This window comes from Cordyceps militaris (genome assembly GCF_000225605.1).
Source record: "Cordyceps militaris CM01 unplaced genomic scaffold CCM_S00003, whole genome shotgun sequence".
In the NCBI taxonomy this organism is placed as follows: Eukaryota; Fungi; Ascomycota; class Sordariomycetes; order Hypocreales; family Cordycipitaceae; genus Cordyceps; species Cordyceps militaris.
In genome coordinates, this window is record NW_006271971.1 from 1,710,631 (window position 1) to 1,825,388 (window position 114,758).

Genomic DNA, 114,758 nt, shown 5'->3' on the forward strand with positions numbered 1-114,758 from the left:
TAAAGGAAGTAGTAAGTAAGTTAGGGGGGGGGGGGAAAGGTTTTATAAATACTATATTATTAGGTAGTCTAATAATAAATAATACTTATTTAATATTTAATCTTCTAATACTACTATTATATATTTACTTAGCTCTTTAATAGATAACTATTTATTATAACTTTTATCTAGATTATAATATTATACTTAGAAAAATTATATACTATCCTTATACTTCTTATTTATTATCTAGATAATTTTATAGTCCTTTATATAAAACTATAATAGTTTAGATATTATAGTATATTTATATAGTTCTTTAGCCTATAGAGTTATATAGCTAGCCTTTTTAATAGCTATCTATATATTTATTAATAGCCTATTAGATTCTACTAATAGCCTATATACTAGCTCTAAGTAGTTTACTAAAATTACTAGCTAGATATATAATATAGTAGGTAGTGCTAGTTAGTATATAATATAGCTAATATACTTTATAATATAATAAGGTCCTATAAATTACTTTCTAAATTTATACCTTAGGTTATTAGCTATAGTATATCCTTTATATAGTTTAAGATATATTATATTATTAACTATAAAGAAGTAAGTTATATACTATTAGTTATAATAGTTCTTTATTATTACTATAATAATAGTAAAGGTATTATATACTAAGACTTTAGTTATTTTATAGTTTAGTTTTACTAGTATACTACTAATTAAGTAGTCTAGTATATTTATAAGGTTAAATCCTTTAATAACTTTATATAATAAGTACCCTATTAATATAGATTATATATTATTAATTTAAAAGATTAGCTATAGTATAATTAATTCTTATTATACTAGTTTCTTTAAGTTAGTAATATAGACTTAAATAACTAAGGATATTATCTAGATTACTTATTCTATCTAGCTATCTATCTATAGGTAGTATATTATAGTATATATAAGCTTTATATATATCTACTTCTATATATACTACTATAATACTATTATAAACTTTAAGTCCCTATCTAAGAGTATAATCTTAAGAATACCTTAGCTTTTATTAAATAATATATTAAGTAGGATTTATACTACCTCTACTATATTAAATATATCCTTTAGGGGGGCTACTAATACTAACTTACTAAATTTATAAACTACTACTAATATTACTATATACCTTTATTCTAAGAGTAGTAGTACTAGTATAAAGTCAATTAAGATATAGTAATATAGTATAGGTATTAGTAATAGTAGCTATAGGTTCTTATATAGTATATATACCTACTTATAATACTCTTAATACTTTATATATTATTATAAGAATTCTTAAAAATACTTATTACCTTTATATATATAGTATTATTATAGTATTAGTTTAAGTTTATTATATACTATATAATTACTAATATAAATAGCTTTAAATATATCTTATTTTACTATATATAGAATATATAGCTTATCTAGATAGTCTATAATTACCTTCTATAGAAGCCTATCCTTAATCTTAAATAGGAGTTTAGCTTTATTATTAGTAGCTAACTTATTATTATATATAATAATATCTTATATATATACCTAGACTAAGTCCTCTTAGTATCTATAATATAGCTACTCTTTAAATTCTAGGCTTATACTAATAAGGCTTATATATAGTATAGGTATTACTATAAGCTATACCTTAGGAAAGTTCTTATTTATATAATATACTATTTAAGGGCTATTAAGCTATAACTTAGTATAATTATTAAGTATATTATTTAATAGGCTAGTCTACTTTAGGTCTATATAAAGAGGCTATATAAATAGCCTACTTAATATATCTAGAATAATATAGTCTATACCTTTATAATATATAACTCTTATATTTATATTACTAATATACTTTATAGCCTATATAATTTTCTTATTAATAACTTATTTACTTATTATATTAGTAATATTAAGTTACTTATCTAGTTAAATAATAAAGTAGTAGTTAGTAAAGTATATTACTAATAGCTTATTTATTATATTAATTATATATTAAAGCTTTCTTAATACCTAGATATAGCTATATACTTCTATCTTTATAGCTTAGTATTTTTTTTCCTTATTTAATAATATATAAGAAAGAAATATAACTAGTTTAACTACTATTTATAGTAGGTAGCTTACTACTTTTCTATCCTTAGTAATACTAGCTAGGGCTATCTCTTATATATAGTATACTATAACTTTAATACTAGTTTTTACTATATTAATATTAAAGAATAGTTACCTATATATAGTAAAGTATACTAGGGTATAGTATTATATAAGAGCTATCTTTAGTTACTTAAAGCTATATAGCTCTATTTATATTAAAAGGGATAGTATATTCTAACTAGCCTAGTCTTTATAAGCTTACTATTAGGCTTAGGCCTATTATATATAATATACCTTATTTAATAGTATAGTTATAATCTTTTATACTTTTATAGCTTACTATAGCTAGGTCTTATATTCCTATAATAGTTCTATAATTATAGTATAGTATAGTATATTATACCTTAAAGCTCTAGTAAAGCTTAGAAGTATCTTTAATTCTTTTAATATTATAGGAAATTTAAGCTTATATACTATAACTAGCTTATTATTTATTATACTAAGGCTAAGGCTATTAACTATTTATCTAAGTATAATAACTAATATATATATAATATAGAATTTCTATAGTCTAATTAATATATTACTATATAGTAAAGCCTAAAAAACTTCCTAAATATAATATAAGTATTCTTTAAAGCTAGTAAACCTTATAAAGATATTATTATAGTATAGTAAACCCTTAGTTTATTATAGAATCTTATCTATATACTACTATATATAGGTATTACTATTTTTATAGCCTATAATAGGCACCTAGAATATATATTAGCCTCTATATATAATAATTATAAATACCTATATTAAGTCTAGATATAGTTATTATTAATAGTAAAATACTATAATATTAATAATAGTAATATACTTAGTATAAGTTAACTTACTTATAATAGTATCTTATTATTATATAGGGTATATATTACTTAAGGCCTATTTATTTAAAGGCTTTATATTTATTACTATATAACCTTTCCTCTTATTACCTTACCTTTACTAGATAATAAAGATAGGGAATATAAATAGTATTTATATATATATATATACTAGCTTACCTTTAGTAATAAGATTATTAACTATTATCTAGATAATCTTCTATTCTTTAAGACCTTATAGGTATACTTTATAGTAATATAAGAGTATCTCTTCCTAGCCTAGCTTTAAGTATATATATATATATTCCTTTAGGGGTATTATAGTAAAGCCTTTATCCTTAAAAAGTACTATATAGTTTATAACTAGCCTATATAAAGTTATATTTTACTATTATAAGCTATTATAATAGATATTAATACTAGTAGGATATATAATTATATCTATCTTAAGGGCTTTTAGTACTATAGTAAACTTACTATTTTCTATTTTATTAATTACTACTAGCTTTATTACTAAGTTAGCTTACTATAGTTTAATAGTATATACCTAGGCCTTTAGGTATAAAGGGTATAGCTACCTAAGCCTTATATATTTATATAGCTTTATATACTTTAGTAAGTTATTATATACTAGTATATAGTATATATTTTATTATATTATAGTAAAGAAGGCTATAATACTAGGTATTATTTAAGGTTTATATATATATTATACTTATTTAGTACCTTTAATAGCGCTATATTAGATAGGTACTAATATAGTCTCTCCTAGTATTAAGATAATATATAAGTTAGCTTTAACTATTACTATACTATATTATACTTAAGCCTATATACTTATTAGTATACTTATATATTAATAGCTATATAAAATTACCTTATACTATATAATTAATATATCTATTTATAGTAGCCCTAATATATCTATACTAAGTAGTATATTAGCTTTTAGCTTAGGTACTATAGTTATATTAATTATTTAATATACTATAGCTAATATATTATCTTACTATATACTAGGAAGATATAGTAGAAAGTATATATACTTTATTACTATATACTAAGCCTACCCTATACTATATAGTTATATTAACTATACCTTTATAAGTAGGGTTAAGTTAAGATAGTTCTTAGCTAGCTATCTCTTATCTACTAATATAGTATTAAAGCTAATATTAATATATATATTATAGAGTATACCTAGTATGTTTAGGTCTAGGTAGACCTAGAAGTGTAGGTATAACTAGCTAGAACCTTATAGTACCTAAGTTATTAGGCTACTTATAACTATTACTTAAATAATCTATAGGGGTAGTTATAATCTAGGAGATATATTCTAGGGGATATAATATATAGCTAGCTATACTATATTATATTTAATATATATACTTATAGGAGGGTTATTATAAAGAATATTAAAGTAAGCAAAATCTTAATTATTTAAGCTAATAGCTATATTTAGATAAGCTATATATATATATTTATATAAATTATTATTAGAACTAAAGGCCTAGCTATAGATATAGCACTTAGTTATTGTTATAACTAATAGGGTATATATAGGGTAAGAGGTAAAGTTATTATATTGTGTGTCTTCTATCTAGTTATATAGTATAGGTAAGTGCTAAATATACTAGGTAATAGGAGATTGTTCTTCTAGCTTTAGAGCTGCCTATTATTACTCCTACTTAATCTATATTAACTAGGAAAAATAACTAGAAATAACTATAAGGAATAAAATAATAACTATAAGGAATAAAATAATAACTATAAGGAATAAAATAATAACTATAAGGAAAAGTAGTAACTATTATAACTACTATAATATACTATAATAGTAGCCTAATTCTCCTACTTACTAATAGGTATAATAGTACCTATTAGTATACCTAAGTTACCTTTTTCTTCTAAGTATAAGGTAGCTTATAATTATACTAGGTATAGGGTAGCTTATAATTATATTAAGTATAGGGTAGCTTACTATTATATAGGGGGTCTTATTACTATATAGGGGGCTTTATAATTATTATATTTTCTACTTTTTATTTATAAGGTAATTTAACTTAAAAACCTATATAAATAAATTTTATAAAAAATAAAAGTTATACTATAAACTATATTTAATAGGGGCGCCTTATCCTAAAGGCTATAGGATATATAAAGGACTACTAGCTAAGGTATATTAGGTATTATACTAGTACTAAGTATATTATAATAGTATTATACTAATACTAAGTATACTATACTAGTACTATACTAGTATTATACTAGTACTAAGTATACTATACTAGTATTATACTAATATTAAGTATATTAATTAACTATAATAGTCTTAAAAGTAATAGAATAGTAGTAAACTTATAAAGGCTTAGGCTTCTATAAGATTATAGCTATAGGGAAGCCTTAATAGCTATAAGACCTATAAAGCTTTATAACTTATAGCTATAGGAGGCTTACTATAATACCTTTAAAGGGTAATACCTTAAAGGTATAATACTAGTTAGCTTATAATAGTCTTAGAAGTAATAAAATAGTAATAGGCTATAAGGGAGCCTTAGTAGCTATAAGACTTATAGAGCCTTATAACTTATAACTATAAAAGGCTTACTATAATACCTTTAAAGGGTAATACCTTAAAGGCTTAATACTAGTTAGCTTATAATAGTCCTAAAAGTAATAAGATAGTAGTAAATAGAAAGCTAGCTAGCCTTTAAAGGGTAATACCCTAGAGGCTAGTACTAATAAAGGTATTAATAGAGAGCTAGCTAGTCTTTAGAGGGTAATACCCTAGAGGCTAATACTAATAGAGGTATTAATAGAGAGCTAGCTAGCCTTTAGAGGGTAATACTATTGCGCTAGCAGGCGCTGCAGCGGATGTAGTTGGCTAAGTGCAGCAGATATTCGGTAAGATATGCCGTATACAGAAGCATACAGTAGATAGATTTATACTATATATAGCTATATATAGCAGCTAGTTACGCTATATAGTATATATATATAGTAGTTATACTATATAATAATATATAAAGAAGTCTTAGTACCTATAGCCTTAATATAGGGTATTATAAGGCTATTATAGTAGGTAACTAAGCTAATAAAGCTAGATTACTATAAAGGCACTATTACCTCTTATAGGTAAGTAAAGTAACTACCTATAAGCTATTAACTACTAATATATATAACTACTAATTATTCCTTTATTCCTATAATTTCCTAATAGTACTTAAGGTATTACCTATTTATATATTTAACTATTACCTCTTCTTTCTATAGTTTATTTTATTAGTTAATTAAGAATTATTATTATATAACTATTCCTATAAAGTACCTCTATAGGCACTCTATACTTATAGTCTTATAACTATTACCTACTTAGGATAGTAATCCTAATACTAATTAGTAGTTACCTTTACCCTAATTATAGATTTCTAATAGAATACCTATCCCCCTTATACCTTTATAGCCTTATAACCTTCTAGAACTATCTATTTTATTAATTATAATATTTAATATAACTACTAAAAAGCCTAGTATACTACCTAGTATACCTAATAACTTAACTAATAAAAAACCTTTAATTAAGTCTTTAGTATAATTTTATATAACTACCTTTAAGATCTTAAGCTACTTATTAGCTATAATCCCTAATAAGGTGCCTAAAAGCCTTACCTATCTTACCTATCTTCTCCTAACTAACTAGAAATTATTCTAACTATACTCTTTTACCTAGAATATTAAAAAAGCTACTAATCTTAATTAATAGACTACTATAATAATTATTTTCTATACCTTTATATATAATACCTATTATAAATAATTTAATAATTACCTTTAGAAGTATCTTTATAAGGATTTTACTTATTAGATTAAAGTTAATTAAAAAATAATTAATAAAGAGGTTTTTTATAAGTTTAAAGACTATCTTAATAATATTAAAGTTACTTTATATACTAGTAAAGAATAGTAGATTATTAAAACTATTTAGAAGACTATCTCTAGTAAATATATTAACTATAAAAGTAATTACCCTTTTCCTTCTTTAAAAAAAGGACCCCTCTTAATATAGCTTAACTAACTCTTAGTAAAACTATTTACTATTAAATTAGGATTTATAAGGAAGCTACTATTTAGTTCCCTCCTAGCTAATAAACCTTTAAAGCTAGTTAATAATAAAGGGAAGGATACTTATAGCCTTTTTTATCTAGATAATAATAACTTACTCTAGATAGCCTAGGTATTAGTACCCTAGTATATACTACTACTAGAACTACCTTAGGAAATACTAAAGGAAGACCTATATAGTATAGAAAATACCCTACCTAAACCTATAAGGATTTACTAGGACCCCTATATAACTAGACTTTTTCTAGTACTTAGTACCCCCTAGGTGCCTAACTTACTTATAGTAATTAATACCCCTATACCTCTTAATACCTTATAGAACTCTAGCTATAATAAGTATACTTAGCCCTCTATACTATAACTATATTAAAGGAACTTTACCTACTAGTACTATAAGAAGTAGGCTACCTAATAACCCCCTAAATATAAAGCACTATTACTACCCTTACTAGGACTACCTATACCTTTACTATAGCTACTATAAGGACTATTATAGCTATTATATTAATAGGGAGTACTATTACTATCTTTAAGACTACTACTACTACCTTTATTACTATTATACTACTTTAGTAATAAAGGGTATAAATAGCTTAAAAATAAACCTCTTAGGCTATTTATAATAAACCTAAATATATTAAAGTAGATTAATAGTATTATTAAAAAATACTAAGAGGCTAATAAGTATAGTAAAAAGAGGTATAACTTTTTCTATACCTAGATATATAATTTTATTAACTATTATAATTAAGCCTAGCTTTTAGAAAAGGCCTTACTATATATATTCTTATTAATACTTACTAGAAGAGCCTTAAAGTACTATATCTAGGTAATTATAAACTATTAAATAACCTATAATAAGATAATTAAGGTAGTTTATAACTAATTTAAGCCTTTATTAACCTAGAACCTTTATATAGATAAATAAAGGTACTTTTTACTAGATAAGCTAATAAAGAAGTACCTTATAAAGTCTATTATTAATTACCTTAAGTTACTAATTAATAAAATCTAAGTTCTATATTAAAAACTATTTTTTATATTAAAAGGTATAACTATACTTACTAAGACTTAAAATATACTAAAGAGTACTATATATAATAATAGAGTCTATACTATAGCCTTTATATAGCCTTTAGAATACTATAAAGACTTAATTTTAATACTTTAATAATTAATCTATATATATAAGTAAACCTATCTAAAGTATTAAAACTTCTATATTAATAGGTAGTTTTATAGTACCTAAATCCTTCTAAAGAAATAACCTAATAGCTTAAATAGCGCCTTAAAGTACTATTTTATATACTAGAAAGAAAACTACTAGTTAATAAACTATACTAAGAAGAAATAAAAAGATACTTATAATGCCTAGAATACCTATAAAATCTATTAAAAGCCCCTAAGTAATAAAAAGTACTAGGCTTTCCTAGTAATCTTTAAGGGAGCTTTAGAAGAGATACTATTAGTTTAAGATAAGGTTAATACCTATATTATTACTTTATTCTCTAATAAAGATAACTCTTTAGTAGATAAATAAGAAGATATATAAGTATTCTTTTTAAGAGCTATTAAAGCTTTTATTATAGTAAAGGACTAATCCCTTAAAAAGATTATATATTTCCTTACTAATACCTTTATTAAATATACTATTTATACTAAAGATTTATTTTAAAGTATCTTTAGTATTTTTAGCTATAAGGAATAATATATAAAGGATATTTTTAAAGGGATTCTTTTTAATATAAGTACTACTAGTACTTTTAATACTAGTATAGTATAAGTAAAGGTACTAATAAAACTAATTCTAGGCCTTTAGGTTATAGAATTAGCCTTTATTATAATAGTATACTTTAGTATTAGCTTTATAACTTTTATTAGTAAGATTATAGTACCTATAATACTTAGAGTAATTATATTCTAGGTACTACTAACTACTATACTATTCCTACTTTCTATTAAGGATATAAATATACTAGGGATTTAGCTAGATAATATTAATAATATACTTTATTAAAGATAGCTAAAGGTCCTTATTATAAGATACTAGGGATACCCCTAGTAGATACTATATACTATTAAAGCTACTACTTTCTACCTAATAGAAGGAGAGCTCTAGTACTTATACTACTACTTTAAATACCTTTTAATAGCCTACCTTAGCTAAATACTAGAATATATAGAAGAGGGATTTAATAAGGAAGTACTAGACTACTTAATAGCTACTTATAAGTAGTACTAGCTATATACTAAGTCCCTTAGATAGTTCTAATTTACTTTAAAGGATAAGTATAAATTTAACTATAAAATACTAGCTAATATAATATATCTTAATAATTAATAACCTATTCTATATATACTAGATACTATTACCTCCTTCTAGGTAGCTTAATTCCTTTATAAAAGTATAAGAAGCCCCCTAGAAAGTGTTAAAAGCCTTTAAGATATACTTTAATATTACTAGATTAATATATACCTTAAACCCCCTAAATAGATTATTTATAATACTAGAAGTAACTTTTTATCTACTAAATTCTATAAGTATACTAAAAAGCTAGATATTTAAGTATATCTAGTACCTATAGAAGCCTATAATATAATTAGTAAGCTAGAATACTACTATACCCCCTTCTAATATACCTATAATATTATCTAGGAAGAGCTATAAGGTACTCTAGGTACTAATAAGTGCTTATAACTTACTATTAAGGCTATAAATAACTTTACTAGCCCTAATAGCCTAGTACCTACCTTACTAGTCTTTAGTACCTACCCCTACCTCTTAGAAGGCTCTTTACTATACCTTTTAGTAGCCTAATATACTAAAGCCCTTTAGAAGGCAACTAACACTACCTAGAAAACCCTCTCCTTATAGTAAGTATATAAGGCACTAGCTATATATAATAGCCTTAATATAGGCCCCCTATACTACCTACTATTATAGTTAAATATCTATATTTAGTATAAAGATATTAGTTAAACTAGCCTTTATAAGCTAATAGGTATAAATATTAGAAAATATACTATAGAAATATTATCTAGCCTTATTAGCTTTTATATATTTACTATATACTTATTCCTTACTAAGAAGGACCTAGATATAGACCTAGAAGTACTATAAGCCCTTAAAAGTAATATTAATAGTAAATATAACTTTAATAATAACCTAGACTATAATTATTAGGCCTTTAAGACTACTAAAGCTACCTTAAAGCCTACTAAAGCCCCTTTAAAGCCTATTAAAACTACTTTAAAACCTACTAAAACTATTTTAAAGCCCTTTAAGGCTACCCTAAAGCCTATTAAATAGATCTAAGTTATTATCCCTTATAAGCCTAGGTATTTATAAGAAATTCCTAGTATTAAGATAAAATACTAGCCTATAAAGTACTAAATTTTATTAAAAATAACTAAAGATAAAATATTCCTTTTTACTAAAGAGAAGAATAATATAGAATACTATTTAAAACTCTAAAAAGATAGTATACTCCTTAATAATAAACCCCTATTCCTTACTTTTACTAAAAAGGAGTTATAAAGCCTTCTAGAATATAGAGTTTTCTAATATATTAAGTTTAACCTTACTATTTACTATAAATACCTATTTAAATTCTAAATAGTTAATAAGATTAAGTTTAATACTACTAGAAAGCCTATAAAGAAAATATATATAGTTCTATATAGTTATTAAGACTATAGTAAAGATATACTACTTACTTAATTACTAACTATTTAAAAAATAAGCTAATACCTAATCCTAGGCCTTATACTAACCTAAATCTAATAAGGTTAGCTATTATAGTTTTAAGATATTACTTAAGCCTATATATAAGCTAGAACCTACCTTTAGTAGTATATTCTTACCTAGATTCCCTTAGAACTCTACTATCTTTACCTTAAAGGTACTATTATTAAGGTTATTCTATTACTATATAGTATTCTTAAGTTTAGTACTTACTAGTAAGTAATATACTTTACTTACTACCTTAAAAAGCTTAGGATATTACTATTTATTTATAATTAATACTTTTTACTAGCTTTAAGCCTTAATCTAGGTATTATTAGTATATAGACTAATAATATAATTAGCCTTAGTACTACTACTTTTAGTAAATAAGAAGCTAATACCCTTACTATTACTAGATTCTAGGCTAAGCTAAAGGAGATACTTATAGTAAAGAACCTATTAATATTTAATAAATACTATATCTCTTTAGGTGCTAATAATACTATTTTAATAGTCTTAAAAGGATAATTAAAGAAGCTCTAATTACTAATAGACCTAAAAAGGTATATTAAATAGTAAGCCTAAGGTATATACCTAGCCTCTATATACTAACTAGAAGCTATATTTAACCTATTTATTACTATATAATTTAAAAAGCCTAAAAAAGATAATTTTAAGTATCTAAATACCTATATTTAGTAGTAAATTAAGAATACTACCTAAGGCCTTTAGTACTTACTAATCTAGTTAGGAATAGCTAAGCTATTTATTTTTATTAATAGTTTCTTTATTAATAATAAAGATTTAAGTTCTTAGCTAGAATATATAATTATTCTAAGTAATAAAGAATTAGTTAACTATACTAAAATTACTATTTAAAGTAATATTATTACCTAGAGTTTAATAAAAAGTAAGTATATTATTTAAAATATATTAGTATTAAAGCTATATAGTATAATTCTAAGTACTAATATAGGCTATACCCTTTTTACTACCTTAAATAGGATTATAGAGTTAATAAGCCTAGTAATAGTTCTAATAGTAGTTTATATAGATTTATTTTTACTATATAAATACCTAATAAAGCTTAGAACTACTAAGGAGAAGTACTTAATAATTAATATTATAGTACTATACTAGTCTTATAAATACTATAAGCTTACTAAGGTCTACTAGATTAATAGTAATAATAACCCTATAGATATACTAATAAAGGCTACCTTAAATAAGGTATTATAAAAGCTAGTTAATAGTAACTAGTTAATACTATATATCTAGGGCTAGGTTAGCTATACTATAGAAGCTATAAAGAGGCCTAAAGGCTATATAACTTAGTTAAAAGAAGAGACTATTAGTATTATACTAGTAGGTACTATAATAAATATAGTTAGCTAAGTATAGTAAATATTTAGTAAGATATACTATATATAAAGGTATATAGTAGATAGATTTATACTATATATAGCTATATATAGTAGCTAGTTATACTATATAGTATATATATATAGTAGTTATACTATATAATAGTATATAAAGAAGTCTTAATACCTATAGCCTTAATATAGGGTGTTATAGGGCTATTATAGTAGGTAACTAAGCTAATAAAGCTAGATTACTATAGAGGCGCTATTGCCTCCTATAAGTAAGTAAAGTAACTACCTATAAGCTATTAATTACTAATATATATAACTACTAATTATTCCTTTATTCCTATAATTTCCTAGTAGTACTTAAGGTATTACCTATTTATATATTTAACTATTACCTCTCTTTTCTATAGTTTATTTTATTAGTTAATTAAGAATTATTATTATATAACTATTCCTATAAAGCACCTTTATAGGCACTCTATACCTATAGTCTTATAACTATTACTTACTTAGAATAGTAATCCTAATAAATACCCTAGAGGCTAGTACTAATAAAGAGCTAGCTAGCCTTTAATAGGTAATACCTTAAAGGCTAGTACTAATAGTATTAATAAAGAGCCTACTATAATGCTTATAGAGGGTAATACCCTAGAGGTATAGAGCTAATTAACTATAATACTTATAGAATAGCTCTAGTAGGTAATACCCTAAAGACTAAAGGCCTTAAAAGTATAATACTTCTAGAATAGACCTTTAGAAAATTATAGCTTAAGAGGTACTTAGTATAGTCCTAAGTAGTACCTATACTTATAAAAGGCTAGCTTTAATAGTAGCTTAGTTATAATATTAATAGTATTCTTAATACTTAAAATTTAACTAAAGCTTAATTAGTATAGTATATTTTTATTATATAACTAGTAATATTAAATATCTATATACTTTATATAGAGGTATTCTTAGATATTAGAAGCTTAGGTAATAGTATTAGAGTTATTAGCTTAGATAGTAGTCTTAGTATAGGTAGGCTTTTCCTTAAGGGTTTTTATAATAATATAGTAAAGCTATTAAATCTAGATAGCTTCCTAGGCTATATTATACTAGGAGATATACTTTATTTTAGTAGTTAAGTATATAATAATATTCTATAGCTTTAAGTATTAGGATATAATACTACTCTTTAAGGTAATAATAAAGCTATTAATAGATTTATATATTTATTAATAGCTAGTATAGTTAATATTATAATAGACTTAAGGTTCTTTATTAAGTCTTATAAAAATAAGTTTATAGTTAGTAGTACCTTTAATATATTATAAGAGCTATTTTAGGCTAGTAATATATTCTACTAATAAGGTAGCTATAAATTTATAGTAATAGCTAATAGTAAAGTAGATATTAGGCCTAGAGTAATTAGAAAGATAAATTAGGCTTTTATAGGTTTTAATATACTAGCTATTCTTAATAGTTAGCTATTACTTAATATTTTTAGTAGTAAGACTTATTAATAGGTTATAAGGTTTATAGTTAAAAAGGCTAGCTTCTTTTAGAAGGGCTTTAGTATATTTACTTTAGAAAAGTATAAGGGTTTTTATATATTAGTCTTAGTAGATATTAATACTAAGATAGTAGCTAATAAAGCCTATATCTATTATCTTATAGGTATTTAATAGGGCTTTCTTAATCTTTATAATAGTAACCTTATTCTTACTAATAATAAGAAGATTATTAATATAAACTATAATAATTAGGCTATCTTTATAAATAAATAGGGAATAATTAAGCTATATAGGCTTAAAGCTAAGACTTTAAAGTATTTTATAAAGGGTTATATACTAGATCTATAGGGCTTACTTTAGCCTATATAGGGACTTTAGTAGTTTCTATACCTTCTTAAGGTATTCTTCTTAATATCCTTTAGGTATTTTAATATAGACTTTAATATCTATAGGACTATAAAGGAAAGTAGTCTTAATATCTATTTACTTAACCTTAAGGTCTAAAGTAGCTATAATTACTAATAATAAGTATAGTATTAAAATTTTTAGTATACTTATAAATATTTTATAATAATTAAGTCCTTTATATTAATTAAAGCCTTTTACTATATACTAAGATTTCTAGTAAATAACCTTATTATTAATACCTTTTTTAAGTTTATATACCTACTTACTTAAAAAGATAGTCTTATTTTTAGGCCTATTAACTATAATTATAATATAATTCTTTACTAAAGAGTTATACTTATTTACTATTAAGCCTTTCTACTTTTATAAGTTAGGGTAGAGAATAGCCTACTTATATATTATAGGTTCTTTATTATAAATAAGGTTACTAAATATAGTAAGGTTTATTATATTATTAAGATTAAAATAAAGTATATATTAGTAGTTTTAAGATACTAAGACTAATCTAATTAGAATTTTAATTTATATTATAGGTCTTTCTTCTTATTTAATAATACTACTTAAAGCTAAAAATAAAGGTATTTTAAAAAGGTTAGATAGTATCTTATTAATACTAATAGTAAAGATAGGATATAAAGTTAATTAAATATCTAATAGTATTAGTTTAAATTTATTATTATTTAATATATATAGATAGCTAATAAAGTTATTATTATTAGCTAGGTTATAAATATTATTATCTTTATTAGTAATTCCTAATACTATTAATATAGAGGATATAAAGGGTATTATTTACTTAGGCCCTATAGTTAAGGTAGTAGGTATACTATAGTACTTTACTATAAAGCTCCTATTAGTAAGTAAGTTATAGGTAATTAGAGTAATTTCTATATACTCTTATCTCTTACTAATTACTTATTAACCTAAAAAGTAGTATATAGTTTTACTTTTATAGCCTAAAGTAAGGTTATTCTATTAAAGAAGGTTATATTTAAAATCTTTAAATAGCTAGTTAGGCTATTCTTAAAAGATAATATTATTAATAACTACTAGTTTATTAGGTCTATTAGTATTTAAAATAATATAGTTAGTTTAGCCTTTATATTTAATTAAGATATATAGAATAGTTTTAGGAACTATTTTTAAAATATAATAAAAGGTCTTTTACTACTTATAACTACCTATAATTTATAAATAACTAAGGTTAAGTTTATTTCTAAACTATAGTTTATAAGGAGTTATTAGTTTATTATTCTTTATTATAGGGGTATACTATTAAAAAGTAGTATAAGCCTATACTATAACTAGCTAGAATTTAATTAGTATTTTTAACTAATATATAGTAAGAAAAAGCTTATTTTATAGTATTTTATTCCTAACCTTAGTAATACTATTCTATTAATATTAATTAGTAGTAGAATACTATAGATATATACCTAAGGAAATATAAGAGTTCTTAAACTAGGTTATAATATTCTCCCCCCCTTAATTTAACTAAATAAAATAGTATTTATATTCTAAATATTCTTATATTTTTAGGAAATTTAGTATTATATTAGGTAGCTAAGATTTCTTTTTAATAGGGAATAGCTAGTATATTCTAGTATAATTATTAATAATAGTAACCTAATATTAATCCTTCTTTTAAAAGGTAGGTAAGGTATTAATAATATTAGTATAAAGGCTTTTAAAAGAATATATTCCCTTTTAGAATAAATAAATATAAGGACTTTCTTTTTATCTCCTTATAAAATAGCTAATATAATATTTATACTAACTAATAGGCTTTATACTAGTAAAGATAAAGATAAGTTTAATAATATTCTATTCCCCTAAATATCTAAGTTAATTATACTATAGCTTATACTTTAGGTTATTTATTATATAAGTTAATATACTAATACTTAAAGTAATATAGTTAATTATATAGACTTTAGTAGTCTACTAAATAGTAAGAATAACCCCTTAATCCTTTATTATAATTATTCTTTTTTTATTAAAGATTATTATAATATCCTTTACTACTAGGTAGCTAATAAAGAGTAGGCTTATTAAGGTACCTTTCTATAGAATACTATTATATAATTCTAAGGTAGTCTTAAGGCTTTTTATAGTAATAATAGCTATTTTATAAGTAGTAGGTTTTAAGATAGTATTAATAAGACCTTAAATACTAAAGCCTAAGTAAAGGGATAGGTTCTTTATAAGTTCCTTATAGCTTAAGATATAGCTAAATATACTAAAGTTAAATAGTATTAGTTTTTAATATAATAATATAGAAAGACTAAAATCTTATCTAGGTTTAATACTTATAAGAGTATTATCTACTTTAAATTAATTAGAGTATTATAAGCTTTAAGAGATAATAAAAGTAAGTTAGGCTAGCTTAGAATCTATAAAAAGACTTATATACTATTTAAAGTTAACCTTTTTATATTTATATTTATTATTATATTTCTTAGTTAGGTATTAGTACTTTTTATTTTATTAAAATAAAGAGGGTAGGTTTACTAAATAGAGTTTAGAGTATAGCTTCTAGTATTACTTATTAAAGTAACCTAGAAGCTTATAAAAGGAATAAAAGTACCTAGTAGTATTAGGTTTTATTATACTATAAGGGGGATACTTTTTAATAGCTATTATAATAATTAAAATAGTTTATTATTTAGACTTTTTATTATTCTATTATTTAAGCTTAATAAGGTTAGTTATAATTATAACTACCTATATAAGTATAGTTATAAAAGCTATAATAATATTATTAGTTTACTTTAGAATAAGATAAAAGGCTATCTTAGTAGTATAGAAGTTAAACTCTTTATTAAGACTATTAATAAAAAGATATACTATTAAAGCCTTAAAGACTTTAAAGTCTTTATTAAGAGATTACTACTTAGCCTAAGTATTAATAAATACTATAGTAAGTTTCTTAATAAATCTATATTAAATAAAGGTTAATATTAGAAGATAATTAGCTATAGTTTAGAAGATAGTAATACTTTTTAGTTTAAAGTACTTCTTAAAGGCTATAATTATATCTAATATTATAACTTTATTTTTAATAAAGTTATAGGTATATTCTTTAAGGCTTATATTAATAAAAGTAATAGTATAGACTTAGTCCTATATCTATTCTTAAATAAGATTCTTTATAGTCTTACTACTATAAGCCTTAGTTAGGATAGAGTTATTTTCTTAGCTTTCTAATAGTAATCTATTAAGATTATTAAGTCTTAGTATATTAATTATCTTTAGCTTTTATTTAACTTAGTTACTTTTAGATTTAAGCTTTAAGATATTTAGTACCTCCTTTAGTATTAAGGATATAGTACTAAATAATAAAGTAGGTAATAAGGCTATAAAAAGATCTTAGCTTATATATAAGAGTTAAGTTACTAATAGTATTACCTATTAAGGAAGTAGAACTTTAAGATAATAAGGAGGATAATAAGCTAAGTATATAGTCTTTTTTTTTAAATTAAGTACTTTATATTTATTTAAAAGTAAGAAGTATTTAAATAAATAATAAAGAATTCTTTTTACTAAGTAAGTAGTTACTATATACCTTTTATAATAGTTAAGACTATAGATTATAGTAAGTAATCTAGTAAGTATATTTAGAACTATAAATTATAGTAAATAATCTAATAAGTATATCTATTTAAAGGCTATAATTATACTAAGTAAATTTATATTATAATATATATAAAATAAGTATATAGAGTCTATATATAAATTACTAAGTAGGGTATAGTAATAGAATTTCTTTTTCTTTATATAGAATTTTTATAGTAAATAGACTTATTAAATATACTCTAGATTAGTTAGAATTTAAGGTCTTTCCTCTTCCTATATATAAGAAGTTATAAATTTCTTAAGTTTTATAGTAAATATTAGCTTATATAGATAATAAGTAAATTTAGTAAGAAATTAATACTTTCTTTTATTTTATTAATAGCTTTTATAATATAAGTACTACTAGGCTTATAACCTATTATAACTAATAGGGTATATATAGGGTAAGAGGTAAAGTTATTATATTATATATCTTCTATCTAGTTATATAGTATAGGTAAGTACTAGATATACTAGGTAATAAGAGATTGTTCTTCTAGCTTTAGAGCCGCCTGTTATTAGTTATGCCTTATATAGTAGCAATAAAGTAGGTATTAATAGTCTCTTCTAGCTCTTTATCTAGGGTATATACTACTATAGCTTATAGATTATTAAAATAATCTACTAGGCTATATTCTTCCTCCTCTAATAGTATATCTATAGACTAGTTATCTCCCTAGGTTATACCTTAATCCTCTATTTCCTTATCTTACTAGTATATACCTACTATCTACTATAGCCTACTACCTTAATTATATTCTCCCTAGTTATATAGCTAATAGGGAGTATAATATAAGGGGTATATATTATTCCTATACTTACTATAGCTATTACTATTTTTTCTAAAGCTATTTATATTCTATATACTACTAGTAGCTTAAGGTAGGATACCTATATTACTATAGAATAGTTTAAAGGGGGCTACCTATAGGGCTTTCCTTATATCCTATAGCTACTATATATAGCCCTAGCCTTACTATATATATACTAAGGGTAGGGATTACTAGCTATCCTAATAGCTATTTAACTATTATTATCCTTACTATTTATTATAAGACTAACTATAAATATTATATAGCTTAGATAGGTACTATACTACTTAATCTAAATATAGTATATAAGGTATATTATTCTACTTCTACTTTATAAGATTTTTTATTATATCCTATTATTCTTATAATATTATTATAAACTATAAAGCTATAGTATTTAATACTAATAGTAGTAATAGGCTATAGATTATTAGGTTAAAAGAGTTATATACTATCTAAAGTTATACCTACTAGCCTAATTTATAAGCTTATATATCTCTTAATACTTATAAGGTATATATTTTAATACTATAGCTATTATATATATCTATTAAAGTATATTAAGCCTTTACTAGGTCTTTAATAGCTTTTACTATTAACTTTTACTATTTTTTAATAAGACTAGTATAGATATCCTCTATAGATATATTATAGAGTAGTTATTAGTTTACTATAATAAGGTAGCTATTATACTATTAGGTAGCTTTACTATATAAATAAGTTACCTAAATATCCTTAACCTATTACTTATTATAGCTAATAATATACTACTTAAGCTAGTTTATAAATATATAAATATAAATAAATATTAGATCTTTAGTAGCTTTTATAACTTAACTAATCCCTTATTTATCTTAGTATTAAAAGTCTAGATTAAAGAATCTAATATTATTTTTATAAAGCTTAGCTAACTTAAGCTTACTAGCTATTACTATTACTACTATAGATATTACTAGTATCTCTTTATAGTAATATACTAAGGTTAGTTTTATAATAGCTACTATCTATATTAAGACTATTAAGAAGAGTATATTAATATCCTATATAGGTAGCTAGGGGTTACTTAAAAGGGGTATACTTCCTATCTCTACCTAGCTTACTTATTAATAACTTACTTAAAGATTTAAGGTTATTTATTATTTAGTATTTATTTATATATAATAAGATAAGCTAATTTCTCTAAGCTAGGTAATAAAATTTAAGAAGTTTAAGAAGAATATTAATAAGGGGGTTAAATAGGAATAGGTCTATATTAGGAAGGTACCTAGTAGGCTAAATATATAGGCTTAGCTTCCCTTCTCTTATCCTCTTACTTCCTACCTTTCCTACTCTTCCTACTATATTTATTCTCCTCTTTAATATAGCTTAAGTCTTATTAAAAATAGCTCTATATAGGCTTAGTAAATAAGCTATTTTATAAGGACTATATAGTTTTTTATAGGTATATATATATTTATATAAGTTCTTTAGGCTTTTAAAATAGTATATACTATACTTAAGTTAAAAAGAGTCTTTTCTTATTTATCTATTTAGTTTTATATATATATAATATAGGTTAGCTAACTTATAATATAAGTTAAATAACTTTTATTTATTTCTATATATAGTAGCTTAATATTAATATACTACTTAGCTTATTAAAGCTAATATATTTTAACTAGTATTTAAATTAACTAGCTTAGCTAGATTTACTTTTATAATACTAGTATTAAGGGGGGATAGATTAAATTAAAGAAGGGGGGGGGTATTTAGTATATTAGCTATAGCTAATTATAGGTAAGAAAAAAAAGAAAAATAAAAATAAATATTACTATTAATAAAAGCTTTAAATTTAATAAATTTTAATAGTCTTTAATAATCCTACTAGTGTTACTACTATTTTATTAGGCATAAGAGTTTGGTAAGATGATGATGTATTCGCTAGCTTCTGCGTGGGTGGCTTATAGCCCTAAGAGTACTGTGCACGTGCTGTGCACGTGACACAGAGGCAGAGCCCAGCAAAGGGCCGAAGATACGGAAGAAAAAAACTGCACAAGCGACAACTGTGGCTAGTGCGCTCGGCCAAGCCGCAGCCAAGCCTGCCAGTGGTTCCTGTTGCTACCGTGCCAGTACCAAGTTTGATAGCATCGAACGGCCTTAATTTTTTGTCCACACCTCCCTCTTCCTCTTCCCATCTTGCGTCACTTCTTTTCTTCTCCGTATTGCGCATCTGGTCTGGCTTGCTTCTTTGCTTCCCTGGACACATTTACTCGTCACACAGTCATCACAATGCTGGCCATTCGCTCCCTCTCCGCCAGGCAATGCCTGCGCGCTGCTCCCCGCGCTGCCACCTGGTCTGTCGCTGTAAGGACCAACGAGCAACTACCCCAATCTCGTTTTGGGTTGCTAACGCGCGAATCCAAACAGAACCAGCGATTCTACTCCTCTGCTGGCGACCGTGTTGCCAAGTACGAGGGCGTCCAAGATGCCAAGGTACGAAATTCCCTTGCACCCGGTCCGACTGAATAACGAGGATGCTTCTTCTGCGCGACATTGTCAACCTGTACACCATGTACACTCTGCGGTCGAGCCATACTTGCTAGCAAGTCCAATCCACAATACTAACATTGCGTATAGGGCAACTACGTCGTCTCCCTGATTGAGGGTGATGGTATTGGTCCCGAGATTGCCGAGTCCGTCAAGGACATCTTCTCTGCTGCCAAGGTCCGTCTACTCCGTTCATCCACACCAACAGCAGCAACAGCGTCCGCTAATGTGCGTTTATAGATTCCTATTGCTTGGGAGCCTGTCGATGTTACTCCTATTCTCAAGAATGGCAAGACCGCCATTCCCGACGCGGCCATTGACAGCATCAAGAAGAACAAAATTGCCCTCAAGGGACCTCTTGCTGTACGTACACGACAGTGACACTCGCGTGCATTTTTCTGTTCGCATCGAATCTAACAATTGCTCCCCATAGACCCCCATCGGCAAGGGCCACGTCTCCCTCAACCTCACCCTCCGCCGTACCTTCAACCTCTTCGCGAACCTCCGTCCCTGCCGCTCCGTTGCTGGCTTCAAGACTCCCTACGACGGTGTCGACACCGTCCTGATTCGTGAGAATACCGAGGGAGAATACTCCGGCATCGAGCATGTTGTCGTCGACGGTGTCGTCCAGAGCATCAAGCTTATCACCCGCAAGGCCTCGGAGCGCGTTCTTCGCTTCGCTTTCCAGCACGCCCAATCCATTGGCCGCACCAAGGTCCGCGTTGTTCACAAGGCCACCATCATGAAGATGTCCGACGGTCTCTTCCTCAACGTGGGTCGTGAGGTCGCCAAGGATTTCCCCGATATCGAGTTCGACGCCGAGCTTCTTGACAACACCTGCCTGAAGATGGTTACCGACCCCAACCCCTACAACGACAAGGTCCTCGTTATGCCCAACCTGTACGGTGACATTCTCTCTGACATGTGCGCCGGTCTGATCGGTGGCCTTGGCCTCACCCCCTCGGGTAACATTGGTGACGAGTGCTCCATCTTCGAGGCCGTCCACGGTTCCGCCCCTGATATCGCTGGCAAGGGTCTCGCCAACCCCACCGCTCTTCTCCTATCCTCCATCATGATGCTGCGTCACATGGGTCTCACCGACAAGGCCGCTCAGGTCGAGAAGGCTATTTTCGACACCATGGCCGAGGGCAAGGCTCTCACCGGTGATCTTGGCGGCAAGGCTAAGACTAGCGAATACGCCTCTGCTATCATTAGCAGACTGTAAATAGATGTGCGGATGATTCCCATGGTTGTTTGATTTCCCCGTTTTACATTATTTTCCCTTTGTTTATTGACGAGACCTTGCTTGTTGGATGCTGAATCTCTTTTACCGAAGAACAGTGTACTTCGGGACGAGGATAGCTCCAGCATGAACTTAGAGCGACCCCTGCAGGGGTTTGGGTAGATGATTTGACTCGTGTACCAATAGTGACGGCAGCAGGAGAAGGAATTTGGGTTGTAGAGCGAGCAGGAGCCGAAATCTCTGGAAGGTCGGACATGCATCTGACAGCAGAGCGCTGGACTTTGAATCAGAAAAAAAAGAATAAAGAACGCATTTGAATACCAACATTCGTCTCATGTCCCTCATGTACTACGAAATTAGGTGAAAATAGAAAGCTGCACAGCAGACGAAGAAACACAAATGAATAAAACATGGCAGCAACAAGCACCGCTCGGCCGCAGCTGGTACATTTTCCATGAGGCGCAATGAAATCCAACAACATAACTACAGGGCCCAAACAGGACTATTTCAGAACAAAAGAGCTCTCATCCAAAATTGCCGTAAACGGAGGGATAAATTCCCCCACGAAATCCCGTGATAACAAAACATTGCGACCCAACAAGAGCTGCGCGCCTGTACACAATTTATCCAAAAGCTACCTGCGCCAGGAATTACCATCTCGTGAAACCCAAAAACTGAAACACATCGCCCAAGAGAGACGAGAACGTTAAAAAAAGGGAAGGCAAAGCTACAAACGTCCGCTGCGAATCTCCTTTTCAAAGATTTTGATACCCCATACGTCATAAAACTGTATGGGGCCGACTGTCGTGTACCGCAGCCGCGATACGCCGTCGTGGACTTGCTCGTCGTCGCTGTCGTCGCTGTCGCCAAGTGCGTCAGAGGGGAACAGCGGGAGGCTACTGTCGCTGCCGTGGCCGGAGGACGGGTCGGAGGGAGGGTTAAATGGCCCCGTGATGGTGGGCTGGTCGGACCTGGAAAGTCGGTGCGGGCCAAACTCGTCATCCTCTGACTCGCCTGGCCGCACCACGCGGTCGACGCGGTCATCTTCCATGGCGATCCACTCGAGCTTCATCTCGGGATAGTGCGAGAGATTGTCGACCATGAAGCGCAGTGTTTCGCGAACAACCCACAAGCAAGTATCGTTGCTCTTAAAGTGCAGGACGTTGATGGCGCGAAGGTTGATCAATTCGTGAAAATACTGCATGAATACATGCTTTTATTTGACCTTGATTAGCACTTATCAAATGTTCCACCTCAGGAGAGGTACTTACCACCGCATTTCGATTCATGCTGATTGCCAGCTCCTCTAGCTGTCTTCCTTGATTGCAAATCATAACCATTGTCTTTTCGTTGGCATCCCAGTTGGCCTCCTTGGACTCGTCTTTGATCATCAGGCGCTTGAGGGTGTGTATGTGCTTCTTAAGCACAAGTCGACGGATCTGGTCAATGGTGACAGAGGCCCTCGGCGTGAAGCTAGCAGGAATGTGATCGACGCTGCGTTCCAGCAAAAACAGCTCGTCAAGTTCCTCCAGACGAGACACAAATGTTAAAAATGTATTTGAAACATTGTCCGTAAATATGCTGCGAAGAGGTAGCGGTTTCGAGGCATTTTCCTTGGCCAGGGCCGTCCAGATGGGTGCCTGGCTGCCAACATTGAGCAACGTTATTTCTTTCAGGGCTCCAAGATTCAGAGCTCGGCACAGCACTGAAGCCTTGGTGGGAAGGAGATCAATTTTCAACACTTCGAGGGACAAGCCTCTGGTGCTGCGAATGTAGTCATCCATCTGAGTTTCTGTACTCGTAGCAGCTTTCCCCCCAAACATACCCCGAGAAGAGCTAGCATCGTCACAACGACGTCTGGAAAGATCTTCCACGGACAAAAAATGGGTAGTTCGAGAAGACGAAGGCTCACCAGAGGCAAGACCATCTCTGGGGCCGGCTGTGTTACGCAGCTGGGCGGTATCCAGAGACGTTTCTCCACCTGGGTCGTTATTTTTGATGCTGAAATCTGCCAGTGGCACATCTCCTAGCTTTGGCCGTGTTGGGAGAGTGTTTGAAGTCTCCGCTGGCACCTCTGTACCAGAATTTCCAACAGTCTCGAGATTCGCGGCAGCAGAAGTGGACGCGTGTTGTGCTTGGCTATCCTCTTCGCCAGTTGCCCGATTATCTGCCTCTTGGTTTTGCTTCCAGCTTGGAATCTCTCCGGATTCGACGTATTTCCGAGCAGCGTGTTCTATCGTATTCAGTATTTCTTGGTGAGTTGCCGAAAACTCTTTTGTGCCGTTCAGGAGAGTTAGTAATTTGGTTGAAATGCCTGTGAGAGAGGAGATAAACTCTTGCCCTGGCGCTACAGCAGGAGCTTTATCAGTCGTAGGTTCCCCTGCTTTGGTATTAGACGCGTCTAGCTTCATCTGAGGCCTCTTCTGGAGACTGGGCTCAACACCGAGCATTTTGCCAAGAAGAAGTTCCTGCCTTTTCCATTCCTCCTGAGCTCTGAAATTTCGGACGGGCTCAGGCGGCCCAAAATTCGGGTGCTGGGCGTTCAAGGCATCGGGAAAATCTTCGTCTGTAGATTCCTCAGCGTCCGACTCATGCGAAGCTCTCCTAGCTTGTGAGGCCAAAGCTCGGGATAAAGACAGCTTGAGCTCTGTCAAGGTCGAATGCGAGTGCTTGACAGAATCTGCTATCTCTGTTACGAGGTTCATGTCATCAATGTCCAGAACAGCCAAGTATGTTAGGTTTCTGAAGCCAGAGAGTCTCGCAGCCTCTTGAGGTTGCTTTGGAACGCGGTTCTTGGACACGGACCGGGATCGTGTATGGGGTTGGTTCTGCGAGACATGGTGTGAGATGGGATGCGCAGAGGCCATAGACGACTGAATAGGCTGGAAAGCTGTGCTAGACCAGTGCGAATGACCATAGACCGGGCTGGGTGGGGAATGGTGCTGATGGAAGCTGATTGGAAGAGGCGGCGGTCTGGAGTAATACGAGTCGCCGGCCTGCATCCGGATATGCAGGGCGCGAAGCGACTTGAGCTCTCGTAGTCGTCTATAGACTGTGCGACTAAGCTCGATTCGCACATTCCATCTATAACGTCATCCTCTGTCAAAATTTGCATATAACAGGAGAGAGGACCCCATAGACATACCGAAAGGATTCGAGAAAGTGTGCTTTTTTGAGAGTCAGAAAGAGCAGAGTATTGAAAAACTTGCCACAGCTAGACGAGTATAGATACGGTTGGTAGGAGCGTTCGCCCTTGAGACCAGAACTCAACGTATCCATAGAGAGGTCTCGTAGATGTCTGGCGTAATCATACTCGCTTGTAGTAAAGGTGTCGAGACCACCGGCGAGACCGTCCACGGGAGAACCGAAGCTAAGGTCGTCATCGTCGGGGAAGATGATGTGAAAGTCGCGGTATAGGATAGCAGAAGCAAGATGATGAAAATGTTTGGAGACAAGGGCGACGCAGATGAGATGGCTTTGAGAGCACTAGCCAGATGGATTTGAGCTTCGGCTTGGTGGGACACGGGCAGTATGCGACTTACATAGGAGAGAATGTCGCGCTGAGTCTCGATGGGTAAGTCGGTAATACGGAAGACCGAGCCGGTCGCGGCAGCAGAAGCCTCGTCGCCGCCAGCAGACATGATGACTGGCGACGGGTAGGTACAGATTGTCTTCTAACGGGCCCGGGGTCAACCTAAGGAAGACCCAGGCGGGGTGGAGAGTTGCGGCGGGGTTGGAGAAGCAACTAGTCGAGGAGAAACAAGACGGAGATGAAGTCGTCGCAAAAGACACGGGTCAGTCGAAGAGCCTGTGATGAAAAGGCAAATTGGGAGGGACGACGACGAGGCTATCGGCTGCTGGATGGTAGGGGATAGGGAAGCGTGGTGATGATGATGGAAGTTGGATGGGTTGGCCGAAGCGCCCGGCTGGGAGCGGCGACTGAAGCCCTAGGCTGTCGTTGACAGGACGTTACCCAGGGTCTGGTGAGGAACTAGCAGGGGGTACTTTGGGGCGAGACGCAGTTTGGCGGGGTAAAGAGCGGGTATCTGTCTGCAACTCAAGTAATGATTGGGAGCAGCTAGTTAGGTACCTGTCGATACCAGGTACGAATTACACCTGTCGGGCTTGTTATGCGCCTCGTAGCTACTGATTTTATTTTATTTTGTTGACTGATTGTCAGAGTTCTTCTCCGTGCTTGTGAGCGTCTTGATATCTCTCTTGTGTCGCCATGCTTCCCAATATATTATCTTGGGCTTGTGTACCAGTTTTCGTGATGGCTTCAGCTGCAGCGTACCGGCACAGGTTAGCCGAATGCATACCTAGTATTAGGAGGTAAGTAGGTACCTTGTACCAGCTGGCTCAACGGGTCAAGCATTGTGCTACCAAAGCCACGCACATCAGAGAGTGCATTCGTGCATCGTGAAGAATGTCGCTGATGTTGAGCCTGTACTGCCTGGATTCGGTGGCTAGCCCCGAGCTGGTGTCTACTCACTCTACTGGCGTAGCAGCTCATCTGCACGTGCTGTGTCAAAGAGGGGCGTGCATTAAAAATTTAGAACTTTTTCATGTATTGAGGCTGCTAACGTTAGAATCCTAGAATCCTCTTGACAACCCTAGTACCTACCTTAGGTAAGGACCTCCCTCAATAGGTACCAGGTAGGTTTAGTGCTCGCCGAAATGTTTGCGTAGTTGGAGCATTTGTTCATTCACTAATATTAGCTCCATCTCCAGTCACCTTTCATTTATTCTCTCACTCTGCTCGCTGTGTCGAAACATCCAGCCACTACCAACAGCTCTAGTTTTGCACAGCCCCCCATGCCCAGCACGACAACAAGCTCTTAGCGTTGGCCGCTTCGCCACTCTCATCAGCCACCTCCGTGACTTGGTGGTTCCTTAGCCTGATGCTCAGGTCTCGACAGTCATTTTATTATCGCAATCGAGGCGCGCGCCATGGCCGAAACGGAGGAGCCCCAATACACTACGCTGGCGGAGAGAATTGCTGCGCTCAACAAGAACAAGACATTTGCCGCCAACGGGCCACCTGCAAAGTCTGCCAGGCGTGCACCGCCGCCTCCTCCAAGTCGCACACAAACAGGCCTTGACGAGGACAGGCCTGCAACACCATCAGTCCCAGCCCGGCCATCCAAGAGCAATCCTCCTCCTCTACCTCGGAGAGACACCCAAACCTCACTCAACAGCCAAGATGCGACTCGCCCACCTTTACCGTCGAGAAAGTCATCTACGCAACAGCCCCCCGCTCTGCCGCAGCGTCAGGCCTCTACCCAACCAAATGGCTTGTTGAATGTTCGCCGCGATTCCGCCTCGTCTGAGGTGTCGCAAAACTCAACTAGGTCGACCAAGTCAACTGGTCACAGTACCTGGTCCACCACCAGTCAAAGCTCTGCTGCTTCGGCACCCAGGAAACTCCCGCCAGCCCAACCTCAGCAGTCACAAAATCCTGCTACAGCACCAAGTCTACCGCCAAGGTTGCCGGCCAGAGGAAACAAGCAAGATGCGATCCCAACAAGGCCCCGCATCATGGGTTTTGGATCCTCTCAGGCTCCAAAGCCAACCGCCAATGGACAAAATGCCGCGCAGGATACTAGCAGTACTCGAAAAGGTTCTGACGAACCGCCACCTGTTCCGGCTACTACTCGCCCTTCGGTAGCCCAGATAAATGAAGCAACGACTCGAACAGCTCCCCCTATACCAAAGTTGAACAATTGCTTCGCCTGCCGAGACTGGAGCGCACCCGACGCTGTGGCGGCGCAATACCCAAGACAGTCGATTCCTCGCGGAGACCCAGTACAATATTTAGCCCACAATTTGTGCTCGCCGTTCCCGTCATATAGCGACAAGGCCCGGGCCATTTTCACCTGGTGTCATCATAATATTGCGTACGACACCGGGGCTTTCTTTGCTAACAACGTTCAGCATCAAACAGGAGAATCTACCATCCTTAGTGGTCTTGCTGTCTGTTCGGGCTATGCGGAGACCTACAAAGCTATCGCCAATCAAGCCGGGCTCGAATGTGATGTCGTAGGAGGTCACGGTAAAGGATTTGGCTACACCCCGCTCAAGGATGGTGAGCCCGTTCCTCGGGCTAACCCCAGCGGCCATGCGTGGAATGCCGTTAGGATTGACGGAGGGGGGTGGAAACTTATCGATGCCTGTTGGGGTGCTGGCAATGTAGATGGTGCAACGCAAAGCTTCAACAAGGTTTTTGAACCTCTCCATTTCAATCAGACCAACGAGCAGTTTGGTGCCCGACACTTTCCCGAAAAGCCGAAATTCCAGTACCGCGAAGACAGTCGTACCGTTAGCTGGGAAGAGTACTATAAAGGCCGCGCAGATGGCGAACCGGTCACTATATTCTCGAATGTTAGCCAGGAAGGCATCAGCCAAACTAGTATGGAGCCAGCAAACAAGCATATCCAAGTCTACAGCGGCCAGGTCGTTCGATTTCAATTTTCCAAAATTTGCCCGCATTGGAAGTCGGAAACAAACGGCCAAGGCAAACCACCGCTGTTTGTTCTCAACATGCATGGCCTCGACGGCCGCAAGGACGACATGGTGCCTATCGAGACCGACGGATATTGGCACTGGCTTGACGTCAATGCTCGAGATCTCGGAGCACCTGGTCAAAAGGTTGAAGTGGTGCAAATCACTTCTGTTGATCACAAGGATGCTCGCGGCCTAACTGCACGCGACTTTTTGGCCGCCAAGGGCAAGAAAGCTATGGCGTTTTCATTCTTGACGCAGTGGGTACTTCAGTAATTGCCTACAGTATTTTGTTGGCTTCGCTATTGATTTGTCTGGCAATCAAGTTTTTGCGCCGCATCTTCCTGTGATTTTTGGGGTATTGAATTTTTCACGTCTATCGGGCCACGACACCGTACCTTGTGTACCTTTGGAAGCGTTTATGAATACGCATCGGCATACCTTTCATTGTTGGTCTAGTCTACTCAGCTTCGTCACTTACCACGTAGCCTGCAGATCTTATGCCGCTTTCACGATGGAGACACAGCATGAATGTAAGGGCAAATACTTATATTCTATTATATGCAATATAAACAAGATATGCTACATTGATGTAGTAGCAGGTATCATTCAAGTACAGTGTTGGTTCTCTTCATTAATTTGGAGATTTACTAGGCTTTAACTGGCCAACGCTCCCTCATCCACTTGCCGTAGCGGAAGATGAGGAACGGGACGGGCACGAAAGCAAGCGAAATGAAGCCCAGAAGCGATGTACCCCATCCGAGGCCGAGGCTGGCGTACATGGCCGGCGCAGCCAAGGGCAAGAAGGCACCAATAGTGCAGCGGATGACAGCGAAGCCGGCCAAGGCACTGGCGGCGTACTCGGGGAAGGCGTCGATGATGTATGCGTTGGCCGGGGTCCAGACGCCAATGATGCCTGCGGAAAATGGAATGATGCCAATGACGGGCACGATCCAGTGGGCATGCTTATCCGCCGCCCAGCCGTACCAAAAGAAGCTGATGGGAATGAGCATGGCAAAGTAGGTGCAGTAGGGGATTCGCATCTCGGGCTCGTAGATGCCATTGTTGGCTCTGGTCATGCGCACAACGGTGCGGTCCGAGACCATGGCGAAGATGGTGATGGAGATGATGTAGCCAACCATGAGAGAAAAGTACGGCAGACCCGAGACGCCGAGAGACCAGCCGTAGTTGCCGCCAAAGACGGTGGGCATAGTGTTGAAGAGGAGGTAGAGGCAGCCGTAGTTGAAGGCAATGTAGACGGAGATGCTGAAGAGGATGGCGGAGCGGAAGAGCATCTTGATGGGGCGGGTGAGGCCGAGGAGCAGGATCTGGCGCTTGGTCATGATGGGCTGATCCGGGTCGACGTAGCAGCTGCGAAGCTCTGGGCGGGCGAGCTCTTTGCGCAACCTTTCCGTCTTGATGCGTATTAGCACGCGGGCATTGGTTTCCTTGTTGCCAAACAGCATGCAGGCGACGACGAGCATGCCGGGGATGAAGGAGATCCAGTTGGTCCAGCGCCAGCCAATCGTCTCGGCGACGAAGCCGCCGACGACGGGCGCGAGCGAGGGGCCGAGGATGGGCCCCATCATCCAGACGGTGGTGGCCTTGCCGCGCTGGCTGATGGGGAAGAGGTCCGAGATGATGGCGCCGCCAACGGTCTGGCAGGCGGAGCCCCCAACGCCGCACATGAAGCGGAAGAAGATGAGGGCGTCAATGGAGGGGGCGAGCGCGCAGCCAATGAGCCACAGGCAAAATACGAGGTTGGAGGCCAGCATGACGACGTTGCGGCCGTACAGCTCCGACAGCGGCGACAGCACCAGCGGGCCGACGGCGTAGCCGAGCAGGAAGATGCTCACGGGCATGGCGGCGAGGGTCGCGCTGCTGACGTGGAACTCGGCGCGGAGCTGGCCGAGCGCGGGCGCGAGAATGGACGAGGACCACGGTGTCATGAAGGTGATGGCGGATAGCAGCGCAATCATGAGCCACTTGCGGAACGGCGTAAAGTTGAGGGGCATGGCGGGGTCGTCCTGGCTGTCCCAGCCGACGACGCCGCGGTCAATGTCCATGAGAGGCAGCACCGGCGGCGGCAGCGACTCCTTGTTGGTCTTGCGCCGCGACAGCCTACTCAGGACGCTCCGCCGGCTGACGTTGGTGGCGGTCTTTTCCACGTCATGGCCAAGCGTGGTTCCGTACTACACGGGGGGTGGACGGGTTAGCCATGGTAGCAATCGCGGTGGACGAGAAACAGGGCGATCCAACATACCCTTGCCGCTTCGAGGTCGTTGTCGTCGTCGTATCCATGTATCAGTGAGGGGTGAGCGTCGACGACTGTAGATGTTTCTGTTTCGTCGCCTGAGTGGGAGTGGTTTTGATCCGGTGCGAGGACCGTCGGCTCATTTTCCACCTTGTTGGCCATGTTGGGCGGAAAGCAGCCTCGTGGGAAGATTTTACAAGTCGTTGCGTATAGCTTGTAAGCTGGTGGGGGCCGGGGAAGTTGCTTCAACTCGCTTGCCCGCCTCGAAGATGGAGTACTTCAAAGCCCTGCTGTAGAGAAGAACCCCCACATCACATATATGCTAGAGGGAAGAACAGAAGTAGAAAAATATCCAGGGGGCATGGGGATGTAGTTAACTGTGACATGAATGGGGACAGTGGGAGCTACCCATTGCATGCCCTTCGGCGTGGCCATGTCCGTTGGTGTCCCTATCACCTATATCCGGCCGCTGTGGAGCATCTTCGCTGTTTCGGTCTTTCGCAAACTTGCTGGCCAGTTAGATCAGATGAAGGGCGCCATCTTGGACCTGGGCTTGGCCACCCGCCCCAGGTTTCGGAACACGGTTCTGGCCTAGTTACGCCCTTTGCTCCAAATTCAGGTCCGGGTGGCTTACGCCCATTGACAAGAGGGCAAAGTTTCCATCCTGTCCGTAATCATTTTGGTAGTTGCGGGGATACGGACATGGGCCATGGGCGCAGGCGTGCGCTCAATATGAACAGCTAGGTATGTACCAATGCTCAAGGCCGCTGCCCGAAACGGCAAACCAATCGGCCGGGGGCTTTCGGCCGAGGCAAACCACAGGCAATTGCCGATGCCGCTATTTCTCCATTCTCTTGACCAGATCCATAGGTAGATAGGGTAGATAGGTAGGTACTCTCCACTCCGCCAGTCTCTTCCTTTTACCACATCTTTCGTATTCTCCGCTCCATAGCGGCACCGTTGCACCCGTTGTGGTTGAAGGAAAGAAATGAGACAACGGGATGTGATAGTCTTAGTTTGTCGTTTGCAAGACGTCTCGTCTCAACTGCGCGTGCGTTCCGAGTCGATCAAGCCTCGCCGTAGACAAAAAGGCCGTGCAAGTGTTGCCTTTTCTCGTCGGGACCCGCCAAGGCGTCGGCTGATCCAAGACAGTGGGAGATGACAATCATCGTGGAGAAATTTGGTTTGAGAAACTCTGTTTTGATTCCGCGGCGTCCCAAGTGGGCAACGGCTGTTCCCTTCTAGAGACAGAACAATCACAGTGAATAAGTGAATCCGCCAAGACATTTTCCCAGCTGCCAAGATGGAATCAGCGATAATTGCGGATGGATGGCACATCTCAGTGAAAGGCTTGCAAAATAATTGAAACAATTCTCAGGGCAAGTGACTAGTACACGAGACATTGAGAAAGTGAGTACGTCATACTGCAGCTGTCACCTCCAAAATGGCCAGGTCACACCGGGACAACCAACGGTGCCAGAAACAAATTGATTGGTGCAAGTCACTGCGCGAAAGAAAGAAAAAAAATAAAAAGTAAAAAAGTAAGAAATTCGTCATTTGAAGGTATGCATGCAAAAAATGAGCTAGCCGCTTCGTCTCAATCAGGTACTAAGGTTAGTAGAAAGCTGCTACGCACGACCTTGGTGGTTGGTGAGCTCAAGGTTCCTTCAGTAATATTTGATATTGTGAAATGGAAATCAGAGGTTTTTTCCACTTTGAAAAGCTACCATGCAACATACGGCTTTCGTTATCATGGCTCGATGGCTCGAGGCCGCCACGTACACAAGCTGCAAGAACGTCGTCCATCATGAGAGGAAATCAATCACATGGCTTCCACGTCATGGAGGAAACATCCCAATTCACCTTGCATAACGGCATTCGCTGCTTTTATCTATGGGAGACGATTCACTGTCAGTGTACGTAAGCCGACTGGCTACTATTCCAAAACGTACAAACCGTCACCAGGCTTGCTTGACACATCTCAGTGACCCTCTTTTTTTTCCATTCTCCCTTGAAGCCACGACATCCAATTCCAGCCATTTCACCAGCCTGTCACCTCCTTCCACCGTCGCCGGCGCCGGAAAACAATCTGCGGCACACCTCTTTTACTCATCAAGTCCTTTACTCTCATTTATCTTCAGGAGCTTCCATTCATCATTCATAGCCACTTCTTTCCCCTCCGCTCAAGTTCGCGCCGCCGCGCAGCCGCCGTTTGTCGATGCGCCGCTACCAAACCTAAACGAACGACGAAGATAACGCGCCGAGCCAATCGAGATTATCCCTACAAATTATTCTTTACACGTTTCCCTTCTTCCCAGCAAGTCTCAGAGGAGCAAAAACATCGCACAGCAGCAGCAGAAGTCGCAGCCATGGTCGTGCATGGCTCGTCGGGGACGACGTCGCTCTCACGCGGCGAGACCCTGACGCTCCTGACGGTCGCGGGCGCCTCGCTCGCCGTGCTGGCCAACACGTTCCACGGGGACGGCGAGCCGCTCGTCGCGTCGCTCGCACTCTCCTTGGCCGCCTTTGCACTCTGCTACGCCATGATTCGCTGGCTGGGGCCGACGTTTGTCGCGGCCGGCTTCCGCGGCCGCGACCTCCTCAAGCCTCGCCGGCCTGAGCTGCCCGAGTGCATGGGCGCCGTCTGCGCCGCCGTCTATCTCCTGACCGTCATCATCTTCATCCCCTTTCCCTTTTACAAGGACATTGTCGCCGCCACGAGCGGCGGCGGCAACCGCGACGTCGTCCTCAAGGCCGAGCATGTCAACGAGGGCCGCTTCCTCCACCGCTTCCCGCACAGCAAGGTAAGTGTTTTCTTTATGCCCAGAGGAGAGAAAAAGACAATGGGAAACGAGTAGTTCGCGAAACGACGCCCAGACTGACAAACACCGTTTTGCGCGATTCTAGCTTGCTTCGTATCTCGGCGCCATCATCTCTCTGCAGACTATCGCCCTGCTCGGCATCGGCGACGACCTCTTCGACATTCGCTGGCGTCACAAGTGGTGGATCCCCGGCCTGGCGTCCATTCCCATCCTCGTCGTCTACTTTGTCGATTTTGACGTGACGAGCATCGTCATCCCTGTGCAGCTGCAACCCTTCCTCGGTGAGCTCTTCGACGTCGGCCCGCTGTACTACGTCTACATGGCCTGCATCGCCATGTTTTGCCCCCAGAGCATCAACATGCTCGCGGGCATCAACGGCATCGAAGTCTCTCAGTGCGTCGTCGTCGCCCTCCTCCTCGCCTTCAACGACGTTCTCTACCTCGCCACCCCCTACCCGCATCCGGCCACCGACTCTCACCTTTTCTCGCTCTACTTCCTGCTGCCCTGGATCGGCGTCTCCGCCGCCCTCCTCTGCCACAACTGGTACCCCGCCCGCGTTTTCGTCGGCGACACCTACTGCTACTTCTCTGGCATGGTCTTTGCCGTCGTCGGCATCCTCGGTCACTTCTCCAAGACACTCGGCCTTCTGCTCGTACCGCAATTCTTCAACTTTGCCTACTCGACGCCCCAGATCTTCGGTCTCATCCCCTGCCCACGCCACCGCATGCCCCGCTTCAACGCCCGCACAGGGCTGCTCGAGCCCTCTATTACCCCCTGGTCCGCCGACCGCCAACCGCACCCGATCATTGCCTTGGGGCTCCGCCTGCTCGCTCAATTTCGCCTCCTCAAGATCGTCATCGACGATGAGGGCCGCTTCGTCGAGACGAGCAACTTTACCCTACTGAATCTGTGGCTCGTCTGGCGCGGGCCGCTGCGCGAAGACCGTCTCGCCACCGAGATCACATTTCTGCAGCTCGGGCTTGGCCTCTTTGGTCTTTTCGCCCGACACAGACTCGCTCTGCTAGTCTTTAAGGAAGATAATTGGAGTACGGTACAGCATTAGAAACAGCTGAAATGAAGCAAATCAACACGATAACATGTAGAGGTGTTAGATAGTGCATGCAGAAGCAAGACTTGCTGAGCATTCTATGCAGTTCATAGAGTCACATAATGATACCCGCAAAATGATCATGATTTTGAATATTCTTGAATTCATTTCAAAAAAAAAAGACAGCTGCCTTCACATAGCCATTGCTTGCCGCCGCATCTGCCAACACATGGAGAGGTATCATCAAGCCCAGTCCGAAACAAGTGTGCCTATAAATACAACCAAAATAGAAAAAAAAAAAACGACCGGCCCAGAGTAGGCATTCAATCCACGGCGATGCCGGGCCTCCCATCTCCTATAAAACACACACCCCTCCGTTTTGAAAAATCCAGATAAAAAAGACAAGAAAGAAGCATAACAATCGAATGATTGGCCCGGACCCTTGAGCTCGTCATTGGTCCTTCGCCGCACATTCAATACTCTGTCTGTATAGAGAAGAGCCTCTCCAGTCAAGCGCCAAAAACAAAAGCATCCTTCCATTTTGCCTCCTAAACGCCTCAAGCAGTGGTATAATCCGCAAAGGGTTGTAACCAGCAATCGCATCTTCATCATGCAGCAGCAAAGTTGCTTTCCACATCATATATACACCAACCACAAATTCATACACTTTCTAGACGACACCGTTCGAGCTCGCGTTTGGTAAGGATTGGCCTTCATCCATTGTCTCGATGCCTTGGGGCTCTGTAGTCATTTCAACTTTGATATCCTCTGGGCTCGAAAGAGCCGACCTGAGAGATCCAGGCCCGCTGGAGTCCTTGGTGCTACCCTTCTTCATCCGGCTCTTAGTGTAATCGCTTAAACTAAGCTTCTTCTTAACAGGACTTTGCTTAGCGATGGCACTGTTGAATGCTAATTGCTGGAAGGGGCTGGGCATGCCATTGATTGCGAAAGACGACAGTGCCGCCGAGTTAGGTGCTGACAAGGGAGTCGTACCCATAGGTGCCGACAGTCCGCTACTATCAAACGTCGGAACTGGCGGCATCTGCACGCGCAAGTCGGGCGTCTTGATCTTGCTAGCCGTGTCAGCCGTAGCAGCCGTGCCGTTCACACCCTCTGGCGGTAGGGCGGGGGCGTCCAGCATGGTTCTATCTGACTGGGGAGGTTCTTCTTGTGTGTCAGCTTTGAAATCGGACTCTGCGGAGTCATTGATGGGAGGGTCGATTTCCATTGCATTTTTCGGGGAGCTATCAGTGATTTTCGGCTTTTGCTCCGCGGTGTCCTCAGCCTTGATGCGATACCGATTGTTAAGTAGTCGACGGGATAGCGAGATGATCTTCTTCTTTGGCGCTGGCAATCGAGTGGGCTCGCTGAACCACTCGCCTTCAACCGGATCCGTTTGAACTCCTACGTCACAGTATGACGGTCGAGAACCGGAAGACGATTGGCGAGGCCGTTGTACCAATGTGGGACTCTTGAATGAGTCCGAGGCGAGGTTGGGGGATAAAGAGCTGGCAGGCGATCCAGTCTTGCTCCTCGAGGTTCCTGCGTCGACATAGCCGCCGGATACCGAGGAGGCGGAGCGAGGCTTCGACTTTGAGGAGGATGTGCCATCAGATATACGCTTCTTTTTTCGTGGTGGAGGTTGCTGTTCCATACGGCGAAATGAGTCCTCTACCATGGCAACTTTGCGCTTGTCGCGATCCGTAGGCTCCGTGAGTATTCCAAGCTGATCAAAGGACCCTTGTCGCACTGGTGTTGGGTCCCGGCTGGCAGGCTTGCTGGTCAAGGAAAGTGTTTCGAATCTCGCGTGGTTATCAGCCATTTCGTCGCCATGGCCCTCACTGGCAGCGCGACTGTTGGTGGCGTGGCCAGTGCTGGTTGGGGATACGGTATGATTGCGAGACTTTCGAGACTTTTTCTTGTTTGGACGGCCATGGCCGCGGACATGGAAGTAGTGTCTATGAAAGCGGGCGAATGCGCAGTTGTTTTCGAGATCGCAGGCGCAGCCGCCGTATTCCGAGAGAATGCGGTCGATCCAATTGGAGATGGCGATGTATTCCGACTCTTCTAATTCTGTTTCATTTTGTGTCGCGCTCTCATCGTCGCTCAATCCCAGGAGGTGGAGCCATCTTGCACAGACGCTCTTTTCCAGCCGAAAGTCCCATGGCAATGTGATTTGTTCATTGGCAGCAATGTAGCGGTCGCTAACGAGCCAAAAGTGATATTCTGAACCCCCAGACAAGTATGTATCGAGTTGAGCGTTGGGCTTGCAGCTGCGGCGCACATAACGCGCAAGAGAGCCTTCTTTTCTCGTGTCAATGTAGAGCGGCAGGACCGGGTGGAAGAAGACGAAAGGGAGTGGCGATGATAAATCAGCCCAGAGGTTCTCCAGGTTGGCACAATAGTCTTTTTGGAAGCCAATCTCGCCGTTAAGTTCTATCAGAGGCACATCCTTTTCTATGGGCGCAGTGGACTTGACGGAACGCCATCGCAGCGTTGTGCCTTGCTCCAAGGAGCGAGTGGCGTCTTTGACTTCGAGCTTTGGTCTCTTGTCATTGGAATTGGCCGGCTCATCTTGAAAGACATCGGCATGGGTACGGCCAACCTCTTGCTTCATGACGTCGGGCTCTCGCAACCAGCGCGACAGAGCAGTGGGGATGGCCAGACTGGCAAAGGCATTATTATGAGTATCGGGTACGTCGTGTTCATTGTAGAGAGAATAGAATCCGGCGGAGTAGTGATGGATTTGGAAGTCGTCCGGGAGGTCGGGAGGAGTTGTGGCAGGACTGGGAGGGTGTGCGGGATTAGAGGGAGGGTTGGCAAAGGAGGGGCTGCGCTTTGACGGCTGTGAGCTGACAGATTGTGATGTCTTGTGAGAAGGTTTTGATTTTTTGGCTTGGTTGTCGACGGCCGGGTTTGGTTGTTTGCTGTCCTCGAGTGTGCCGTTTGGTGCGTTCAAGGACAACTCAGAGGGTTTTGGTCGCCTCTTGCCGTTCTTGGTCGAGGGTGGTCTCTTGGCCTTCTTTTCGGGCGAATCCTCTTCTTGCACGGTGACATGTTTTAATCTTAGGGTTCGTTCGATGGCTTTTTGGCGATTAAGTGGGCGAGGCTTGCACTCTGCACACGAGTGGGCAAAGTCCTCGCGGATAGCCTCGTCCCTGTTGTCGGGGTAAAAGCAGTCAATGTGCTGCCATGTGTCGCAAGTATCGCAGTAGATGGTGTTTCCGTCATCGTCAGAAAAGTTGCAGATACACTTGATGGTGTACGGTTCTTCCTCGCCAATCGCAGCGCTGGGATCTGCGTCCTCCTTGGCAAGGGGGACAATAGCGGGAGAGGTGAGGGAGGTCTGACTAGGAGCCGCGACTTGCGTTGGCAGCGGCACAGGGTTTTCGGTCATAATCTGGGAGTCGTTCGAAGAAAGGATAGGTCGGGGAGATTGTGTGAGGGACGTTATTCGTCAATCGAATTACGCTCGCGGTCTTGACAGCATGGCGACGCCTGGGTAGACGCGTGCCAAAGGGTCGGTCGCTTCGAGATTCGGCCGCAGGTTCGGGGGGATTGTGGAAATTGCCAGTCAAGTCGGGGTTGGGTTGACCAGTTTGTCGACGCAGCTCGTGGTGGCGAGAGAGAAGGGGGCGACCCGATTCGTATCGTTGGCAGCAGCCAGAAGAGCAGAAGGATCGCGCCGCGCTCTTGGGAAAAAATAAAGCGATCGACCAGTTCAGAAGGTCAAAGCGAGCGCCAAAAGAGAATCATGCAACGCGTCCAGCGAGTTTGTGGCGGTAGGCGACAGCCGAACAACAAGGCAAAACTCGGCAACGAAGCGCTACGAGCGCGGGAGCGAGGAAAGAGAATTCGAGACGAGGGAGGCGGTTGTCGCAAGAGTATAAGAACAAAGGGAAAACGGATACACAGGGTCGTTGTAGAGAAATCTGAGAGAGAGGAAGACGAATGCGATTGTGCGAGGTAATAATAACGAGGGAGAGAGGAGGGTGTCGAGAAAAAGTCGTGATGAGGACGAGGGTAGGAAATGGGAACGGGGAGGACGGCCGGGGAGGAGCGACAGGAAAGCGCAGAACAAGCCGACCTGGTCGCTTTTGCTACTACAAACTAACCACTTTGCCAATCCCACCAGCCAAAAGAGCGGCGCCCAATGAATGGCGCGCCGGGGTGGGTACCTGGGTACCTCACACCACTAGACACTAGGAGGACAGTGGGTTTGTTTTTGCTAAGGTATTTTGCCGTTGGACGGTAAAAAAAAAATGTATTGGGAAACAGGCGGCGACGAGGCAACACGGCAAGAGACTCCATCCAGCTGCCAGCTGGTGGTAGCAGCCGTTGCGGCGGCGGTGGCGGTGGTAGTGGTGGTGCACTGCTGGGTCGCCGCGCGCAGGACCATAACTGGCCCAGGATCCGACGGTTTTGGCCCATTTCTTGCTCTTTTTTTGCACTGTTCAGCACTGATGATGGCGTGGGCGGGCGGGTTGCGCAGTGCCGCCCTCACGCCCGTGTGCAGCATTGCGAGTACGGTGCTGTGCTTGTTCCAGCAGGCAAGGACCCCCTCCTGAGCGGGTCAGCACCGTGCAAGGCAGTCTCTGGTTTGCTGGAACGCCAAAACCAAAGACCGCGCTAGACCTAACATCGAATGGGCGGTGGGAATCCGTGGCAGGTCTCCGTATCATGTGCTATCTCACCTCGATTTTTGTCTACCTATGTACTGACAGTACATACCTACTCTACTGGAAGTTAACTAGTCCGGCCGCGTGCGTGTGCCTGGGTGTGGCGGAGGCGGAGGCGTGTGTGTGTTATGGCCTCAGGCTACAACTTTCAAACTGTCGTCCCGCTCCCTGCACGCCGCTGCACCCTGCACGTCTCGGCGCGTTGATGCACTCTGTCCCCTCCCTTCCTTGTCTCCCTCTTTTCTCCCCTCTTGCCCTCCAAGCCCTCCAAGTCCTCCAAGCCCTCTTGCCCTCCTACCCTAACAACTATTTGCCGACTTGAACCCGAATTGAGGCAGACTCTGACGCAGCTTCAGCTCGCCGCTGGGCCCAACAACACCCTGTTCTGGAGACCCGATGTTGTCTTCTTCCAGCAGACTTGCCTTGTCATGAACAACTTTCCAGGCGCGCCACACCTAGCGAATGCAGAGACACCGCTGGCCCGGATCAGGAAGCCAGTGAAATTGCGCTGCGCTCCCCACCAGCGCCTCCAGCCTAACTAGCCCAGCCCAGACCCTCGTCATGTTTGATGTGCGCTGGCGAAGAGCAAGTTGCGTCGAGTCGAGTCGCATCCTCCCTCTCCGTTACCTTATTAGTCGACAACACTTTTTCACTTCGTCATCTGTCAAATCCGTCCTCTTTCGAATCGTACGGACTTATGGTCGATGCTATTTCGCCACCTGCATCACAACTCACTCGGTCAATCGGCACGCCTCCACTACACACGCGCGCTGCAAAGAAGAATCGCCAGTCCCCAGTCCGCCCACCGGATTGTTTTCATTTATTCTTCAGCTTGTTTGTTTTCATGTTGCGACAGCGTTGCCTCGACCGCTCCGCGCGCTAGCCTTGCATGGGCCTGGCACACGGGGGTGTCGGTGGCAGCAAGCGGGGTGCTAATTGATGTAATGTGCTAATCTGCTCCTGAGGTACTAATATCCATGATGACACAGCCACGCCACACTCCCACTGGCGCCCACCGTCGCCGTCGCGCTGCCCTCATCTTTCGTCTTCTTTTCTCCCCGCCGACCCTCGTCCGTCCGTCCATCGCAGCCTTGCCGCAGAACATGACAAACCACGAATTCATAAGCAGGCCTCTGATTCATCTCCCCTTCACGTAGAAAAAGGGTGAAGCACGTATCGAAGCCGACTACGAACCCCGAGAATCTGCTCCGGTCGACTTGCTACGCGACACTGGCGAGCTGTTGTTTCTGACCACCTCGAGTGTGATTCTCGACCACAACTAGTGCCACGGGTGCCAAATTTAGCATGTCCTCGCCGCATTTATTTCGTTTCCAACATCGTGTCTGTAGATGGAATCGAATAGTCATCGCCTCTGCTGTGACCGCCAACCACAAAAGGCTGTCGAAGCTTCAGACCCCAGACCGAGAGGCAGACTCTGTAGACTAGCTACAGCTTTTGGCGGGAGGAGGTGGGCAGCGGGGATGGCCTCGCCTTTTCGCCAGCACTCCTTCCGTTTTGTTTGCAAGATACATACGCGCCGTTCTCGCCAATATTGTACTGATACTCCAAGTCAGCAGCGAAGCGCAGTCCCCGTTTCGCTACACTAATACATATCAGCTTCGGCTTACGCCCAGCAAGCTCCTCGTTCCATATCTTGCTCTTGCCTTTGTTGCACCTCATTGGAATCATCCAAAATCATACTCTTCGTGACCCTCCGTTCATCGTCTTGGCACTCTCAGTTTAAAAATGCGTTCCACTAGACAGTATTGGTTTCGCACATTTTCCCCTAGCTGTCATGTTCAGGGCGTGACGCAACATTTATCCAACAAACTGATCCTCGAAATGTCTGGCTCCAGCATACCTCAGCTCACTAAAGCTGTACCTCGCGTACTCCTCTCGCCACCTGTTCGTCCATCGCCTTCGCTCGTCCTTCTTCATGTCGCAGCATATAGCCCCGAAGCACAATGAAAGAGAATGACATCAAAAATTCCGCCCCCAATGGCCCCGAAGGACAATTGAGCATGAGTCGACGCCGCGCTGTGCAATGCAGGCCTCTCAGGCTAGTGCCCCGTTTTCATGATCTCGAGGCACTGGAACAAGGTAAGTATGAAGAGGAAAGGAAAAAAAAAAGCAAAGGATTGGCGAAGCGGGACAATATATACCTAAGGTGCAGTGGGGCCCGTGCGCCTTCTTGCTGCCTGGGGCTACCATCTGCGATTCCAGGGAGGCAGCACCTGGTCAGTGCTTCAGCCACGACTCATTGTGACATACATATCTGCTGGCTATCGCCGCCTTGTGTCTTCCTTTATTCAATATTTACTTCGTACATCGTTTTCCGGAAGGGGAAAATTGCACCGTGTGAAGCAACCGCCAAGTGCCACGGTCAGTCTGTCACTGACCTCCTCATGTCGCATTGCACCATTGCGAGAGGCCAGTAACAGAAGTGGGCGGCCTCATATCCAATGAGAGTGGAGCCTGGGTCCCATGACGCACCGGCCCAACAACTAGCCGCTCTTTATTAGCAGTGCATGTACAGATTACTCTTCCAGTGACCAAGGCTTCTTTCAGGCTCAACAATACTTAGCTCAGTATTGTCATCGCACAGGCACCGCTTCTCGACGCAACCTCTATTATCGTCTAGTACTCGGTCTTTCTTTGCACTCTCAATCTTCCCTACATCAACAGACGTGCTTTCTCTCCGCCGACCGCTCGCCATGAAGTTCTCCACCGCTCTCAGCCTGCTCAGCTTCTGCCTCGTGCCGGCAACGGCTCTGAGCATCTTGGACGGCGGCAACAAGATCCCCGGCGACTCGCCCCTCGAGCTCTGTGACGGCGACCACAGCGACGACCAAATCACCATCAAGAAGGTCGACCTCGATCCCAACCCTCCCAAGGCGTACGTTTTTCTCCAGCTTTCCTTGCCCTCCGCCCCCAAGGCGCTTGACACAGGGAGACCTATGGACTGCGATATATCGGAGCGCTGCTATACAAGGTGCTAACATACTACCAGTGGCCAGGAGCTTCTTATCAAGGCCAGCGGCACCGTCAAGGAAACAATCCGGAAGGGCGCCTACGTCAAGGTGACTGTTAAGTACGGTCTCATCAGGCTCATGTCGATGACAGCCGATCTCTGCGAGCAGATCGGAAACGTCAACATGACATGCCCTGTTGAAGCCGGCGACCAAACCATCGAGAAGATTGTCAAACTTCCCGCTGAGATTCCTCCTGTATGTCTGGTGCCTCCCTACTGGAATTTGTACCCGGATAGCTAACAATCGACCAGGGCAAATACAACGTCGTCGCTGATGTCTACAACGCCGATGATGAGCAGATCACTTGCCTCACTGCTGCCGTCACCTTTACGATCGGCGGATTGGGTTATTTCAACGAGTTGTAATCCGTCTGCTGCCACGTTAGATTAATGTGCCTCATGCTAGCGAATCCTAATTGCATCGGCCGACTACCCTGTGGTCTTTTTTTCCTTTTTTTGTCGCCCTCTTTCTGGTTTGCGAGCAGTCATAGTTTCCAATATACAATTAGATGGGTTTCCTTCGCAGTGTTCGGTATATATAAACAAGGACAATTATACATCACCTTGCAAGCACTTGTAATGTTAAATCATTGTATTGATGTCGTACCAAGCTAGGAAAACACACACAGCAAGCGTCCATCCCCAACATACACCTACTCGCCAAACAGACGACGCACACGTCTCAATACACTGTCCTTCTCGGGATCGTATGGATGGTCTTTGCTGGGGATCTCAAGAACCGTAGGAAAAGCTGCGGTGTAGGTATCGAGGCGATGACGTATACGGTCGGCAATCTATAATACTAGCGTGAGCAATCTACATCCTCTGAGAAAACAGTGAGCCCAGAAGCCATACATGTTGGTTGATCAAAACAATGCCAACATCCTTGCGCTCCTCAGTGAACCGGTCGAAGGCGGATTCGATGGCCTGCGTATCGGTCTTGTTGTCGACAACTAGGAAGTTCTTTTGGCCGTCACCACCGGTTGTAACATGCTGCCAAATCGTTAGCCACATGTCACTAGCCCCGAGTTACTTTTTGCGACTCACTCCGATACCAGCTAGCAGCAATCCCGTCACAGAGTCCTGTCAACCGTCCGTTAGCCATTGTCCATTCCCATTGCCTCGGCCGCGGGTGCAACGCCGGCGGCGTACCTCATCACCAATCACTGCCAGAAACTGGCGGTCCTTGAAATCTGCATGTGATGCCATATTGAAGGACTGCTGCGCTGCCGGGCCTGAACACGAGAGCTAGACGTTGTAGAAAAGTGGTGATGTCGTCGCCTCAACGGTTGCGCCCACTGGAAGCCTCAGAGCCACTGGATTAACTTGCCCCACCAGAGTTCAGCCAGCCTAGAGGTAGTTGGCTGCCGCTTTAGCAAATTCAACCCCGAAATGCACCAGTATGTTTTAAAAGCGGCACTGCACGCTAGTGGTGCCGTGCCTGACAACCAGCTAGGTAGGTAAGCAAGTAAGGTAGTTCACAAACAAAACAATCAGAGCTCTTGCAACGAACCATCACCTCGACAGAAGTCTTTCACTAGCTCCCGTCTCGTCGCCGGATACGGGATCACTGGCTTTTGAGAGTCATACCATCGCCTCCGAAAAACAGCTGCTGTCAACGCGCCGCGCGCATAATTACTGCTATGCCTCGTCTGGTGCGCCGCAAACCGCTTCTTCAGCGCCTCTCGGCGCTGCTGAATCCCATGGACTCTCTGCTCTGGCTGTCAGAAGAGCTGGAGACGCGCGACTGGGACTCTAAAAACGCGGGCACGCAACTTGGTCTGGGGCTGAATTTTGTTTTTCTTCTCGCCCGCGCAAACTCTGGTTCGGCGCAGCCGACAGACGATGTTTTTAGCGGTGACGACAAGTCGCTGTGGTTGTCGCTGGTGGTACGACGCAAGCGCTGCAAATGAAGCGTTCCTTATGCAAATGCTGACATTTGAATAGATCAACTCTATTGTCTGGGGTCTGGGTATATTTGCAGTCACGAACGGCGTGTACACTCTGACGCGCGCTCGCAAGTATAGGATGTTCGAGGCGAACATTGATGTGCAGCCTGCTACGCCCTCGGCTCACAGGGTTCGGGTGCAAGGCTCACCAACCTCCTCTTCGCCTCTTGGGTTTCTTGCTAGCATGATTACTCCTGATACGCCAGAGAGTAGGGCCCATCCCGACAAGAGACGAGATGTGTGGGAGCTCTCTGTCTGGGATCCTCTGCCCATATCGCTACGTCTGTTTTGTTTATTTGGACCAGCACACGTTTTGGTGTACGCCATGTTTCTCCCTCTTGCATCGTTGGATCCCCGTCCCAGCATGACTGTTTTCAACACGTTGGTAATTCAAGGCCTTTTGTCTGCACAGCTATTGCTCTTCTTCTCCAAGTTCACGCAGCAGGGCAAGGATAACTCCATTATCCAGAAAGAAGTCATGCACGAATATGACACCAAGTTCGTCCACCCATTGATGCATCCTGTTGTGCGCGACGTCGGTGTTCAAGCATCCGCAGACGCTGGCTCGAGCACCGAGGATCTTGTGCAAACCGGCACACCCACGACACTCATTCGACGGTCCTTCAAGACGCACAAGAACCCGCACATCGATGAAGAGGAACCCGCCCCATCTCGACCACGCACGTTGAAGCCAAATCTTTTCACACCGTCCGGTCGTCGATCAGACTCGTTCAGCCCTATGCCGTCTATTCGCAGCTCAGGCCTTCGTAATAGCATGCCTACGCCTGTGCGCCTGCCGGCGTCTGTCTCGACTAGCAACCTGAACATGCCGTTTCCCTCTGTATTCCCGGGCGCCTCGACACATGATCATTCTCCATTACGACACACACACAGCCTCAATAATCTTAACAGCCCTCTCCAACCACAATCACCACGCACGTCCAGGGAAATGGCGGCGTATGAACAACGAACTCGACCAAGAAGTCCGTTGAAACACTCTGAAAGTCGAAATTCATTTGGCGCAACGCCCTTGAACAGGCGAGGTACGGGGAGATCTGCACAGCAAGAAGGTCAACGGCCAGTATGGTAGTGCCATATTATTCTTTATAATAATTCAAAAATCCAAACCACTAAGTTTTGGTCTCATTTGTTGTTACGATAGTGTGCTATTTCGTTATCACCATGTAACTGGCATGCGTTACTGGTCCAACAGAGACGTCGGGCGTACCTGCCTGGTGAGAGACCTGGCAGGCTCGATGAATATCGTCATCATGCAGCTCGCTCACTATTGTTTTTCATGGTTTTAAAAGCCGAAGTGGTGTTGACATATTTTCAGTGTTGGTACACTTGGCTCAAGGGCCATGGGATTCAATTCACTCCTTTAGCATACTGCTGCAATTACAGGTTGCCAGTATCACTACTGCCGTTCCTGTCAGCTGCTGCAAACGCTGCTCGCCACCATGCCGCATTTTTTGGGTCCCAGAATTTCTCCATCTGCACAACTCTCATTAAAGAAACACGAGACAAACCCAGGCGGAAAATCGACGAGTCACGACGAAAAGAGGCGCATCGCATCCTAGGGGGGTGGGTGGACTCGTCATATATTCCCTAGCAAACGACTGGAACGAGGAGGCACTCTGCGAGCCAAAGGCTTTTGGGAAGCGTCTGAATCAAAGCGCAACCCAGCGGCAATTCGACGAGAAAGATCCACCATGGAAGGTGGCTCGTACGAGGGAAGCATGCACTCAGATACAATTGTGCGCTGGAATACAGCAAAGGAGCTCCCCAACAGAAAGACCACCAATACAACTACACCGAATTCTCCTCATGGGAAGCGTGACATGCAATTCAATCTCCCAGAAATACGATTCAGTCACGACGACGGCAGCACAGATTGGCTGTCGAACGAGAGCAATCATCATGACGACGGTAGCACAGATTGGCTGTCGAACGAGAACGATAGTCACGACATATCAGTTGACGATTCTCGCCCCCCCCTGGACTACACGTTTCTGCCTAGAGCAGACTCAATCTCGACACATGTTCTTGACAACAGCCTTGCAAGAGCAGATCATGTTCTGCGGCTGCGAAAACAAGCTCGGCGAGAACGAAGAGCTTTGAAAGAGAGCGGCGATTACCTGGGGGTCCAAGGAGTCAATCCCGAGACGGGTCGCATGGACGTCGAGACCCCAACGGATAGCGAAGAGAGCCACCCGAGCCTTGGAGCATCGCCTGCCGAGCATAGCCAACCGAAGCGTATGATTGTGACTTTTGATCCGAGGGTTACTGAAAAAGAACACAAGAAAATGCTACTCAAAGCCCGCGAAGATGAGCTCCGCCGCATAGAAACGAGCAAGCTGGAGGCTGAAGAAGTGGCTGACCAGCTCATGTGGCGACGACACACGAAAGAGTGGTCAATCGTCAAAGATCCAGGAGCCAGCAGACTGCAGCAGCAACTTGGATCACCCCCAGGTTTGTAGCCCCTCGTCATTCTGATAATTAACTACTAAGCCCTATTCACAGAAAATTCCCCTGCCTCTCAAGTCCCAGAGACTAGCCACAAGGTTCAGGAAAACCTGATCGACCTGGATGATTTGCAAAGAGAAGTTAGCTCTGCCGAGAGTCTCGATTCGAACAGCGCGAACGAACGAGCATCGTGTGGTACTGTTATGCGCACCCCCCATCAGCGCAGTTTAGCAGATATTTCCCGTGCAGGATTAGAATTGTTTGAGAATGGGATAAGTTTTGACCATTCCTTTCGGTCCAAGAAAGCAAGTCACGCAACGTCTTTCAACCGTGAGTCCTCTGGGGGGATTTCGCCAACCACCAAAGTCCGGCCAGACCCAGACCATATCGCAAACTCGAAATGGCAGCCTTTTTTAGAAAATGGCGACCACAACTCCAAAGATCCGACCAATCAAATGAGCAAGCTCGGGCACCGGACAGACACTCGCAAGACTTTTCGCGCGGTGACGAATTCGCTGCGGGCAACAACAAGTCTAAGCAATATTTTCATGGCCAATACACAGACTCGAACGCAGACCATGGCAAAAAAGCATATGCTGAGGAGAGAAACCACCGATTCTTTGACAGAATCGCATCTAGCGGGCGCACGGGTCAAAAACGTCGACCAGAAAGCAGGCCGTTTCATGACAATGGCGCCGAGTCTCTCTACCATCCAGTACCCAGAACCTTTCGAGATGACAGAAGACGTGAGGTGCGGCTCGACGCCGGACAAAACAGTCCAGGATACGAGAATGCTGAGCGGCGGGTTTCCAGACCTAAATTGCATCAATCACAGCAAAGAGGACCAGGAAGGTCACAGTCTAGGCGTTCGAGGAAGAACCGAAGACGAAGCATCGAATACCCCGAGAGCAGTTCAAGCAAAAGACGGATCTGTATACACACACACCACCATCACTACTGGCTCTATGCTACTGACAGCCCCCCAATTGGAGGGCCGCAACGCGCCAGTAGCGAACGAGCCAGGAATGCCAACGGCATCCTGCCCAGAGAAGACGTGGAATGTTTTGTCGAAGGCCGTGGACACGCAAATCGCTACACCGAACGATACCACCTCCCTGGCAGGAGCGAGTTCTCTACAAGACGCAATACCGTTTGCTTTGAAGACAACGAGGGCCGCGCATCGTTTACAGCTGCGCGAGAAAAAGACCAACGGCATAACTCAAAGCGTCGGTCCGAAGGCCACACCAGCCAGCCACAGTCTGACAGAGCCCCAAAATGGACCCAAGACAATGCTAAAAGTAGCTTACGCAGAGGATCGAAAGAGGAAGGTAGTGCAGAGAGAGATGGAACGCATTCACTGCGACGGATGCAGCGAATGCTTCCGAGTAAGTCTAGACTGTCACATGGGTAGCATATGAGATATGACTGATGATGTAGCAGATTCCCGGAAGCTTTCCAGCGCACCTCATCGAAGACGACGGCATCGTGCCTCATTCCGCTAGCACATACCCATACAGATACGCAGCGCAAGCAACTCAAGCAACGCAAACTGTGCAGCTCGGCGCTGTATTTGACTATACTCTTGGCCCATTTGTAGCAGCGATCGAGATTTATTGCAAAGTCGTCTGGCCCGTTTTTGATCCCTACTCTCCCCTTTGGGAGAGAAATGCGAACAAGGAGACGACAATCCTGGACTTGGTAGTTTTGGTTTTGGCGATTCCTGGTGCGATAGTGATCCTAGCATTGGCTGTGTGGGGACTCAGAGTTTCGACGGCAGTGGGAAGCTGTTTGTATAGCGCAGGCCGAGGAGTTGCAAGCAATGCATCAGGACTTTTCGGGTGGTATTAGATTGTGAAGAGCCGCTGAGATTTGAATTGATGCTGAGGGCGACTGAGGGGATTGGCGATGAGCCCCAGGGAAAGTGCGCATGGGAAGGCTAAGCGACATGGTATACGAGGTAATAGAAATAGTCCTAAATGAAATTTCCTACTCATGAGGCGGTTCATATTTTGTTATGTGGGTGTTGTCATTTGTACGGATGTTTATATGTTCATGATGAAATTGGTAACGCAAGTATCAGTTTGCGGTTCGTGATCGCTTGCAGCAGCGAGATGCTCCAGTGGCCTGACGGGTGGCGGCCCAGCAAGACTCGCACAGCAGGCAGGCTCCTGCAGCTGCAACTTGACTTGTGATTCTGGCGAGACATGTGCACAAGTGGTGCAAGAACCAGAGTTGTCCGTTCAATGGTTCCATGTGAACAAAGTAACCTGGTGGTGCTTGGTGCTTCTCGTGGTTGCGCCAGTGAATAGACCGAGTATCGGCGCAGCGTTACATTGACAAATTACAGTGGGATGCTGCAGGGGGGCCACACCTCAGCCAATGCTGGCATGCCATTTGGCAATCCGCCGGCCATGACTTATTAATACCTACATAGGTACATAGGTAGTTCGTACCTATCGCTAGCTAAAATAATGAACGCAGCTGGGAATCCAGAATGGCTTTGCGCCGATACCCCACATCACAAGCCGTTCCCGCTCCAAAGGTTTAGGCTCCGATGATCGGAGTCGCCGAGGCCGGCGCGGCAGCCTTTTGGCGTTGCAATGGAATATCATAAAAGAGCACCGGAGCCCTCTTTTGACATTTGTATTGAATTCCCCTCAAACCGTCTTGTTGTAGACAATTTTTTCCTGCCATTTCTGATTGCTGTAGCCTGCTGTTGCGGTTGTCTTGTTGACCAACACCGCCTCTCCTCCAAGCGCATCTACACCTGTTTGGCCTCGGACTCTCAGCCTACACTAAAATTTTACGGTCCAGCTTGGTTAGATACCTGGGCGGTCCCCCGACATCATCAACCCCACCAAAACTCTCATCCTGCTCTTCTCCCGTTCTTGTTCCTTTCCTCCGCAAAGCTCTATTTCTTGCTCTCTCTTCTCTTCTCATCCATCGTCTTTTCCGACTCCCACAGCCACGATGCCTGAGTCCGTATCAAAACCGCAAACCCTCTACGACAAGGTGCTCTCCAAGCACATCGTCGACGAGAAGCTTGACGGCACACTCCTCCTCTACATCGGTACGCTTTTGGCCCCTCCTCTTGCCGCTCGGTAACGCTTCTTGCTAACCCGCTACTCACCCCCCACCAGATCGCCATTTGGTCCACGAAGTCACTTCTCCCGTACGCCATTTGCCTCGCGACCTTGACTGAATCTGTCGACCAGAGTTGTGCTAACTATTGCCAAAGCAAGCTTTTGAGGGTCTCAAGAATGCCGGCCGTGCAGTCCGCAGACCGGACTGCACCCTGGCCACGACCGATCATGTAAGTTCTTGGCCGCACCTTGTTGCTCTCCTCTTGATACAGACTTGCTGACCTTGGGCGTTTGCGCAGAATGTCCCCACCACCTCCCGCAAAGGCATGAAGGACATTGCGAGCTTCATCGAAGAGGACGACTCCCGCACACAATGCGTCACTCTCGAGGAAAACGTCAAGGACTTTGGCTTGACCTACTTTGGTCTGGGCGACAAGCGCCAGGGCATCGTGCACGTAATCGGCCCCGAGCAGGGCTTCACTCTGCCCGGCACCACCCTGGTCTGCGGCGACTCCCACACCTCAACCCACGGCGCGTTCGGCTCCCTCGCCTTTGGCATCGGCACCAGCGAGGTTGAGCACGTCCTGGCTACGCAGTGCCTCATTACTAAGCGCAGTAAGAACATGCGCATCCAGATCGACGGCGAGTTGACTCCCGGCGTCAGCTCCAAGGACGTGGTGCTCCACGCCATTGGCAAGATTGGCACAGCCGGCGGCACCGGCGCCGTCATCGAGTTTTGCGGCTCCGTCATCCGCAGCCTCAGCATGGAGGCGCGCATGTCCATTTGCAACATGAGCATCGAGGGTGGCGCCCGCGCCGGCATGGTCGCCCCCGACGACGTCACCTTTGAGTACCTCAAGGGCCGCCCGCTTGCGCCCAAGTACGACTCTGACGAGTGGCACCGTGCCGTCGCCTACTGGCGCGCCCTGCAGTCCGACCCCGGCGCCGCTTACGACGTCGACGTCTTCATCGACGGCAAGGACATTGTGCCCACCATCACCTGGGGCACCAGCCCCGAGGACGTCGTCCCCATCACCGGCACCGTCCCGGACCCCGAGACATTTGCGACCGAGTCCAAAAAGGCCGCCGGCCGCCGCATGCTCGAGTACATGGGTCTCACGGCCGGTACGCCCCTCGAGGAGATCGCCGTCGACAAGGTCTTCATCGGTTCCTGCACCAACTCGCGCATCGAGGACATGCGCGCGGCCGCCGCCGTCGTCAAGGGCCGCAAGGTCGCACCCAACGTTAAGCGCGCCATGGTCGTCCCCGGCTCCGGCCTCGTCAAGTCGCAGGCCGAGGAGGAGGGCATCGATCAGGTCTTTGTCGACGCTGGCTTTGAGTGGCGCGAGGCCGGCTGCAGCATGTGCCTCGGCATGAATCCGGACATTCTCTCTCCCAAGGAGCGCTGCGCCAGCACCTCGAATCGCAACTTTGAGGGCCGCCAAGGCGCTGGCGGCCGGACCCACCTCATGTCTCCCGTCATGGCCGCCGCCGCCGCCATTGTCGGCAAGCTTGCCGACGTCCGGAAGCTTACCAGCTACACCGCCAGCCCGCACGTCCAGGCCAGCCAGGCCCAGACCCCCGCCGCCGGCAAGCCCCATGTTGACGAGCGCGTCGTCGACGACGCTGCCGAGCGCGAGGCCATTGGCGACCAGCCTGAGGACAACCTTCCCCACACCAACACCCAAGCGATCGCCACCAGCGGCAACGGCGTCGGCGCCGGCCTCCCCAAGTTCCTCACCCTCAAGGGTATCGCCGCGCCGCTCGACAAGGCCAACGTCGACACCGACGCCATCATCCCCAAGCAGTTCCTCAAGACCATCAAGCGCACCGGCCTCGGCAGCGCGCTCTTCAACGCCCTGCGCTACCACGAAGACGGCTCCGAGAACCCGGCCTTTGTCCTCAACCAGGAGCCCTACCGCGCCGCCAAGATCCTCGTCTGCACCGGCGAGAATTTCGGCTGCGGCTCCTCGCGCGAGCACGCGCCCTGGGCCCTCCTCGACTTTGGCATCAAGGCCGTCATCGCCCCCTCCTTTGCCGACATCTTCTTCAACAACATGTTCAAGAACGGCATGGTGCCCATTGCCGTCACCAACAAGGCTGACCTCGACGCCGTCGCCGCCGAGGCCCGCGCCGGCCGCGAGGTCGAGGTCGACCTGCCCGCCCAGGTCCTCCGCACCGCCGCCGGCGACACCATCTGCCGCTTCGACGTGGAAGAGTTCCGCAAGCACTGCCTCGTCAACGGCCTCGACGACATTGGCCTCACCATGCAAATGGAGGACAAAATCTCCGCCTTTGAGCAGCGCATGACGACCGATACCCCTTGGCTTGACGGCAAAGCTTACCTCAAGCGCAAGGGCCAGGGCGGCAAGCTCGCCGTCAAGGCTGTGCCCGTCGCCAAGACGAATCGTGGTGAGCCCATCAAGGAGCCGCTTGAGTGGTAGCTTGCAACAAGCAAAAGAAAAAAAAAGAAAAAGAAACCCCCGAGAAAGGGAATAAAAGCCGATAATGTCATTGGGAAGGAGTTGAAATGATTTCACATGTTCTTCGATATGAGTTGCATGGATGACACAACTGTTCAGACGGGAATGTGCAACGTGGAAGAAGATGAAAAGTATACAGTTGATCAATCCAGGATATGCAGATCTAGTGAATAGCAAACCATCGTGGTTATGATTCTGGTAAACAACTAATCTCTTGTGTTTCGTTCCTTGTATGCATGCTCTGAATAACACTGCACCAAAAGGAGACTAATTCCACCAAAAGCTGACGCTCAAGCTGACGCTCAAGCTTCGCACATGATGCCACCATCCGATGGGTATGAGCAGTGTATCTCCCGGTTCCAGAATGCAGTCAAAGTATTCGACAGTACTGAGTTCATTCTTTATCTGCTCTATGAGTTCAGCAGCCTCCCCGTCACTTGACATGTCGTCGGTTGTGCACTTGTCCCAGCCATAGACCGCGCCTAGGTCAATAGTGCTTGTGTTACTCATGTCGGCGCCCTCGGGGTTGTTCTTGAATGGCCGCATGTACTTATCCGCTTGAGGAGGATAAAGTCTGACATACTTAGTGCCCACGACTTGGCACAAGAGATTGGTGTACGAGTCGGTATGCAGGGGCGTGGTGGTGCCAGCGGAACCGAACCAGACATTGAGCGCCGGCACCTCGAGCTTCGGCCTCACCTTGTCCTTGTTCAATGGGTGGCCGGGAACAGTGGCCCAGCAAAAATCGGGGACTAGGATGTCGTTGCGAAGGGCAGGTATTTGCCGAAAGAGGTCATGTTGCGCAAGGTAGCCCGGAACGCGAGAGAGCATGGGAATAGGCTCAGCCGTGTCGCATACCGCATGGTCAACAGTGAGGCGGTTATCAATATATCCAACGAGAAAGTTTTTGAAGGACAAAAGCTGCTGACCCCAGTCAGAATGGACATAACTTAACCCAATTTCTACGGGAACTAGCCTTCGCCCGCCCACCGTGTGGGATAGCAAGTAATTCGGCCGGAACCATCTTCGCTCCACAATGGCAGGCCATGTGTCCTTCGTCAAATCTGTAAATACAATAGGCTGAATCCCAATCTGACCAGTTTCCACGGTAAGCGAATGGCCTATGCTCATGTACCTCTCAAACTTGTCCATAGTCCAGCCTTGACGTCTCGTACACGGACTCGTCACCGGCGGGCGACCGTATGGTTCCTTGGTGGAAAATTCGACGTCGGGACCGTACACTGCATAAGGCTTCCAGGCCGCGGAGATGATTTTGAACGTTCCCTCGATCCAAGTGTTTTTTAGAATCCCGCACCCACCAGTAATGATAAGAGACCGATCAAGACAGGCGACAACTTCGTCCAGTGCCTTCAGGAACGCCTGGAACTGCTCTGGTGGGCTCTGCCTCTTTAGTTGTTCGAGGAGGAAATGGAATGCACTAAGAACCTGCACGTCGGAGTAAATTTGTCCCCAGAAGGACGGTACTTGGTCGAAGCGATACGCGTAGATGCGAGAGTGGCTTGCTAGCTCAAGATCCTTTAGCCGGCGAGGTATCTGCTCGCAAGCCGGGTTGAGCAGGCCGGTTCCGGTAGTAGTAACTTCGTGTAAGTTAAGTAGACGATGTGCTTGTGTGTTAAGTAGGCTCGTCATGGCTCCGCGATCAAGAGCGTCCATCGCTCTGGTGGTCGTGAATGGTAATGGTTGGGGGTTGGGTAAGGCTGGTTCTTCGTTAGTTGCATCCGCTACCTTGGTTGTGCCGTCACAAAAGCGGTCGAGAAGCTTTCTAAGCTCAGGCCACATAAAAGGAGCTGGACTCATGATGGTATGCTTGTGCTTTGTGCTTTGTGTTTGATGATGGCAGACGCTTCTGTGTTGACAGGATGAAGTTGTCAAGCAAACGTCAAGCGTCTCCACTTGGTGGTTGAAGCAAGTCTGCTGCGCCGGCGCCAACACCAAGAGTAGGAGCCATCACTTCTGAGAAGGCCCATGATCCGTACCTCCTACCCAGGTGATAGGGAATAGCGGATGCTAGCAGCTTGTATTTTTATCAAGAAGAAATATTATTTATATATTGTATGCTTAGCTCTGACTATCCTCTTCCGTGGCATCCGGTTTCTGACCGTCTCTTCGCGCTTTCGCCCCAGCCTTGAGCAACTCCCACTTCTCTCTGTACTTTTCCAACGTCTTTTGCATTTTACGGTTGTCCTTTTCCAGACGTTCCATCTGCTTCGTGGACGCTATGAGTTGCTCCTCCATCTCCTCGCTCCTCCGTAGCATGGCGGCGGCGGCGCCGTCGTCGGGTTTGGCCGACGCATTCGGCGAGCAAGGCCGCATTAGGCGGTAGCTTTCTGCCAGCGCCATGGCGGAGCTTTGCGCGCTTGCTTCGAACGTATGCAGTCTCTTGGACAGCTTGTCTAGCATGTCCTTGAGGGACTGGTTTTCTGTATACAGCTCCTCGATGGTGTTGTTGAGCTGCCGTTCTGTATGGGAGGATTTGCCAACTCGCCGCTTCGCACCAGGCGATAGAGCGACGGGAAGCTCGCGTGCATCCACAAAATCATCATCTTCCTCCTCTACAATCCCGGGCTCTGCACTGCCATGGATAGAGCTGCCCAGACGCCGCTTCTCCTTCTCAGCGTAACTAAGAATATTGGCATATGACATGGTGTGACCGGTTGTGGGTACGACGTAGAAGGACTCATGAGGCGCATGCCCCTCGCGCGCCAATATGCGCATTGTAGCCTTGGAGTATATCTTGGACAGATCCGGCTCAGCACTCGGTGACGGAACCGTCTTTGGTTTCCTTCTTGGTTGGGTCGCCTCGGGCACCTCCTTGTCCGATGTGATGGACTCTTCTTGGATGAGTGGCAGGCCAGCAAATGCCAAGGGCGCTGAAATTTTATTGATGAGGCTGCCAAAGGTGTTGTAGAACCTCGCATACCCAACTTCGTCGGCATTCGGTTCTGAGCTTTGCTGTTGGGGCGCCGAGACGGATCTGTGGCGTGTGTCGGACTTGGACGACTGCATGGGCGGCACCCAGGTCGGCTTGCCGGGCTGGTGGTCCATCAGGGTCTGCATCTTGGTCCGGGAGCCGTCGCGGCGCGGATGCGGGTCGACGTTGCCGGGCGCTTGGTCGTTGGAGACACTGGGACTGAGTGGCTGCCCGCGATACTTGCCGCGGATGCCACGCGCCGAGGCCAGGTTGCTCGCAATCGACGACGACATTTCCCGCGCGGCGTGGCGCCGCTGCTGCGCGAGCCCCGGCATGTGCGGCGACGAGCCAGTCGCCGAACGTGGTGATGCTGCTCCGCCGCCCATCGAGGACGGGTTGCTGCCCGCGTGAGCGGCGGCCTCGTTGCCGTCCTTTTCGCTAAAGACACCCTTTTCGTCGGTGTCGCGTGCGTGCGCATCGGGCGGCAGCCGGAGCAGCTCGGCGAGCCGCTGGTGGTGCGCCTCGAGGAGCTTGAGCGTGCGGAGAGCCTCGATACTCGACGTCCGTTGGGCGGCGTTGGCAAACTCGCCCGCGGCCAGGGTGTGCTCGTTGATGGCAACGGTGGTGTCAGTCGACTGGCGGGTGGCGACAGCGGCGGCCTGCGCGTGGTCGTGCGCCTTGATGAGGGGTGCTGAATCCATAGTTGCTCTATTTGGGTGGGCTGGTTCGTGTCTCGCTAGTTTGGGGATATCGAATATCTATAAGTCGGCCACAGGCGCACCAAACGGCCCGCGATGGATGGTGACGGAACTGAAATCAAGTGAAGGGTTCACGGGAACTTTTGACGGTCACGACCGCCAACTTTTAGCGGGGCTGCGATGCGATCGCCCCGCACTAACTTTACGAAGGTATCTAGGTAGGTAATAGCAGATGCAAAACGAGCGTGCAGCAGTCTCAAAGACTAATCAAGGGAAGGTGATGATTTATTGTTCTTGTGCTGCCTTGCTTTCATCCGTCAAAAATAATTGGATGTCATTATCATACTAGAGAATGTGCTCAAGGTCAAAGCCGTGTTGACAGTATTATCCCAAGTAAATTGTACACCTTTATAGACTACCAAGTCAAAAAGCCATCCAGAATCCCCATTCTAACATGTCCACACGCCGACAATACCGTTCTGTCTGCCCTCTACCATGTAACCGTCCTTTACACGCACACGCTCCACAATCGACGTCTTCCTGCCCTCTTCGGCCGCCGTGACGCCTGCGCCGCAGTCCCATTGCCTTCCCTCTACTTTATCGTACACCTTGACAACATCCTCGCACGCTGCACTAACAATCCTCCTCGCGTCAAACATCATACTCGTAATAGGGTTGTCATATGCATATGCATCGTATATAGATCCAGTCCGCAGATCCCAAATCTACCGTCTAGTTAGTATTCATATTCCAAACCTGTGCCTCGCTCCCGTGACTTACTCTTATGCTTCTGTCCAAACTTCCAGTGACCAGGTGCACGTCGTCAAACTGAAGACATGTTACGGCTCCAGTATGGCCGACAAGGCTTCTATGTACCTGTCCGCTGCGCAGATCCCACAGACGCACCATGCCGTCCGCAGTACCACACGCCAGCGCCGACTCGAATAGCTGCAGGGCGCCGACAAAATCAGCTGAGCTGGATTGTGAACGGCCTGTAGGCCTCCAACCGGCATCCGACGTGCTAGGGTTGGCAGAAGCCTGCGCGGCCGCCCACATGACATCCAGCGTCTGGATACAGCGGCCCTTTTCCAAATCCCAGTGGCGCAGCGTCTTGTCCGCGGATCCAGAGATTAGAGTCTCGCCACGGAAGTGAAGAGCCGTGATTTCCCCAACGTGCGACTGCAGCGTAAAGAGCTCGCAGTCGTCCATGCTACCCTGAGGTGGCTCAACGTACTGGTCATTGGGGTTCTCAAACGCGATGGCATCCTCGTCTTCCTCCCCGTGTCCACTGGCACCTTGCGGGTCGTATTGTGATTTGCTCAGATCCCATAGTTTGATAGTAGCATCTACTGAGCCGGTCGCCAGGATGTTGTCTTGAACTTGTAATGTGCGGACTGACGCATTGTGGCCTTCGAGGTGGCCCATACAGCGACCCGCATTCAAATCCCACACGCGAACCGTGTCGTCGAGGGCAGCAGTTACCATGACGCCGAAAGGCGCGTCAAAGTCGAGGGAGGTGATTGTGTCGTTGTGAGCTCGGATTTCGCGGATGTTGGAGCCAGCCTCAAAATGCTCGTGTAAAATGGGCATAGATTTACGGCGGCGAACCTTTTTCGGTCTTTTCGGGGGTTTGCTAGAGGTAGAGCTGGGGATTTTGTCGTATACGGATTGCGACATGAATTCAGCGTCGTGATCGTCAGCATCGCCAACGAGGTCAACTTCATCTCGGGTGGGTGTGTTCTTTGCGATTTCCTCGGCCTCATCAACAAGCGCCTGGGCGGCCTCTATTCTTCCTTCGACATCAAGAACTAGACAACGTTAGATATGCATGGGTGGGCAAGACCAGACTGGCTCACTGTCATGTTCAAGGAGTGCCTCTTCTTGTTCCAAGCCTGCTAGTCTCTCCATGATGATTCGGCGCATGCCATGTAGGTTGGCGATTTTGTTGTCGATATCGTGAATCTCACCACTAGCCATGTTTTTGCGCACAGCGAGCAAGTCAAATTCGTGCATCATGGCGGCCTTTTCCTTCCTGGCCTTGCTGAGCCGGTGAGTCTCTGAAAGGGCGGTGCCATCCTCGAGCAGCTTCCTCCCCCTCGAAACGCGTCGTCGATGCTTCTTGCCCTCGTCGGTGAGCTCGGGGAAGCTGGCCTGGAAGCCCTGGAAGAGCGAGTAGCTGTTTTCGTGGTCGGGGATGTTGGAGAGGAGATGGTCGGGGAGGGTCGTCAGGGCGCGATGCTGAATTTCCGCGCGGGAGAGCTTGGAACGGACAAGATCGGTGGGCGTGGTTCTGGCCATGGCAAACATGCTGCGCTGGACAGTCGGCCTCTTGAGCTGCTTGTGTACCTCGGCCATGGCAGCCTGGTAGTGCGTGGATGCGCCGTCGGCATTGACGGGGCCCATGAGGTGGCTAGCGGTCGTTGTTACTTTTCTGCTGAATGCCTCGAGGCCGCGGGTCTGTACACGGCAGCGACAACAAGGGAACGCGTTAGCAAACTGAGGTGTAACCGACGAACAAGGCCGTGGCCATCACACGACACCAGGGGGTGGCAATGGACGACGAGGCAGTTTGTTGTCGCGTACCGAAATGAGCGACTGGTCATCGTCGGCACCATCATCCGCGAAATCGTACTGGCTTTCTGGGTCAGCCATGGCTCCGGCCGTAGAGCTCGAGCTGCAATTGCGTCGTGGACAATGGCTTGGAGGGAAACTGTGGCGCGTAGGTCAGAGGGAGTTTTGCGACCAAGGGTGGTCTTGAATGTGAGAGCGGCTCCAGCTGGTGCCAAGTACCGTACCAATGAGAGGGGGCGGGAGCAGGGAGGGATGGTCGCTGGAGGGCGCTGTACATGCATGATAATGCCACTGTAACCAGCGAGCTGTTGGCGTGATCCATCGCTGGTCTCAGTGGTCTGTCACTGGACGAGCTTGCTGACTGAAGCTGTGGGGCCTCTTCACGGCGGGCAAACTGATGTAGCAAGGCCACTACAAGAGTAAAGACTTCAGTTGTTGTAAGTTACATATCTCCCCCCAGTTACTGGTTATTAGACTCACCTTTCCTATCGAACAACTCTTCTGCTTAACTTCAGTTATTGTTGTCTTTTGTATTAGGATCGCTACGCCACTACAGACCCGGTGGTTCACCTTGTGACTCTATACCTATCTATGTCCTAGGTACTATAGGTATTCCGACATGATTTCCCTGCTGTGAGGGACCTTCTGTGATTTTCACTGTGGTAAGTATTATAGGCCTGCAAGGTCACATAACACATTGCCATAGACCCCCACCTACCGCGCAGGTATGCATAGCAAATTTAAAGTTCATAGAACTGGCAAAGGGGGATACGCCAATCAGGATAATTCGTAGCGAGACTGCATTAAACAAGCCGAGATTGATGTTTGGCGAGTAAGGTTCAGTGTTACAGAGGCAAATGGTACTGTGAGAAACAACTGGCGCATAGCCCAGGCAAACCAGTACCTACACAATAAATTGAAAGAGTTCGATTTTTGGGGGGCATTTTTGGTATTATTTCCAGCGGAGGGCTTTTGAAATTATTCCATCCCCCTCATGATGGTACAGGCCGCCATTGGGATAGTGCAATACCCCTCTACAACCAACCCAAACGACATCTCTTTTGGGGATTTTCTCTTTTATTTTTCTTCTTCTTAATAATCCCCAATGCTTCCCTCTCATGTCAAAGAATCCAGATGATGGGAAGTGTACAGAGTGCCTGAGTGTTAGCCCCCGCCTAACTTGACCTACCCACCACTAAATTATAACTGGCGTCTGAGAATGCAACTGCAGATGCAGCCGATGCTCGGAGAAAATTGCCCCTCCAACATCGCCTTGCTTGACCAAACTGTGCCCAAACTCAAGCCTCCATCTCAACTGCTCAAAGATAGAATCATAGCCCTCCATGGATTCTTTTGTCGATCTCAATGACGGGTCCCAGGCATTGGACCTGTCGCGTATCCGATACCAGCTCATGTATGTGCGCTAATGGTCTCTCCTCTCATACTCACATGCACTTGACTCACCAGCTGGCAGTCGACTGGAAGATACCATCATTTTCGCTCTCATTGAGCGTGTGCAGTTCGCCGTAAACAAGGTATGCTGTATACTCTCATTATTTCTCTGCCATAACCAGAGCACGCAAATCGCTCACAATCTCCCGTGCAGACAATATACGTGCCCGGCGCCCTCGACATCCCCAACAGCAAGCTCAGCTTCTTTGACTGGTACATGAGCGAGCAGGAAAAGCTCCAGTCCCTCATCCGTCGCTACGAGTCTCCTGACGAGTACCCCTTCTTCCCCCAGGCCGTGCAGCAGCCCATCCTCAAGCCCCTCAGCTACCCCAAGATCCTCCACGCCAATGACGTCAACGTCAACGACAAGATCAAGGCATTTTACACGGACAAGTTCCTCCCCGCCGTCTGCCCCGACTTTGGCCACGGCGACCGTGGCGAGACGCAGGAGAACTACGGCTCGGCCGCCACCTGCGACATTGCCTGCCTCCAGGCGCTGTCGCGGCGCATCCACTTTGGCAAGTTCGTCGCCGAGAGCAAGTTCCGCTCCGAGACGGAAAAGTTCACCGCCCTCATCAAGGCCGGCGACCGCAAGGGCATTGACGAAGCCATCACCAACCGCGCCGTCGAGCTGCAAATCTTCGAGCGCCTGCGACTCAAGGCGCGCACGTACGGCAAGGATCCCGGTCTCAAGGAAGGTTCCGAGTCGCATATCAAGATTGATGTCGACGCTGTCGCCGCCATGTACGAAAAGCATGTCATTCCGTTGACGAAGGAGGTTGAAGTAGAATACTTGATGCAGCGCCTGGAGCCTGCTCCATAGTCAACAGTACAGGGGATGATGAGAGGCCCTGCTGTCATTATATATACAAAATCTTATCTTCTATTTTGGTCCGTTTTTTCTCTATTGGTCGGGGTTGATATATTCTTTGACTGCCTTGATAGCTTCCTGAAATTTGGGTGCTTCAATAAGAATCATGTGTCCTTGGGCCTTGATGCCCATCTCTTGGAACGCCCGCTTGCTGTCAGCAACCGCATCGCCCTCTTTGGTGTAGGCGAATCCACCAAAAGCAGTCGCATGTTTTTGTAGCACTTCGTCTTCGGGGTGGAAATAGAAGGTGGAAGCCTCTTCCTTGGCTTTCTTCTTTTTCCGGTCCTCAACGTCGAGCGTCGACTCGACTTCGGTATAAGTGCGGCTCAGAATGAGGTAGTGCGAGAACTCGTAGGGCTCCTTGTCCTCGACAGCGGCCTCAATCTCGTCGATCAGCATCGAGTACATCGGCGGGGCAATATCGGAGGGCATGTTGATGAAGCGCTCGGAGAAGATGAGGCCAATGTGCTTGTTGGCATTGATCAGCTCCGCGACGGGAGCCAGGGCCGCATTGGTGCCAGCTTTTTGGACCAAGTATTGCAGAACTTCTTTGAAGGTTTCGGCGTCCTTGTGCACTGCGGTATTCAGAATAGAGAGCATGGCGTATGCGTCGGTGTTTTTGCCGTCGATCTTGACAGTTGACCCGATTGTCGGTTGCGACAGGACGAGGTCGGCGAGAAATGACATGGTGAAGAGGTTGGCGTCGACGTCAAAGAGTTGGCGCAGCAGTGACTTGACACCGTGGAAGTCAATTTCGGGGTCGAAGTTGAACCATTCAAAATCAACGTCGACCATGTCGAAATCCTAGCCGAATTGAAGTCAGTAGGTATACAGACAGGGTTTGGGTGGTGGCCACCAGCGACTTACGGATTCATCGCTGCCGTCCTCGTCCATCTTGTCGGCAGCCTTGTCAGGGCCGCCGGACAGGCCGTCTTGTTCTCTGGAGCGTTTCTGGCCCATCATGAACTAGTTCGGAGTGTAATGAGGGAAAAGAATATTGTAATTGCTGGAGAAGAAGTGTTTGAGCCAGACTGTGCGAGCTCTGTATATTTTTATTTTTTTTGGCTGGGCTGCCCCGCACTAGGCCTGATCGGGGCGGCCAACTTGGAGCAAGCCGTTGTCATTGCAGTTGTAAGGAAGAGGCAGAGAATTGAGGAAAATTGAACGACACATGGTCAGAGTAATAGATAGAAAGTATCTAGTACGTGTAAGAATTCGTTTAGGGGAGGTCACTTATCTAAGCAATTGGCCTGCGGAGGCTACAACAGTGTTGGACAGGCAAGGCGACAGTGGACAGTGGGCAGGCAGGCTCACAGTGACGGCTCGCACGACCTCTGTTTGCGATATAGTAGGTAGGTAGGTACCTACCTAGGTACCTAGGTAGTTGTCCCTCACGTCTACTACGTTTGCAAGAAATTTAAATATCCATCATGCGCCGAGTTCCATTGCAGGCTTATTACACTATAGGAATACATATTTTATCCTAGATCTTGTTCTAGCCATCCAAAAAAAACTGCCTCCTACCTACCAAGGTACCTACAAAGGTACCGAGCTAGGTACCTCCAAACGTCGTGGCAGGTTCGCCCGCTCTTGGTCTGGTCAGGCCAGAAAGCTCCGCCGAGCGACCCGCCTACAGCTCGTCCCATCCACACCCAGTTGCCAACTTGACCAGCCTCTCAACTTGCGTCACGGAGCACCACCGCAGGGCTCAATTACCACACCTTAACACGCCGGTACGCATTGCCACCTGTCCGCTTGCCTCGCGCCAGGCGCTCGCCCAACTCATACGTACGGCGACGATACCCTCCTCTCCCGCTCACCACGCGCCGGACCGTTCCCGACGGCATTGACAACTCCGCACTAGCCATAGCCATCCCTGGGTCGTCATTGAGCCATGGACTACAGCGCATCCATCCACGAGTCTGACGATCCGGTGGGAGCTTCGCCCTGGGGCAACTCTCCCACCTCTTCGCCCAAGAGAAACCCGCCTTCCTTTGCCAGCCTCCCCCAGGAAACCTCCTCGTCCTCGTTTCCCTTCTCGTCGCAAGACTCCAACAGCCTAGGCAGCCCAGCTCTCGGCGCCGACGGCTTCCAGCGACCGGGCACTGCCACCACGGCCTCGGAGACGGAAGGCGAGACCGATCACGAAACGGTCCAGGGCCATGAAGAGTCAGAGGCTAGCCAGACGATAGAGTCCCAGCCCGCTCCGCCAGTGCAGCACCACCAACTGCCTCAGCACTCTGGCCTCGCGCCACAGGGGTACGAGTCTGCGTCCATTCACGGCTCCATCCCCCCTTCGGAGGGACAGGTTCACAAGCCGGTGCAGCCTCAATACAGGTTGCAGGCCAAGATTACTGGCCTGGAACGCACCGGCAAGAAAGACCCGCTGCTACGATTTGACATCTACGTACGTGCTCGGCGATCGGCTCTGCTTACAGACTACTAACAACGTATAGACTAACCTTCCTCGATTCCGCACATCCCAATATCGTGATGTCCGCCGCCTGCACTCCGAGTTTGTAAAGCTTGCCGAGCACCTCATCTCCGCCAACCCCGATGCCTTTGTACCAGCCGTGCCACCAGCCGTTACTTCAGCGGGAGCGGGGACCGACGAGGACGAAACTCGAGTCAAGGCTTTGATGCAAAGGTGGTTCAACTATGTTTGCAACAGCGAGATCTTAATGAGAGACGACGAGATGATACTCTTTGTCGAGTCGGACTTTGGCTACAGCCCATTGGTCAAGATGAAGCAGCCTGCCACGGGTGTTCGCCGAAAGATTCTCAAGCAGTTTGCCCCGCCACCCGACGATACGCCCGAACTCGCCGATGCACGTCCTGCCGTCAAGCTATTCTACCTAGGCACCATGGATGCCGGGCACAAGGTCGATAAACTGGTCAAGGCCAGACGAGGTACTTCTCGCCACGATATCACTACATCTGCAACACTAACAAGCCTTGTACAGGTCTTGGTCTGGCCGAGTCTGATTTTGGGGTCAAGCTTGGAGGGATGCATGTTCAAGAACCCCACCCTGGTTTAGCCAATGCCTACAGAAAGCTGGGCAAAGTCATTCAAAATGTGGGAGACTACCATGCCGCGCAGGCTACTGCCGAGGCATCCACAATCGGGGACCCATTCCAATATCACTCTCAGGATGCCTTTATCGTCAAGGAAACCCTGACGAACCGACAAATCCTTACCAGAGAGTTTATTCAGGCTCAAGAAGCTACGAGAAGCAAGCTCAATGCTGCAGATCGCCTCAAGACTAGCAGCAGCGTACGCCGTGAAAAGGTTGACGAGGCTATTGCAGCTCTTGACGATGCGCGTGAGACGGAAGCCTATCTGTATAGCAAGACCCACAGGGTAACGCAGAACTTGCTTCAGGAGCGCCGGAAGTGGTTCTCACGGACAGCTACCGATTTGCGTCTTAGCATCAGGGAGTTTGTTCTGCGCGAGATTGAGGCCGAGAGACGCACGTTATCCGTACTAGAGAGCGTCCGCGCCGACATTCGCGCGATTGACGCATCGGGCGGCCTAAGCCGACTGGGCCGTGAAGCTCATCCTGTGATCCGCCGCACCAGCCTAGCCGCCAGCCAAGGCCCCAAGGGCGACGCGTGGAGCGGCGTGCCGCGCCGCGTAGACACGGCGAACCGCAGCACCTCGTCGAGCTTCATGGGCAAACTGCCTGAGGACAATGAGGCTGACGACGCGCCGCAGGACGCCGCCGCCGGCGGGCGGGCCAGTCTGGCCGGCGTGACCGAGGAGGAGGACGATGACCGCATCGATGCCAGAAATGCCGCGAGCCGTCTGGCGACGAGCACTTTCTGAGCACATGAAATACGTAGAAAATATGTGCTACATCTCATTATTGCGAAGGATAGGTCAAGTCGAGCGAGGGCGACCTCTTCGCCCAATGTTAAATTAGCCATAATGGACTTTTTTGGAGCTGAAATCGGTGCGTGTTTTTGAAGTGACGGTGAGCCAGACGTCGTGGTATCAGCGCCGCGTATGTGTTGGTTGTTTTGAGTGACCTCCTCCAAGCTTTCGTGGTGAGAGATACAAAGCCGCTGAAGTAATTAGCTGTGCAATGTCGTTTCTTTACCACAACCACCAGCCTACCTCTTCCACGTCATTCCAGACTACAAATCCTGCGCACTACAAGTTGCTAAAAATCTCCCCAACCCGTCATTAGTTAGCCTGTAGTCAACGAGTGCGGTACAGATAAGTGCCCATTCCTCCAGAGTGTTCCGGGTAGCAGCGTGGCGCGGATCGGTCACAAACTTTGCCGGGCCCGGTTGTGCGGGTACTTGAGACAAAATAGCTGACGTGTTTCTCAATACTCGCGGCCATAGATTAGCTGGGAGATCGTCAGACTGAAGTCCAACTTCAATCCTACGGATTTAGATACCTATCTGAAGGTCGTGTGTTCGAGTCACACTGGCCGCAAGTTCTTTTTGCCGGGGCCGCCCACTCTAGTTAGGTGGTAACTCTACATAGTAGTTAGGTGGGTTTTCCGTTGGGGGATTCAATGATGGGCTGCTTGCTGTCCCCTGTCTGACATGCTGGTCTGGACAGGCGCACATGTGTACTTCACAGTTGCCATTGGCTTTGTGTCTTCTTAGTTTCTCCTCCTTTTTTCTTTTCAGTTTAGTTATGCCTGGAAGTTTATTGACACTATGACATATAACACGACTGTCTTGACCAAGCGGACCAAACCGAGCTAGACAGACCATAACAAGTCTAACAAGTTAGTCGGCAATTTCATAAGCAGCTTCCCGATAACTATGCCACCTCACTCTATGGCACAGCCGACCCAAAATTGAACGTGTGCAGCAGGTGCAGCAGCCCTTTTTTTTTTCTTTGCCAAGTCACGAGCCCGTTTAGGAATGGCCGCGGAAAGCAGCACTGTCCTTTACATTGGCGTCCTGGTCTAGGATGTTCGAGAAGAGGGACGCGAGATGGAAATCGAATGGCTGACTTCCGCCGAGCAATACCGGGGGTCCCGGCCTTGCGAACTGGCAACCGGCAGGGCATTTGAGTGTTGTTTGGCGCCCATAATATGTGAGGAGGCTAATATCCCTAGCAACTACCCACTCAAGACATACTTCAGAAAAATAAAAACAAAAAGGTGTGAGGCCCGAAACCTTAGTACCTAGCTATTGAACAGCATTCTCCAGGCCCTGGCACCGTCGGGTCTTTTTCTGCCGTTATGAGCGACCAAAGGTAGACAAAGAGCCTAGTACATGCATCGTGTAATCGGTTCAATCGTTGTGCCGAAGCGGCGAGGGTAGTTGCATAAATACATCTAATCCGAGATTTGTTGCGGCATTGGCAAAAAAATAGACTTCTGAGAGTGTACACACACAGTGGCGGCCACTAGATATGTTACCGAAAAGCAAAATTGGCCCTATGTATAAGGCGAAATAAGCCGCTCGGAAATAACTCGGCGGCCATAGATTAGCTGGGAGATCGTCAGACTGAAGTTCAACTTCAATCCTACGGGTTAGATACCTATCTGAAGGTCGTGTGTTCGAGTCACACTGGCCGCATTCTTTTTTCTTTTTTTGCCTATTTTTGCCTCTTGATACGACTTGGACGCTTGGTAAAGAATACTTGCAGAGTTTTTGTTTTCGTCTCTTTATCCTAGTTAGCCACTGGTGGAAAGTGCTCTGATACGAGCACATGGTGTACAAATACAGTGCCATTTGTAACTAGACTAATATAAGACTCTAGTTTAAGAGTCTCGTGTTGATAATCAATTCCATGCAACCCTGTCAAACGCCATGCCATGTTTGCTTCTTAAATCTCAGAATCCATGAATCAGAATCACGGTTGCTTTACAAGAGCAGGTCATTAGTGTTGGAATGCGAAAATGTCGGCGTACCAGGATACTCCGCTCGTCTCTGTTGTGTGTTCCTGTACCCATCCACGATGGCGAATTTCTTGCCCACTTCGCGCACCTGGACGATACTCTGCATGAGGGTACTTAAAAGGTTGATGGTATCAACATCATTCTTCTCCGAGACCATTTCGTTGTTGAAAGACTCGTCATCCGAGGGAATCACCAGTCCGAGACGGCCGGTGAGTGCCTTGATCTCCCGCAAGACTGTCAACGAAGGCGTCACTGTAGACGCGTCGGTATCCATGGAACTTCCATCTGCCGCCTCTTTAATGGACGAGGGGGTTGGGAGACTGTCGAGATACGCGGTAAGAAGCTGGATCCTGGATTGAAGCATCTTGACAGCGTTGGCTTTGGCAGTAAGGGCAGCGAGCGTTTCCTCTTCTTCGCGTGTGAGTGTAACACCGGATTCCTCGTCCTGAGGAATATCGACAGAGCCCTCTGGCTCACTTTCGACAAGACGACGCTTGCCCTTGCCGTTTGACTCTACAGATCGCGATGGCTGCGCGTCCTTGGAGGCAACAGCGGCGGCATTACCCCCACCACTGGCGATATAGTTCATGCTTATCATCTCTGTCTCATCCGTCTCAACAGAGTACGGGACTTCTCGGAATCTGAGTCTCAGAGGCGGTTCTCCGTCATCCATTTTCTTGTCTTCACCATCGTGGTCGGACTTTGATTCGTCCGCTTCGTAGTTGCTTTCGTATATGGTAAGTGGCAGCTTGCCGCCAAAAGAGTGATTAAGAACTTCCCGGGGGTGGAAGCCCAGAAGAACCGCAGACTCGTTCCAGCCTTGCAAAATCTGGTTGTGAATAGGTAGGATGGTCGGTGTTGGCCCCTCTGCTGGCAGCAGCGTGTACCACCCGACAAAGTCGAGCTGTCGATCCTTGTGAACGGTAGTCACTACAGCTAGCGTTAGAACTGGAAGAGCTGATTGCAGATGAAAAGAAGGAAAGAAAAACGTACTTTGCTCTAGTCTACCAGTGAACTTGGCACCATCGAGTAGGTAGCCGCCCTCCTCGTTTGGCGCTTCCACCAGGTGGCAGTCAAAGGCATGTTCGATGGTGATGTCGCGACCATTCTGTTGGCCAAGAAGGGCGCCAATGATTGGTACAGACTGTTGGCGTAGAGTATGGCGCGTAATATAGTCGGAGATTGTAAGCAGCACCAGCGGATGGAGGACAGCATGGAGCTGCGAGCTCCTCTGGCTCGAAATGAGGGGGTTGGCACTGCTAGCCTCCATGATTGCTGGCGTATTCAGTGCAGGGCCGTTTTTTTGTGTCTCTGCTTGAAATGGGTGGGTGATGGAACCTCGAAGGGACTGTTGAGAACGGGAGATGTAGAGGTGAAGCTTGGATGAGCACAAGTTCGCCCCGCGCAGCTGCCTTCCTTCCGCGCTACTACGGGGGAGAAAGTGCCCCACCAACTCATTAACCAGTTGTCGTAAACAGGTGTTAATAAAGAAGGCACGCACGAAATAATATAGCTTAAAAGGACCATACTGTTCAAATTTTTGTATTATTGTATGAGATCTAGAGTTGGGTATTTAAAATGAAGAAAATAAAACAAAAACGCTGGGCAATGACCCCCCCTGCCGCTCGTGTAAGTCGGCCTCATTTTGATACATGATATTATGCGAGTCGTTAGCTTTTGACTTCCCTTTGGTCTTCAGGATCGACAGTCTTTGCTTCAGAATGCTTCTTGATGGATTTCCACTCGATACCAAGAGATGATAACAACTGAGCGGCGGTGACGGCTAGGCAAGCAATGAAGATGCGCGTGACGGCGTAATTGTAGGCTTCTACAACGTGGCCAAAGTATTGTGGCGAGACAACCGAGTGAAGCTCTGTGGCCCCGGTGTTGATGATCTTATTGGGGTCCAGACCAGGAATGCCCGAAAGGCGGGAAATGAGGACGGTGCTCAGAATGGTCTGACCAACAGACACGAAAATGGCACCGCCGAGCTGCTGGGCAAAAAAGCAGATCGCCATACCGGTGGCAACATCTTTCTTATCGACGGTAGGTAGCCTGGACTGCCAGGGTGGACGACTGAAGGCCAAGACCGACGCCGAAACCGGCGAGAAACTGATAACCAATCCAGTGAGGCGAACCAGTCTGGGGAGTAAAAGTAGTGAGTAGACCCTCAGCGATGAGCATAACGCAAGGACTAGAAATCATGGCGGGGACATAGTAGCCGCTCTTTTGTGTAATGATGCCGGAAACGATGGAGGCAACCACGAGACTCAAGACGAGCGGAATAGTGTAGACGCCGGACTTGACAGGTTCAACGCCGTGAGTAGTTTGGACTAGGAAGAAGTTTAGCGTTTGAAACCGTGAGAGAGGAGTGTAAGCGACGTACACCAAAGGGGAATATAGTAGACAAGCATCATCATGCTTCCCGCCAAAAACAGCATAAAGCAGGTGGCAAAGGCCATGGTGCGCTGCTTGATCAGGTGCCAAGGAAGAGAGGCAGATTGAGGCATCTTGTACTGGACTGTGCCAAAGGCAAGGGCGCCAATGGCAAAGCAGACGAAGAGAAGAATGATGCGCCAGTTGCTCCAGGCATAGGTAGATCCACCCCACTGAAGGGCAAGTAAAAGGCTGACGATGGTTGGGATAAAGAGTGTTGTGCCGACAGGGTCGAGCCTGGCAAGTTTTGTCTTTTGGGGCAGATCCATCAGCTTCGACTTGGGGAACTCGAAAAAGTAGAGAAAGACGAAGGCGACAACGCCGATAGGCAGGTTCATGTAGAAACACCAGCGCCAGGTGGCATGCTCGGTGAAGGCGCCGCCAATCAGGGGACCGGCCACAGAGGCGATGCCAAAGACCATGCCAAACATGGACTGGAACATGGGACGCTTGTGAAGAGGCACGAGGGGAATAATGGTCATCATGGAACCGGTCATGATGCCGGCGGAGCCCAGACCGGCAATGGCACGGCCAAGAATGAAGACGGTGGACGAAGGGGCGGCGCCGCAGATGGCGGAGCCAATTTCGAAGAGCACAATGGAGACAAGAAATGTCCACTTGAGGTCGTAGAAGCTGTAGATGCGGCCAAAGAGCAGCTGAAAAGCTGCCGTGGTCAGCATGTAGGCGGAGCCGTACCAGCCAATATCGCCCTGGCTCTTGAAGTCGTCGGTGATTCGGGGCACGGCCGTGGCAATGATGGTGCGGTCGAGTGCGACGAGGAACATGGAGGTAAAGGTCGAGAGTAGGACAAGCCAAAACTTGAGCGTCTTTGGTTTGTACAGCTCATCATCTCTGGTGGGCACTTTTTGTAGAGCGTCGGGGCTGGTCTCGTGGACGGGGGCGTGTTGTTCCTTGTTGGCCGCCTCCATGGTGGTCTCAGAGGAGAGGGTGTGTTGCGAGTGCGCAGAGGAGATGGGTTGCGTTGACGAGTTCATTGTCAGGGTCGTCCAAGTAGGGAGTGATCCGGCAATGATGGTGGGATAATGTAGCAAAGATCCAACGAGAGAGAAGAGTGTCGTGGTTGGGGGGGATAGTTATATAGGTATATAGGTCCATGATGTCGGTCAAGGTAGAATGCCGACGACCGGGACTTAAGCAGTCTCATAGCCGAGAAAGTTTGTGCGGGCGGCCCCATCGCAGGCTGTATTGTGGCTGCTGGCATTCTGTTTGTTTCCGACGCTAACTGGGTTCTTTGATTCTGGAAAAAGGAAACAGAGACGGGCAAGGCAAGGCGGCAACATCTTCAGCTCGGGTGCGAGACGAGAACTTTTTGACCGATGGCGCTAAACCGGATTGGTGTTTCTTTCCTTGTCTACCTACCTACTGTGCGAACAGGGGGGGTGTGACGGGTGTGACACGAGTAGGTAGTCCGTAGTCCGAACAGCGGGCGCTACAAGCAATAAACGCAACGAACAAGCAACGGTTTATAATTTAGCAAACGCTCTCTACTAGTACCTAGGTACAGGACGCTCTCCTGAAAAAGGTAAAGAACATGGTCAATTCATTCTTCCAACTTGAGCTGTTGATTTTCATTTTACTGAGTCTCGTTGGTCCTAGTTACTGTACATGCATACATCCGTACTTCGTAACTAGTTCCCGCTAGTAAATTTTGGTCTCCACCGGAAACTCCCCGCTCGGGACCGAACAAGATGTCTCGCACCCGGCTTCAACTTCAATCCTCGGTCTTGTCTTCGACAACCCGCTGCCAAGCATACCGCGTACGCTAGAGCCGCGTCCCTGCCATGCATCTCAGCCTTATGACGCATTCTCGATGCAGCCGTGCCTGAGTTTCTGCCTGTATGGTAGACGCGTGTACCCTCTAGAGGCTTGTGCAATCCACACCATAGCCACCAGTCTCTCCCGCCCGCTCATCTCGCGCCGGTTGCCTGCGTGCATCGCAGCTCGCTGAGCTGATCAATATACCCGACCATGAATTCGCAAGGCCAAGCCCCGGTCCCGAGCGTGGGACCACCATCGAACCCACAGCCAGACTTTTCCGCCATCAAGTTAACGCGCGGTACCAGCTGCGTCCTGTGTCAACAGCGCAAGGTGCGGTGCGACAAGCAAAAACCCTGCTCCAACTGCGTCAAGGCCGGCGCCGAGTGTCGCGTCGTACCACCGCTGCCGCCCCGGCGCCGCAAGAAGCGTTTGCAGGAAAGAGACCTCTTGGAGCGACTCAAAAAGTACGAGGACCTCCTGCGGCAACACAACATCAAGTTTGATGCCTTGGACCACGACGCCAAATCGGAAGCTACCCTAGAAGACGTGGATGAGTTGGAGAATGACTTCGAAAATCTCAAGACCAGCCAATCCGAGGGCGATTATGCGTCGTCACTCCACGCTCGTGGCGCACGCTGGAAGCTTGGTTCCTTTCTCAAGATGCACAATAAATCAGTACGGACCCGATCCATCTCCATGCCAATCCGTTGCTTGCTGACCGACTCCTAGTTCCACGCCCATGACCGCCTCTTGAACGACTCGTCCGATGACGAGGCTGACTATCCCACCATCTACAAGGCCTTTGACAAGATGTTCACGAACCGAAACCCCTTCCCCTTTCTCATTAGCGATCAGGAGATTGCGCTCGTCGAATATCGCCCAACTACCATACAAATGTTTCAGCTCTGGCAGGTCTACATTGACAATGTGAACCCCCTCTTGAAGCTCACGCACGTTCCTACCATCCAACAACAAGTCATTGCCTACTCCGGTAACCCAGATGAGTCGCCCAAAAACATGGAAGCGTTAATGTTTGCCATCTGTTTGATGGCAGTCTCATCTCTTGACGAGCAACAAGTACAACAGCGCTTGCAAGCCGACAAGCAAGAGTTGCTCGGCCAATTCTTTGCCGGTTTGCAACAAGCGCTCATCAATGCCAACTTTATGCGAACCTCGGATATTGTGACTTTGCAGGCCTTTCTTCTTTACATGGTCCGTGCAACACACTTTCCTCGCAGCGTCCCTGCTTACTCTTCATAGTTGGCCATCCGTTGGTTCCTCGATCCCCGGCACGTCTTTTCCATCATGGGCTTGATGGTGCGCATGGCTCACCACATGGGGTTGCATCGGGACCCCGCTGGCCAAGGCCTAAATGCCTACGAAGGCGAACTACGGCGCCGTCTTTGGTGGTCTATCGCAGCGTATGATCGACGCATTGGCGAAATGACTGGCGCGGCCGTGACGGCACTGGCAGTGCCCAATGACACCCGCATACCACTCAACATCAACGACGCCGACTTGTATGTCGAGCAAGCCGAACCGCCCATCGCCCACAGGGGTGCGACCGAAATGATGTTTGCACTGATTCGAGCAGAACTTGCCATGGCAACGCCCGATGACTGGGATCGCGACTTTCAAGGAACGCAACCTACTGAGCAACCGGCTGGTCGGGTTATGATCAGGCTATTTGGAAAAGACAAGAAGACGTACACAATCGACGGGTTTTGCGCCCACATCGAAGGGACATATCTAGTCCACTGCGACCCTAACATTCCCTTTCACTTCTTTACCCTCACAATGACGCGTCAGTCGCTTAGCCGGCTACGTGTCATCACCTATCTTGTTCGGCTCGCACACGGACACACTTCAACGACTGACGAAGTCGACCGCGAGTTTTTGTTCGTGCAGGCCACGCAGATGCTGGAGCACGACAATATCCTGCAATCCCGCGACAGCCTCAAGTGCTACCGCTGGTTCACGCACCACCACTTCCCCTTTCCGGCCTACATGTTCCTCGTCAACGAGCTCCGGTTCCGGCTGACGGGCCCTGAGGTGGACCGCGCCTGGGCGAGCATTGCCATCAACCACTCGCTGCGCGGCATGATGAACGGCCTACACTCGCCCATGCACCTGGCCTTTGGTCACCTCTTTGTCAAGGCGTGGAAGGCGCGCGAGACGGCCCTGCGCGAGCAGGGCCACCAAGCCACGCCACCCAGCTTCATCGTCGTGCTGCAAGAGTTTGTCGAGAGGCGGCGCCGCGCCAGGGAGCAGAACCTGCCCGACCCCCTCGAAGAGCCGCCCGAGGTGTTGACGGTCCCCAAGCCGTCGCCGACGGCGTACAGCACGCCGGGCTCGCACAGCGACAGCGGCATCGGCAAGATGACGCCCATAATGGCCAACTCACCTACTGGTGCGCCGATGCCCGCACCGGGACAGGGGCCCAACCTGGAAGATACGGATATGGACTGGTCGTACATTTTGTCGGGATATCAAGACGGATCCATCTTTCAGAATTTTAACAGTTTTAATTTCGGCGACCCTACAGCCGGGGCGGGCGGCATGGGAGGTATGGGTGGTATGGGTATGAATATGGGCGGTGGGCCGAACATGTTCGGCAACTGATACGTTGTTATACGATTAAAGGAACTGGATTGGATACGGCGTTTTGGCGTTTTGAGAAATCTCTGCGTGCTATGGCACGATGTTGTATAGAGGACGTATACGAGGGCGATCCTCACTCTACTCTACTTATTACTCGGACATTTATGATCATACTTGTCATACTTGTCATGAATATCCTTCTTATTTCATTCACTACTCATGAAAGGTATCTATTAGTGGATATACCGTTTATATAGGTAGCGCTCAGGAAAAAAAGTTAGATTTTGACCACCTCTCAGTCTCGTAGGATGCCGATATGCACCACAAAGCCGGCGCTCGGCCGCAGCGCCTCGGGCAGCTTGTCATCGGGCACGCGCCAGACGTAAAAGGCCTCGACAAACGCCGCGAGCCAAGTCCGGAAGACGTCGTCGTTGCGCAGCTGCTGCGCGACGATGCACAGACTCGGCCGAGGACCGCTGCCCCCATCGGCGCCCGCCTCCTCCTCCTGCTGCTGCGTCCGGCGGCGACATGCCTCGGCGCACGTCTGCACGAGCGGGGGGATCAGCGCATAGTTGTACACGCAGTCGACGGCGAGCACGGCGTCGTAGCTGCGGCGGGCGGGCAGGCTGTCCGTCTCCCAGTCGAGCGTCGCAAACGCAATGTTGGATGCTGGCCGGAGGGGGGGCTGCTTGTCGGGTTTGGATCTGCGTGCGGCGGTCCGAGACGGGACGGTGTTCTCGTCGAGGTTGCGCTGCACGAACCGCTGCACGTACGCCTGGTCCGTCAGCGTGTGCGAGGCGACGCGCGGCGCGAGCGCAAAGGCGTTGAGCGGCGAGATGCCGCACCCGAGCTCCAGCACGGCCGAGGTGCCGTCGAGAAACGGCGGCGAGGCGCGGAAGAGAAAGTTGGCCGGGCTGGCGAGCCAGTCGGCGAACACGGGCGAAATTTTCCACAAGACTTTGCGGGGGGGGAGCGCGCAGGTTTCCTTCGTGTTAGCACGTTTTTGGGTGAAAATCGAGGAAGGGGGGCGGGCCGTGGTACCGGCGCCGGTGGTGCCGCCGGCGCGGTTCGAGGACAGCACGCCGGGGGACTGGTGGATGGTGTAGTCGGCGCCGCCGACGCGCGCCTCGACGGTGCTGGCGCGGGGATCGACGAAGCCCAGGTTGGACGAGGGGATGGGCTGCGAGTAGAGCAAAAAGGTTTCTGTGCGCGCGTTAGGAGGGGGGGCGAACAAGTTGGGTATGGAGAGATGAAGAAAAGAGTTGGCATGCGAACCTTCTTCGGGGTCCTCAATCTCGGGCTCGAGGATGGACGCGAATCGCTCCGCATACGTCATGTCGGCGTGTATGAGTTGAGTAAAATGGGTAGTGAGTCAGATGAGGAAGATTTTAGAATAAATATGGTAATGAAGATAAGAGATAAGAAGAAAGAAAGGTGAGTAGGATAAGAAGAAGGAGAAAAGTCAGAGAAAATAAAGTCTCATGAAGGATAAAAGAAAAACGGATAGTTCATTGTGTCGGCCTAAGCAACCAGTGTTGCTTTCCACTTGTAGGCGGTGTGCCCTGTATTAAGGTAGTTCGTTGGTGACGATTTAAGGAACACAGCAACCACTGGCAGTGAGTCTCATTGTACTCGAATATTGAATCATGGTGCTGAGCTCATGTCACGTTTGCTACATTCTTCGCGACGACTCTCACTCACAAGCCTCTACATATGATATGGCACATCTCCGTGACAAGTTAAAATGACATCAAATCCAATCAACTAGCTGACGAGCCAAGCCGCGTTGCACCTGCTTTGCTATTTTTTTCTCTATGTACAAAAGGTTTGCAGTGAGCTGTCGCGGCTTACACGAGTCCGTCGTAGAGGGAGAGGGCCGAGACAATGGTCTCGTCACGTTTGCTGCCCTCCTTGAACTCTTCAAGATCCAAGCTGCCGTTCTCGTCCTTGTCCATCATGCGGAAGATCTTGCGGACACGCTTCTCGGGCGTGTCTTCGTCTTCGGGGAGCTTGACCATGGAGCCGACCTAGAGGACTGTTAGTCTGGTTCATATGCTTGGCAGGGGTGGTGGTGCGTACCATTTTGTAAATGGCTTCAACAATTTGGAGCATTTCGTCGTAGGTAATCTTGCCATCGCGGTCAATATCGTAGAGCTGAAACGCCCAGTCGAGCTTGTCCTCCATCTTGCCCCGGCTGGTAACACTCAGGGCACAGATAAACTCCTTGAAGTCAATGGTACCGGAGCGGTCGCTGTCGAAGACGTTGAATACATAGTCGGCAAAGGAGCTCGGATCACCAAAGGGGAAGAACTGGCGATAAATCTTCTGGAACTCCTGTTTGCTTAGCAGGCCTGAGGGGCAGTCCTTGAGGAAGCCTGGAGCATGTTAGATGGTTTGCAGGTCGAGATGAGACTCAGGATGAGACGCAGGATGGATGAATGCAGGGTGCCAAGCACAACATACCCTTGTACCATTGCTGCAGCTCCTTCTTGTCAAAATGAGTCGACTTTTGCAGCTCGAGGAGCTGTTCTTGAGAAAGTTTTGACTGCCTACAAGGGACACCGAGGTACCACAGACCGAGGTTAGCGCATGTTGGCGGTGCATCCTAAGGTATTATGTATGTGCAAAATGCCTTGGGCAGCGAAGCTGCGGAATGACGTCCACGGCGGCTAGCAGGGCCCTTTGGGGATGCGTGGCGCACCTCTGAGACCTCTGAGGGGTAGCCAACACAGGCCCCAGCGGTAGCGCCGGCCGCGCACCAGCGAGGGCAGCCAGCGCCATCACGGGCGGGACGAGCGAGTCCATGTTCAGAGCACGCAGCCATGGAAGACGGGCAGCGACTCACGATTTTCCCATCTTGTCTGGTTTTTTCGGTTCTGCAGTCGTCTAGTCTAGGCTGAAATGAGATGTCGCGAGACGGCGCGGAGGGGTATGGCAGGTATGGCAGGGCCGGCGCCGATGCGGCAATCGATGGACCGGATTCGACGAGGTGCGGGCGTGGGCCTGCGCGATACGTGTCAGTACTACGAGGTTCGGAGTCGACGGCGACGCGATGCAGCGAGTTTGTTTACCGTAGAAGCGCAAGGTATGGAAGGGTTCGCAGTGTCGTGGGGGTCGACGGAGGGGTCGGTCCGAGAAGAGAGCGGCGGGCGGGGGAATGCAGTTGTAGGAAAGCTGTCGTTGGAAAGAGCGAAAACAAGGACGCGCTCAGAAAGGGAAGAAAGATCAAGGTTCGCTTTAGGTCGTGTGAATTTCTAAGGGTTGGATAAGAGTCGCGAAGGAAGGAGAATGTTTTCTGGGGGAAGAAGGGTGCTGAGTGATGTGGCGGAAACAATTACGAAACAAGAGGGACTTGGGCCAGTGAGGGGAGTGAGGGGGACAGGACAGCACTTAGCAAGGTACTACGAAGTACTCTACCTGTATTGGCGGGCGGCTGCCTACCTGGTACGTAACTTAGTAGTATTCCCAGTAGGCTAGAGTCTAGAACAGCCAGGCACAGCGATACTCCCACTGGCGCGCCTGGGAATTGTTTTATTAGGAATGAATTAATACAAGTTACAATTCTACAATCCAATCAACATTTACAACATTCAACCAGTCCATGCGCAAAACTCCACACCACGCCTTCCGTTGCTCTTAACAGACACCACTGTATTACCAGTGACGAATACTTTTGCAACAATTTATTATCAAAGCCCATGCACATGCACAACATAACACAGTTATAACTTCCGTCCGAGGCACACTCTCCACAAAATAAGCGTGCCGCTCCCTGCTGCCAAATGCACGACCGCTGCTGACGCCTACCACCACCAACCACAAGTCCAAGTCTCTGAAGCTCAAACAATGAATCTATTCTTCTTCTAGTAAATAATGTATAATGCAAAAAAAAAAAAAAAAAAAATTACGCTGAAAACACCTGCCCCCCCAAAAAAGAACAAAGAAATCAAGCCCCAGAACGTCGTGCGCCACTGTTGGCTCCCTCACTCAACCTCCACCATTGTCGCCTCGATCGCAGCACTGCCACACTCGTCTCGTCATCCCTGCTCAACCTGCCAGCTTGCCCAAGTAAGGTACTACATAGGTCCTGGTTTGTCCTTGGCAGGGGATCGCCGCCTCATTCTTCTATTTGTTTCCTTCATCCCTGCTCGCAGAACAAGCCACACCCGTCGGCCAAATGTCATCTCGTTATGTAAATGCCGGATATGCACTCTTCATCAATGTCCGTACTGCTGCTAATGCTCCAACATGGTAAAACACAATCCCCAGCGACTCCGTAATGATTACCCGCCTGCCTGCCGCTCGTGATGCCATTCAAACTGTCCAATACACAAATACAAAAATATTTCCTGTCTCGCGCCGTGCGCCATGTCTTGCAAGAAAAAAAAAGGCCACCAAAGGAGCTTGACAAGAACAATGCGACAAACTCTCGTCCAAGTCATGAAACCAAAATCACTCGCTGTGCCCAGTTACCGATATGACTTATCCAACAACCGCCTTCATACTTAGGCTCTCCAGGAAGCCACCCAAGTCTTCCTTCTTCACCTCGACCACGCAGTGCTCGAAGCTGTCGATCCGCACACGCGCGCTCGTCTCGGCCACAACTTCTTGGAATGCGCTGCCGAACCGGTTCAGGCCGTAGCCCTTGCCGTGCTCCTCTTCGTCCAAGTCTGAATCATCATCCGAATCTGACCCATCCGAGCCCTCCGACTCGGTCTCGAGCTCGTCTACGTCCTCGCCCGCCGCTTCCTTGGCTGCTCTCTTCTGCGCCTTGACCTGCTCCTTGGCCAGACGAGACTCCTCCTTCTTCTTCGCCCTGACCTCCTTGGCCTGCTGCCGATGCTTTGCCGATTCCTTTGCCATAAAGGTCGAGTCGGGGCCGCCACCCCCGCCCGTCCCAACAACCACGTAGACGCCGCGCTTCTCGTGCAGACTGGCCACCACCAAGGGCGTTCCGCGCCCCCCGTGCGACAGCTTTCCCTGTGCTTCTCTCTCTTGCTCGACGAGGGCCTCGCCGATCCATAGCGACAGTTTCGTCAACGCCGAAGGATGGGTAAACAGCGACACGTCGGGGCCATCCTTGACAACACATAGCCGGAATGCTCGCAAATGCTTGATTTGTTTCTTGTTAATCAGTGACGTGCCGGTTCTGTAGATGGCTCGATGCAGAAATTGCGCCGTAGGTAGGCCCGCTTTCAGAGCATCAATGTCCTCGAGCGCGTCGTAGGCTTCCCAGAATCGCCCAATCCACTCTTCGCCCTGAGCGGCAACTTCGGCGTCGTCTTCGACCTCGCGGCTGGCCTGGCTGGCCGCGTAAGCCAGACCCAAGGCCTCTGTGTGCTTGCCTACTTCGAGCAGGGCCCCAATCACTACGCCGACATCTTGCGCAGACAGTGTTGCGCGCCAGCCCCAGCTCCGCACGAACCCCCATCCGTCTTTGGCGCCTCCCCGGTCTTTGCCGTCCGTGTCCACTGCCGGTACCATCTCTTCCAGATTGTATAGCTTGCCGTATTGAAGCAATTTGGCTCGCAATTCTCGCTTCAGCATCATGTCCATGTGCGTGTAGCTCTGCTTACACTGCGCAAGGCTGACGCCCATCTTGGCCAGTAGCTTGTGCAGGCGCCTGATTCCACTCTCGCTCCACGTCTTTAAACGCGAGAACAAGTATGGAGAATGTAGCATGCTGTCGTATAAGCTCCAATGGCGGATGAGGAGGAAGCGCGGCTCCGGGGATAGTCTGATGCCTGTATCTTCGGGGTTGCGCGCCGTGGTCGGGATGACGCCCGTGTTCTCAGGAGCAACACGCCCGTTGGCCATTTCCGGGGGGTTCAATCGGCGCACTTCATCTCGCAGCAGCTGGCGAAGGCGTGCACCACGCACTCCCATCCATCCTGTTGGGCGATTATTGTCCGAGCCTCGGACCGGCGCGGCCACACCCGCCGACGACTTTCCGTACAACTCCATTGATGTCACACCGACAATAGTTAGCCACAGCAGATCATTGTCTTCGCGACCAAGCTCCGACGCCAACGAGTACATCATGGAGGAGATTGGGTCTGAAAATGACGATCCCATCTTGTAGTATTGTTGTAGTACTGTCTCGTTTTCACTTCGCATTCGCAAAAGTTTCCGTCGCAGGGCACGGGCCGAGGGCGCGGGCGGCTCCTGTGCGCCAGATGGAGGCTCGATGGGGTCGCTAGATAGTCCGGCGTCGGGGTCTCGAAGTGATACCAGTCCTCGCTGTGCTGGGCGTCTCGATGAGGGAAGCGGGCTCGACTGTCAAGAATTAGTATTTGCGGCTACGATATGACACATATACGCACCGAGTTACTCCGCCGCCGTTGATGAGGTCTATCATCGTCGTCATCGCTCCAGTCGTCTTGGTTGCCGGACGAGCTCTTGCGCTTTTGGCCGGCAAGAGCTCGGGGTTCTAAAGGGTTGTCGTCGTCGTCATCGCTCAGTCCTTGGTCGTCGTCGCCATTATCCTCTACCTCTGGCATATCTACCAACGCGAGATACGCACCACGCTCGGCTGACAGCTCCTCCTCGATGTCACCGTCATCAAACACAACGATTCCGCCGCGGTCGGAGTTGTAGGCGCGCCCAATTCCGCCACCTGATACGCCCACCGGGCTGCGCGACTGGTAGGACACTGCGGCGTCCGAGGAGGGCTGCAGTGGAAAGCCGCCAAAGACGTTGGCCAAATTCCAAGGACGGTGAGCATCAAGCACCCAGACCTCGACGCCGCTGTAAGGATTCTCGTCGCCCTCGGGTTCGAGCCCGAGCAGTGGGCCAAGATCAATCATGCCACCGACGCCGAGGCAGACGACAAGACCACCGGCGCCGCCCTGTGACTGCATCATGGGCGCAACAAGCTCCTTGCCGGCCTTTTCGAGGTCGGCGTAGCCCGAGATGGGATGTATCTTGTGCGGAATGTAATCATGCTTGAGCAGGCGGGCCAGGATGCGGCAGCCGCATAGGGCGTCGGGCTCGAGGGCGACGAGAATGAGAACGGGAGGAGAGAGGGGATGTCGCGAATTTTGTAGGTGTATATAGAGCTTGGAGATTAACGAGCGCGGCAAGTACATGTCTGCGAGAGTCGAAACGGTCGGGCCGGCCGGCCTCTGGATACATGCGGTGTCGTGACTCTGTGGTGGAGGCGAGTATGGCTTTTGAGAGTGAGTGGTAGGCGGCAAGGAAACATCGGCTACCTTGTGCGCGCGTGAGTATCAATCAATGTTTGGCTAAGAAAGGTAAAGTAAAGGTAGTTAAAGTAAACTGGTGTGGGTGTTTATGGCGGACGCGGTGTGGGAAGAGGCTGTCCAAGACGCGCTTTGTGGCTCCACGGCTCGACCCGCGTCGAGTTTAATGGGCGCCAGCGCCAGCTAAATTCCTCAGCCAACTACTAAGCTTAGGTACTTTATTGCCTACGAATTAATTCGTGCAGCCAGCTTCATTCAGAGTGGCTGCACTTAGACACTGCCATCATCATGCCCGGCTCTTAATCTTTATTTCTAATCATCTATCTTGTTCCTGCCTCTCCTTGCTCTATTCTCATGCATCCCCTCGCTTCATGCCCGACTGTCTCGCCACCCCATCATGGCGGGAACACTCACGCCCGCTGTCCAGTACGCTTCGAGTAGCGCGGCCTCAGAGGTATTTAGGGGCCTGCTGTGGTGACATGGCCGCCGAATCCCGCTCAATGCCAATTGCGATGGACCTCCGCTACGACTTTGAGTCTACCTCTGACTACGCCGGCTCGTTTTCGGCCTCAGAGTTTACCTCGGTCAAGACGAACCGTTTGCTCAATCTTTACGAGCATGGCCGGTATGCCTGCCCCTCCGCCAACAGCGGCTCTACTAACCTGGCCAGTCGCTACCAAGCCGTCGTCGCCGATCGTTACGGGCTCCCCAATGATGAAGCCGAGCAGCTTCGCGAGGGCATCAAGCACAGGCTCTACCTCGATCACATCCTCAAAGGTCATCACTTCTTCGCCCCCATCGGTGATGGCCCCCAAAAGATTGTCGATCTTGGGACTGGGACCGGCATATGGGCTATGGAAGGTGAGGTGAGGCCTCGTCTGCCGGCGCCTTTCCTTCGCTGACATGGAGGCCCTGGCAGTCGCTGAAAAATTTCCCAGTGCCCGAGTCATTGGAACTGACATTTCCGCCATTCAACCGAGTTGGACGCCCCCAAATCTTGAGTACCGTGTCGAAGATCTCGAGGACGACTACCGTCCGTGGACGAGCATCTACAACGATGCCGATCTCGTACACTGTCGGTTTTTCATGCAAGTGATTCGCGACCCTAAGCGCATGGTGGACACAATATTCGAGTATGTATTTCTCCCGGTTCGGGGGACGCTGCTAACTTGGTAGCCGTCTGAGACCCGGCGGTTGGATCGAATGCCACGACATTGTGGCGGAAGTCTACTCCAAAGACGCATCTGTTGGCAAGGACCACCCCATAAACCAGCTATACCATCTCATAGACGGCCCATTCACCGAGGTATACAAGTGGAATCTGCACATCGTACTGGAGCTGCCCAGCTTACTTCGCGAGGCTGGCTTTGTCAACGTGTCAACCCGCCGGAACAAGATTCCCATAGGCCGCTGGCCAAGCGAGCACAGCGAGCGGGAGATGGGCCTTTTTCAGCAGACTATTATCCTAGACTTTGCACTGGCTGTCTTGGCCAGGCATGACATCCTCGGATTAGACCAAGACGAGGCGGCCGAGCTGGGCCAGCAAGTGGTCGACTGCGTACATGACCCCGGCATGCACGCTTACATGGACTGGGCCGACGTGTGGGCACAAAAACCCGTAACCTGAATGTTCAAATATATTGGAGCCCTAAATCCGCCTGATGTTATGTTTGTAGATGGAATGTAGCACCATGTTTCACGTAATCCATGATTGTTGGGACAAGCCGTGGCGACTGTGGGGCGGGCTTGCGAGGCTTGTGCCGTTCGAGGCGGTTCGAGACGCTGTCAACAACATCTCTCCGCCATCACCCTCTCGCGTCGACCATGACCGCTTAAAATGGTGTCCCTCGGCCTCCTTTCGTCGAGCGACAAGGCGTCAGCGAACCGATCCAAGCCCGCCGCCCCCTCCGAGCTGCTGCCCGACTACATACACGACGCCGCCCAGCTGCCATGCGTACCGCCCGAGCGGCCCGACCTGCACCAGCTCAACAACTGCCTCGAGGCGCTGGCCGCCGTCTTCCCTAACATCCAGATTGAAGTCTTTCGCGAGCTGCTGTCCAACTTTGACGGCGAGTCGCGGCTCGCCCTCGTCGCCGACGCGCTGCTTAAGAACCGCGCCACTTGGGTCAAGGGCCGCTGGCGTGTCCCTGACAAGGACGATCCCCCGGCCGGCCCGGCCGTGCCCCGCGCCGACGCCTTTCGGAGTCCCGAGTACAAGAGGGCGGTGCGCGCCCTCGCCTGGCACGAGTTCCGCGGCCTGTCCCGCTCCACCATTGACGGCGTCCTCGCCGAGTCCAACTACTCATACCTCGAGTCCCGCCGCACCCTCGCCGCCCTGTCATCCAAGTCATGGCGCTTCACCATCTCGTCCATTTTTTTCCGACGTAAGCCCATTGTCACCGGCGAGGCTGAGAACCACCCGCTCGTTGTGTGGAAGTCGACCGGCCAGGGAGCCATCATACCCACGATCCGCGCCACCGGCAGCGCCGAGCTCGACAGGGAACTGTACGACACCCTGGTGGCGCCGCTGAAAGCACGAGACAAGGAGGCCAAGGAGGCGTCCGATCGCGAGCTCGCCCTTACACTGAACCTGCAGGAAGCAGAAGAGGCCGGGGCTACCTATGAGTGTGGGTGCTGCTTCACGACGGCTCCGTTTGAAGAAATGACCTCATGCACCAAGTCTGGGCACATGACCTGCTTCAACTGCGTGCAACACTCTATAAAAGAAGCACTCTTTGGCCAGGGCTGGCAGAGTAGTGTCAACCCTGCGACGGGGACACTCAAGTGTCTCTCCACCGAAGGTGATAGATGTCCCGGGCAGATCCCGTACGAGCAGCTCCAGCAAGCAATGATGCAGCACAGGGGCGGCGCGGACCTGCTTCTCAAACTAGACCGCCGCTTGGCGGACCACGGCCTCATCGAGTCCAAACTACCCCTCATCCGCTGCCCTTTTTGCAACTATGCGGAAATCGACGACCTCTATGTGCCAGCTGAGCTGGCCGGACTGCGCATCCGGTTCGACAGCGGCTACCAAATGCTGTTTCTCGGTGCTACGGCCATTGCATTACTACTTTTACTTCCAGCTATTCTCATGGTAACATTACTATGCGCTGCCGTGGCCGCGTACGTTCCCCTGGCCCCGTTCTTCCAGCAGCACTGGAGGCAGGCGGTTGGGAGACACAACCGGCGGCGGCGAGGCCTCAAGTTTACCTGCCAGAGCCCCGACTGCAAGCGTGTCTCGTGCCTCTCGTGCCACAAGTCTTGGAAGGACATTCACATCTGCCACGAGTCGTCACTGGTGGCGCTGCGCACCCAGGTTGAGCAGGCCATGAGCATGGCCGTGAAGCGCGTGTGTCCGCGGTGCAACACGTCGTTTGTCAAGAATTCGGGCTGCAACAAGCTGACGTGTCCGTGCGGGTACAAGATGTGCTACGTATGCCGCGCCGACCTGGGCGACGAGGGCTACCGTCACTTTTGCGACCACTTCCGACCGGACGGCGACCCACGGCCCTGCAAGGAATGCGACCGCTGCAACCTGTGGGAGTCGGAGGACACGGACCGCATCCTACGCGAGGCACGAGAGGATGCGGAGAGCCGGTGGAAGGACTTGGAGAAGAGGGAGCTCTCGGGAAGCGAAAAAGCGTTTCTGGCCACGGGCTACATTAATAAGAGCCATGACGTGGGCCTCCGCAAGCTGGTGCAGCGCGGCCAGCTCCCCGCGCTCGACGAAGTGTGTGACTTGGTGATTGACACTGTTTTTATCTAGCCATGAGTTACGAAGCGTTGGAATTGCGATACCTTCATTAGACATATGACATAATTACTATCCCATCTGTGCAGTGTAAATTTTATTGTCTAATATGTCTTGTCTAGATGCTTTTCACACAATCCCAACAGGCCCAATACTCCGTCATACCAAAAAATACATTACTCGACCTTGCCAAAGGCCTTGTTCATGGCATTGTGAGCAAGCTCGACACCCAAAAAGGTGGCGGCGTTGGCAGGCACAGCACGCGCCAGCGCGGGACCGAAACCAGGGAAAAATGCCTTGAAGCCGCCGCGTCCGTACAGCTCGCGAACGACGCCGCCCAAGCTAACGTTGCCCTCGGCCGTCTGCAGGCGCGACTTGACCGTGTCGACGGGGAAGACGGGGATCCACATGGCGATACCGGCGGCACCACCGGCGGCGATGATGGCACCGATGCTCAGCTCACCAGTGGGCCGGCCGGTGACGGGGTCCTTGGGGCTGAGGGTGCGCTTAATGTACTCGTACGCGGCGAAGTAGGCAGCGGAGCCGGGCCCGTCGCGGGCGAGGGTGGCGACGCTGCCACGGAAGACGCTGCGCAGGCCGCCCTCCTTGTAGAGCTGGCGGACGACGTCGACGCCGCCACTGTACTTTGGCTTCTCGCCGGGCGCGAGCGGCTTCTGGCCCTGGACCTGGAGGATGACCTTGACGCGCTCAAAGGGCGCGGTGATGGCGGTCATGGGGATAGCGGAGAGGAAGCCGGCCGCGGAGATTTGGGCGATGGAGAGGCCCTCGGGGCCGACGCTGGACAGGCTCGTGACTATTTGCTTGCCGACACCGTAGCCCCAGAATGAAACGGCGACTGGACGGTCAGCGGGGGAGGCATCGGGGATGAAGGAGAAGAGGGGGGCTTACACATGGGGGTGACGCCGACGAGGGGCGCGCTGACGCCGGCGTAGAGGCCGCGACGCAGGCCGTCGCGGGCGATGCTCTTCCTGACCACGTCCATGGCGGACGAGTAGACGCCGCGCTCGGCCGTCTGCAGGCGGACCTTGACGAGGTCAAAGGGGTGGCCGACAACGACGGCGCAGACGCCACCGACGGCGCCGGCGCCCGTGTCGCGCAGCTGGTTGAGCAGGCCCGAGGCCGCCTTGGCCTTGACCTGCTGCGCGTCGGGCAGCGCCTGCTCGATCTGGGCGACGGCCTCGGTGGTGGCCGAGGAGGAGCCGGACGTGGGCATCGTGACGGACGGCAGGTTGTGCGGGAGGGAGAGGGGGGGGTAATTGGGTTCGTTTGACGGTCGCAGGTCGAAGGCTGGTGTTTTCACAAGCTCGGGTTGTTTCTCAAGTTCCCCAGATTTCCAAAAGGCTGTCTTGGTTCCCTGCGCTGGGGCCGAGGCTATTCGTCAACGTGGGGCGGCTCGGGTCCGTTAAAACACCCACAAGGGGAGGAAAGGCAGAAGATGCAGGGAAAGGAAAAGAAGAGAAAAAGCACCAGAAAGGCTGGAACGAGGGAAATAGTTTCAGGATGAGAGAAATTAATTTGTGGTGGGAGGGTAAGGTGAGATGTGGTTGGCGTTTGCGTGCTGCAACGAGCAACGTTGGAACGGCTGTGGCAGGGGACTGTGACGTAGCACGTAACTAGCCTTCTCGGCAACAAGGGCGGTTGCCGATCACCGACCGAACACCCGCGAAAGCCGTAGTCAGTCCAGGCACATTGATAACCGGTAGTAGATGGAGAGCGCTTTTGGACGCCATTGACCGACACTTAAAATGCGCTGGTGTTCATCTGAATGATCATGATATTTTTGCATCAATTTCCCTAAATTATAAAGCGACGTAGCATCTGTGTAGTCCTCTCGGACTCCATATTCCATCCTGTCATCTTCTGCCGTCCTTCAAACCACAGGCACCAGGTGTAGGGTACATGAGAGCCCTCTAGAGCCACACAACCCCACAGAATACATCATCATCATCCCACATACCTCAATGGCATAACACCAGGACTAATTAGATGCTTGTAGAACCATTATAGTGCCGAAACGAGGTTGCAAATGCTCGCACCAAGAGTCAGAAGAACAGTGCGGCAACATAAAGAATAAAGAAGCGAAGCATGAAAAGGAGAAGTCTGATGATTCAAACCGGAGTAAGGAGTTCTTCGAACGAAAAAGCAAAAAGTAGGGTCCAGCCGGGATTTGAACCCGGGGCCTGTAACAAATTCCGGTTTTCCGGAGGAGGACGCAAGTGGTGCCCGAAGCTACAATCATACTGTGATTACGTAAGCAACTGATTGCCAGTCAAGCAAGGTGTCGTAAACTTACCCACTAGACCACTGGACCAGGTTGTTGAGAGGCGAAGATTTATTCTAATACATATTGTATTAGCCCACGCGTAGGTACGTTCTGAATAAGAAAATGCTTGTCGCTCTACTAAAGGACTCCCCACCGCTGACTCAATCTCCGACTTGAACGCAAAGAAATATTAATCGCCAGTTCAACTTCCGACAGTCGCTCGACGGACATTTCGCTCCTGGCCATTCGTCGGCGCGGCCAGCCGATTAACCCACACTCGTGGAGCACCGACCGTCTCGCCTCGTCCCAGTCCTACCTGGTCAATAACCCGCGCGAGACGTACCTTCTCTACGATACATGATACAGTCATTGCTACGGATATACGCGATTCCTTTGGATGTGTCAAGGCTCCAGATGTTCCTTTTACCCCGCAGCTCTCGCAGACTTCTAAGGTACACGTAGATGTGGGTAATAATCCCTGTTGTGCAGTACTACTGAGTACTGATATTTAGAGCCCAAGGAATGTCGCCAAATTGGAAGTACCTAGGTAACTAGTTTCTTGTACTACTAGGTATTGGTGCATACCCTTGTGAGTGACCAGCTTGGACCCACAAGGGCTATCAGGCTGTTACCTAACACCTTCGTTTAGATACTTAAAGCCGCTCCTTCCCCCCGCATTCTTCACACACACACCTGTCCTGAGAAGCCACGCACCGCGAAACTAGCAGTATTCTCAAGGGAATCTTCTAGTCGGCACAAGTGTCACGCTTGGCAGTCCTCTGCAATATTGACCTGTCCCCTTCCGAGAGTCATTCAACAAACCTGCGCCTCCAAATGTCAGACGGAACCGAAGCCGAGAAATTCAAGCGGCTATGGGAAGAGGCGAAACAACGAGCTGAGATCGCTGAGAAAGAGAGAGAGAGAGAACGGCAACGAGCCGAAAGATCTGAGAAAGGGAGAGTGGACGCTGAGAAAGGGAGAGAGGACGCTGAGAAAGGGAGAGAGAGAGAACGGCAACGAGCCGAAAGATCTGAGAAAGGGAGAGTGGACGCTGAGAAAGGGAGAGAGAGAGAACGGCAACGAGCCGAAAGATCGGAGCAGCAGTCTCGACGAACCACTCTCCAAGAATACATTGCTGCCTGTCATACTTCGGTATTCTCCAGGCTTACTATTGAAACAGACCCGAAATTCACTTCCAAGGGTTCCATCACCAACCCAAAAGACAAGTGGTGCCCTACTACTTTACAACCGTGGCCCGATTTTCTTGAGCAACAACGGTACGCCTTGGGTAACATTTACGACACCTTCCCTACCGAGACACGCGTATTCGAGAGTAAACTCTTCCTGGACAGTCTGGGGGACAGGGTGTCGAAACGACGAATTGTGGATGAGAGGGCGCTCGAGTGGTTCCTGCACACTAGTGTGGAAGACCCAGTCAGAAACATCTTCGAGCAGCTCAAAGCAGTACCAAATATCCGCAGCAAGTATAACATCGGCGACGGAATCATTTTCGAGAACCATCCACATGCTATTAGCGACATCGCCGAGGAAGTTCTGGAGAGTGCGACGCCGTCCACACCACCAGGCCAACAAGTAGATCTCCACCAGCTGCGAGCGGACCAAATCTGTATCTACCGATCCGATAGTGCACATTCGCCAGGACGTACTATGATCTATGTTTCGGAGTACAAGCCACCTCACAAGCTTACTGCTCCCCATCTTCGCCTTGGCCTACGCCCAATGAACATTTACAAGGAAGTTGTCCAACGCGAAACCATTCCAACTTCTATCGATCCGGACGCCCGATTTCAATACTTTGCAGAGAAGTTAACGGCATCCGCAATCACACAGACCTACCATTATATGATTGAAGGGGGGCTCGAGTATAGTCTTCTGACGACTGGCGAGGTGATCGTTTTTCTAAAGATCGACTGGAGTGATCCAGGAACTCTGTGCTATCACCTAGCAGAGCCCGACCCAGAGGTGAAAGAACACCCGAATCACTTGGACGCAGTATCAGTTGTCGCTCAATACCTGGCTTTCACTCTTCTTGCTCTTGGAGTACCTGGAGAGCGTCAACAGCATGGACAGATGGAGCGCGAGAAAGCGAAACTAAATTTGAACAAATGGGCGACAGACTTTGAAACGATGCTACACACTATTCCGAGGGATGAGCGAAAGAAAACACCAGAAGGCTCGCTTGCCCCCAAACCCAGAACGTACAAAGACTTTGAGCGGGAGCCGATTATTCTCCGTTGGGGGAGGAAATCCCGTGCTACTCAAAACAGGTGTAATGATACCATTCCACCAAGGCAAAACCCAGCAGAGGAGTCATCAGATGACGAATCGTCGCCGAAGCCGCCAGAAACGCCAACGCCGGCCGGAAGAGCGACCCGACAGAGCCAGCGAATTCTGGCGCAAAAGACACGTGATGGTGGTGGTAGTGAAGGAGGAGAGGCCGGAGTGACTGAGGCTGCGGCTGAGGCTGAGACTAGTCCCAAAACTGCCGATCATCGAGACCGACCATACTGTACGCAAAGATGTCTGCTTGGTATGGTCAGAGGACGGAAACTAGACCAAACATGTCCAAATTTGGACCTTCACCGACTGGATCGCAATCCTAAGCAAGCTCGTCACCCCGTCAATCACAAACAATGGCTCAACATGCTTCAAGAGCAGCTTAAGGAGTCCTTAGATGATGGAATTACGCCGTTGGGGCTTGGCGGTGCACGCGGGGTGCTTTTCAAGGTGACCCTGCTTACGTACGGCTATACCTTTGTCGGTAAAGGCACGGTTCGAGTCTTCATTAAAGACCTTGAGCACGAAGCGGCTGTGTACAAGCGTCTGCAGCCGATTCAGGGCGTGTACGTACCTGTGTTTCTCGGGGCGATTGATCTCCGACTGATGAACAAGATTTACTACTACGACCACCGAGTTTACGTGGTGCACGTGACATTTTTATCCTGGGGGGGATGTGAAATCTCTGAACCAAGGGAGGATAGCAACACCAAGGAATCGCTGGAGCAACAAGCAACTCTGTCGCTGCAAGCTCTGCATCGACTGGGGGTTCTGCACAGGGATGTACGACGCGCGAATATGTTGGTCAACTCTGAGACCGGTGGTGTCATGATGATTGACTTTGAGCGAGCCGAGTTGCCTAAGCGGTCTCGCGAGCATAAAAAACACATTCATCATTCTGGGAAGGAGGAGCAGAGGTTTGTAGACGAAACTTGGGAGGTAAAGGCAGTATTCGCAAGATAAATAATTACCTAATAGGCTTTAAGTCTTAATAATACATATTATATTGCCTATATTGCCTATATTGCCTATATTATCTATATTATTATATTATACTAATTAGACTAGCTAGTCTATCTAGTACCTTTATAGCTTATAAGATAAGGAAAAAACTAAAGTACTTAGAGAAAAAACCCTAGCTTTAGTATATTTAATATAATTCTAGAGTAATTCCTAGTAAGGAATAGTATACTCCTTATCTTAATAAAAGATAATAATAATAAGTATAAATATATAAAACTTAATAAATTAATAAACCTACCTATTCTTTATTTAACCTATATACCTTTATAGTTCTATTCTAGCTTAAGGTAAATACTATATATAGTTATGGTTTTTTTTATATTTTAATTCTTAAATACTTTAAAGTATAAGTAAGTATAATAATAGTTATAAATAGTTATAATACTTACTTTTATTATTCTTTTTTTTAATTTTAATAGTTTATTTTCTATATTATTTATATTTATATATCTTTACTAGTAAATACTAGGTCTAACTTACCCTATACCTACTTATAGGCTAAAATATAAAAATTAAGTTTAATAAGTAAATTAACTTAATATCTACTTAGTTTATAGATTTTATTATATTAGTAGGTACTATAGTAAATATAGTTAGCTAAGTATAGTAGATATTTAATAAGATATACTATATATAAAGGTATATAATAAATAGAGTTATATTTATTTATTTATTAAATTACCCTAATTAGACCTTATAGTCCTTTTAGTACCTTAATAAACTTATAAGTGCTAGAAAAACCGTGGTATCTAACTATTGCTAGCCTTTACCTAGGTAAAAACCAGCCTCTCCTATATACTAATCTACTATTATATAACAATTCCTAGTAGGTTTAATAGTATTTAGTATTCTTAGTTAGTAGGTTCCTAGGCTATTACCTTAATTTATATCCCTCTATATTTTTTATTATTTATTAACTATCTAGATATATTAAATTACTTACTATCTATATATATATCTAAGTAATAGAAGAGTCCCCTATTATAATACCTATTAATAGGTATATACTATAGTATTTATATAGTTTTTAGCCTTATTATACTATAAAGGCTAATTTAGTATAGTAGTTAGTATATACCTCTTAGCTTTTTACCCCTAACCTACTTTATAGTTACCTTACCTATATCCTCTTTATAAGTTAGTTATATAGCTAGGCTATACTATTTAATTTTTAGAAAGAAATTATTTAGGGTACCTCTAGCTAAATTTAAACTAGTAATCTATATACTAACCTATATAGAACTCCCTACTATAGAACTACTATACTATAAAGGTAATAGAGTTATATTATATATAGTTATATATAGTAGCTAGTTATACTATATAGTATATATATATAATAGTTATATTATATAATAATATATAAAGAAGTTTTAATACTTATAGTCTTAATATAAAATACTATAAAGGCTATTATAATAAGTAACTAAGTATTAATAAAGCTAAATTACTATAAAGGTATTATAGCTTTTTATAAGTAAATAAAGTAACTACCTATAGGCTATTAACTACTAATATATATATATATATTATTTATTTCTTTATTTTTATAATTTCTTAATAATACTTAAAATACTATTTATTTATATATTTAACTATAGCTTTTCTTTTCTATAGCCTATTTTATTAGTTAATTAAGAATTATTATACTATATAATAGTTTTTATAAAGTATCTTTATAAATACTTATATTTATAATCTTTTATTTATTATCTATTTAAAATAGTAATTTTAATACTAATTAGTAATTACTTTTATCTTAATTATAAATTTTTAATAAAACCTTTATTTTCTTTATATCTTTATAGCTTTATAACCTTTTAAAACTATTTATTTTATTAACTATAATATCTAATATAATTATTAAAAAACCTAATATTTAAATTAATATACTTAATAATATAATTAATAAGAAACTTCTAATTAAGTCTTTAATATAATAATAATAATAATTTTTATATACTAATTAGGTTAAATAACCTATCTAGTACCTTTACTAATTATAGGATAAGGAAAAACTAGAGTACTTAGGGGAAAACCTTATCTATATTTTATAGGATTTATTATAATCTTATTCTAGAGTATATAAGGGTCTAGTAAGACCCCTCTTAATACTATATACTAGGTTTTTATCTATATCTTAGCCTATATCTAGCCTATACTACTCTAGCTAGCTAAGCCTAATAACTACCTCCCTTCCCCCTAGGTTTTTATCTATATTAAGAGGGCTATATCTAATCCTATATATTTCTAGACTAGTTAAGCCTTAAGTCTTTAATATAGTTTTTATTAAGGACTAGCCCTAGGGTATTTATAGGTAAGTATTATAATAGTATTAACTCTCTTATAGAGTAAGAGAGGAGGAAAAGTTAGTCTATCTATCTACTCTAGTATATAAAGAGGGTATACTAAGGGTATATCTATAGTAGCCTTAGGCTAAGCCTAGTCTAGAGTAGGCTTAAGCTTAACTCTTTTATATACCCCCCTTCCCCCTTTATTACCCTAGTTATATATATTATACTTACCTAAACTAGTATAGGCTTATTATACCCTATTTACCTAAGTTAATATATATTAATATATATATAATATTTATACTAAGCTATTACCTAAGGCTTATATTTATTAGCCTATATATATATTATTAAAAAGTATTTTTATAGTAACTTTAGTTTATTTACTTTTTACTATAGCCTTTATACTTAGAAAATTCTTTTAAGTAGCCTATATATTATAATTACTCTTACTTTAAGCCTAGCTACTTAAGTAGTTAATATTTATTAGCTTTACTTTTAACCTATTTATAACTAATTATATTATATTTTAATATCTTAGTATTATTAGTTATTACTTAATAATAATAAATTATTAACTTATTATTACTAAGTAAGGTATATTATATATATATTATATTATTAGTATATTTAAAATAAGATATATTTCTTTACTTAGTTAGCTTTTTTTTTTATAAATAAATCCTTTACTTTTTTTACTAATTAGTTTTATTTTTTTATACTTTATAACCTCTTTATTACTTTATATCTTTAAAATATACTCTTTTAAACCTTAAATAACTTTATAATAACTTATAATTATAATAATAATAACCTATAATATTAACTACTACTACTATACTACCTTTACTATTATTACCTAATAATAATACTAGCCTAAAAGGGTATAAAAAAGACTATTAAATAATTTATAACTATACCTTATAAAGAGACTTTAATAATAAAGAGTATTAATTTAATAATAAGCTAAACTTTCTTTATATTATATATTTCTTATATTTATATTAAATAATAATATTTAAATATATTATAAATACTAATAGTAAGTATATTACTTATACTATAAGCTATTAGTCTTATATTTAAAAGCCTATCTTATTTATAAATAGTCTTAACTTATATTACTATATATATACTCTAGTATTATTTATTAATAATAATAAGGCTATTAATTAATATTATATATATTAAAAGATATAAATATATAATTCTAATAGTTATATAGATATATATATAAGACTACTTTACTAATACTCTAACTAATATATATATAAACCTAACTAATATACTATCCTTACTTAATACCTTAGGTATTATACTAGTTATTACTTTAATTACTAATACTATAATAGTAATAGTTCCCTAAAGCTATAATACTAATAGTAGTTTTAATAGTTTTATTTATATAATACTAGGTTAGATTAATTAAAACTTTATTATATTTATAGTAAATATATATTCCTTTCTCTTTAGTTTATTACTTATATCTTAATAAAGGATAATATAAGCCTAGGCTATATACTAGAAGGCTACTAATAATACTATCCTAATAATATTATAATACCTAGTTACCTTTTTAATACCTAACTATTAGGTAATTAAATATTATAAGTTAGATTATAACTCTTTTTTATATTACTAGTTTAATAGCTATTATTATTATTATTATAATAATTTATACTATTTTTATTTATAGTATTATTACTTTTACTCCTATTTATACTTATATTATTATTACTCTTCTTCCTATTATTATTTTTAAATACCTAATAATTACTTAATATTACCTATCTAAATATACCTACCCCCTTCTTTACTATTACCTTATAACCTAGTTAGTAATAATATTATAGCTATGGTTTTCTAGTATCCTAATATCTAGGAATAGGGGTATTATGGTAAGGCGTATAAAGTATATATATAGGGTCCCCTATTATATAGGCGGCCTAGCCTATATATATAGGCTATTATAGATATAGTAGAGGTAGTGCTTTTATTTTAATAGGGTATAGGACCCTATCTATAATATTAAAAAAGCTTACTATAATATTTACTACTACCTAGTAGCCTAATTTCTCTTTTAAAAGGGGGTAATAGTACCCCTTTTCTATTATAGTTATTAGGATATATTCTATATAATATATTACTATTAACTATACTAATATTATTCTAATACCTTATACTACTATCCTTACTCCTACTCTTCCTAATACTATTAAACTAGATATACCTTATATATACCTATTATCTATTTTACTAGTAGCTATTACTACTATTACTACTAGTTATACCTTATAGATACTATAGTAAATCTTACTATCTATTCTACTATAATATTTTTAGTTACTTTATTAATACTATTATATAGGTATAGTAGCTAAAGAAATATATAGTATATTATATTAGGCTATCCTTTAATATATATACTAGTTATTAAGATATAAGTATAATTATATCTATTATAGAGGTCTATTAGGTAAATACCTATAAGGAGAATAGCTATAGCTATAGTGTCTTTTTATATATAGTAAAGTTAGAGTTTAAGGTCTATATATCTTAAAGCTATATAGTATATATTCTTTATCTTAAGATAAAGGCATTTCTATAAAATGCCTTTATTATCTCTAGTAAGCTATATACTACTATTATTATATTTTTTAAGGCTAATTAATAATATATTTACTATAGCTAGTGCTTTTTTATAGAATTAATATATATTTAATCTAAAAGATAACTATTTTATCTTTTACTAGTTAACTATTAAAGGCTAAATCTTATTTAACTAGACTTATACCTTTTATATAACTATATAGCTTTAGTTTAAAAAGATTTCTATCTTTATCTCTCTTATAAAAAAGGTTACCTATATACTACTAAGGGCTAAGGGTCTACCTTATAATAGTCTTTATTAATATAATAATAAAGCTAAATAATACTTTAACTATATCTTTCTTATAGTCTTCTATATACCCTTATTTTCTCTTAAGTAGTAGCTTTACCTTTTTTAATTAGGTATAGATACTTTAAAGGATATTATATAGAGGGTAGAGATAGCTATTAAGATAGAATTACCTAATAAGAAGACCTCTTATTTTTAATATTATATACTAAAGGCTATTAATATTAAGATTAAATACCTAGGTACTACTATCTCTAAGGTATCTATAAATATTCTATTAAAGAATATTCTAGAGGAGGATAAAGAGATAGTCTTAACTAAGTATTATATATTACCTATACTTAAAGTTTAGGATATTATAGTAACTTTATTCTAGTAAGTAGATCTTTAATTAAAAGCTAATATTATTATCTATCTTATCTAGTTCTAGCTAATTTATATTATCCTTTTATACCCCTTCTATATATAATAATATCTATAAGTCTATAAAGATATAGTTACTATCTATTTATTTATAATTAATACCTATATAGTTATAAAGGTCCTTATTAGATAAATATATATAAAGCTTATCTTAAATAGTAAAGTTAGTCTTCTTTATATATTTATTTATTATAGAGAAGTTATTTTAATACCTAAGTATTTACTTATAATACTTTTATATATCCTTCTTTAAGAAAGGGATATTATTAATAATAATATAGTTTTTATTACTATTAAATAGTAATATATTCTAATAACTACTTATATAATAGTAAGTACTAAGCTAATAAGCCTATATAATCTTATAAAGCTATATCTTACTAAAGATATAAAGAGACTTAGGATATACTAGGTATTGCGCTAGTAGGCACTATAGTAGATATAGTTAGCTAAGTATAGTAGATATTTAATAAGATATGCTATATATAGAGGCATATAGTAGATAGATTTATACTATATATAGTTATATATAGTAGCTAGTTATACTATATAGTATATATATATAGTAGCTATACTATATAATAGTATATAAAGAAGTCTTAATACCTATAGCCTTAATATAGGGTACTATAGGGGCTACTATAGTAGGTAACTAAGCTAATAAAGCTAGATTACTATAAAGGCATTATTACCTTCTATAGGTAAGTAAAATAACTACCTATAAGCTATTAACTATTAATATATATAACTACTAATTATTCCTTTATTCTTATAATTTCCTAGTAGTACCTAAGGTACTACCTATTTATATATTTAACTATAGCCTTTTCTTTCTATAGTTTATTTTATTAGTTAATTAAGAATTATTATTATATAACTATTCCTATAAAGTACCTTTATAAGTACTCTATACCTATAATCTTATAACTATTATCTATTTAGAATAGTAATCTTAATACTAATTAGTAATTACCTTTACCTTAATTATAGATTTCTAATAAAATACCTATCCTTTTTATACTTTTATAGCTTTATAACCTTTTAGAACTATCTATTCTATTAACTATAATATCTAGTATAACTATTAAAAAACCTAGTATACTATTTAGTATACTTAGTAACTTAACTAATAAAAAACCTTTAATTAAATCTCTAGTATAATTCTATATAACTACCTTTAAGATCTTAAGTTACCTATTAGCTATAATTCTTAATAAGGTACTTAAAAGCCTTACCTATCTTACCTATTTTCTCCTAGTTAATTAGAAATTATTTTAATTATACTCTCTTATTTAAAGTATTAAAAAAGCTATTAACCTTAATTAATAAACTATTATAATAATTATTTTCTATACCTTTATATATAATACCTATTATAAATAATTTAATAGCTACTTTTAAAAGTACTTCTATAAGGATTTTATTTATTAGATTAAAATTAATTAAAAAAAGGTTAATAAAGAAGTTCTTTATAAGTTTAAAAACTATCTTAATAGTATTAAAGTTACTTTATATACTAATAAAGAATAGTAGATTATTAAAACTATTTAAAAAACTATTTTTAGTAAGTATATTAGCTATAAAAGTAAATACCCCTTTCTTTCTTTATAAGAAAGACCCTTCTTAATATAGCCTAATTAGCTTTTAGTAAAACTATTTACTATTATATTAAGATCTATAAAAAAGTTACTATTTAGTTCCCTTTTAGCTAATAAACCTTTAAAACTAGCTAATAATAAAGAAAAGAATACCTATACCCTTTTCTATCTAGATAATAATAACTTACTTTAAATAGCCTAGGTATTAATACCTTAGTATATATTATTATTAGAATTACCTTAAGAAGTACTAAAGAAAAACCTATATAGTATAGAAAATACCTTATTTAAACCTATAAAGATTTATTAAGACCTTTATATAACTAGACTTTTTTTAGTACCTAGTACCTTTTAAGTACCTAACTTACTTATAGTAATTAATACCCCCTAAGTACCTAGTACCTATATACTACTTAATACCTTATAGAACTCTAGCTATAATAAGTATACTTAACTCTTTATACTATAACTATACTAAAGGAACTCTACCTACTAGTATTATAAGAGGTAGGCTACTTAATAACCCCTTAAATATAAGGTATTATTATTATCTTTACTAGAATTACTTATACCCTTACTATAGCTATTATAGGGATTACTATAGCTATTATATTTATAAGGAGTATTACTATTACCCTTAGGACTATTATTACTATCTTTATTATTATTATACTACTTTAATAATAAAGAGTATAAATAGCCTAAAAATAAACCCTTTAGACTACTTATAATAAACCTAAATATACTAAAGTAAATTAATAGTATTACTAAAAGGTATTAAAAAGCTAATAAGTATAGTAAAAAAAGATATAACTTCTTCTATATCTAGATATATAACTTTATTAATTATTATAATTAAGCCTAGCTTTTAAAAAAGGCTTTATTATATATATTTTTATTAATACTTACTAAAAAAGCCTTAAAGTACTATATCTAGGTAATTATAAACTATTAAATAACCTATAGTAAGATAATAAAGGTAGTTAATAACTAATTTAAGTTCTTATTAACTTAAGACCTTTATATAAATAAATAAAGGTACTTTTTACTAAATAAGCTAATAAAAAAGTACTTTATAAAGTCTACTATTAACTACCTTAAGTTACTAATTAATAAGATTTAGATTCTATATTAAGAACTATTTTCTATACTTAAAGGTATAACTATACTTATTAAGACTTAAAATATACTAAAAAGTATTATATATAGTAATAAAGCCTATACTATAGCCTTTATATAGCCTTTATAATACTATAAAGACTTAATTTTAATATTTTAATAATTAATCTATATATATAAATAAACCTATTTAAAGTATTAAAACTTCTATATTAATAGGTAGTTCTATAGTACCTAAATCCTTTTAAAGAAATAACCTAGTAGCTTAAATAATACCTTAAAATACTATTTTATATACTAGAAAAAAAGCTATTAGTTAATAAACTATACTAAGAAGGAATAGAAAGGTACTTATAATACCTAAGATACTTAAAAAATCTATTAAAAGCTTTTAAATAATAAGAAATACTAGGCTTTCCTAATAGCCTTTAAGGGAACCTTAAAAGAAATACTACTAGTTTAAGATAAGGTTAATACCTTTATTATTACCTTATTCTTTAATAAAAATAACTCTTTAATAAATAAATAAGAGAATATATAAGTATTCTTTTTAAAAGCTATTAAAGCTTTTATTATAGTAAAAGACTAATTCCTTAAAAAGATTATATATTTTCTTATTAATACCTTTATTAAATATACTATTTTATTAAGGACTAGCCCTAGGGTATCTATAGATAGGTATTATAATAGTATTAACTCTCTTATAGAGTAGGAGAGAAGGAAAAGCTAGTCTATCTATCTACTCTAGTATATAAAGAGGGTACGCTAAAGGTATACCTATAATAGCCTTAGGCTAAGCCTAGTCTAGAGTAGGCCTAAGCTTAACTCCTTTATATACCCCCCTTCTCCCTTTATTACCTTAGTTATATATATTATACTTACCTAAGCTAGTATAGGCTTATTATACCTTACTTACCTAAGTTAGTATATATTAATATATATATAATACCTATACTAGGCTATTACCTAGGGCCTATATATATTAGCCTATATATATATTATTAAAGAGTGTTTTTATAGTAACCTTAGTTTACTTACTTTTTACTATAGCCTCTATACTTAGAAAATTCTTTTAGGTAGCCTATATATTATAATTACTCCTACTCTAGGCCTAGCTACTTAGGTAGCTAGTACTTACTAGCCCTATACTTAACCTATTTATAACTAATTATATTATATTTTAATATCTTAATACTATTAGTTATTACCTAATAATAGTAAATTATTAACTTATTATTACTAAGTAAAGTATATTATATATATATTATATTATTAGTATATTTAAAATAAGGTATATTTCTTTACTTAGTTAGCTCTCCCTTTTATAAATAAATCTTTTACTTTTTTTACTAACTAGCTTTATTTTTCTATACTTTATAACCTCTTTATTACTTTATACTTTTAAAATATACTCTTTTAAACCTTAAATAACTTTATAATAACCTATAATTATAATAATATTAACCTATAATATTAGCTACTACTACTATACTACTTCTACTACTACTACCTAGTAATAATACTAGCCTAAAGGGGTATAAGAAAGGCTATTAAATAATTTATAACTATACCTTATAGGGTAATTCTAATAATAAAAAGTACTAATTTAATAATAAGCTAGACTTTCTATATATTATATATCTTCTATATTTATACTAAATAATAATACTAAAATATATTATAAATATTAATAATAAGTATACTACCTATACTATAAGCTACTAGTCTTATATTTAAAAGCCTATCTTATTTATAAATAGTCCTAACCTATATAAGTATATATATACTTTAGTAATACTTATTAATAGTAATAAGGCTATTATAATACTAGTAACTAGTACTATATATACTAAAGAGTATAAATATATAATTCTAATAGCTATATAGGTATATATATAGGATTACTTTACTAGTGTTTTAATTAATATATATATAAACCTAACTAGTATATTACCCTTACCTAGTACCCTAGGTACTATACTAATTATTACTTTAGTTACTAATACTATAATAGTAATAATTCCCTAGGGCTATAATACTAGTAGTGGTTTTAATAATTCTACCTATATAGTGTTAGGTTAAATTAACTAAAACTTTATTATACTTATAGTAAGTATATATTCCTTTCTCTTTAGTTTATTACTTATATCTTAGTAAAGAATAATATAGGCTTAGGCTATATACTAAAAGGCTACTAATAATACTATCCTAATAATATTATAATACCTAGCTACCTTCTTAATACCTAACTATTAAGTAATTAAGTACTATAAGTTAAATTATAACTCTTCCTTATACTACTAGTCTAGTAACTATTATTACTATTATTATAATAATTTATACTATTCTTACTTATAGTATTACTACTCTTACTCCTATTTATACTTATACTATTACTACTTTCCTTTTTATTATTACTCTTAAATACCTAATAATTACTTAGTATTACCTATTTAGGTATACCTACCCCCTTCTTTACTACTACCTTATAACCTAGCTAGTAGTAATACTACCTTTACCTTTTCTAATCTAATAGCTATTATTAAAGATATTAATAATAATAATAAAAAGCTTTAAGAATTTATATTATAAATATAGGTATATTATATTATCTTTTCTTTTTTACTTTATTACTATATAGTTATACTTTTAAAATAATATAGTACTAGTATACCCTTAGTCTTATATTTTTATATTTTTTCTTTTCTTTTTTATTTTTACTATACTTAGCTAGTATACTATAGCCTTAGTATAGTACTAGTATATTTATAATTTATATTTTTAATATTACTTTTTTATTTTTATTAATAACCTTTAGTAGTTTAAGCTATATATATTAAGAGGCTTAATAAGGACCTAATAAAGCTATAAGTATAAAGGTATACTCTTTTTAGAATAAAAGGATTATTACTTCTTATTATCTTTTAAGTTCCTACTATTCTTAATATAATACCTAGCTTTATTTATATAAAATATTATACCTTTATATTATACTTATTATAGCCTTAATTATTAGTTAATAAACTATACTTATTTAATCTTATAAAGGTAGGCTATATATAGTTTATTATTATCTTAAGTATTACCTTATTATTCTTTAAACCTTATAAGTATAATACTATTCTATAATACCTTTAGTAATTCCTAGGTTAGGTCTTAATACCTTACCTATTTAATAAATACCTCTTTTCTATAGCCTTATCCTAATAAGTAGTATATATATAGGATTTCCTTAATAGTATATTCTTAGGTTAGCCTTAGGCCTAGCCTATCTTTAACTAATACTAGCTTAAAAGCCTAATTACTTTATATTTAAAATAAAAGGAGATTATTTATAGCCTATTTAATAAGGTTAATATAGAATATCTTATAAAGGTTTCTAGGTATATTAAAGGTTATTATTAATAATATTAAGACTACTATTACTATATATTTTATTTAGACTTAGTTAAGTTTTTTATTTAGTTATACTATTATAATATTATATAAAAAGAGTTATATTTTATTCCCCTTTTAAAAGTATTTTATAAAGTACTAGGAGTTATTTATAGCCTTCTTAACCTATTATTAAGTATATATAATTATAGTCTAAGCTAGCTCTAAGCCCTTCTTAATATACTTAAAGAATACCTTTACTCTTTTTATAAAAGACTTAAGAGGTATTAATAGCTTTATTATAAACTATATAGCTAGCTTATAGTAGTTATATAGTAGGAAGTTTAGGCTAAAGCTTATAATAAATAAGTCTTAGTTATTAAGTATAAACTAGGCTATTAGTAACTAAGTAGGCTAGTTATATTAGGAGTATATAACTAGTATTTAAAGTACTACCTATACTTCCTAGTTTATTTACTTTATCTTACTATTTATTTAAAGGTAAAAGGCTATTAATAAAAGCTATTTAGTACTAGTTAGGTAGTATAGTATTCTTTAGAACTTACTAACTTAGTTTAAACCTTTATTACTTATAAGCTAGTTAGGGAATTTATAAAAGTATTATTAGTATAAAAGAAACTATATTATATAGTTCTTTATTATTATAGAGTTTATTACTTTAAACTAAATATACTTTAATAGTTAGTTAGTAATTACTATTAAGAAATATAGTTAGCCTTCCTTCTAGGCTAGTAGGTTTATTATAAAGTTAATTAAGATTTACTATTAATATTACTTTTTAATAAGAATTAGCTATAGAAGTTCTTAATATAGTTTTCTTAACTTATATATCTTAAAATACTTATAATTCTAAATATAGTATATTATATCTTAAGATATTTTTAACTAGTAGTAGTTCTATATAAATAGTAAGAATATAGTATTCTTCCCTAGGTATACTATTATAAATAAGGAGTATACCTTCTCTATTAAGGTAGTTATTAGTAATTCCTAGCTTAGAATCTATAGGTAGCTTTTAAATTAAAGCCTTTAATAGGTAAAAATAGTATAGTTTATAACTTATTTATAAGTCTTAGCCTTCTTTAAGAAGGACTAGGCACCTTAGTATATAACTATTAACTTAGTAAGGTAGCTTAGGTTTATTACTATACTATCTTCTTATAGTACTAAGAGCTCTAGGTTTAAGAATAGTAATAAGTATTATTTACTTATATTTATTACTATAATTATTATAATATTAATTAGCTTTATAATTTCCCTTAAAGGCCTCTCTAGGTTATTCTTATATACTTCTTACTAGCTAAAGGTATTTAGTTATTATATTAATAGTCTAGGTTAGTAATATAGTTAGAATTAAAACTAGAAAAGGAACTTTACCTACTTAGTTTATTATTCTAATAATAAGTATAGCTTTATAAAGTATTTAAGGTTTTTATAATTAGTTAAGATTATAAAAGGGTTTTCTTACCTTTAAAGCTTAAGCTTCTATACTTTAAAGTATATAATAATTATTAAAAACTCTTTATTATAAATTATATAGTTCTATTCTATAGTTAATAGTTTAATAAAGTAGTAAGGTACTAATTAAAGAACTTTATCCTTATTAACTTATAATAGGTAGTTACCTAGTTCTATACTAAAGGTATTTAGTTTTACTAGTATCTTCTTTATTAGGTCCTAAAGGCTTAAGTATAGGCTTAATAAGAATAATAATTTTAATATTTTAAATATAGTTACCTTCTCTTTATTCTATATAAATAATATACCCTTCTTTATTAGCTAGGTAAGTAGCTCCTATATAGTTAAGAAGTCTAGAATAAAGTTATAATAAAAGTTTATAAATCTATTAAAGCTTTAAACCCTTTTTATTAAAATAAGTACTTCTTAATTATAGATTATATATATTTTCTTTAAGTCTAGCTTTAATAAGACTCTTACCTATATAATAAATCCTAGGTATTTTATTATTTTTATAAAGAAGTTATACTTAGCTAGGTCTATATAAAGACTAGTATTCTTAAGGTAGCTTAAAATTACCTATACTTTCTTTTTATAGTCTTATAAAGACCTTAAAGTATAAATTAGAATATTATTAAGGTAGGCTATTATATATTTATTAAGGAAGTTACCTAGTATATAGTTAATATATTATTAGAATATTATTAGTACTTTAAAAAGACTAAAGGGGTATATAAACTACTTAAAGAGGTTAAACTAAGTCTAGAAAGCTATAAACTTTTTAAACTTTATCTTTATTTATAACCTATAGAATACTAAATAAATATTAAGCTTTATATACTATTTTACTATTAAAAAGGCTTATAATATCTTCTTAATAAGTAAAAGTAGGTATTTATTATTTTTTAAGATTATATTAAGCCCTTTATAGTTTATATAGAAGTATTACCCTCTATTTAACTTCTTTATTAAAAGTATTAATACTATAGCTAAGAATAAACTTACTTTTATTTAGCCTTTATTTAATAAGAATATTAGCTACTTTTATAATTCTAATAACTAGTCTTAAGGTATATAGTAAAGATAGCTATATAGTAGCTATTCTAATATATTATCTAGCTTAGTTTTAATCTTAATCTTATAATTAAACCCTTTTTAATAAAGTAGTAATACTACTATATTTTCCTTTTAAAAAAGGTTCTTAAACTCCTTATATTACTAAGGAACTATCTATTTCCTAACTAGCTTTTAATAAAGAATAGTATTAATCTTATAAATACTTATTAATATAATCTATATTATCTTATAGTATTCCTTAAAGTCTACCTTAAGCTAGTAGTAGAACTAGCTTTTACTAAGTAATACTAAGCCTTCCTTATTCTTTCTATAGTCCTTTATATATATCTTTTAATATAGTTTTATTTTAAAGTAAATAAAACCCCTTTTTATATTTATTACTAGCCTATAATAAGTAAACTAAGGTAATCTAAATATTATTAGCCTTAATAATATAAGTATTATATAGAGTAGGATTAAGAATACCTAGCTATTAATATTTACCTTAACCTTTACTATATTAAATATTATAAACTTTAATACTTTTTCTTTTATAATTAGCTTAATTCCTTACTTAGTTAGTAATAAGATTCTTTTAAGGTATAGCCTATTTACTACCCCCTTTTATATTACTTTATAGTATTTATAATCTAAGTTAATAAAAGTATTTATTAGTATATATACTTTTAGAATAGTAAAGATAAGGAATAGTTTAGTATTTATTTATTTAGCTATCTTTTTCTAGACTACTTTATTCTACTTATTTATTCCTTTTTAACCTTTTATTATAATTAATATACTTAAAGGAAAACTTATCTTTAGGTATTCTCTTTTCTTAAGCTATTAGACTAATTCTTTATAGAAATACTATTTATATAGACTAGTATTAAAAGTCTAACTAGCTTAAGTTTATAGGCTATAATTATATAGCCTATTCTTTTATAGTAAAGGTATTACCTTACCTCTTAGTATATATTAAGTACTACTTTAAATACCTATATAATATACTTTCTAGACTATATATTACTTAAGGTTATATTACTAATAGCTAGTTTAATTTTAAAAATATAAATACTTATTATTTAAATATTCTCTTTATAGTTTATATACTACCTTTATAGTCTTTATTATAATCTAGCTTAATACTATTTTTTAATTCTATATAATTTAAGGTTAATTATTACTTTTTAAAATACCTAGATTATATTATTATAGTTTATTTAAAAGATATTATAGCTAATTATAAGTATTTTTATTATAACTAATAGTATAAAGTAGAGTTTATTTAACTTAACTTTATTTAACTATATAAGGCTATTAACTAAAGCTAACTCTTATTTAAAGTATATATAATAATAATTAAAAGACTCTTTATTATTTTATAAGATTATATTAAGGTTTATTATTATTATAAACTATTAATAAAGGTTATTAAATACTATTTTAAGATATTTTAAAAATTTATATAGGTTTATTATACCCTAAGGATTATTTACTTTAAAGTATATAATAACTTTTAATTATAATATAGTATTAAGATTTATTTAAATATATATAAATTAAGACTTTAAAAGGCTAATAAAGTCTATATTAGTTTCTAGTTTATATATTATAGTTTATTTTTATTTTATAAATATCTTAAGATTACTATTAAACTTCTTTTTTATAAATAAAGGCTTTTATTAAACTATAAATAGGTTAGCTAAAAGAGAGGTACTTTTTAATATTACTATCTAGCCTTAAAGGGTTTAACTAACTATAGCTTAGATATTAAAAAGGTCTTATAGTTATTATAACTCTTTCTTTAAAAATATATTCTACTTTATTATAACTATAGTCTAGGTTAAGAGTGCCTAATAGGCCTTAGCTATTAGTAACTATTATTTAGGTTATAGTTTTATTATTATTACTTTTATCTTATTAGCTTTTTTTTTAGTTAGGTAAAAAAGGTATTAATATAGAAGAAAGTTAATTATTAAGAACTAACCTTAAGGTATTTATAAATAGGTATTATAATAGTATTAACTCTTTTATAAAGTAAGAAAGAAGGAAAAGCTAGTCTATCTATTTATTCTAATATATAAAGGGGGTATACTAAAGGTATACCTATAGTAGTCTTAGGCTAAGCCTAGTCTAGAGTAGGCCTAAGCCTAACTTCTTTATATATTTATACTAAAAGTTTATTTTAAAGTATTTTTAGTATCTTTAGTTATAAGGAATAATATATAAAGAATATTTTTAAAGGGATCTTTTTTAATATAAATACTACTAGTACTTTTAATATAGTATAATATAAGTAAAGATACTAATAAAACTAATTCTAAGCCTTTAGGTTATAGAATTAGCCTTTATTATAATAGTATACTTTAGTATTAGCTTTATAATCTTTATTAGTAAGATTATAGTATTTATAATACTTAAAGTAATTATATTCTAGGTATTACTAACTACTATACTATTCTTACTTTTTATTAAAAATATAAATACTTTAAAGATTTAGTTAGATAATATTAATAATATACTTTACTAAGAATAGCTAAAGGTCTTTATTATAAGATACTAGGGATACCTTTAGTAAATACTATATACTATTAAAGTTATTACTTTCTACCTAATAGAAGGAGAACTTTAATACTTATACTACTACTTTAAGTACCTTTTAATAGCCTACCTTAGCTAGATACTAAAATATATAGAAGAGGAATTTAATAAGGAAGTGCTAAACTACCTAATAGCTACCTATTATAAAGAAGTTAGGCTTAAGCCTACTCTAGCTAGACTTAGCCTAAGGCTACTATAGGTATACCTTAGTATACCCCTTTTATATACTATAGTAAATAGATAAACTAGCTTTTCCTTCTCTCTTACTCTATAAAAGAGTTAATACTATTATAATACCTATTTATAAATACCCTAAGGCTAATCTTTAATAATTAACTCTCTTCTATATTAATACTTTTCTTACCTAACTAAAAGAAAAGCTAGTAAAATAAAAGTAATAATAGTAAAACTATAACTTAAATAATAGTTATTAATAGCTAAGGCCTACTAGGTACTCCTAGCCTAGATTATAATTATAATAAAGTAAAATATATTCTTAAAAAAGGAGTTATAATAACTATAAAACCTCTTTAATACCTAGGCTATAGTTAGCTAAAACCTTTAAGGCTAGATAATAGTATTAAAAGGTATCCTTCCTTTAGCTAACTTACTTATAGTCTAGTAAAAACCCCTATTTATAAAAAAGAAGTTTAATAGTAATCTTAAAGTATTTATAAAATAAAAGTAAGCTATAGTATATAAGTTAGAAATTAATATAGACTTTATTAGCCCTTTAAAGTCTTAGTTTATATATATTTAAATAAACCTTAATACTATATTATAATTAAAAGTTATTATATACTTTAAAGTAAGTAGCCTTTAAGGTATAGTAAACCTATATAAATTCTTAAAATACTTTAAGATAGTATTTAGTAATCCCTATTAATAGTCTATAGTAATAATAAACCTTAGTATAATCTTATAAAGTAATAAAGAGTTCTTTAATTATTACTATATATACTTTAAATAAAAGTTAGCCTTAGCTAATAGCCTTATATAGTTAAATAAGGTTAAACTAAATAAACTTTACTTTATATTATTAGTTATAATAAAGATATTTATAATTAACTATAATATTTTTTAAATAAACTATAATAATATAATCTAGGTACTTTAAAAAGTAATAATTAATTTTAAATTATATAGAATTAAGAAGTAATATTAAGCTAAACTATAATAAAGACTATAAAGATAGTATATAAATTATAAAGAGGATATCTAAATAATAGGTATTTATACCTTTAGAATTAAACTAATTACTAGTAATATAACCCTAAGTAATATATAGTCTAGAAAGTATACTATATAGGTATTTAAGATAATATTTAATATATACTAAGAAGTAAGGTAATACTTTTACTATAAAAAGATAGGCTATATAATTATAACCTATAGGCTTAAACTAGCTAAACTTTTAATATTAGTTTATATAAATAGTATTTCTATAAAGAACTAGTCTAATAGCTTAAGAAAAGAGAATACCTAAGGATAAGTCTTTTTTTAGGTATATTAGTTATAGTAGAAAGTTAAAAAGGAATAAATAAGTAAGATAAGGTAATCTAGAAAAAGATAACTAAATAAATAAATACTAAACTATTCCTTATCTTTACTATTTTAAAGGTATATATATTAATAAATACCTTTATTAACTTAGGCTATAAATACTATAAAGTAATATAGAAAGGGGTAATAAATAGGCTATACCTTAAAAGAATCTTATTACTAACTAAGTAAGAAATTAAGTTAGCTATAAAGAAAAAGGTACTAGAGTTTATAGTATTTAATATAGTAAAGATTAAGGTAGATATTAATAGCTAGGTATTCTTAATCTTACTTTATATAATATTTATATTATTAAGGCTAATAATACTTAGACTACCTTAGCTTACTTACTATAAGCTAATAATAGATATAAAAGGGGGCTTTATTTATTTTAAAATAAAGCTATATTAGAAAATATATATAAAAGACTATAGAAAGAATAAGGAAGGCTTAATACTACTTAGTAAAAGCTAGTTTTACTACTAGCTTAAGGTAGATTTTAAAGAATACTATAAGGTAATATAGATTATATTAATAAGTATTTATAAGATTAATACTATTCTCTATTAAAAGCTAATTAAGAAATAAATAGTTCCTTAATAATATAAAGAGTTTAAAGACCTTTTCTAGAAAAAGGATATAATAGTATTACTACCTTACTAAGAAGGGTTTAACTATAAGATTAAGATTAAAACTAAGCTAGATAATATATTAGAATAGCTACTATATAGCTACCTTTACTATATACCTTAAGACTAGTTATTAGAATTATAGAAGTAGCTAATATCTTTACTAAATAAGGGTTAAATAAAAGTAAGCTTATTCTTAGCTATAGTATTAATACTCTTAATAAAGAAGTTAAATAAAGAGTAATACTTTTATATAAACTATAAGAAGCTTAATATAATCTTAAAAGATAATAAATACCTATTTTTACTTATTAAAAAGATACTATAAGCCTTTTTAATAGTAAAGTAGTATATAAAGCTTAATATCTATTTAGTATTCTATAGGCTATAGATAAAGATAGGGTTTAAAAAGTTTATAGCTTTCTAGACTTAGTTTAGCCTTTTTAAGTAGCTTATATACCCCTTTAGTCTCTTTAAAGTACTAGTAATATTCTAATAGTATATTAACTATATACTAAATAACTTTCTTAATAAATATATAATAACTTACCTTAATAATATTCTAATCTATATCTTAAGGTCCTTATAAGACTATAAAGAGAAAGTATAGGTAATTTTAGGCTACCTTAAAGATACTAGTCTTTATATAAACCTAGCTAAGTATAACTTCTTTATAAAAATAGTAAAATACTTAGAATTTATTATATAAGTAGGGGTCTTATTAAAGCTAGACTTAAAGAAGATATATATAATCTATAATTAAGAAGTACTTACTTTAGTAAAAGGGGTTTAAAGCTTTAATAAATTTATAAACTTTTATTATAACTTTATTCTAGACTTCTTAACTATATAAAAGCTACTTACCTAACTAATAAAGAAAGGTATACTATTTATATAGAATAAAAAGGAGGTAACTATATTTAAAATACTAAAATTATTATTCTTATTAAGCCTATACTTAAGCCTTTAAGACCTAATAAGGAAAATACTAATAGAACTAAATACCTTTAGTATAAAATTAAGTAGCTACTTATTATAGATTAATAAGGATAGGGTTCTTTAACTAATAGCTTACTACTTTACTAAGCTATTAACTATAGAATAGAACTATATAATCTATAATAAGGAGCTCCTAGTAGTTATTATATACCTTAAAGTATAAAAGCTTAAGCTTTAAAGGTAAAAAAACCCCTTTATAATCTTAACTAATTATAAGAACCTTAAGTACTTTATAAAGCTATACCTACTATTAAAATAATAGACTAGGTAGGTAGAGTTCCTTTCCTAGTTTTAATTCTAGCTATACTACTAATCTAGACTACTAGTATAATAACTAGATACCTTTAGCTAGTAAGAGGTATATAAAGATAACCTAGAAAGGCCTTTAAAGGAGATTATAAGGCTAATTAATATTATAGTAATTATAGTAATAAGTATAAGTAAATAATACTTATTACTATTTTTAAACCTAAAGCTTTTAGTACTATAAGAAGATAGTATAGTAATAAACCTAAGCTACCTTACTAAGTTAATAACTATATACTAAAGTACCTAGTCCTTCTTAAAGGAGGCTAAGACCTATAAATAAGTTATAAACTATACTATTTCTACCTACTAAGAGCTTTAGTTTAGGGGCTATCTATAGATTCTAAGCTAAGAACTACTAATAACTACCCTAATAAAGAGGGTATACTCCTTACCTATAGTAGTATACTTAAGGAAGAATACTATATTCTTACTACTTATATAGGATTATTACTAATTAAGAATATTTTAGAATATAGTATACTATATTTAAAATTATAAGTATTTTAAGGTATATAAGTTAAGAAAACTATATTAAGGACTTCTATAGCTAATTCCTATTAAGAAGTAATACTAGTAGTAAATCTTAATTAACTTTATAATAGACTTACTAGCTTAAAAGGAAGGCTAGCTATATTTCTTAATAATAATTACTAACTAACTATTAAAGTATATTTAGCTTAAGGTAATAAACTTTATAATAGTAAAAAACTATATAATATAGTTCTTTTTATACTAGTAATACTTTTATAAATTCCTTAACTAGCTTATAAATAATAAAGGTTTAGACTAGATTAGTAAGTTCTAAAGAATACTATATTACCTAATTAGTACTAAATAGCTTTTATTAATAGCCTTTTACCTTTAAATAGATAGTAGGATAAAATAAGTAAACTAGGAAGTATAAATAGTACTTTAAGTATTAATTATATACTCTTAGTATAACTAGCCTACTTAGTTACTAATAGCCTAGTTTATACTTAATAACTAAGACTTATTTATTATAAACTTTAGCCTAAACTTCCTACTATATAGCTATTATAAGCTAGCTATATAGTTTATAATAAGGCTATTAGTACTTTTTAAGTTTCTTATAAAAAGAGTAAAGGTATTCCTTAAATATATTAAAAAGGGCTTAAAGCTAGCCTAGGCTATAATTATATATACCTAATAGTAAGTTAAGAAGGCTATAAATAACTTTTAGTACCTTATAGAATACTTTTAAAAAGAGGATAAAGTATAGCTCTTTTTATATAATATTATAATAATATAGCTAAATAAGAAACTTAACTAGATTTAAGTAAAATATATAATAATAGTAATCCTAATACTATTAATAGTAACTTTTAATATACTTAAAAATCTTTATAAGATATTCTATATTAACCTTATTAAATAGGCTATAAATAATTCCTTTTTATTTTAAATATAAAGTAACTAGGCCTTTAAGTTAATACTAGTTAAAAATAAGCTAAGCCTAAGGCTAACCTAAGAATATACTATTAAGGAAATCTTATATATATACTACTTACTAGGATAAGGCTATAAAAAAGAGGTACTTATTAAATAGGTAAGGTATTAAGACCTAACCTAAGAACTACTAAAGGTATTATAAAATAGTATTATATTTATAAGGTTTAAAGAATAATAAAGTAATATTTAAAATAATAATAAACTATATATAGCTTACTTTTATAAGACTAAATAAATATAATTTATTAGCTAATAATTAAGGCTATAATAAGTATAGTATAAAGGTATAATACTTTATATAAATAGAGTTAGGTACTATACTAAAGATAGTAAGGACTTATAAGATAATAAGAAGTAATAATCTTTTTATTTTAAAAAGAGTATACCTCTATACTTATAGCTTTATTAGGTCCTTATTAGGCCTTTTAGTATATATAGCCTAAGCTATTAAAAGTTATTAATAAAAATAAAAAAGTAATACTAAAAATATAAATTATAAATATATTAGTACTATATTAAGACTATAATATACTAGCTAGGTATAGTAAAAATAAAAAAGAAAAGAAAAAAAAGATATAAAAATATAAAACTAAAAGTATATTAATACTATATTATTTTAAAAATATAACTATATAGTAATAAAGTAAAAGAAAAAAGATAGTATAATATACCTATACTTATAATATAAATTCTTAAAGCTCTTTATTACTATTATTAATATCTTTAATAATAGCTATTAGATTAGAAAAGGTAGGGGTAGTATTACTACTAGCTAGGTTATAAGGTAGTAGTAAAGAAGGGGGTAAGTATACCTAGATAAGTAATATTAAGTAATTATTAGGTAAGGAAAAGTAATAATAAGAAGGGGAATAGTAATAGTATAAGTATAAATAAGAGTAAGAATAATAGTAATATAAATAAGAATAATATAAGTTATTATAATAATAGTAATAATAGCTATTAGATTAGTAATATAAAGAGTAGTTATAATCTAAGTTATAGTATTTAATAGCTTAGTAGCTAGGTATTAAGAGGGTAGTTAGGTATTATAATATTATTAGGATAGTATTATTAGTAGCCTCTTAGTATATAGCCTAGGCCTATATTATTCCCTATTAAGATATAAGTAGTAAACTAGAAAGAAAGTATATATACTTACTATAAATATAATAAAGTTTTAGTTAATTTAACCTAATACTATATAGGTAAGGCTACTAAAGCTATTATTAGTATAGTAGCTTTAAGGTACTATTATTATTATAGTATTAGTAACTAGAGTAATAACTAGTATAGTACTTAGGATGCTAGGTAAGGGTAAGGCGCTAGTTAGGTTTATATAGGTATTAGCTAGAGTACTAGTAAAACAGTCTTAGGTATATACCTATATAGCTATTAGAACTATATATTTATACCCCTTAGTATATATAGTACTAATTACTAGTATTATAATAGCCTTATTACTATTAATAAGTATTACTAAAGTATATATATACTAGTATAGGTTAAGACTATTTATAAATAGGATAGGCTCCTAAATATAGGACTAGTAGCTTATAGTATAGGTAATATACCTATTATTAGTATTTATAATATAATTTAGTACTATTATTTAGTATAAGTATAGAAGATATATAATATATAGGAAGTCTAGCTTATTATTAGACTAATATTCTTTATTATTAGAATTACCCTATAGGGTATAGCTATAAATTATTTAATAGCCCTTTTTATACCCCTCTAAGCTCCTATTATTACTAGGTAGTAGTAGTAAGGGTAGTATAGTAGTAGTAGCTAATATTATAGGTTATTACTATTATATTTATATATTATTATAAAATTATTTATAGTTTAAGAAGGAGTATTTTAAAAGTATAGAGTTAATTAAAGGTTATAAGAAGTAAAAGAATAAAGTAGGTTAAGGAAAAGAGTAAAGGATTTATCTATAAAAAAGAAGGCTAACTAGGCTAGAAAATACCCCTTACTTTAAATATATTAATAATATAGTATATATATAATATACCTTACTTAGTAATAATAAGAAGATAATTTACTATACCTAAGTAATAACTAATAGTACTAGGAAGCTAAATATAATATAACTAGCTATAGGTAAAGTAAGAGTAAGGCTAGTAAATACTAGCTACCTAGATAGCTATACCTAGAATAGGGGTAATTATAATATATAGACTACCTAAAAGAAATTCCTAAGTATAAAGGCTATAGTAAAAAGTAAGTAAACTAAGGTTACTATAAAAATATTCTTTAATAATATATATATAGGCTATAGGAGTATAGACCTTAGGTAATAACCTAGTATAGATATAGGGTATATATTAAATATATACTAGCTTAAGTAAGTAAGGTATAGTAGGCCTATATTAGCTTAGGTAATTATAGCTAATATAACTAAGGCGCTACTAGAGAGGGGGGGTATATAAAGGAGTTAGGCTTAAGCTTACTCTAGCTAGACTTAGCCTAAGGCTACTATAGGCGTGCCCTTAGTATACCCCCTTTATATACTATAGTAGATAGATAGACTAGCTTTTCCTCCTCTCTTACTTTATAAGAGAGTTAATACTATTATAATACCTAT

At 41.6% G+C, this 114,758-nt stretch overlaps 27 protein-coding genes across 27 annotated transcripts; 13 read left to right on the forward strand and 14 right to left on the reverse strand.

The window, feature by feature from the left end:
- Window positions 1–20,787: 20,787 nt before the first annotated feature.
- CCM_04171 (isocitrate dehydrogenase subunit 2) lies at window positions 20,788–22,270 on the forward strand (the record flags this gene model as incomplete). The annotated part of the gene is made up of 4 exons (XM_006669319.1): window positions 20,788–20,991; window positions 21,136–21,273; window positions 21,331–21,408; window positions 21,479–22,270. The coding sequence occupies 4 exons, from the start codon at window positions 20,788–20,790 to the stop codon at window positions 22,268–22,270; spliced, it is 1,212 nt and encodes a 403-aa protein (XP_006669382.1).
- Window positions 22,271–23,015: 745 nt separating this feature from the next.
- CCM_04172 (Cyclin-like F-box) lies at window positions 23,016–25,929 on the reverse strand (the record flags this gene model as incomplete). The annotated part of the gene is made up of 4 exons (XM_006669320.1): window positions 23,016–23,486; window positions 23,560–25,372; window positions 25,434–25,774; window positions 25,831–25,929. 4 exons carry the CDS (start codon window positions 25,927–25,929, stop codon window positions 23,016–23,018), a joined length of 2,724 nt encoding a protein of 907 aa, XP_006669383.1.
- A 1,309-nt stretch (window positions 25,930–27,238) lies between these two features.
- CCM_04173 (Transglutaminase-like protein) lies at window positions 27,239–29,065 on the forward strand (the record flags this gene model as incomplete). Its single annotated transcript, XM_006669321.1, has 2 exons — window positions 27,239–27,336; window positions 28,141–29,065. 2 exons carry the CDS (start codon window positions 27,239–27,241, stop codon window positions 29,063–29,065), a joined length of 1,023 nt encoding a protein of 340 aa, XP_006669384.1.
- A 374-nt stretch (window positions 29,066–29,439) lies between these two features.
- Window positions 29,440–31,205, reverse strand: CCM_04174 (MFS multidrug transporter, putative; the record flags this gene model as incomplete). The annotated part of the gene is made up of 2 exons (XM_006669322.1): window positions 29,440–30,981; window positions 31,053–31,205. 2 exons carry the CDS (start codon window positions 31,203–31,205, stop codon window positions 29,440–29,442), a joined length of 1,695 nt encoding a protein of 564 aa, XP_006669385.1.
- A 1,645-nt stretch (window positions 31,206–32,850) lies between these two features.
- CCM_04175 (UDP-N-acetyl-glucosamine-1-P transferase Alg7) lies at window positions 32,851–34,928 on the forward strand (the record flags this gene model as incomplete). The annotated part of the gene is made up of 3 exons (XM_006669323.1): window positions 32,851–32,963; window positions 33,061–33,847; window positions 33,951–34,928. The coding sequence occupies 3 exons, from the start codon at window positions 32,851–32,853 to the stop codon at window positions 34,926–34,928; spliced, it is 1,878 nt and encodes a 625-aa protein (XP_006669386.1).
- Window positions 34,929–35,583: 655 nt separating this feature from the next.
- CCM_04176 (PHD finger and SET domain protein, putative) lies at window positions 35,584–38,310 on the reverse strand (the record flags this gene model as incomplete). Its single annotated transcript, XM_006669324.1, has 1 exon — window positions 35,584–38,310. The coding sequence occupies one exon, from the start codon at window positions 38,308–38,310 to the stop codon at window positions 35,584–35,586; it is 2,727 nt and encodes a 908-aa protein (XP_006669387.1).
- A 1,843-nt stretch (window positions 38,311–40,153) lies between these two features.
- Window positions 40,154–40,875, forward strand: CCM_04177 (uncharacterized protein; the record flags this gene model as incomplete). The annotated part of the gene is made up of 2 exons (XM_006669325.1): window positions 40,154–40,426; window positions 40,750–40,875. 2 exons carry the CDS (start codon window positions 40,154–40,156, stop codon window positions 40,873–40,875), a joined length of 399 nt encoding a protein of 132 aa, XP_006669388.1.
- A 1,431-nt stretch (window positions 40,876–42,306) lies between these two features.
- Window positions 42,307–42,989, forward strand: CCM_04178 (phosphatidylglycerol / phosphatidylinositol transfer protein; the record flags this gene model as incomplete). The annotated part of the gene is made up of 3 exons (XM_006669326.1): window positions 42,307–42,488; window positions 42,603–42,819; window positions 42,876–42,989. 3 exons carry the CDS (start codon window positions 42,307–42,309, stop codon window positions 42,987–42,989), a joined length of 513 nt encoding a protein of 170 aa, XP_006669389.1.
- Window positions 42,990–43,276: 287 nt separating this feature from the next.
- Window positions 43,277–43,832, reverse strand: CCM_04179 (vacuolar ATP synthase subunit F; the record flags this gene model as incomplete). Its single annotated transcript, XM_006669327.1, has 4 exons — window positions 43,277–43,417; window positions 43,479–43,616; window positions 43,671–43,706; window positions 43,776–43,832. 4 exons carry the CDS (start codon window positions 43,830–43,832, stop codon window positions 43,277–43,279), a joined length of 372 nt encoding a protein of 123 aa, XP_006669390.1.
- A 434-nt stretch (window positions 43,833–44,266) lies between these two features.
- CCM_04180 (uncharacterized protein) lies at window positions 44,267–45,662 on the forward strand (the record flags this gene model as incomplete). Its single annotated transcript, XM_006669328.1, has 3 exons — window positions 44,267–44,512; window positions 44,571–44,853; window positions 44,878–45,662. The coding sequence occupies 3 exons, from the start codon at window positions 44,267–44,269 to the stop codon at window positions 45,660–45,662; spliced, it is 1,314 nt and encodes a 437-aa protein (XP_006669391.1).
- Window positions 45,663–50,008: 4,346 nt separating this feature from the next.
- CCM_04181 (3-isopropylmalate dehydratase) lies at window positions 50,009–52,565 on the forward strand (the record flags this gene model as incomplete). Its single annotated transcript, XM_006669329.1, has 4 exons — window positions 50,009–50,108; window positions 50,179–50,210; window positions 50,277–50,351; window positions 50,421–52,565. The coding sequence occupies 4 exons, from the start codon at window positions 50,009–50,011 to the stop codon at window positions 52,563–52,565; spliced, it is 2,352 nt and encodes a 783-aa protein (XP_006669392.1).
- A 306-nt stretch (window positions 52,566–52,871) lies between these two features.
- On the reverse strand, window positions 52,872–54,422 carry CCM_04182 (jumonji domain containing 5; the record flags this gene model as incomplete). The annotated part of the gene is made up of 1 exon (XM_006669330.1): window positions 52,872–54,422. The coding sequence occupies one exon, from the start codon at window positions 54,420–54,422 to the stop codon at window positions 52,872–52,874; it is 1,551 nt and encodes a 516-aa protein (XP_006669393.1).
- A 261-nt stretch (window positions 54,423–54,683) lies between these two features.
- Window positions 54,684–56,237, reverse strand: CCM_04183 (uncharacterized protein; the record flags this gene model as incomplete). Its single annotated transcript, XM_006669331.1, has 1 exon — window positions 54,684–56,237. The coding sequence occupies one exon, from the start codon at window positions 56,235–56,237 to the stop codon at window positions 54,684–54,686; it is 1,554 nt and encodes a 517-aa protein (XP_006669394.1).
- A 446-nt stretch (window positions 56,238–56,683) lies between these two features.
- On the reverse strand, window positions 56,684–58,886 carry CCM_04184 (mitochondrial division protein 1; the record flags this gene model as incomplete). Its single annotated transcript, XM_006669332.1, has 4 exons — window positions 56,684–56,959; window positions 57,015–58,042; window positions 58,091–58,691; window positions 58,818–58,886. The coding sequence occupies 4 exons, from the start codon at window positions 58,884–58,886 to the stop codon at window positions 56,684–56,686; spliced, it is 1,974 nt and encodes a 657-aa protein (XP_006669395.1).
- Window positions 58,887–60,148: 1,262 nt separating this feature from the next.
- Window positions 60,149–61,080, forward strand: CCM_04185 (Chorismate mutase, AroQ class, eukaryotic type; the record flags this gene model as incomplete). The annotated part of the gene is made up of 3 exons (XM_006669333.1): window positions 60,149–60,219; window positions 60,280–60,340; window positions 60,412–61,080. The coding sequence occupies 3 exons, from the start codon at window positions 60,149–60,151 to the stop codon at window positions 61,078–61,080; spliced, it is 801 nt and encodes a 266-aa protein (XP_006669396.1).
- An 81-nt stretch (window positions 61,081–61,161) lies between these two features.
- CCM_04186 (uncharacterized protein) lies at window positions 61,162–62,088 on the reverse strand (the record flags this gene model as incomplete). Its single annotated transcript, XM_006669334.1, has 2 exons — window positions 61,162–61,932; window positions 61,996–62,088. The coding sequence occupies 2 exons, from the start codon at window positions 62,086–62,088 to the stop codon at window positions 61,162–61,164; spliced, it is 864 nt and encodes a 287-aa protein (XP_006669397.1).
- Window positions 62,089–63,022: 934 nt separating this feature from the next.
- On the forward strand, window positions 63,023–64,954 carry CCM_04187 (vacuolar protein sorting-associated protein vps17; the record flags this gene model as incomplete). The annotated part of the gene is made up of 3 exons (XM_006669335.1): window positions 63,023–63,535; window positions 63,585–64,038; window positions 64,092–64,954. The coding sequence occupies 3 exons, from the start codon at window positions 63,023–63,025 to the stop codon at window positions 64,952–64,954; spliced, it is 1,830 nt and encodes a 609-aa protein (XP_006669398.1).
- Window positions 64,955–66,963: 2,009 nt separating this feature from the next.
- CCM_04188 (COP9 signalosome subunit 6 (CsnF), putative) lies at window positions 66,964–68,268 on the reverse strand (the record flags this gene model as incomplete). Its single annotated transcript, XM_006669336.1, has 2 exons — window positions 66,964–67,928; window positions 67,992–68,268. 2 exons carry the CDS (start codon window positions 68,266–68,268, stop codon window positions 66,964–66,966), a joined length of 1,242 nt encoding a protein of 413 aa, XP_006669399.1.
- A 400-nt stretch (window positions 68,269–68,668) lies between these two features.
- CCM_04189 (efflux pump antibiotic resistance protein, putative) lies at window positions 68,669–70,429 on the reverse strand (the record flags this gene model as incomplete). Its single annotated transcript, XM_006669337.1, has 3 exons — window positions 68,669–69,034; window positions 69,093–69,331; window positions 69,385–70,429. The coding sequence occupies 3 exons, from the start codon at window positions 70,427–70,429 to the stop codon at window positions 68,669–68,671; spliced, it is 1,650 nt and encodes a 549-aa protein (XP_006669400.1).
- A 714-nt stretch (window positions 70,430–71,143) lies between these two features.
- Window positions 71,144–73,835, forward strand: CCM_04190 (C6 transcription factor, putative; the record flags this gene model as incomplete). Its single annotated transcript, XM_006669338.1, has 5 exons — window positions 71,144–71,212; window positions 71,342–71,677; window positions 71,712–71,888; window positions 71,943–72,425; window positions 72,474–73,835. The coding sequence occupies 5 exons, from the start codon at window positions 71,144–71,146 to the stop codon at window positions 73,833–73,835; spliced, it is 2,427 nt and encodes an 808-aa protein (XP_006669401.1).
- Window positions 73,836–74,109: 274 nt separating this feature from the next.
- Window positions 74,110–75,150, reverse strand: CCM_04191 (Methyltransferase-16, putative; the record flags this gene model as incomplete). The annotated part of the gene is made up of 1 exon (XM_006669339.1): window positions 74,110–75,150. The coding sequence occupies one exon, from the start codon at window positions 75,148–75,150 to the stop codon at window positions 74,110–74,112; it is 1,041 nt and encodes a 346-aa protein (XP_006669402.1).
- A 511-nt stretch (window positions 75,151–75,661) lies between these two features.
- On the reverse strand, window positions 75,662–76,619 carry CCM_04192 (calcium sensor NCS-1; the record flags this gene model as incomplete). The annotated part of the gene is made up of 4 exons (XM_006669340.1): window positions 75,662–75,841; window positions 75,894–76,189; window positions 76,278–76,363; window positions 76,516–76,619. The coding sequence occupies 4 exons, from the start codon at window positions 76,617–76,619 to the stop codon at window positions 75,662–75,664; spliced, it is 666 nt and encodes a 221-aa protein (XP_006669403.1).
- A 1,677-nt stretch (window positions 76,620–78,296) lies between these two features.
- On the reverse strand, window positions 78,297–80,902 carry CCM_04193 (CDC45-like protein; the record flags this gene model as incomplete). The annotated part of the gene is made up of 2 exons (XM_006669341.1): window positions 78,297–80,090; window positions 80,138–80,902. The coding sequence occupies 2 exons, from the start codon at window positions 80,900–80,902 to the stop codon at window positions 78,297–78,299; spliced, it is 2,559 nt and encodes an 852-aa protein (XP_006669404.1).
- Window positions 80,903–81,528: 626 nt separating this feature from the next.
- CCM_04194 (UMTA methyltransferase family protein) lies at window positions 81,529–82,643 on the forward strand (the record flags this gene model as incomplete). Its single annotated transcript, XM_006669342.1, has 3 exons — window positions 81,529–81,877; window positions 81,936–82,149; window positions 82,193–82,643. 3 exons carry the CDS (start codon window positions 81,529–81,531, stop codon window positions 82,641–82,643), a joined length of 1,014 nt encoding a protein of 337 aa, XP_006669405.1.
- A 210-nt stretch (window positions 82,644–82,853) lies between these two features.
- Window positions 82,854–84,782, forward strand: CCM_04195 (RING finger protein (Zin), putative; the record flags this gene model as incomplete). The annotated part of the gene is made up of 1 exon (XM_006669343.1): window positions 82,854–84,782. The coding sequence occupies one exon, from the start codon at window positions 82,854–82,856 to the stop codon at window positions 84,780–84,782; it is 1,929 nt and encodes a 642-aa protein (XP_006669406.1).
- A 161-nt stretch (window positions 84,783–84,943) lies between these two features.
- On the reverse strand, window positions 84,944–86,001 carry CCM_04196 (carnitine/acylcarnitine carrier protein; the record flags this gene model as incomplete). Its single annotated transcript, XM_006669344.1, has 2 exons — window positions 84,944–85,623; window positions 85,677–86,001. 2 exons carry the CDS (start codon window positions 85,999–86,001, stop codon window positions 84,944–84,946), a joined length of 1,005 nt encoding a protein of 334 aa, XP_006669407.1.
- Window positions 86,002–87,885: 1,884 nt separating this feature from the next.
- CCM_04197 (Protein kinase-like domain) lies at window positions 87,886–90,536 on the forward strand (the record flags this gene model as incomplete). The annotated part of the gene is made up of 2 exons (XM_006669345.1): window positions 87,886–90,266; window positions 90,515–90,536. The coding sequence occupies 2 exons, from the start codon at window positions 87,886–87,888 to the stop codon at window positions 90,534–90,536; spliced, it is 2,403 nt and encodes an 800-aa protein (XP_006669408.1).
- Window positions 90,537–114,758: the final 24,222 nt, after the last annotated feature.